At 38.2% G+C, this 144,179-nt stretch overlaps 1 protein-coding gene across 1 annotated transcript; it reads left to right on the top strand.

The window, feature by feature from the left end:
* The first annotated feature begins 30,750 nt into the window (after nucleotides 1-30,750).
* LOC128652954 (interferon gamma receptor 2) lies at nucleotides 30,751-118,245 on the top strand. Its single transcript, XM_053705964.1, has 7 exons — nucleotides 30,751-31,131; nucleotides 73,504-73,636; nucleotides 78,108-78,274; nucleotides 84,889-85,043; nucleotides 104,299-104,446; nucleotides 109,681-109,829; nucleotides 112,373-118,245. The coding sequence occupies exons 1-7, from the start codon at nucleotides 31,077-31,079 to the stop codon at nucleotides 112,463-112,465; spliced, it is 900 nt and encodes a 299-aa protein (XP_053561939.1). The 5' UTR covers nucleotides 30,751-31,076; the 3' UTR covers nucleotides 112,466-118,245.
* The last annotated feature ends 25,934 nt before the right edge of the window (nucleotides 118,246-144,179 follow it).

Consider the following 144,179-nt stretch of genomic DNA (forward strand, 5'->3'; position numbering starts at 1 on the left):
GACACACACTGCTGAGAGACCCTGTCAGTGTTTACTGTACAGGCACACACTGCTGAAAGAACCTGTCACTACCTACTGTACAGGCACACACTGCTGAGAGACCCTGTTAGTATCTACTGTACAGACACACACTGCTGAGAGACCCTGTCAGTACCTACTATACAGGCACAAACTGCTGAGAGACCCTGTCAGTACCAACTGTACAGACACACACTGCTGAGAGACCCTGTCAGTGTTTACTGTACAGGCACACACTGCTGAGAGACCCTGTTAGTACACACTGTACAGGCACACACTGCTGAGAGACACTGCTAGTACCTACTGTACAGGCACACACTGCTGAGAGACCCTGTCAGTGTTTACTGTACAGACACACACTGCTGAGAGACCCTGTCAGTACCTACTATACAGACACACACTGCTGAGAGACCCTGTCAGTACCAACTGTACAGACACACACTGCTGAGAGACCCTGTCAGTGTTTACTGTACAGGCACACACTGCTGAAAGAACCTGTCACTACCTACTGTACAGGCACACACTGCTGAGAGACCCTGTTAGTATCTACTGTACAGACACACACTGCTGAGAGACCCTGTCAGTACCTACTATACAGGCACAAACTGCTGAGAGACCCTGTCAGTACCAACTGTACAGACACACACTGCTGAGAGACCCTGTCAGTGTTTACTGTACAGGCACACACTGCTGAAAGAACCTGTCACTACCTACTGTACAGACACACACTGCTGAGAGACCCTGTCAGTACCTACTGTACAGGCACACACTGCTGAGAGACCCTTTCAGTACCTTCTGTACAGGCACAGACTACTGAGAGACCCTATCAGTACCTATTGTACAGGCACACACTGCTGAGAGACCCTATCAGTACCTACTGTACAGGCACACACTGCTGAGAGACCCTATCAGTACCTATTGTGCAGGCACACACTGCTGTGAAACCCTGTCAATACCTACTGTACAGGCACAAACTGCTGAGAGACCCTGTCAATACCTACTGCTGAAAGACTAATGTTCACACAGACCAGTTTTAAAGGCACAGCTCACTGAATGCTCACACAATCTTAAAAAGACCGGCACACACCACTTATACAGCCTTTAACCCCTTAGTGACCAGACAATTTTTCATTTTTCTTACCGTTAAGGACCAGGGCTGTTTTTACATTTCTGCGGTGTTTGTGTTTAGCTGTAATTTTCCTCTTACTCATTTACTGTACACAGACATATATATACCTTTTTTCTCGCCAATAAATAGACTTTCTAAATATACCATTATTTTTATCATATAATATAATTTACTATAATTTTTTTTATAAAATATGACGAAAAAATGGAAAAAAAACACACTTTTTCTAACTTTGACCCACAAAATCTGTTACACATCTACAACCACTAAAAACACCCATGCTAAATAGTTTCTAAATTTTGTCCTGAGTTTAGAAATACCCAATGTTTACACGTTCTTTGCATTTTTTTTTCAAGTTATAGGGCAATAAGTACAAGTAGCACTTTGCTATTTCCAAACCTTTTTTTTCCCAAAAGTAGCGATAGTTACATTGTAACACTGATGTCTGTCGGGAATCCCTGAATAACCCTTCACATGTATATATATATTTTTTTGTAGACAACCCAACGTATTGATCTAGGCCCATTTTGGTATATTTCATGCCACCATTTCACCTCTAAATGCTATGAAATAAAAAAATCGTTAACTTTTTCACAAACTTTAGGTTTCTCACTGAAATGATTTACAAACAATTATTGCACAAATGGTTGTAAATGCTTCTCTGTGATCCCCTTTGTTCAGAAATAGCAGACATATGTGGCTTTGGCATTGCTTTTCGGTAATTAGAAGGCCAATAAAAGCACCACACTTGTATTATGCCCAGTAGTGAAGGGGTTAATTAGGTAGCTTGTAGGGTTAATTTCAATCATGTAAGTGGGGATATACATTTCTACCAGGAGGGGGCAAAGTTTCCCAAACCTCAAAATGCCTATAAATACACCTAGTTTTACAAACTTTGCCTCCTTGTGAAGGTGGTGAAGCAAGTTGTGCTTGATTTTCTTCTGTGAAAGGTGCTTCTAAGCATTTTGATGCCCAGTTCCTCTCTAAGTATAGTGTTTGTCTGAGGGATGTAAGGGAGTATTGCCTGATGATACCATGTTTTCACCTATGGGAAATCTATTCATAAGGCTCTCTGTAATTGGTCGCAGAGCTTCATCTGCTGCCTCCCTTTTCAGATCGACATTATACTCCTCTACCATTACCTCTGCTGATATGTTTCAGTACTGGTTTGGCTGGCCGCTATATGTGGATGGGTGTCTTCAGGTAAGTATATATAATTTTTTAAGACACTCTCAGCTATGTTTGGCAGTTTATCTTTTAAAGTTTTAAATGTATATTGTATATATATTGCCATGAGTCACGTCTGTATATTTCCCTTTTGCAGTCTAACAGTTTCAGCATGGAAATGGTGTTTTGGGGATTTTTTTAGACTTACCTGGGGTTCCCAGTTAGCATACGAAGAGAGAAGCGCTCTACCAGGAATGAACAACAGCTCATCAGCTAGTTCTATGGCGATTTACCACCCAGAAGCAGCCTCTTTTAGATCAGTGTGCTTTTTAGATATGTGCAATTCGATTCGGATCGATTCAGAAATTCGGAAAATTCAGCAAATTCGGAGATTCGGATCGAACCGAATTTCCGAATTAAAATACTGCAGAATTTACCGAATAAATCCGAATTAGTTCGGATTTATTCGGTAAATTCGGATGGCCATGGATTACACTAGTATTGTACAGTATATTAGGTTATATCACTCTGCTATGGGTTACACCTAATATACAGTACATAATACTAGTCTAATACACAGCACACATACCGAAATTCCGAATTTCCGAACCGAATCCAGACAAATTTTTTCGAATCCGAATGAATCCAAAACGAATCCAAAACGAATTCATTCGAAGTTTTCCGAATTCGAATCGATCCGAAACTAAATTTGAAAAACTCTGAATCGATCCGAACCGAACCAAATTTTTCGATCATGCACATATCTAGTGCTTTTCCCAGAGGAAAACTTTCCTGAAGTATATCAGTCTGATCCTGCCAAGTAAGGTCAGTCCAGCCCTGAAATACCAGGCAATTCTCCTCTGAACAAGGAACATGACAACCCAAGACGATCGTTTCGGCCTCCTATGGGCATAGTCAGTGAGGTACAGCCACATTCCTCTAAGAAAGGTTCCCGGTTAGTTGTAACTTGGAGTCTTTCTTTGGATGACGCAGAATGTTACTTTTTATTGCAACATTTTTGGTGGGAAATTTTTTTGACACAAAGTCGCGACTGTTGTGATGCGAGTCACGTCATTTCTTGTGATTTTCTTGTCGCAAGTTTTTTTGCCGCGAGTCACGTCATTTCACTTATTAAAGCTTTGATGCCAAAAAAGTTTTTTTCTGCATTTGCGCCATTCTTGCCGCCAAAATTTGTTATAGTAAGTCTCTCCCTCTTTTGCTCTCTGCTCTCATTTGTTTCTTAGAGGGCTAAGTTGCTTGCTTTTGATTATTACCTTATTTTTATCATAAGCATTTTTTCCCATTCCTGAAACTGCTACTTTGAGGAAATTGGATATTTCGTTTAAATGTTATTCTTTCTTTTTTGTTACATTTTGCAAGATGTCTCAGACTGATCCTTCCTCTGATGTTACTGTAGGAACTAAGCTGCTTGAACACAATTCTTCCAAAGCAGGGATAGGCACAGACAAAGGCTGTGGCAGACATTTTCCAAAGTACAGACCTTAGTGAAGGACACCAAGGTACATTTGAAATTAAAAACATTATTTTATAGTGCTTGGTATTATTATACTGATGCAGATACCACTGATCCTATAACCAGCCCTCCTCTGGCTATACCCATGTGCCAGTGTCACTACTGTGTCATCATATAGCGCTGGGTGTTACTATACTGATGCAGATACCACTGATCCTATAACCAGCTCTCCTCTGGCTATACCCATGTGCCAGTGTCACTACCGTGTCTTTGTATAGTGCTTGGTGTTATTATACTGATGCAGATACCACTGATCCTATAACCAGCACTCCTCTGGCTATACCCATGTGCAAGTGTCACTACTGTGTCATCATATAGCGCTGGGTGTTACTATACTGATGCAGATACCACTGATCCTATAACCAGCCCTCCTCTGGCTATACCCACAAGCTAGTGTCACTACTGTGTCTTTGTATAGTGCTGGGTGTTATTATACTGACGCAGATACCACTGATCCTATAACCAGCCCTCCTCTGGCTATACCCATGTGCCAGTGTCACTACTGTGTCATCATATAGCGCTGGGTGTTACTATACTGATGCAGATACCACTGATCCTATAACCAGCTCTCCTCTGGCTATACCCATGTGCCAGTGTCACTACCGTGTCTTTGTATAGTGCTTGGTGTTATTATACTGATGCAGATACCACTGATCCTATAACCAGCACTCCTCTGGCTATACCCATGTGCAAGTGTCACTACTGTGTCATCATATAGCGCTGGGTGTTACTATACTGATGCAGATACCACTGATCCTATAACCAGCACTCCTCTGGCTATACCCACAAGCTAGTGTCACTACTGTGTCTTTGTATAGTGCTGGGTGTTATTATACTGACGCAGATACCACTGATCCTATAACCAGCCCTCCTCTGGCTATACCCATGAGCCAGTGTCACTACTGTGTCTTTGTATAGTGCTTGGTGTTATTATACTGATGCAGATACCACTGATCCTATAGCCTGCTCTCCTCTGGCTATACCCATGTGCCAGTGTCACTACTGTGTCTTTGTATAGTGCTGGGTGTTATTATACTGACCCATATACCACTGATCCTATAACCAGCCCTCCTCTGGCAATACCCATGAGCCAGTGTCACTACTGTGTCTTTGTATAGTGATTGGTGTTATTATACTGATGCAGATACCACTGATCCTATAACCAGCCCTCCTCTGGCTATACCCATGAGCTAGTGTCACTACTGTGTCTTTGTATAGTGCTGGGTGTTTTTATACTGATGCAGATACCAACCACTTATCCTATAACCAGCCCTCCTCTGGCTATACCCATGAGCTAGTGTCACTACTGTGTCTTTGTATAGTGCAGGGTGTTATTATACTGATGCAGATACCACTGATCCTATAAGCAGCCCTCCTCTGGCTATACCCATGAGCCAGTGTCACTACTGTGTCTTTGTATAGTGCTTGGTGTTATTATACTGATGCAGATACCCCTGATCCTATAACCAGCCCTCCTCTGGCTATACCCATGAGCCAGTGTCACTACTGTGTCATTATATAGCTCTGGGTGTTATTATTCTGATGCATTTACCACTGACGCTATAACCAGCCCTTGTCTGGCTATACGCATGTGCCAGTGTCACTACAGTACTGTGTCTTTGCATAGAGCTGGGTGTTCTTATACAGATGCAGATATACATCAGTATTTCACTCAGGCTTTATTTATTCCATAACTTATCACCCAATATCGCTAGCAGTCTTTTGACAAGCCACTAACTTTATTCACACTACATATTTTTTTTAGCCTTATTATTTAATCATAAAGGTTGTGGTGGACACTGCAAGGGCTAGTCACGGACACCAGTGTCCCTGTATGGACACCTTGCCTATCCCTGTTCCAAAGCTAAGTGTGTATGTTGTAAATTTGCTGAACTTACTTTTTCAGCTCAAATATGTGGCCCTTGTTCCGAAAAATTATTACATGCTGATAATGTTTCTATAAGTACAAATACTTCTACTGTTATATGAAAATGAGTGTATACTGTCCATTTAACTGCATGTAATAGACACTACTATAAAGAATAAGATGCACAGAAACTGATATAAAAATCCAGTATAAAACTGTTTAAAAACTTACTTAGAAGCTCTCAGTTTAGCTCTGTTGAATAGTAGCTGTAAAGCCCATTGCAAGTGGGAAATAAGACCCTCCCCCTTCTTTTGCATATGAAAAGACCCTTTACACAAACAGGAGCAAGCTGGAGAAGGTAGCTGACGGTATTCTCCTAAAACTTTGGGGCTTGGTTAGGAGTCTGAAAATCAGAGCAATGTTATTTAAAAATAAGCAAAACTATACATTTAAAAAAAAAAACAACAACAACTTTATGGGCTATATAAATAGATCATCTACAGAACATTTCTGAAAAGAAAAAATGAGTGTATAATGTCCCTTTAAACCTTCACTGTCTAATGTACATGATATTCCTGTAGATATAAAAGATTATATTGCTACAGCCATAGAGAAGGCTATGACTACTATTCCGCCTTCAAATAAATGTAAAAGGTCTCTCCTAAACTCTCATAAATCTGATGAAGCTTGTATTGATTGACAGCATACTGAAGTATATTCTGTTGATGAGGATTTCTCTGGCTCAGAGGATCCTACTTCAGAGACTTAAATTGGTAAAACAGCTTTCCTTTTTAAGATTTAATATATTCGTTCTTTATTAAAGGAAGTATTGTTTACTTTGGGTGTTGAGGAATCTAGTCCTACTGATAACAAGAATAGCAAACGTTTGAATTCTGTTTTTAAAACTTCTGATGTTATTCCTGAAGTTTATCCTATTCCAGATGCTATCTCTCATATGTTTACTAAGGAATGGTCTAAACTTGGTACTTCTTTTAACCCTTCTTCTAGGTTTAAAAAGCTTTATCCTTTACCTCTGGCTAATTTAGAGTTTTGGGAAAAAAGTCCCTAAGGTAAGGTAGGAACGGGGTTTGGGGTTTTATTCAAATCTATTCATTGTCCCAAAGAAAGAAGATTTGTTCAGACCAATTTTGGATCTGAACTTTTAAAATCGTTTTGTAAGAGTCCCAACTTTCAAGATGGTGACTATAAGGACTATTATGCCTTTTGTTCAGCAAGGTCATTTCATGTCCACAATAGACACAGGACGCTTATCTTCACATTCGGATTCATCCAGACCACTATCGTTTTCTGAGAGATTCTCTTTTCTAAACAAGCATTACCAATTTGTCGCTCTTCGAATTTGGCCTAGCGACAGCTCAGAGAATCATTTCAAAGGTTCTTGGGGCCCTTCTATCTGTAATTAGAGAGCAGGGTATTGCAGTGTTTCCTTATTTGGACGATATCTTGTGCTAGCTCAATCTTTTCATTTAGCAGAATCTCACTCTAAACAACTAGTGTGGTTTCTTCAAAAACATGGTTGGAGCATCAATTTACAAAAGAGTTTCTTGATTCCTCAGACAAGGGTCATCTTTTTAGGTTTCCAAATAGATTCAGTGTTCATGACTCTTTCTCTGACAGACAAGAGACAAATGAAGTTAGTTTTAGCTTGTCTAAACCTTCAGTCTCTATCATTCCCTTCAGTAGCTATGTGCATGGAAGTTTTAGGTCTCATGACTGCAGCATCGGACGCGATCCCCTTTGCTCATTTTCACATGAGACCTCTTCAGCTTTGCTTGTTGCACCAATGGTGCAGGGATTATACTCAGATATCACAGTTGATATACTTAAATCCCAACACTCAACTCTCTCTGACTTGGTGGTTAGACCATCACCTTATTGTTCAAGGGGCCTCATTTGTTCGTCCTTCCTGGACTGTGATCACAACAGATGCAAGTCTTACAGGTTGGGGAGCTGTCTGGGGGTCTCTGACAGCATAAGTGGTTTAGAAACCTCAAGAGGCGAGGTTACCAATAAATATTTTAGAACTCTGTGCTATTTTCAGAGCTCTTCAGGTGTGGCCTCTATTGAGGAGAGAACTTTACATTAGTTTTCAAATAGACAATATCACAACAGTGGCATATGTCAATCATCAAGGAGGGACTCGCAGTACTTCAGCAATGGATGAAGTATCTCGGATACTTTCTTGGGCGGAATCCAACTCTTGTCTAATTTCTGCGATTCATATCCCAGGTGTAGACAATGAAATTATATTATTAAATCTATTTATCCTCCTTGGAGTCTCAATTTGGTTTTGAAGATTTTGCAGGCTCCTCCATTTGAGCCTATGCATTCTTTAGATATTAAACTACTTCCTTGGAAAGTGTTATTTCTTTTGGCTATCTCTTCTGCTAGAAGAGTTTCCAAATTGTCTGCTCTCTCTTGTGAGTCTCCTTATCTGATTTTCCATCAAGATAAAGCTGTTTTGTGTACTTCATTTAAATGTTTGAAACAAATGAGAGCAGAGAGCAAACGAGGGAGAGGCTTAATATATCAAATTTTGGTGCCAAGAATGGCGCAAATGCAGAAAAAAACTTTTTGGCACCAAAGCTTTAACAAGTGAAATGACGCGACTTGCGTCATAACAAGCACAACTCCGCAGGAAAAATACTTGCAACAAGAAAGTTGCAAGAAATTACACGACTCGTGCCACAACAGGCGCGACTTTGCGTCAAAAAAATTTTTGTGCCAAAAATATTGCAATAAAAAGTAACATTCTGCGTCATCAGGAGCCTAAGCCCATGAAGAAACAGACTCCAAGTTACAACTAATTGGGAACCCCAGGTAAGTCTAAAAAACTCTCATAAACATAATTTCCATGCTGAAACTGTTAGACTGCAAAAGGGAAATACACAGACGTGACTCATGGCAAATATATACAATATATATTTAAAACTAGATAAACTGCCAAACATAGCTGAGAGTGTCTTAAAAAATTATATATACTTACCAGAAGACAGCCATCCACATATAGCAGACAGCCAAACCAGTACTGAAACATATCAGCAGAGGTAATGGTAGAGGAGTATAATGTCAATCTGTAAAGGGAGGCAGCAGATGAATCCGTGTGACCGATTACAGAGAGCCTTAGAATAGATTTCCCATAGGTGAAAACATGGCGTCATCAGGCAATACTCCCTTCACATCCCTCAGACAAACACTGTACTTTGAGAGTAAAAGGGGTTTATTGTGGCTTTTTGCACACATCGGAAGTAGCGTGGTATTATGGGTTGAAATTAAACGCATTCGCTTGAGTGCAATCGAATTTAATGCATGACGAATAGAGCAACTTCAGAGCTCTGGTTAACTGTTACGCGAGACAAAAAAGTGTCACAAAACACATAAAAAATACATTGTACAGTACAATTATACTCATAATAACACTGTCGTATATATATATATATATATATATATATATATATATATATATACTTGAAGCAATGAGATCCGCACTATCACCACTGAGTGTATCTCAGTATATTTTCATAAAAAGTCTGGTGCAGCATCTAGGAGACCACCCTCTCGACCTCAGGATACATGGAAACAAGACACAAGGTGGCACACGGTATAAAGGCTATACCTCTTATTAGTCCAACGTTTCGGGGGAACCTGCCCCTTTCTCAAGCTAATCACAAATACATACTGTACAGAATTTATAGGCACAACAATAAAACAGGTGTCCAATCAACAAACATGGGAGTTTTTTAAAAAAAACATTAACCCTTAATTCGTTATGAGTGTATCAGACAACCTGATTAAAAACAAATTCAGCAAAATACCCACCACAATTAATTTAGCATACATATTAAATGAAGATTAAATATCAAACTTCCTTTGAGCCCCTTGGGGAACATAGTATTGAGACGCCAGATCCATTTGGCTTCTCTGTTAAGAAGGTCCCTATCCCCTCTTGGTTTTTTAGGGGCACTATCAATAATCATATATCTCAACTTATTGGCCTGGTGCCCCATTTCTGCAAAATGTGCTGGTACAGGGATGTGTAACATTTTATTATTATCTATAGTCGACTTGTGTTGGCAAAGGCGATCTCTTATCTTTTGTGTCGTTTTGTCCACGTACAAAAGCCCACATGGGCACTTTAACGCATACACCACATAAGTCAAACTACAGGTATAAAAACCCTTGATATGGTATTGTTTCCCAGTGTATGGATGGGAAATGACACCTCCCTTAATAATGTTGTTACATTGGGCACATCCCAAGCATGGAAATGTGCCATGTTTGGGGGTTCCAAAAATTTTTCCTTGAATGTTTGATGTTTTGGCAGTGGACATGGCACGGACCAACTTCTTACCTATTGTGTTGCCTTTACGGTACAAGGCTCTAGGGTACTCCTGAAACTCCTTAATCTCCGGACAAGCTTCCTTTAACAGAAACCAATTCCTTCTGATTATATTAAACACTTTTTTGCTTTTTTGCTCATGGTGTCGTATGAACTCACAAAATTTAATCTGGTTGGGTTTGTCATCCTACTTCTGACTGTTTTTTTTTTTAATGAATCCTCAGCTTCCTCTAGCTCCTGTGCGCTGTAACCTCTACTGACAAATGTTTCCTTCATGTCCCTGGATCTAACCTCCCTAGTACCTAGACACTATCCTGTCAACTCTGAGCAATTGCGATTTGGGCACGCTCTGAAAAACTCAGGGCGGATGAAAACTACTTCTATGTAACAGGGTGTTCCTATCTGTAGATTTAACAAACAAAACAGTTATTAACCAGCCATCATGTTTGAGGACCATAGTGTCTAAAAATTCCACTTTATTTTCATCAAGTTTAGTACTGAACTTCAAAAAAGAAACAGCATTTTCAATATCTGATTTAAGCTCTGCTAGTTTATCCAGGGGCCCCGCCACATGATGAACAAGTCATCAATGTAGTGGAACCACCACTCACAGTACTGTCTGAAATGGGGATTAGTATACAAATGCCTCTCTTCAATGGCATCCATTACCAAACAGGCATAGGATGGGGCCACATTGGACCCCATTGCTGTGCCTGTTTTTTGCATAAAAAAAATTATTTTCAAATAGAAAAAAAGTTAGTAGTCAAAACTAAATGAAGTAGTTGAACTAGCCATTCGAGCTGTGCCTCACTGTACAAATTGCTTTTCGATAGAGCCTCTCTTATACAGTCCAAACCTACTGTGTGCGGGATGACACTATAGAGGGAATTCACATCCCAAGTGGTCAGTACAACCTCCTCATCCATATCCTGGAACTCTGTGATCTTTTCTATAAATTGTGCAGTGTCCCTGATATATGATGTTCCTTGTGTGACAAGAGGTGCCAACACTTTATCCAAAAATTGTGCAGTGGGGCTCAAAAGTGAACCTATGCTGGCCACTATGGGCCTGCCTGATGGATCTATAAGCCTTTTATGTACCTTAGGTACAACATAAAACACAAGTATCATAAGGTATATTGGTGTTAGAAATTTATAAATTGTTTGTGTCAAGAAATTACAATTTAAGCCCATGTCTAGGATTTTCAGTAGTTCTTTATATACATTCTTTGTTGGGTTGCCACTTAGTTTTTCATATACATCTGTGTCACATACAGTTGTGCTCATAAGTTTATATACTCTGGCAGAATTTATGATTTCTTGGCCATTTTTCAGAGAATATGAATGATAACACAAAAACTTTTCTTTCACTCATCGTTAGTGTTTGGCTGAAGTAATTTATTATCAATCAACTGTGTTTACTCTTTTTAAATCATGATGACAACAGAAACCACCCAAATGACCCTGATCAAAAGTTTACATACCCTGGTAATTTTGGCCTGATAACATGCACACAAGTTGACACAAAGGAGTTTGAATGGATATTAAAGGTAACCATTCTCACCTGTGATCTGTTTGCTTGTAATTAGTGTGAGTGTATAAAAGGTCAATGAGTTTCTGGACTCCTGACAGACCCTTGTATATTTCATCCAGTGCTGCACAGACTTTTCTGGATTCTGAGTCTTGGGGAAAGCAAAAGAATTGTCAAAGGATCTGCGGGAAAAGGTAGTCGAACTGTATAAAACAGGAAAGGGATATAAAAAAATATCCAAGGAATTGAGAATGCAAATCAGCAGTGTTCAAACTCTAATCAAGAAGTGGAAAATGAGGGGTTCTGTTTGATAACATACTGCATTCATCTTGCCATCAATTCTGACCAAATTTCCTGTGCCTTTGTAGCTCACACATCCTTAAAACATCAGTGATCCACCTCCGTGTTTCACAGTAGGAATGGTGTACCTTTCATCATAGGCCTTGTTGACTCCTCTCCAAATGTAGCCTTTATGGTTGTGACCAAAAAACTCAATTTTGGTCTCATCACTCCAAATGACTTTGTGCCAGAAGGTTTAAAGCATGTCTCTGTGCTGTTTGGCGTATTGTAAGCGGGATACTTTGTGGCATTTGCGTAGTAATGGCTTTCTTCTGGCGACTCAATCATGCAGCCCATCTTTCTTCAAGTGCCTCCTTATTGTTCATCTTGAAACAGCCACACCACATGTTTTCAGAGATTTCTGTATTTCACCTGAAGTTATTTGTGGGTTTGTCTTTGCATCCCGAACAATTTTCCTGGCAGTTGTGGCTGAAATTTTAGTTGGTCTACCTGACCGTGGTTTGGTTTCAACAGAACCCCTCATATTCCACTTCTTGAGAGTTTGAACACTGTTGATTTGCATTCTCAATTCCTTGGATATCTTTTTATATCCCTTTCCTGTTTATACAGTTCAGCTACCTTTTCCCGCAGATCCTTTGACAATTCTTTTTCTTTCACCATGAACCAGAAACATCAGTGCAGCACTGGATGAAAGATGCAAGGGTCTGTCAGGAGTTCAGAAACTCATTGACCTTTTATACACACACACTAATTACAAGCAAACAGATCACAGATGAGGAAGGTTACCTTTAATATCCATTCAAACCCCTTTGTGTCAACTTATGTGCATTTTATCAGGCCAAAATCACCAGGGTATGTAAACTTTTGATCAGGGTCATTTGGGTAGTTTCTGCTGTCATTATGATTTAAAAAGAGTAAACACAGTTGATTGATAATAAATGGCTTCAGCCAAACACTAACCATGAGTGAAAGAAATGTTTTTGTGTTATAATTCATATTCTCTGAAAAATGGCCAAGAAATCATAAATTCTGCCAGGGTATGTAAACTTATGAGCACAACTGTAACTGTTGCATAATTTCATCTCTGTATTTTGTAGTGTCCATTACGACCACTGCTCTGCCCTTATCTGCGGGCTTAATGGTGATGGACATATCCATCTCAAGTTCTTTTAACACCTTATGTTGTTCCTGTGTCAAGTTATGTATATCTCTACGTCTGTGATTGTCATGTACCAGTTCCTTATATTGGGTATCCACTACTTTAATGTTGACCCAAATGCTAGGGCAAACTAAAATAACACCCTAGCACTCTGAGTTTAACCCAGGACGTGACCCCACGACAACTTCTATAAGGCAAGGTACTCACGATATGGAGCAGTGTTGATCTGAGACCTCTGGATTGAGTAATGGAAATATTGATAGCAAAAGGATAAACTTCAGAATTGGAAACTATAATCAGGCAGTTCAGGAACTGACCACAACAGAACCAGAGATGCAGAATAAGACAACTTGAAATCAGGCAGATACAGGGGTAAACAATAATATAGTCAATAATGCAGAGTTGACAACTTGTATTCAGGCAGTTTGAGGGTTAAGCAGTAGCGTGGTCAGTAATGCAGAGTTTGGCAACTTGTAGTCAGGCAGTTTGAGGGTTAAGCACAGCGTGGTCAATAATGCAGAGTTTGGCAACTTGTAATCAGGCAGTTTGAGGGTTAAGCAATAGCGTGGCCAGTAATGCAGAATTTGGTAACTTGTAGTCAGGCAGTTTGAGGGTTAAGCAACAGTGTGGTCAATAATGCAGAGTTTGGTAACTTGTAATCAGGCAGTCTGAGGGTTAAGCAATAGCGTGGTCAGAAATGCAGAGATTCGCAACTTGTAGTCAGGCAGTTTGAGGGTTAAGCAACAGCGTGGTCAATAATGCAGAGTTAGCAACTTGTAGTCAGGCAGTTTGAGGGTTAAGCACAGCGTGGTCAATAACGCAGAGTTTGGCAACTTGTAATCAGGCAGTTTGAGGATTAAGCAATAGCGTAGTCGTTCAGGCAAAGGTTCAGGAACAAAAGACAAATTTCGAAAGTTCAGAGTACTCACGACAGCCGCAGAGTTTAACAACAAACAAACGGGCACCAGAGGATCGAGTCACTGGAATAAGAAGCCAGTCTGACGTCAGCCGAGTGGGACGGCTCAGAATGAGCGAGAAGTTGCTAGGCAACTAGGCACACAAGGTTTAATCTCAGTCCCCTGAAAAAGCGTGTCAGGTCCAGTATGAGGGAAAAAGTGTCAGCTTCCTCAGTTGGGCAAAACGATAACCCTTTGTTTAGCACTTCAATTTCATTCTGATTCAAGAGTTTTGAAGAGAGGTTAATCACATTTACTTCCGTCATGTTGGTTTGGCCTGTGAGCGGGTCCCTACACCTCCTATGCTTCCTCCCTTGTCTGATCTGCCTCCTCGCTCTCTTGTGTCCTGTGGGCGCTCCCCTAAAAAAGAAGATGTCGCGGGAGCCATCAGGGCTGTAGTTAACATACCCTGTGTACTTGCAGTTGATGTGCGTCCTGAACCGGAGCTGTTAGAACTGGTGGCAGCACCACTATCTACGTCCCTCTGCGTTCTCTGGCATGACCCCGCCCATCTTGGCTCGCTATTGGATACTCTTCAATGTGGGTAGTTCCAACGATATACGTTGGCCACACTTTAGTCATGTTCATCACACTTAAACTTACGTCATTTTCGTTCTTCTACCTCCTGTTTATTGGTGTCGACTGCTTGTTGTACCTCATTAAGCACCCGTATGTATCCTTCTTCATCATAGAGGGCACGCAATTTGCGTTTATGTTCATCAATACTTGCCGTTAAGGTCTGCTGCTCACGATATGAAAAATCAATATTCAATATGATTAAATCCATAGAGCTTTTATTTAGGATCTGTTGCGTGACAAATAGAGCGACTTCAGAGCTCTAGTTAACTGTTACGCGAGACAAAAAAGTGTCATAAAACACATCAAAAATACATTGTACAGTACAATTATACTCATAATAACACTGGCTTATTTATATATATATATATATATATATATATATATATATATATATATATATATATATATATATATATATATATAAAAGTTCAGGATAGACAAGCACTCCAGAAATCCAGTTCCAATGCCCAGGGTACAACAGATAGGTAAATAGAAAATAATGAGGAGTGCACTCGCCAGGACTTTTCAGAAGTTTAATTCCAATATGTGAACGTTTTCGGGGGGTTAGCCCCTTCTTCAGACATATATTGTATTTTTGTATGTCTGAAGAAGGGGCTAACCCCCGAAAACGTTCACATATTGGAATTAAACTTCTGAAAAGTCCTGGCGAGTGCACTCCTCATTATTTTATATAAATATATATATATATAAAACATGGAAGGGAACTGCACTCCAAGACCGGGCCAGGTACACATCCTGTGACTCAGCAACATCCAGCCCTGGGTGCTAAATAGCACTCCAAAAAAGCCACAGGCAGTTAACCCCAGTCCGGAATGGGTGCAAGAAACAAGGGGGATTACAAACAAAAAGTAATACAACACATAGAAACACCCAGCACTCACCAGCTAGCTCACAGCTAAGATAAAATCACAACTGGAAAGGTTAGTTACTGCATCTGGCCAAATGGGAAAGCTCAGGCACCACGTCAAGGTCCTTTCCACTGCCTGAGTCCCTAACACAGCCACACCATCATGCGAGTTCACAAAGCCAAATAGACTGAGAACAAATAAGGGGTGCACTGGTGGATGTAATCACCCAGATAAAATACAAAACATGGAAGGGAACTGCACTCCAAGACCGGACCAGGTACACATCCTGTGACTCAGCAACATCCAGCCCTGGGTGCTAAATAGCACTCCAAAAAAGCTGTGATGTCACCAGAGCCACAGGCAGTTAACCCCAGTTTGGAATGGGAGCAAGAAACAAGGGGGATTACAAACAAAAAGTAATACAACACATAGAAACACCCAGCACTCACCAGCTAGCTCACAGCTAAGATAAAATCACAACTGGAAAGGTTAGTTACCACATCTGGCCAAATGGGAAAGCTCAGGCACCACGTCAAGGTCCTTTCCACTGCCTGAGTCCCTAACACAGCCACACCATCATGCGAGCTCACAAAGCCAAACAGACTGAGAACAAAGAAGGGGTTCACAGGTGGATGTAATCACCCAGAGAAAGTACAAAACATGGAAGGGAACTGCACTCCAAGACCGGACCAGGTACACATCCTGTGACTCAGCAACATAAAGCCCTGGGTGCTAAATAGCACTCCAAAAAAGCTGTGATGTCACCAGAGCCACAGGCAGTTAACCCCAGTCCGGAATGGGTGCAAGAAACAAGGGGGATTACAAACAAAAAGTAATAAAACACATAGAAACACCAAGCACTCACCAGCTAGCTCACAGCTAAGATAAAATCACAACTGGAAAGGTTAGTTACCGCATCTGGCCAAATGGGAAAGCTCAGGCACCACGTCAAGGTCCTTTCCACTGCCTGAGTCCCTAACACAGCCACACCATCATGCGAGCTCACAAAGCCAAACAGACTGAGAACAAAGAAGGGGTGCACAAGTGGATGTAATCACCCAGAGAAAATACAAAACATGGAAGGGAACTGCACTGCCTGTGGCTCTGGTGACATCACAGCTTTTTTGGAGTGCTATTTAGCACCCAGGGCTGGATGTTGCTGAGTCACAGAATGTGTACCTGGTCCGGTCTTGGAGTGCAGTTCCCTTCCATGTTTTGTATTTTCTCTGGGTGATTACATCCACCTGTGCACCCCTTCTTTGTTCTCAGTCTGTTTGGCTTTGTGAGCTTGCATGATGGTGTGGCTGTGTTAGGGACTGAGGCAGTGGAAAGGACCTTGATGTGGTGCCTGAGCTTTCCCATTTGGCCAGATGCGGTAACTAACCTTTCCAGTTGTGATTTTATCTTAGCTGTGAGCTAGCTGGTGAGTGCTGGGTGTTTCTATGTGTTGTGTGTGTGTATATATATATATATATATATATATATATATAGTCTTTATATCATGGCCTAGTACTCACAGTAACCTTTGAACCACCGGGGTGCACATCAAAGAGATCCTGCATAATTCACAGATCCAACATATCAACTGTCAGTTTGAAAACGGAGGTAAGACTCCGTTACGTTACTTCATAAGGAATAAAACTTTATCCTTATTAAACCCGGCGAGTGCCTTCCTTTATGCGAGATATATATATATATACTGTATATTGCATAAAACAATTATAAGTGCTCACAGATATGAGGCCTAAAGTTGTGAATTCTAACATATATAGGGAAATTGTTGTTCCTTCCTTGTGTCCTAATCCTAAGAATACTCTTGAAAGGTCTTTACATTCTTTGGATGTGGTAAGAGCTTTGATATATTTTGTTGAGGCTACTAAAGATTTCAGGAAGCCTTCTAGTCTATTTGTTATTTTTTTCTGATTCCAGGAAAGGTCAGAAAGCCTCTGCCATTTCTTTGGCATTTTGGTTGAAACTTTTGATTCACAAAGCTTATTTGGAGGCGGGCCGCCTCAGAGAAATACAGCTCATTCTACTAGATCAGTTGCCACTTCTTGGGCTTTTAAGAATAAAGTTGATCAAATTTGCAAAGCAGCAACTTGGTCTTCTTTGCATACTTTTTCTAAATGTTACCATTTTGATGTGTTTGCTTCCTCGGAAGCAGCCTTTGGTAGAAAGGTTCTTCAGGCAGTTGTATCAGTTTGATTCTAATGCCTTTGTTTTTTTTATTTTTTTTAAAGAAAACTTAATTATTTAGGATTTCATTTCTCAGCGGATTTGGCTGTTGTTTTTTTTATCCCTCCCTCTCTAGTGACTCGTGGTTTTCCACATCTTGGGTATTATATCCCATACATCACTTGCTCATGGACTCTTGCCACTTACATGAAAGAAAACATAATTTATGTAAGAACTTACCTGATAAATTAATTTCTTTCATAGTGGCAAGAGTCCATGAGACCCAGTCTATTTTTTGTGGTTATGATTTTTTTGTATAAAGCACTTTATTTTTTACAGTTCCTCTTTTTGTTTGCTTTTTACTCCTTCTTTTACACCTCACTTCTTGGCTACACGTTAAACTAAGGTATGAATGAGGTATGAGGTGTATTTATAGGCATTTTGAGGTTTGGGAAACTTTGCCCCCTCCTGGTAGGAATGTATATCCCATACGTCACTAGCTCATGGACTCTTGCCACTATGAAATAAATTAATTTATCAGGTAAGTTCTTACATAAATTATGTTTTTAGCTTTAGTGTAGAGATCAGCCTCCCACCTGACACATCCCATCCCCTGATCCCTCCCTGACCCCTCTCAGCTCTCTTCCCTACTCCACCCCCCAAAGGTGTCCCCCATCTAAGAAAGAAAGTCTGCCAGTATAAAAATAAAAGTTTTTTTTTTACCTCCCAACCTCCCTGACCCCCCCAAATAGCTCTTTAACCCTCCCCCCTCTACCTATTAGCAGCCATGTTAGGTACTGACAGCTGTCTGCCAGTACCCAGTTTCCTATATTTTTTTCTTATTTTTTTTCTATAAACTTTTTTTCCCGTAGTGTAGCTGACCCCCATCATATCCCTACCACCCTACCCCTCCCAGATAATTTTACTTCCATTTATTAAAACCCTTTCACCTCCTTTCCACTTCCCACTTTTTTCTGTAGTGTAAGTGGCCCCACCCGCTCCCATCCCTCTCACGCCCCCCCTCCCACCCCTCTCACACCTTCCCTCATGCCCTTCTCACCCCCCGCCCTCCTCCTGTCTCCTCCAGCAATGGGCCGCCCACCTGCCTCCCTGCTATCCCTCCCCTGCATTGGTTGCCTAGCAAAGAGTATTGCATGATGCCTCAACATCGAGGCATCGCTGCAATACCCTGCAAGCGTCTGGAAGCGATCACGATCGCTTCCAGCGCTTAAAACCTCAGACGACATGCCAGGCACGTCCTCGGTCGTTAAGGGGTTAAAGGGACATGCACAGTCTTAAAGGGCCACTAAACCCAAAATCTTTCTTTCATGATTCAGATAGAGACTAGAAATTTAAACAACATTATAATTTACTTCTATTATTTATTTTGCTTCATTTTTAGATATCCTTAGTTGAAGAAAATGCAATGCACATGGTGAGCCAATCACATGAGGCTTCTATGTGCAGGAACCAATCAACAGCTACTGAGCATATCTAGATATGCTTTCAAGCAAATAATATCAAGAGAATAAAACAAATTAGATAATATAAGTAAATTAGAAAGATGTTTAAAATTACATTCTCTTTCTAAATCATGAAAGAAAAAATGTGGGTTTCATGGCCCTTTAAGGGGGCAGATCACAGTATGCACATACAACAACCTTTCATGTTCTCAAAGTCTTAATGGCACTGGCATATACAATGCATATAGCTCAATCTTAAAGGGACAGACAGCCACGTCCAAAATGTATGTATAACTCACCACACACTCACACAGTCTTAAAAGGACAGGCACACCCAACCCACAGAGCCTTTAAATAGACAACTCTCACCACATACACAGTGTTAAAGTTATAGGTCACAGTATGTGCACACACACAACCTTGCAGGCTCCCAAAGTCTTAAAGGGATAGACAATACACCCAGCCTATAAAGGCACACTCAGTTTTAAAGGGACAGGTAAACGCACAAAGGGACAGATCATAGTATATGCACACACAACTTTGCACACTCTCAAAGTCTTAAAAGAAGAGGCATACACCCCACACAGCATTTAAAGGGACAACTAACAGCACACACACAGTCTTAAAGGGATATAAAAACCAAAATGTTGCTTTCATGATTCAGATAGAACATGTGCTTTTTAAAAACTTTTTAAATTTACTTCTATTATCAATTCTTCTGGAGCACTATACGGCAGCAGTTTCGGATGAATGTTAGCCATTTGAAAGAGCAGTATCTGTTCAATGAAGAATACCATGGGAACTAAGCAAATTTGATAATAGAAGTAGATTGGAAACGTTTTTTTAAATGGTGTGCTCTGCCGGAATAACAAAATACATGTTTTGTGTTTCATATCCCTTTAAAGCAACAGATTACAACCTTGTCCACTTCTTAAAGGAATATTTAACTCACACAGCCTTTAAAGGCCCACTCATTCCTAAATAAACACACAATGCAAACAGCATTTAAAGGGACAACTTACACTACATGCACAGTCTCAAAGGAACAGATGACAGTATATGCACACACACAACCTTGCACACTCTCAAGATCATAAAGCAACAAGCTCACACAATGTACACAGCCTTTAAAGGGTAACTTACATCATATGCACACAATCTTAAAGGGACAGTCTACAATAGAATTGTTACCATTCCCCAGTTTTGCATAACCAACATGGTTATATTAATATACTTTTTATCTCTGTGATTACCTTGTATCTAAGCATCTTCTGACAGCCCCCTGATCACATGACTTTATGTTTATTATCTATTGACTTGCAGTTAGTACTGTGTTCTGCTAAATCTTAAATAACTCCTCAGGCGTGAGCACAATGCTATCTATATGTCCCACATGAACTAGCAGTCTCCTGTTGTGAAAAGCAACTATAAAAGCATATGATTAAGAGGCTGTCAATAGAGCCTTTGGAACAGGCAGAAAGTTAGAGGTTTATTAAAGGTTATAAAGTATATTAATCTAACAATGTTGGTTGTGCAAAGCTGGGCAATGGGTAGTAAAGGCGTTATCAATCTTTTTAAATAATAACAATTTTAGTGTAGACTGTCCCTTTAATGGTACAGGCGCAAAAACACCCAAGGCACACAGGCTTAAAGGAACAGATGACACCATGATAATCCTGAAAGGGGCAGATCACAGTATGCTCACATTCAACCTTGCATGCTCTCAAAATCTTAAAGGAACAGCCACGTACAACACACACTGCCTTAAAAAGATGCTCAATCACAAATGGACAGGCACATAACGCACACAGACTTAAAGGGACAGGCACGCACAAACATACCACAAAGCCTTTAAACGGACAACTAGCACTACACGTGCATCTTAATGGAACAGATCAGTTTACGCACACACACAAACTTGCTCGCTCTCAAAATAATAAAGAGACTATTCCACACAATAGAATAAAGGGACATTCAGTCTTAAACGGACAGGCACATGCACTCACACAATGTACACACCATGCACAGTCTTAAGGAACAGGCACAGAGTCTTATAAGTGCACACAAGTACAAAGAGCCTTAAACTGACAGGCACATACACAACACAAACAGCCTTTAAAGGGACTGCTCATACCACGTGCACACAGTCTTAGGGACAGATGACACCCACAAAAACTCAGACAACACACATTGCCTTAAAGGGACAGCTCACCCCATGTTCACACAGTCTTAAAGGGACAGATGCTCTCACACAATGCACACAGCCTTAAATCACACCAAATACAGTCATAAAGGGACAGATCACAGCACGCACAAACAAACGGTGCACTCAGTCTTAAATGGAGAGCTCACATCACACACACACTGTCTTAATGGTACAATTACCCACATAGAGTGCACACAGCCTTAAAGGAACATGTCACGCCATGTCTTAAAGGTCTGACCCACACACACAATACACACATTCGTACACAGTCTTACAGGGACAAACCACAGCATGCACAACCACACAGAGCCTTAAAGGACAGCTAAAAGCATTCAAACACATCCTCACATGTCTTAAAGGAATAATTCATGGTACACACACCCTTAAAGAGATGGTTCAAGGCATTCATACTCAGTCTTATAGAAACAGCTTATGGCACTTATACGAAGGCTCTGCGCATATTACATGGGATGCTGCGCACATATAACGTGAGTGGTGTCAATCCCTTTAAGGCTGCGTAGGTTGTGTGTGTCTGTAGCTTAAGGGCTGTGTGCAAGTGATATGATCTGTCCCTTTAATGTTGTGTGTTTTTGTGCCTGTACAATTATGCCTGAGTGTGTGTAGTGGGAGTTGTCTCTTTAAAGGCTGTGTGTATTGGGTGTGTGCCTGTCTCTTTAAGACTGAGCGTCCCTTTAAGGCACTGTGTATTTTGATGTAGTTATAAGACTTTATGCCTATCCCTTAAAGACTGTGCGCCTTTCCCTTAAAGACTGTTCATGTCGTCAGCTCTTCCTTTAAGGCTGTGTGTTGTGGGTGTTTGTGTGCTTGTACCATTAAGGCTGTAGTCATGTGGTGTTTAACAGCTCTGTGTGTGTGTGTGTGTGCATACCTGTTTCTTTAAGACTGAGTGTCCCTTTAATACTGTGTGGGTTGTGTGTGCCTGACTCTTTAAGAGTGTGCAAGGTTCTGTGTGTGCATACTGTGATCTGTCCCTTTAAGACTGTGTGAACATACGGTGAGTTGTACATACATTGTGTGTGTGTGGTGGGCACCTGTCTGTTTGACGCTTCTGCATTGTGTGTGATGTCCCTTTAAGTCTTTGAGAGTGTGCAAGGTTGTGTGTGTGCATACTATGATCTGTCCCTGTGTGTGGTGTGAGTTGTTCCTTTTAAGGCTGTGTGTGTTATATGTGTGTGTGTGCATGTCCCTTTAAGACTTTGGGAGCATGCAAGGTGGTGTGTGTGCACATACTGTGATCTGTCCTTTTAAAACTCTGTTTGTGATGTGAATTGTCCCTTTAAAGATGAGTGGGGTCAGGGTATGTGTGAATGTCTGTTTAAGACTGTGTGAGAGTGTAGTGAGCTTTATGTGCATTTTGAATCTGCCTGCCCCTTTAAGACTGAGCATCCCCTTAATGCTCTGTGCATTGTGTCTGTGCCTGTTCCTTTAAGGGATTGAGAATGTGCAAGGTTGTGTGTATGTGCATACTGTGATCTGTCTGTGTGATGTGAGTTGTCTCTTTAAATACTGTGACTAGATTACAAGTAGAGCGATACTTTGCGCTTTAACCCTGCTAGACTTTGATGCGCCCAAAAAGCCGAACTTTGAATATCGCAACCACGTTAAAGTATTCCCCCCATAGACTTCTATGGAGAGCAAAAAGTGGGGAAAAAACTAACCCTTATTAGCACGCAAACCCAATCACATTTTCTCAAGTGTGCTAACCTGACATATATAAATATGTGATTAAATAAAGGTATGATTAAATAAAGGTATATATATATATATAAAATTAAATAAATGTATATGTATATATAGATGTATACGCACACATATATGTACAGATATATATATATATATATATATATATACTGTATATATATATATATATATATATACAGTATATATATATATATATAGGAATATCTTAAAAATACTTACAACATACTTAGAACATTGGAATGTGAAATATGTACAGTAAATATTGGATAAATATGTTTTTACATGTTTTCAGCTACTTGACTGCAAAGGACTCCAAAACACTTATATATATATTTCTATATGTGTGTACATATGTATTTATATGTCTGTAAATACATATATACATATAAATACATAAATGCATATGTACACACATATTTACATATATATAAATCAATATATGTTAGAAACTTTTGCCAGCTGGGAGGCATTTGAAGTAGTCAGGTGGGGACAGTGTAATATATTCTAATATTATATAATTTTCAGCTATACAAAGCACAAATTGATTGCATAATTTAAAATATATGTATTCAATGATAATCTGTGCAATATTTTTTTTAAATCTTTAATATTAACTAATTTAGCTTAACCCCTTAAGGACCGGGCATTTCTAACTGAAACTTCCCCAAAAGACAAGAACATTTTTAGCATTTTGCCATCAATCCATTTAAACAGAATTAGAGCCTTGTTTTTTTAATTTTTTATTTACCTATCAAAACTATATATATATTTTAGTAGACAACCCAAAGTATTGATCTAGGCCCATTTTGGTATATTTCATGTCACCATTTCACGGCCAAATGCAATCGAATAAAAAAAAATTGTTAACTTTTTCACAAAGGTTTCTCACTGAAAATATTTACATACCACTTGTGCAATCATGGCACAAATGATTGTTAAAGCTTCTCTGGGATCCCCTTTGTTCAGAAATAGTATACAGCTTTACCATTGCTTTTTGGTAAATAGAAGGCCGCTAAAATCGGCTGCACACCACACTTTTATTATTCCCAGCAGTGAAGGGGTTAATCAGGTAGCTTGTAATTTTAATTTTAGCTTTAGTGTAGAGATTACCCTCATGGATAGGCACGGAACAAGGCTGTGGCGGACATTTTCCAAAGTAGAAACGTTAGTGAAGGACACCAAGGTACATTTCAAATTAAGAAGATCAAAAAAGCACTCTCTTTACAGAGAGGGTAGTGGATACATAGTGGAATAGCCATCCAGCAGAAGTGGTAGAGACAGTGAATTAGTTTAAACATGCATGGGATAGGCATAAGATTATGCTAGATATAAGATAAGGTCAGGAACTAATGAAAGTATTCAGAAAATTGGGCAGACTAGGCCGAATGGTTCCTATCTGCCGACATATTCTATGTTTCTATATGTCAGGAGAGTGGCACTTTGCTGTCAAATAGGCTGCACGTTGGACACCCCCTGGTCTTGTTCCACAAGTACAAATTAGTCATCTAATCAAAAAAGTTTAAAATAACATTTATATAAAGACTGCTTGTGGTATTACCTTTTATTTTTTTGGTTATATTGAGAGTTTGTAACTCCTGACCAAACCTACCCACCTTGATGTTAATTGCATGATCATCATGGTTCGTCACTTGGTTACATAAGATTTGTCAGAGTAGGCAGCGGTCTTCTACACACAGACACCAGCACCACCCTGCCGCACAGATCAAGGAATTGGAATGGGTCACGACTCTCGGTTAGTTGACTGCAGGCACCTTACTTCTTCCCTCACTTTCCCGCTTGGGTCAAGGAGGAGTGAGGACCAGCAGTCATCTGTTATACTCCTACCTCCCCTCCTCAAAATGGATGGTGGACACTGCAAAGGCCAGTCACGGACACCTTGCCTATCCCTGATTACCCTCCCACCGGACACCTCCCACCTCGATCCCTACCTGATTCCACTCAAACAGCTCTCTTCCCTCCCTCACCCCCCCCTCCATCTTAGGTACTGCCAGACAATCTGCAGTTTTAGAATATATTTTTATTATTATTATTATTATTATTTTTTTTTTCTTCAGTGTATGATTACCCCCTTACCTTCCCACCTCCCTCATCCCTCACTAAAAGTTCTCTAACCCTCTCCCTAACTAATTTCTGCCATCTTAGGTACTGGCAGCTGTCTGCCAGTACCCAGTTTTCTATTATTTTTTATTTAATAAAAAAAACAAACACAAATTGTTTTCTGTAGTGTAGTTGCTCCCTCCCTCATTTACCCCCCTCCCCCTCCAAGATTGTTTCCCCTACCCTCCCTTCCCCCTCTCCAGGACCCACCACCTCTATTCCCCCTCCCTCCTTCCCCTTCCCTCCAGCTCTTAGCATTAATTTTTGTTGTAGTGTAGTGGTCCCATCAGTTCCCTACCCTCCCTCCACCCTCCTGCAATGGGAAGCGCACCCGCCTCCCTCCTAACCCTCCCACGCCACCAACGATCGACACCACCGCTAAACACAGTCAAACTCGTGTGTGATCAGAGGGTGTGACAGGAGTAGATCACACTGATAAATAATGCATACAATCTTTGCTAAACGAACACTAAGCTGAGTGTCAGCCCTTAGTGATTTACATTACCAGGAGCAAAGGTCATGAAAAGCAGAAATCTTCTGCACAAGCTTCCTCCTCCCTCTCCTCCTCCCGGAGTATGTCAGTAATTGATAATGATAACAGTGCCTGAAACGCTCTGTTTAGAGGATAAAACTTGTGGGGAGTTTGAAAAAAAATTAAACTGTGGGGGGAGTTAAAAACATAAATACTGTACATAGCATTTTATTTAAATCCTGCTGCATAATGTACATTATATACGTAGAATCTATTTAAACCCTGACTGAGAAATAAATATGTGTCTTCAGACACTGCATCTCACACTGCACAGGCACACACACTGCATCTCACACGCTGCAGGCAAATGTTATTCCTCTAAGTACTGTATGTAACAACCAATATGCTGTGTCATGTGACTACTGTGCCCCTGTAACACACGCTACAATATGGTAGCTTACATAGGAAATTAAGCACTGGCTCAACACTGTATTTCAAAACAATCCCTTTCAAAAGTTTGGGGTAAGAGGAACAAATAAAATAAACAGCAGTGATTATTTTATTTTTATTTATAAGAAAAAGTAGGTTTCAGCAATTTTCATCAGGTGTTTAATGTCCCTTTAAGGCTGTGCTGTGTGAACATTAGTCTCTCAACAGTGCGTGCCTGCACAGTTAGTACTCGCAGGGTCTCCCAGTAGTGTGTGCCTGTACAGTTAGTACGTGCTGGGCCTCTCAGGAGTGTGTGCCTTTACAGTAGGTACTTACAGGGTCTCTCAGCAGTGTGTGTCTGTACAGTTGGTACTGATAGGATCTCTCAGCAGTGTGTGCCTGTACAGTAGGTAATGATAGACTCTCTCAGCAGTGTGTGCCTGTACAGTAGGTAATGATAGGCTCTCTCAGTAGTGTGTGCCTGTATAGTTGGTACTGATAGGCTCTCTCAGCAGTGTTTGCCTGTACAGTAGGTACTGATAGGGTCTCTCAGTCGTGTGTGTCTGTATAGTTGGTACTCACTGGGTCTCTCAGCAGTGTGTGCCATGTACAGTTGGTACTGAAAGGGTCTCTCAGCAGCGTGTGCCGTGTACAGTTGGTACTGAAAGGGTCTCTCAGCAGTGTGTGCCGTGTACAGTTGGTACTGAAAGGGTCTCTCAGCAGTGTATGCCGTGTTCAGATGGTACTGAAAGGGTCTCTCAGCAGTGTGTGCCTGTGCAGTTGATACTGACAGGGTCTCTCAGCAGTGTGTGTCTGTACAGTTTGTACTGACAGGGTCTCTTAGCAGTGTGTGCCTGTACAGTAGGTAATGACAGGGTCTCTCAGTAGTGTGTGTCTGTACAGTTGGTAGTGAAAGGGTCTCTCATCGGTGTGTGCCTGTACAGTAGGTACTGGCAGGGTCTCTCAGCAGTGTGTGCCTGTACAGTAGGTACTTGGTAGTGACAGGGTCTCTCAGCAGTGCGTGCCTGTGCAGTAGGTATTGACAGGGTCTCTCAGCAGTGTGTGCCTGTACAGTAGGTAGTAACAGGGTCTCTCAGCAGTGTGTGCCTGTACAGTAGGTAGTGACAGGGTCTCTCAGCAGTGTGTGCCTGTACAGTAGGTACTTGGAAGTGACAGGGTCTCTCAGCAGTGTGTCTTTACAGTTGGTACTTGCAGCATCTTTCAGCAATGTGTGCCTGTACAATAGGTACTGATAGGGTCTCTCAGCAGTGTGTGCCTGTACAGTTGGAAGTGACAGGTTTTCTCAGCAGTGTTTGCCTGTACAGTTGGTATATGGTAGTGACAGGGTCTCTCAGCAGTGTTCTTTACAGTTGGTACTTGCAACGTCTCTCAGCAGTGTGTGCCTGTACAATAGGTACTGATAGGGTCTCTCAGCAGATGTGTGCCTGTGCAGTTGGTACTCACTGGGTCTCTCAGCAGTGTGTGCATGTACAGTTGGTACTGATAGGGTCTCTCAGCAGTGTGTGCCTGTACAATAGGTACTGATAGGGTCTCTCAGCAGTGTGTGCCTGTACAATAGGTACTGATAGGGTCTCTCAGCAGTGTGTGCCTGTACAGTAGGCACTGATAGGGTCTCTCAGCAGTGTGTGCCTGTATAGTAGGTACTGATAGGGTCTCTCAGCAGTGTGTGCCTGTACAATAGGTACTGATAGGGTCTCTCAGCAGTGTGTGCCTGTACAATAGGTACTGATAGGGTCTCTCAGCAGTGTGTGCCTGTACAATAGGTACTGATAGGGTCTCTCAGCAGTGTGTGCCTGTACAGTTGGAAGTGACAGGTTTTCTTAGCAGTGTTTGCCTGTACAGTTGGTACTTGGTAGTGACAGGGTCTCTCAGCAGTGTTCTTTACAGTTGGTACTTGCAACGCCTCTCAGCAGTGTGTGCCTGTACAATAGGTACTGATAGGGTCTCTCAGCAGATGTGTGCCTGTGCAGTTGGTACTCACTGGGTCTCTCAACAGTGTGTGCCTGTACAGTTGGTACTGATAGGGTCTCTCAGCAGTGTGTGCCTGTACAATAGGTACTGATAGGGTCTCTCAGCAGTGTGTGCCTGTACAATAGGTACTGATAGGGTCTCTCAGCAGATGTGTACCTGTGCAGTTGGTACTCACTGGGTCTCTCAGCAGTGTGTGCCTGTACAATAGGTACTGATAGGGTCTCTCAGCAGTGTGTGCCTGTACAGTAGGCACTGATAGGGTCTCTCAGCAGTGTGTGCCTGTACAATAGGTACTGATAGGGTCTCTCAGCAGTGTGTGCCTGTACAGTAGGTACTGATAGGGTCTCTCAGCAGTGTGTGCCTGTACAATAGGTACTGATAGGGTCTCTCAGCAGTGTGTGCCTGTACAATAGGTACTGATAGGGTCTCTCAGCAGTGTGTGCCTGTACAATAGGTACTGATAGGGTCTCTCAGCAGTGTGTGCCTGTACAGTAGGTACTGATAGGGTCTCTTAGCAGATGTGTGCCTGTACAGTTGGTACTCACTGGGTCTCTCAGCAGTGTGTGCCTGTACAATAGGTACTTATAGGGTCTCTCAGCAATGTGTGCCTGTACAATAGGTACTGATAGGGTCTCTCAGCAATGTGTGCCTGTACAATAGGTACTGATAGGGTCTCTCAGCAGATGTGTGCCGGTACAGTTGGTACTCACTGGGTCTCTCAGCAGAGTGCCTGTACAGTTGGTACTCACTGGGTCTCTCAGAAGAGTGTGCCTGTACAGTTGGTACTCACTGGGTCTCTCAGCAGTGTGTGCCTGTACAGTAGGTACTGATAGGGTCTCTCAGCAGTGTGTGCCTGTGCAGTTGGTACTCACTGGGTCTCTCAGCAGTGTGTGCCTGTACAATAGGTACTGATAGGGTCTCTCAGCAGATGTGTACCTGTGCAGTTGGTACTCACTGGGTCTCTCAGCAATGTGTGCCTGTACAATAGGTACTGATAGGGTCTCTCAGCAGATGTGTGCCTGTACAGTTGGTACTCACTGGGTCTCTCAGCAGAGTGCCTGTACAGTTGGTACTCACTGGGTCTCTCAGAAGAGTGTGCCTGTACAGTTGGTACTCAATGGGTCTCTCAGAAGAGTGTGCCTGTACAGTTGGTACTCAATGGGTCTCTCAGCAGTGTGTGCCTGTGCAGTAGGTACTGATAGGGTCTCTCAGCAGTGTGTGCCTGTGCAGTAGGTACTGATAGGGTCTCTCAGCAGTGTGTGCCTGTACAATAGGTACTGATAGGGTCTCTCAGCAGTGTGTGCCTGTACAGTTGGTACTCACTGGGTCTCTCAGCAGAGTGCCTGTACAATAGGTACTGATAGGGTCTCTCAGCAGATGTGTGCCTGTACAGTTGGTACTCACTGGGTCTCTCAGCAGAGTGCCTGTACAGTTGGTACTCACTGGGTCTCTCAGCAGTGTGTGCCTGTGCAGTAGGTACTGATAGGGTCTCTCAGTAGTGTGTGCCTGTACAGTAGGTACTGATAGGGTCTCTCAGTAGTGTGTGCCTGTACAGTTGGTACTCACTGGTCTGGGTCTCTCAGCAGTATGTGCCTGTACAGTTGGTATGGGCAGGGCTGCTTTAAGTCTCTGTGTACAGTAAACAGTTACAGATGTATAAAACCTGCAGAAATATATACAAGTATGTAGTCTGAGGGTTTTATACAATGTACCCATGTGCAGTAGGAGAGCAGAGCTCATGTGAAAGTGCTGGCTGGGGAAAGTCTATGGGGAAAACAGGGATTTTACACAACAAAATCATTTTGTTCCTAGAGACACTGTAGTATTGTTGATAGCCCTCATCTAAACCCCATACCAATTTTTTAAGTAAAATAATGTTGTATTGTCAGGAAAATAATTTAGAGTGCTAAACTCAAATTTTACCTTTCATTGTGCCTCAACAGATTGTTTCTGTTAATTAAGACAGCCATTATTAAAGTTATGCATATGAATCAAATACAGTACACTGTCTAAGGGCCTGATATTCAAAACCTCGCCGCTCAGATGAGATGATGTTAGAAGTCTTGTCAGTACGGCGAGGTCCTTAAAATAAAATTAGAAAAACAATTTGTTTCTAGAGAAATGTTTATGTTGCTATGTTTATGTGAAATGGAGACTTCTACAGTACAATACAAGGTCTAAAAAATCCCACAGATTTTGTATGATGTCTCTCCATGCCAGCGAGGTTTTGAATCTCAGGTCCTAAGAGAGCAATGAGTCTCTTGTATCTCACTATGGGCTGTGTCACTTCAGCGTCAGGGAACAAATGTTTCTGTAATAGTGTATGTAAATTAACAAATCTGGGTAACAGGCAGCCTTTGTTGGTGTACTGGAATCAAGGATTTGGACCACTGTCAATTTGCAAGGGAAAGGCTATTACAGTTCATGACCTGTAACTAGGGTTGCCACCTCGGCCAAGTTTTCCTGGACATTTATGAGTTACACATGCTGCAGGGTAAGCAGGGTAGAACATGTATTGTGCCTCTGGACATCACATGAATAGTGCTAATGAACAGCACAATACATGTTCCTCCCTGCTTACCCTTCAGCATGTGTAACTCATAAGTGTCCAGGAAAACATGGCCGAGGTGGCAGCCCTACCTGTAACTGAGAAGCAACTCAGCTAATCCACCTTAAAAAAGTCAAGCCATAGAGGAGGGGCTGGAGACTGACTGCTGGTGTTTCAGGAAGAATGTACTGTTTGCTGTACAGAGTACACAGGGTTTATATGTCGGCCCTAACCATGTAGGCTTGTGAGAGCAAGACACATAGTCGCACTGTTTTGCGTGCGTGAGAAGTGTGATTCACTTGTGTGAGTGCCAACGAAGTAGGGGGCACCAGCGCGGGCACACGGATTTCCCTGTAGGATACGCAATTTTAACAGGCACTGTGATCAAAAACTACGCAGCTATGAGGGACCCTGATTTACATGGATACAATGCACACTCAATGGTGATTATTACAGGAAGTTGAAGATTCTCATAAAGAAGACATGAGAAGCCTGTGTTTGCTACACCTGTTTGCCCTCCTGCAATCTCTGGCCGCAGGTACTATGTGGTTAGTGGCTGATAGTTGTTAGGCTTGTTCACATGTGGCTTTCTGATTTCCAGAGATATTCCTAACAAAACTCTGTAATGCTTTGTTTTGTCATTGTAAATTCTTAGGTTTTTTTTTAAATGTTATTTAAAGGGACAGTCAAGTATAAATTAAACTTTCATTATTCAGATAGGACTTTTAATTTTAATCGACTTTCCAATTTACTTTTATCATCAAATTTGCTTTTTTCTCTTGGTATTCTTAGTTTAAACTAAACATAGGTAGGCTCATATGCTAATGTCTAAGCCTTTGAGGGCTGCCTCTTATCACAGGCTTTTTAAATCTCTTTTCAACACAAAGAGACAGAAAGTACACGTGGGCCATATAGATAACACTGTGTTCAGGCACAGAAAGTTATTTAAGATCTAGCACAATACAATGCTAAATTTAAGACAATAGATAATAAACAGTCACAGTCATGTGATCAGGGGGCTGGAAGAAGGTTCCTAGATACAAGGTAATTACAAAGGTAAAAAGTACATTAATGTAACTGTGTTGGTTATGCAAAACTGGGGAATGAGTAATAAAGAGATTATCTATCTTTTAAAACAATAAAAAATTTATGGTTGACTGTCCCTTTAACAACAGAAATAAATAGGGTCTGAATACAGTGCTGGGAACTTTAACAATGCTAATTCTCAGGCACAGGTTATTAGATGCTTCCTGTCAGTTTTTGGCACTTCTGCCAAGTGATGGGCATGTACAGCATATGTGCGTATACCACTGAAACAGTGATAGCTTTTACTATAGGCATTTTTGCTAATACAAATATATTGTAAACATGTTTTGATTTAAAAGTAAAATGCTGTCATGCACATTTCAGTTTTTACCATTATGTTCCTTAGAAAGGACATAATATTGTAAAAATGTTTTCAGTCGAATATCAGTTCCTTTAGCTGAAAACGACGTAAACAACTGGGGATGATCACAATCCTTTTTGCAAAAGTATTGATTTTCAACAGAAAATATCCATAAAATGATCAAAGGTATTAGTGTAGATAAATAATTTTTTATGAAAGAATGTGATTCAGGCCCATAATAATACAGAGTATGGATACTGTCCTGTGCCTGTCAGTCTTTAGTGCCAGACAGCCATGCCAAATGCCAATCACGAAGGGATACACCTATACAGGTGCCGAGAATATATTTTGGCATTGGTGCATGTGTGGTTAGTTACGATGATGTCACCGGCACTCTGTTTATGTGTATGTGCCTGAAGTGCATTGATATCTTCTAGGCCTTAGTCCCTGGACAATGTACTGTAACATTTGAATCCCTTTGATCCATTTTACCTACTTGAGTGTATTACATTTTTACAAATAGCTCATTTACCTTTATTTTGTTATTTGAAAAACCTGACTGCCTGGTAAAACCACCACCTATTTTGAAACTATGAATACCTTTGTATTACCTAAAGAAAAGCTATGTAAGCAAGAATCACTGCAGCCCTGTAGGTGAGGGCGTAACAGATACTAAAATGTTAAAGGGACAATCTAGTCAAAATTAAACTTTTATGATTCCGATAGGGCATGTAATTTTAATCAATTTACCAATTTACTTTTATCATCAAATTAGCTTTGTTTCTCTTGGTATTCTTTGCTGAAAACTAAACCTAGGTAGGCTCATATGCTAATTTCTAAGCCCTTGAAGGCCTCCTCTTATCTCAAAGCATTTTGACAGTTTTTCACAGCTAGTTCATGTGTGCCATATAGACAACGTTGTGCTTACTCCCGTGAAGTTATTTATTTGGCAGGGCAGTCTGCAGAGGCTTAGACACAAGATAATCACAGAGGTAAAAAATGTATTAATATAACTGTCAGAAAACAGAAACACAGCGTTGCTCTGACTCAAGTGATTTTATTAGACACCAAAGAGAGTGCACAATACAATAGATTGCACTCACCAGATAAAACGATAAAAAGTGCCTTTGTGTCAAAGAGATCATGCAGATCACGCCGGGCAACAGTCCGTATATGGGACACTTGGAGTGCAATAGTATTAAGCAGCTCACGTGAATATAGTCACCACAGGAACAATAGGTGTTTCAGCGTGTGTGTGCAATTTCCAGGTAGTCAGGCGTGTACTATTTCCTCAACGCGTTTCTACCAAACGCTTTCAACTGAAACTAAAAATGCATGCCTAGATCCTCCTACAGACTGTAGGAGGAACTAGGCATGCATTTTTAGTATTTCCTCAACGCGTTTCTCCCGAACGCTTTCACCTGTAACTAAATATGCATGCCTAGCTCCTCCTACAGACTGTAGGAGGAGCTAGGCATGCATTTTTAGTTACAGTTAAAATTGTATCTGAATAGTGAAATACAAATTTTGGGTTTTATGTCCCTTTTAATAAAATGCTTTATTAGTGTATATATATATATATATATATATATATGTATGTATATATATGTATAGTATCTCACGAAAGTGAGTACACCCCTCACATTTTTGTAAATATTTTATTATATCTTTTCATGCGACAACACTGAAGAAATTACACTTTGCTACAATGTAAAGTAGAGAGTGTACAGCCTGTATAACAGTGTAAATTTGCTCTCCCCTCAAAATAACTCAACACACAGTCATTAATGTCTAAACCGTTGGCAACAAAAGTGAGTACACCCCATAGTGGAAATGTCCAAATTGGCCCGATTAGCCATTTTCTCTCTCCGGCGTCATGTGACTCATTAGTGTTACAAGGTTTTAGGTGTGAATGGGGAGCAGGTGTGTTAAATTTGGTGTTAGCGCTCTTACACTCTCTCATACTGGTCACTGGAAGTTCAACATGGCACCTCATGGCAAATAACTCTCTGAGGATCTGAAAAAACAAATTGTTGCTCTACATAAAGATGGTCTAGGCTATAAGAAGATTGCCAAGACCTTGAAACTGAGCTGCAGCACGGTGGGCAAAACCATATAGAGTTTTCACAGGACAGGCTCCACTCAGAACAGGCCTCGCCATGGTCGACCAAAGAAGTTGAGTGCACATGCTCAGCGTCATATCCAGAGGTTGTCTTTTGGAAATATACATATGAGTGCTGCCAGCATTGCTGCAGAGGTTGAAGGGGTGGGGGGGTCAGCCTGTAAGTGCTCAGACCATATGCTGCACAATGCATCAAATTGGTCTGCATGGCTGTCATCCCAGAAGGAAACCTCTTCTAAATATAATGCACAAGAAAGCCTGCAAACAGTTTGCTGAAGACAAGCAGACTAAGGACATGAATTGCAGGAACCATGTTCTGTGGTCCGATGAGACCAAGATAAACTTATTTGGTTCAGATGGTGTAAAGCGTGTGTGGCAGCAACCAGGTGAGGAGTACAAAGACAACTGTGTCTTGCCTACAATCAAGCATGGTGGTGGGAGTGTCATGGTCTGGGTCTGCATGAGTGCTGCTGGCACTGGGGATCTACAGTTCATTGAGGGAACCATGAATGCCAACATGTACTGTGACATACTGTAGCAAAGCATGATCCTGTCCCTTCGGAGACTGGCCCGCAGGGCAGTATTCCAACATGATAATGACCACAAACACACCTCCAAGACGACCACTGCCTTGCTAAAGAAGCTGAGGGTAAAGGTGATGGACTGGCCAAGCATGTCTCCAGACTTAAACCCTATTGAGCATCTGTGGGGCATCCTCAAATGGAAGGTGGATGAGCACAAGGTCTCTAACATTCACCAGCTCCGTGATGTTGTCATGGAGGAGTGGAAGAGGACTCCAGAGGCAACCTGTAAAGCTCTGGTGAACTTCATGCCCAAGATGGTTAGGACAGTGCTGGAAAATAATGGTGGCCACACAAAATATTGACACTTTGTGGTTTAGACATTAATGGCTGTGTGTTGAGTTATTTTGAAGGGACAGCAAATTTACACTGGTATACAGGCTGTACACTCACTACTTTACATTGTAGCAAAGTGTAATTTCTTCAGTGTTGTCACATGAAAAGATATAATAAAATATTTACAAAAAAAAAATGTGAGGGGCGTACTCACTTTTGTGAGATAATATATATATATATATATATATATATATATATATATATATATACACATTTAAAGGGTAAAAGCTAAATTAAAAACTATCTAAGCCGGCAAAACAACAGTCCCATAATGCTCTAATAAAAAGTTCAGCATGGCCATTAGTATGTAAAACTCCAGCTACACTAATGCACCACTATATAATTCCTCTTAAAGCCGGTTTCCAGTGCAAATATCTTTGCTCCAGCGTTACAGCAATACCTGACCGCAGTTTTTGCTACACATTAAAGTGAATGTAAAGTTTAATGAAGAAGTGCCAGGTATCTAAAAATACACCATTTTACGCCAAAGCAGGGCATGTCAATCACGCCAAACGAACAAGTAGTGGAAGAAAGTCAAAAGAAGCAGATTCTGCTTATTAAATTTGTGGATGCAGGCTTGTTCATACAAAAACTTGCTCTGCATACCATGAAAAGCTGAGAATGCAGCTCAATATATTTACCTTTAAGTCACATATGCCTGCAGCAAGGGGTGGACTGGACAAGGAGGAAGGGTTGCAAATCCCCCAGGCTACTCTTGGTGATGTAATGAGGTCAGAAGGTGTAGTACTCGGCAGTTTATTTATTATTATTATTTTTTAGGTAAGCTATTTAAATATGTATCTGTCTACAACATGTGTATATAAAATGCACACATACTGTATATATGTAAAGTTTGTAACTGTAGATATATTCACACCATGCTGTCTGTCCCTAAACTTCCCTGCTTGCCTGCCCAGCCCAGTGCCCAATTTACTGAGCATCTTAGCTGTAGATTGCCGCATGTACTCTGTGGGCTGCCCTACATGCAGGTCGTAGAAGGGGCAACGTGATAACCAAGGACACAGTACCATATTTTTTAAATATCAAATATAGCATTCAAAAGGGGTTGGTTGATATAACTAGGCAACTGGGTAGTAGTTGCCCCCTGTGCCAAAACATGCCAGTTGTCCCCTGCCTGCAGAGTTCTTTCTCATCTCCCTGCCTCAGGCCGTTCTTTTTTTACTCCGATCTCCCTTGTGACATCAAGCTCACAGCCATTCCTGTGCTTGATATTCACTGACCGCAGTAAAAGCTCTTTAGGTTCTCAAATGGCACTTGGTACATAACAACTACCAGCAGGTGAATCTGGCTCATAGCCATCAGAGTTTGCCCCTAAAGATGGTCCAAGGCACAGACTAGCCGGTGAATACTGTGCACAAATTTACCCGGGACAAAGTCAAAATTCAACTTTCATGATTCAAATAGACGTAAACATTTTCTAGTCTACGTGGATTGTCATATTTGCATTCTCTTGGTGTCTTTTGTTGAAAAATAACCCTAGGTGGGTTTAAGGGAGCTCAGGAACGTGCAAGTGTCTTAACATTCTGTAGCAGCAGTGATTTTTCAAACATTGTTGCAAACACTGCTACCATGGAGTGCTAGAGATACGTGCATGCTCCTCAGCTCCTGTGAGCCCCTCTAGCTTTACTCTTAAACACAGGACACCAAGAAATAAAGAAAATCTAATAAAAAAGTACTTTTTTTTTTTTTTTTTTTTTTAAACTTAATTATGTTTTAATTTTGACTTCACTTGTCCTTTTAAATTAAATAATAGAAAATGTATCCATTTATGTATATTTTGTACACTGAAAGGGGCGTTAAAGCCAATTTTCTATCTATAAATCAGAAATTATTAACTAGTTTGCAGAATATCTACATCAAAAATAAATGTTTTAACCCCTCAAGGACCAGCGATGTACCCTGTACGCCGCTGTTCTTTCTATGTGGATTGTGTTATTAATTATTATTTCTGTTGACCAGCAGGTCGGAGAGTTATTATAAACAAGCAAACCCTTAAAGACCACTAATGTACATGGTACGTCAGTCATTAAGGGGTTAAATACATTAATCACTATCATTTTGTTAGAAGAAAACATGCATTGTTTTGCAGTTCTGAGACACACCCCTTGAAAAGCCTATTCATTGATTGTTAATTTATTTTGCTGTGGCCAATTAGGGACATATATAACATGCTTCTGCACATATTAACCAATCACAGCATAGCATGTAGTTTCAGGGTTTGGCATTCAACTGAATTCACTTGTGTCTCTTTGGGGAAAGCAAACATTACATTTTTCAGAGTTAGATTCCTGGAAAAGCAGGCAAAATAATTACAGTGCATTGCAAAGTTTTTTTTTTAAATTCTGCATAAGTAAAATATTTGGGGCTTAGGTTATTTCAGTGATCACATGGGCTAAAATGTAACAATTCCTGCCTGACAACTTCCCAGTTGCTATTGTGCTTCCACAGTCAGACAGGATCATTACTCTACGGCAGAAAACCCATCAATAACCCAACAGCTTTTTTAAAAGATAATTTATTATTTGTGGCATTGCTAAACCAACAGCTTTTTTCAAAGTTATTCTATTATATATATATACACACACACATACAGTTGTACTCATAAGTTTACATACCCTGGCAGAATTTATGATTTCTTGGCCATTTTTCAGAGAATATGAATGATAACACAAAAACTTTTCTTTCACTCATGGTTAGTGTTTGGTTGAAGCCATTTATTATCAATCAACTGTGTTTACTCTTTTTAAATCCTAATGACAACAGAAACTACCCAAATGACCCTGATCAAAAGTTTACATACCCTGGTGATTTTGGCCTGATAACATGCACACAAGTTGACACAAAGCGGTATGAATGGCTATTAAAGGTAACCATCCTCACCTGTGATCTGTTTTCTTGTAATTAGTATGTGTGTATAAAAGGTCAATGAGTTTCTGGACTCCTGACAGACCCTTGCATCTTTCATCCAGTGCTGCATGTTTCTGGATTCTGAGTCATGGGGAAAGCAAAAGAATTGTCAAAGAATCTGCGGGAAAAGGTAGTTGAACTGTATAAAACAGGAAAGGAATATAAAAAGATATCCAAGGAATTGAGAATGCAAATCAGCAGTTTTCAAACTCTAATCAAGAAGTGGAAAATGAGGGGTTCTGTTGAAACCAAACCATGGTCAGGTAGACCAACTAAAATTTCAGCCACAACTACCAGGAAAATTGTTTGGGATGCAAAGACAAACCCACAAATAACTTCAGGTGAAATGCAGGACATGTGGTGTGGCTGTTTCAAGATGCACAATAAGGAGGCACTTGAAGAAAGATGGGCTGCATGGTCGAGTCGCCAGTAGAAAGCCATTACTACGCAAATGCCACAAAGTATCCTGCTTACAATACGCCAAACAGCACAGAGACAAAACCTCAAACCTTCTGGCATAAAGTCATTTGGAGTTATGAGACCAAAATTGAGCTTTTTGGCCATAACCATAAACGCTACATTTGGAGAGGAGTCAACAAGGCCTATGATGAAAGGTACACCATTCCTACTGTTACACACAGAGGTGGATCGCTGATGTTTTGGGGATGTGTGAGCTACAAAGGCACAGGAAATTTGGTCAGAATTGATGGCAAGATGAATGCAGTATGTTATCAAACAGAACGCCTCATTTTCCATTTCTTGATTAGAGTTTGAACACTGCTGATTTGCATTCTCAATTCCTTGGATATCTTTTTATAACCCATTCCTGTTTTATACAGTTCAACTTCCTTTATCCCACAGATACTTTGACAATTCTTTTTCTTTCCCTATGACTCAGAATCCAGATACGTCAGTGCAGCACTGGATGATAGATGCAAGGGTCTGTCAGGAGTCCAGAAACTCTTTGACCTTTTACACACACACAATAATTACAAGCAAACAGATCACAGGTGAGGATGGTTACCTTTAATAGCCATTCAAACCCCTTTGTGTCAACTTGTGTGCATGTTATCAGGCCAAAATCACCAGGATATGTAAACTTTTGATCAGGGTCATTTGGGTAGTTTCTGTTGTCATGATTTTAAAAAGAGTAAACACAGTTGATTGATAATAAATGGCTTGAGTTGCACCATGAGTGAAAGAAAAGTTTTTGTGTTATCATTCATATTCTCTGAAAAATGGCTAAGAAACCATAAATTCTGCCAGGGTATGTAAACTTATGAGCACAACTGTATATATATTCATTAAAATTATGGTGGAGATAAAAGTCTGAGATTAAAATCATCCATTTCTCAAAAGTAAATCAATATAAATTGTTACTTAGGAAACTAGCACTTCTGGGCAAGTATCAACACTTGCTTTTACCTAGTAACACTCCATATACACTGTTACCAATGCACAAGAGGATTCTGGGTAAGAAATGCAAATTAAATATCCAACATCTCATATTTTTTGCTTCATTCTGTGTTTACACACAGTGTTTCTCTAATAGAAAGAATGCAGCAATACAGAAATCAACATAAGACAGCATGTTTCGTTCTTGTTCAGTAGCAGATAGATTTCTGATTGCTGCTTAGGTAAAGCTTATTTCAGTGTTTAAATCAAAATTCATTTAAATTATGGTGGAGATAAAAGTCAGAGTTTAAAATCCTCCATGTCTCAAAAGTAAATCAATATAAATTGTTGCATAGGAAATTAACACATCTGGGCAAGTATAACAAGAACTAAAAAGGCTGTCTAGTGGTGATTTCTGTATTGCTGCATTCTCCCTAATAGAGAATCACTGTGTGTAAACACAGAATGAAGCAAAAAATCTGAGATGTTGGATATCTAATTTGCATATCTTGCCCAGAATCCTCTTGTGCATTGGTAACAGTGTATATGGAGTTACTGGGTAAAAGCAAGCGGGGATACTTGCCCAGATGTGCTAATTTCCTATGCAACAATTATATTGATTTATAGTGGATATTTTGGGAAATGGTTAAAAATGTGTTTCTTTATTTTTCAAGGAGAATCTAAATACCAATTTTCCCATCTTTAACATCGTCGGTTTTTGAGATATAGGTATCCTCATAAATCAGCCCCCCCTTTTGACCTCCCCTTAAGTGGATTTTCGGGAAATGGTAAAACACATGTTGTTTTTTTATTTTTCAAGGAGAGTCTAAATACTAATTTCCATGTCTGTAACATTGTCGGTTTTTGAGATATAGATATTCTTATAAATCAGCTCCCTCTTTTAACCCCCCTTAAGTGGATTTTTGGGGAAATGGTTAAACACACTTTCTTTATTTTTCAAGGAGAATCTAAATACCAATTTTCATGTCTGTAACATATTTGGTTTTTGAGATATAAGTTTCCTCATAAATCAGCCCCTCCTTCTTTTGACCCCCCCTTAAGTGGATTTTCATGAAATGTTAAAACATGTATTTTTTTATTTTTAAAGGAGAATCTAAATACCAATTTTCACGTCTGTAACATCTTTGGCTTTTGAGATATAGTTATCCTCATAAATCAGCCCCCCCTTTTGAACCGCTTTAAGTTGATTTGTGGGAAATGGTAAAACACGTGTTTCTTTTTGAGATATAGGTTTCCTCATAAATCAGCCCCTCCTTCTTTTGACCCCCCCTTAAGTGGATTTTCATGAAATGTTAAAACATGTATTTTTTTATTTTTGAAGGAGAATCTAAGTACCAATTTTCACATCTGTAACATCGTCGGTTTTTGAGATATAGATATCCACATAAATCAGCACCCCCGTTTAACCGCCCCTTAAGTGGACTTTGGGGAAATGGTAAAACACATGTTTCTTTATTTTTCAAGGAGAATCTAAATACCAATTTTCACATCTGTAACATTATCGGTTTTTGAGATATAGGTAGCCTCTTAAATCAGCCCCCCCTTTTAATCCCCCTTAAGTGGATTTTTGGGGAAATGGTAAAACAAGTGTTTCTTTATTTTTCAAGGAGAATCTAAGTACCAATTTTCATGTCTGTAACATCGTCGGTTTTTGAGATATAGGTATCCTCATAAATCAGCCCTCCTTTTGACCCCCCTTAAGTGGATTTTGGGGAAATGATAAAACATTTTTCTTTATTTTTCAATTAGAATCTAAATACCAATTTCACATCTGTAACATCTTTGGTTTTTGATATATAGGTATCCTCATAAATCAGCCCCCCTTTTGATCCCCCTTAAGTGGATTTTCTGGAAATGGTAAAACGCATGTTTTTTATTTTTCAAGGAGAATCTAAATACCAATTTCACATCTGTAACATCACCGGTTTTTGAGATATAGGTATCCTCATAAATCAGCCCCCTCTTTTAAACCCCCTCAAGTGGATTTTGGGGAAATGGTAAAACACATGTTTCTTTTGCTCTCTTTATCCCCCCTCTCTCTCCCCCTTTTTTTGCTTTCTCTCCCCCTCTCTTTTGCGCTCTCTCCCCCCTCTCTTTTGTGCTCTCTCCCCCTCTCTTTTGTGCACTCTCTCGCTCCACCTCTCTTTTGCTCTCTCTCCCCCTCTCTTTTGCTCTCTCTCCACCCTCTCTTTTGCTCTCTCTCCGCCCTCTCTTTTGCTCTCTCTCCGCCCTCTCTTTTGCTCTCTTTCTCCCCCTCTCTTTTGCTCACTCTCCCCCCTCTCTTTTGCTCTCTTTCTCATCCTCTCTTTTGCTCTCTCTCTCCCCCCTCTCTTTTGCTCTCTCTCTCCCCTCTTTTGCTCTTTTCCCTCTCTTTTGCTTTCTCTCCCCCCTTTCTTTTGCTCTCTCTCTCCCCCCCCCCTCTCTTTTGCACTCTCTCTCCCCCCTCTTAAGTGGATTTTGGGGAAAGGGTAAAACACGTGTTTCTTTATTTTTCAAGGAGAATCTAAATACCAATATCCACGTCTGTAACATCGTCGGTTTTTGAGATATAGGTATCCTCATAAATCAGCCCCCCCTTTTGAACCCCTTTAAGTGGATTTTGGGGAAATGGTAAAACACATGTTTCTTTATTTTTCAAGGAGAATCAAAATACCAATTTTCACGTCTGTAACATCATCGGTTTTTGAGATATAGGTATCCTCATAAAAAAGTTCACCCCCCTTTTTCAACCCCTTAGGGACGTAATTTCCAAAAATCGTTCTTTAATGGGTGCCTACCTCATAAAAACAACGTACCTTCCAAATTTCACGTTCTTTCACGGTTTGAGCTGGGCTTTGATGAGTCAGTCAGCCAGGACTTCTTTTATATATATATATCTACTGAGCATACCATATATTGTCATCAAGGCATCTATAAATTGGTATCAAATCTATTTTATTGTTTTATTTCTGACTAGTCCTAAAGCCCGTTTACACGGGCCATTTTTTGCAGTACAGTGGTCCCACCCCTTGCTCTCAAATCCCTCTCTTTTGCTTTCTCTCTCCCCCCTCTCTTTTGCTCTCTCCCCCCTCTCTTTTGCTCTCTCCCCCCTCTCTGTTGTGCTCTCTCCCCCTCTCTTTTGCGCACTCTCTCGCTCCACCTCTTTTGCGCTCTCTCTCCCCCTCTCTTTTGCTCTCTCTCCCCCCTCTCTTTTGCTCTCTTTCTCCCCCTCTCTTTTGCTCTCTCTCCCCCCCCTCTCTTTTGCTCTCTCTCTCCCCCCTCTCTTTTGCTCACTCTCCCCCCTCTCTTTTGCTCTCTCTCTCTCCCCCACTCTTTTGTGCTCTCTCTCCCCCTCTCTATTGTGCTCTCTCTCTCTCCCTCTCTCCCTCTCTATTGTGCTCTCTCCCCCTCTCTATTGTGCTCTCTCTCCCCCTCTCTATTGTGCTCTCTCTCTCCCCCTCTCTTTTGCGCTCTCTCTCTCTCTCTCTCTCTCTCTCCACCTCTCTTTTACTCTCTCTCTCCCCTCTTTTGCGCTCTCCTTCCCCCTCTTTTTTGTTCTCTCTCTCTCTCTCCCCCCCCTCTCTCTCCCCCTCTCTTTTGATCTCTCTCTCTCCCCTCTCTTTTGCTCTCTCTCCCCTCTCTTTTACTCTCTATCCCCCCCCCTCTCTTTTGCTCTCTCTCTCTCTCTCTCTCTCTCTCTCCCTCCCCCACTTTTTTGCTCTCTCTCTCCCCTCTCTTTTGCTCTTCCCCCTCTCTTTTGCTCTGTCATCTCTCTTTTGCTCTCTCTCCCCTCTCGTTTGCTCTTTCCCATCTCTTTTGCTCTCTCCCCCTCTCTCTCTCTCTCTCTCTCTCTCTCTCTGTCTCTGTCTCTCTCTGTCTCTCTCTGTCTGTCTCTCTCTCTCTCTCTCTCTCTCTCTCTCTCTCCTCTCTCTCTCTCCTCTCTCTCTCTCCTCTCTCTCTCTCTCTCTCCTCTCTCTCTCTCTCCTCTCTCTCTCTCCTCTCTCTCCTCTCTCTCTCTCCTCTCTCTCTCTCTCTCCTCTCTTTTGATCTGAGTCTCCTACATGCAGCGCCCACCCCGCCATGCATGGTCCTGTCCCTGCCATGCCAGATTGTCATTTCGCTGACAGCAGATCAGGTAGATTCTAAGGCCAGGTGTGCTTGCCCTTGCGCTGTCTCTACTGCGCATGACAGCTTCGGACAAACACACTTGGCCTTTTATATTATAGGATATAACAGTATATATTGACAATTGCTTTTATATATATATATATATATATATATATATATATATATACTGTCCTCCTGCACTTTATATTGTAAATACCATCTATTCTATCCCAAAAAAATTGCCACCTAAAAATGTATAGATTTATAGACAACGTGAGAGTGGGATATTAGTTTTTTTTCCCACTTTTTTTTTCTCTATTGACTTCCATGGGGGAATATGTGAACATGCACGTGATAGTCTAGCTTTGGATTTTTATGCTCATCGGGTTAGCGCAAGAGCGAAAACAATTTACTTTCAACTCATAGTATGAGCGCAACCCGACGAGTGCAAAAATCTTACTTCTCGTGCAATTAACGCTCAAGCAGGAGCTTTGTAGACATCTTAAATAACCATGCTTAGAATGTTTTTTGCTTGGAGTAAAACTGCACCAATAAACTTTACTTTATGGAAAATGTATTTGTTTCCAAAGGGTAGTGCACACTGCACAGTTTATTTTCAGGTGACAGACTATAAAACCATTGTGAGGTCACTGTGTGCAAAGCCTCTAATACAGGCGCAACAGGCCTTTTGCTATATTTCCTGCTACTACACATTCGTTCTAAACAAACGTCACAACATTTGACATTTTGTTTTTGTTTATAATGTGTAACAATTTAATTTTCAATTTCAAATGGCAAAACAAATTTCAAGGGGAACATTTTTGTTCTACTGTTCAAATTTCAAAACAAATTTCAGCATCAGCCATAACGGCAAATAACCATTATGGCTCTTTTTGACAATAACTTGAGCCCCATTGAGGAACAAATTGAAAGATGAGTGTCACCAATTTAAAGGGATAGGAAATTCAAAATGAAACTTGCATGATTCAGATAGAGCATGTCATTTTAAGACACTTTAAATTTACTTCTAGTTGTATATGTGCTTTGTTCTCTTGGTATCCTTTGTTTAAAAAGAATACGTACATATTCTACACTAGTGGGAGGTAGCTGCTGATTGGTGCCTGCACACATTTGTCTCTGGTGATTGGCTAACTAGATGTGTTCAACTAGCTGCCAGTAGTGCAATGCTGTTCCTTCAGCAAAGGATAACAAGATAATGGACTCCATGTACTAAGCCGTCAATTCATCCGTCATTTTAGACGCGGATAAACTCGCCGTTACTCGCCGCGGGCGAAATGGTGTCCGCTGTCACTATGTACTAATAATCCCCCAATAAATAGACAAGTCTAGCCCGCCGCGAGCAGTGGCGGATTATTGATAAATTTGACGTCTCGCTCGCCGCGACTAAGCTGATGTACTTAACTTTCAGTTGAATTGTCTGGCCACTTATTAACACGTGACATGCAAGGTGTCACGAACATCATAGTAGTCGCGGGAATAGAATTTTGCTCCTATAAAAGTTCAACTTATCTAAACAACTTTATTATTGTTCTAAATTTTTTGAAGAGTGATAACAGAGCGTTATTTATGTAATATTTATTTACAATTTGGATATGGCTTCATCTGGATCTGATAATATATAAATATTAATATAAAAATTATTATAAAGATTGACAACTATACAATACAAATTTAAAATATAGATTACTCTTTAATTACAGTCGACAAATTTGGCGCAATTTATGTACATGGAAATGAGAGACAAATTAGACGCCAGTTATGCTGTACAATGCTGATATTACTGCCTTTTATATATGTCTAGACTGGCGTCTAGATTGACTTTCCTATTGTTTTGTACCTTGCCCGCCACCTAAAAGGTGGCGAGGCAAAAATAACGAGGTGGGAGCGGAAATTGTAGCGAGCGGGCAAATAGATTTTTTAGTACATTCGTTTTTGGCGAGTTGGTGGTCAAATGTGTCTAATTACAGTGAAAAATGGAGAGGTAGCGAGGTTTGGCGGATAAGTACGCTCGCAATTTTAATGATGCGAGTTTGAACATAGTTGACGACTTTGTACATATCAGTTTGCGAGTTTTGACGCGAGATTTGTTGCGGGTAGCTCGCTGACTGCTTAGTACATGGAGCCCAATGAAGCAAATATTATAATAGAAGTAAATTGGAAAGTTGTGTAAAATTGTATGTTCTAGACCACTGGTTTTCAACCTGTCCTCAGGCCTCCCCAACAGTCCAGGTTTTCTGGATAACTTTGGACAAGAGCAGGTAAAATAACCGTTTACTAATCAACTGATTGGTTCACCTGTGCTCTAGTTCAGATGACCTCAAAATGTGGCCTGTTAGGGAGGTCTGAGAACAGGTTTGAAAACCAGTGTTATCTAGACAAATCATGAAATACAAGTTTCCTGTCCCTTTAATAATAATAATAATAATAATAATAATAATAATAATAATAATATATATATAAAATCACATTACATAGTTGATTTTACTGACCTACCAGCTAAAAATAGCTAATATTTTTTATCCAATGTTTGTTGCACAAATGAATATTAGCTCAATGTATATTAAATTATCCAATTAATGGCTAGCTTGAGTAACATTAATAAATAGCAGAATTTTTTTAAAACAATGCAAAATATTACCATTTTCTGTGGAGAATGTATTTTAAATATTAATGCAAGTTGTTTTGAGACTCTTTAACCAAGATTTTAGTACAATTCAACATATCTGTGAGATGAAGAAATCTTTTATATAACATTTAGTTCTATAGTGTAGGATCCTGTAAATTATTTGAAGAATGCTATTAGTTTTTTTATTTTTAGACCAACAGCTAATCTCTATTTGCTTTGCTTTTTATGGCTAGCTGTCAGTGTTTTTCAAGGGCAGCTACCCAAGTGGAATGTAGCTTAGGTTTTTTAGTGTAAGGTTCTTTTATTTTGGGGGGTTTGGTGGGTGGGAGGATTTTACTGTTAGGGGGGACATGATGTATTTTAGATGTAAAAAAGCTGATTATCTTGGGGCAATGCCCTGTAAAAAGTCATTTTAAGGGCTACTGGTAGTTTATTTTTAGATTAGGGGGTGTTTTTATTTTTGGTGGGCTTTTTATTTTCATAGGGATAAGGTTTAATTTTTTAAAATTTGGTAATTTGATTTTTTATTTTCTGTAATGTTAACCTTTTTTATGTTTTGTAAACTTAGCTTTTTTATTTTTTGTAACTTTAGAATTTATTAGTTTAGGTAATTTGGGTAAATTTAGGGGGTGTTAGGTTAGGGGGTGTAAGGTTAGAGTGCTTAGCTATTTAATTTATTTGCTTTGTGGGTTATGGTGGTTTAAGGGGTTAATAAGTTAATTAGGTTTATTGCAATGTGGGGGTTTTGCGGTTTAGGGGTTAATAGGATAATTAGGGTTATTGCGATGTGGGGGTTTTGCAGTTTAGGGGTTAATAGGGTAATTAGGTTTATTGCGATGTGGGGGGTTTTCGGATTAGGGGTTATTAATTTTAATTTTACTTGCGATTTTTTGGGGGATGGCGGAAATATAGGTAAAGAAGTGTTAGGTTTATTATTGGGAGGCGGCTCAGTCTACACATTATTTATACAGTCACAATGCATAGTGACTGTATAAATAATGTAGACACTGACACTTCTATAATAAGCATTTGTAATATATATATAATGTACATACTGACACTTTAAATAATTTATCATTTAGCCTTATATTTTGAAAGGAAGTGTATGTATAAGTGTCAGTTTGTACATGATTTTTATCAATGCTTATTTTTTCAGTGTTGGTGTCTACATTATTGATACAGTAACTATGCATTGTTACAGTATAAATTATGTGTGGGTGGAGTTACGGAAATTGCCTATCACAACTTCCAAAAATATTTTACAGACATAGGAATTTACATATGCGTCAGTGTCAATCAAACACTGCACGTTTGTGGAAAGCCACGCCTCTCACACACTGCAAAACGCGTGTGTCGCTCGCGACTAACCACGACCCTTCCTTGCGTTGGTAAGTTATTTTAAATAATAAGTTAAAACATTATTTGATGCAGTTAGGAAACAACAGTCTGTGAGGAGAGTTGTTGAAGAGAGAGATTAGTTAATTTAATAGCGGAACATCGTATTTAGTTTAATTTTGTAGCATTATTAGCTATTCTATCCAAAAGCTTTTATAAAAGCTAAAGATAAGCCTGTTGTTTTTTATTTTTAATAGCTTTTTTCAAAGCTTAAGTTGTTAAACAAAAAACAAACAAAAAAATTGCTACATAATATAAAGTTGTGCTTGCTACATAATATAAAGTTGTGTTAGCTACATAATATAAAGTTGTGCTTGCTACATAATATAAAGTTGTGTTAGCTACATAATATAAAGTTGTGCTTGCTACATAATATAAAGTTGTGTTAGCTACATAATATAAAGTTGTGCTTGCTACATAATATAAAGTTGTGTTAGCTACTTAATATAAAGTTGTGCTTGCTACATAATATAAAGTTGTGCTTGCTACATAATATAAAGTTGTGCTAGCTACATAATATAAAGTTGTGCTTGCTACATAATATAAAGTTGTGCTTGCTACATAATATAAAGTTGTGTTAGCTACTTAATATAAAAATGTGTTAGCTACATAATATAAAGTTGTGTTAGCTACATAATATAAAGTTGTGTTAGCTACATAATATAAAGTTGTGTTAGCTACATAATATAAAGTTGTGCTAGCTACATAATATAAAGTTGTGCTAGCTACATAATATAAAGTTGTGTTAGCTACATAATATAAAGTTGTGCTTGCTACATAATATAAATTTGTGTTAGCTAAATAATATAAAGTTGTGCTGGCTACATAATATAAAGTGTTGCTAGCTACATAATATAAAGTTGTGTTAGCTACATAATATAAAGTTGTGCTTGCTACATAATATAAAGTTGTGCTGGCTACATAATATAAAGTTGTGCTAGCTACATAATATATAGTTGTGCTAGCTACATAATATAAAGTTGTGTTAGCTACATAATATAAAGTTGTGCTTGCTACATAATATAAAGTTGTGCTTGCAACATAATATATAGTTGTGCTTGCTACATAATATAAAGTTGTGTTAGCTACATAATATAAAGTTGTGCTTGCTACATAATATAAAGTTGTGCTTGCTACATAATATATAGTTGTGCTTGCTACATAATATAAAGTTGTGCTTGCTACATAATATAAAGTTGTGTTAGCTACATAATATAAAGTTGTGCTTGCTACATAATATAAAGTTGTGCTTGCTACATAATATAAAGTTGTGCTGGCTACATAATATAAAGTTGTGCTGGCTACATAATATAACGTTGTGCTTGCTACATAATATAAAGTTGTGCTAGCTACATAATATAAAGTTGTGCTAGCTACATAATATAATGTTGTGCTAGCTACATAATATAAAGCTGTGCTAGCTACATAATATAAAGTTGTGTTAGCTACATAATATAAAGTTGTGCTAGCTACATAATATAACGTTGTGCTTGCTACATAATATAAAGTTGTGCTAGCTACGTAATATAACGTTGTGCTTGCTACATAATATAAAGTTGTGCTAGCTACATAATATAAAGTTGTGCTAGCTACATAATATAAAGTTGTGCTAGCTACATAATATAACGTTGTGCTAGCTACATAATATAAAGTTGTGCTAGCTACATAATATATAGTTGTGTTAGCTACATAATATAACGTTGTGCTTGCTACATAATATAAAGTTGTGCTGGCTACATAATATATAGTTGTGTTGGCTACATAATATAACGTTGTGCTTGCTACATAATATAAAGTTGTGCTAGCTACATAATATAAAGTTGTGCTAGCTACATAATATAAAGTTGTGTTAGCTACATAATATAAAGTTGTGCTTGCTACATAATATATAGTTGTGCTTGCTACATAATATAAAGTTGTGCTTGCTACATAATATAAAGTTGTGCTTGCTACATAATATAAAGTTGTGCTAGCTACATAATATAAAGTTGTGCTAGCTACATAATATAAAGCTGTGCTAGCTACATAATATAAAGTTGTGCTTGCTACATAATATAAAGTTGTGCTAGCTTCATAATATAACGTTGTGCTTGCTACATAATATAAAGTTGTGCTAGCTACATAATATAAAGTTGTGCTTGCTACATAATATAAAGTTGTGCTAGCTTCATAATATAACGTTGTGCTTGCTACATAATATAAAGTTGTGCTAGCTACATAATATAAAGTTGTGCTAGCTACATAATATAAAGTTTTGCTTGCTACATAATATAAAGTTGTGCTTGCTACATAATATAAAGTTGTGCTTGCTACATAATATAAAATTGTGCTAGCTACATAATATAAAGTTGTGCTTGCTACATAATATAAAGTTGTGCTAGCTACATAATATAACGTTGTGCTTGCTACATAATATAAAGTTGTGCTTGCTACATAATATAAAGTTGTGCTAGCTACATAATATAAAGTTGTGCTAGCTACATAATATAAAGTTGTGCTTGCTACATAATATATAGTTGTGCTTGCTACATAATATAAAGTTGTGTTAGCTACATAATATAAAGTTGTGCTTGCTACATAATATAAAGTTGTGTTAGCTACATAATATAAAGTTGTGCTAGCTACATAATATAAAGTTGTGTTAGCTACATAATATAAAGTTGTGCTTGCTACATAATATAAAGTTGTGCTTGCTACATAATATATAGTTGTGCTTGCTACATAATATAAAGTTGTGTTAGCTACATAATATAAAGTTGTGTTAGCTACATAATATAAAGTTGTGCTTGCTACATAATATAAAGTTGTGCTTGCTACATAATATAAAGTTGTGCTTGCTACATAATATAAAGTTGTGCTTGCTACATAATATATAGTTGTGCTTGCTACATAATATAAAGTTGTGTTAGCTACATAATATAAAGTTGTGTTAGCTACATAATATAAAGTTGTGCTTGCTACATAATATAAAGTTGTGCTTGCTACATAATATAAAGTTGTGCTAGCTACATGATACAAAGTTGTGCTAGCTACATAATATAAAGTTGTGCTAGCTACATGATACAAAGTTGTGCTAGCTACATAATATAAAGTTGTGCTTGCTACATAATATAAAGTTGTGTTAGCTACATAATATAAAGTTGTGCTTGCTACATAATATAAAGTTGTGTTAGCTACATAATATATAGTTGTGCTTGCTACATAATATAAAGTTGTGCTTGCTACATAATATAAAGTTGTGCTTGCTACATAATATAAAGTTGTGCTAGCTACATAATATAAAGTTGTGCTTGCTACATAATATAAAGTTGTGCTAGCTACATAATATAACGTTGTGCTTGCTACATAATATAAAGTTGTGCTTGCTACATAATATAAAGTTGTGCTAGCTACATAATATAAAGTTGTGCTAGCTACATAATATAAAGTTGTGCTTGCTACATAATATATAGTTGTGCTTGCTACATAATATAAAGTTGTGTTAGCTACATAATATAAAGTTGTGCTTGCTACATAATATAAAGTTGTGTTAGCTACATAATATAAAGTTGTGCTAGCTACATAATATAAAGTTGTGTTAGCTACATAATATAAAGTTGTGCTTGCTACATAATATAAAGTTGTGCTTGCTACATAATATATAGTTGTGCTTGCTACATAATATAAAGTTGTGTTAGCTACATAATATAAAGTTGTGCTTGCTACATAATATAAAGTTGTGCTTGCTACATAATATAAAGTTGTGCTTGCTACATAATATATAGTTGTGCTTGCTACATAATATAAAGTTGTGTTAGCTACATAATATATAGTTGTGTTAGCTACATAATATAAAGTTGTGCTTGCTACATAATATAAAGTTGTGCTTGCTACATAATATAAAGTTGTGCTAGCTACATGATACAAAGTTGTGCTAGCTACATAATATAAAGTTGTGCTAGCTACATGATACAAAGTTGTGCTAGCTACATAATATAAAGTTGTGCTTGCTACATAATATAAAGTTGTGTTAGCTACATAATATAAAGTTGTGCTTGCTACATAATATAAAGTTGTGTTAGCTACATAATATATAGTTGTGCTTGCTACATAATATAAAGTTGTGCTTGCTACATAATATAAAGTTGTGCTTGCTACATAATATAAAGTTGTGCTTGCTACATAATATAAAGTTGTGTTAGCTACATAATATAAAGTTGTGCTTGCTACATAATATAAAGTTGTGCTAGCTACATAATATAAAGTTGTGTTAGCTACATAATATAAAGTTGTGCTTGCTACATAATATAAAGTTGTGCTTGCTACATAATATATAGTTGTGCTTTCTACATAATATAAAGTTGTGTTAGCTACATAATATAAAGTTGTGTTAGCTACATAATATAAAGTTGTGCTAGCTACATAATATAAAGTTGTGTTAGCTACATAATATAAAGTTGTGTTAGCTACATAATATAAAGTTGTGCTAGCTACATAATATAAAGTTGTGCTAGCTACATAATATAAAGTTGTGCTTGCTACATAATATAAAGTTGTGTTAGCTACATAATATAAAGTTGTGTTAGCTACATAATATAAAGTTGTGCTTGCTACATAATACAAAGTTGTGTTAGCTACATAATATATAGTTGTGCTTGCTACATAATATAAAGTTGTGTTAGCTACATAATATAAAGTTGTGTTAGCTACATAATATAAAGTTGTGTTAGCTACATAATATAAAGTTGTGTTAGCTACATAATATAAAGTTGTGCTTGCTACATAATATAAAGTTGTGTTAGCTACATAATATAAAGTTGTGTTAGCTACATAATATAAAGTTGTTCTTGCTACATAATATAAAGTTGTGCTTGCTACATAATATAAAGTTGTGCTTGCTACATAATATAAAGTTGTGCTTGCTACATAATATAAAGTTGTGCTTGCTACATAATATAAAGTTGTGCTTGCTACATAATATAAAGTTGTGCTAGCTACATAATATATAGTTGTGCTTGCTACATAATATAAAGTTGTGCTAGCTACATAATATAAAGTTGTGCTTGCTACATAATATAAAGTTGTGCTAGCTACATAATATAAAGTTGTGCTAGCTACATAATATAAAGTTGTGCTTGCTACATAATATAAAGTTGTGCTTGCTACATAATATAAAGTTGTGCTAGCTACATAATATAAAGTTGTGCTTGCTACATAATATAACGTTGTGCTAGCTACATAATATAAAGTTGTGCTTGCTACATAATATAAAGTTGTGCCTGCTACATAATATAAAGTTGTGCCTGCTACATAATATAAAGTTGTGCTAGCTACATAATATAAAGTTGTGCCTGCTACATAATATAAAGTTGTGCTTGCTACATAATATAAAGTTGTGTTAGCTACATAATATAAAGTTGTGCTTGCTACATAATATAAAGTTGTGCTAGCTACATAATATAAAGTTGTGCTAGCTACATAATATAAAGTTGTGTTAGCTACATAATATAAAGTTGTGCCTGCTACATAATATAAAGTTGTGCTTGCTACATAATATAAAGTTGTGCTAGCTACATAATATAAAGTTGTGCTAGCTACATAATATAAAGTTGTGCTAGCTACATAATATAAAGTTGTGTTAGCTACATAATATAAAGTTGTGCCTGCTACATAATATAAAGTTGTGCTAGCTACATAATATAAAGTTGTGCTTGCTACATAATATAAAGTTGTGCTAGCTACATAATATAAAGTTGTGCTTGCTACATAATAAAGTTGTGCTAGCTACATAATATAAAGTTGTGCTTGCTACATAATATAAAGTTGTGCTAGCTACATAATATAAAGTTGTGCTAGCTACATAATATAAAGTTGTGCTAGCTACATAATATAAAGTTGTGTTAGCTACATAATATAAAGTTGTGCTTGCTACATAATATAAAGTTGTGCTAGCTACATAATATAAAGTTGTGCTTGCTACATAATATAAAGTTGTGCTAGCTACATAATATAAAGTTGTGCTTGCTACATAATAAAGTTGTGCTAGCTACATAATATAAAGTTGTGCTTGCTACATAATATAAAGTTGTGCTAGCTACATAATATAAAGTTGTGCCTGCTACATAATATAAAGTTGTGCCTGCTACATAATATAAAGTTGTGCTAGCTACATAATATAAAGTTGTGCTAGCTACATAATATAAAGTTGTGCCTGCTACATAATATAAAGTTGTGCTTGCTACATAATATAAAGTTGTGTTAGCTACATAATATAAAGTTGTGCTTGCTACATAATATAAAGTTGTGCTAGCTACATAATATAAAGTTGTGTTAGCTACATAATATAAAGTTGTGTTAGCTACATAATATAAAGTTGTGCTTGCTACATAATATAAAGTTGTGCTTGCTACATAATATAAAGTTGTGCTTGCTACATAATATAAAGTTGTGCTTGCTACATAATATATAGTTGTGCTTGCTACATAATATAAAGTTGTGTTAGCTACATAATATATAGTTGTGTTAGCTACATAATATAAAGTTGTGCTTGCTACATAATATAAAGTTGTGCTTGCTACATAATATAAAGTTGTGCTAGCTACATGATACAAAGTTGTGCTAGCTACATAATATAAAGTTGTGCTAGCTACATGATACAAAGTTGTGCTAGCTACATAATATAAAGTTGTGCTTGCTACATAATATAAAGTTGTGTTAGCTACATAATATAAAGTTGTGCTTGCTACATAATATAAAGTTGTGTTAGCTACATAATATATAGTTGTGCTTGCTACATAATATAAAGTTGTGCTTGCTACATAATATAAAGTTGTGCTTGCTACATAATATATAGTTGTGCTTTCTACATAATATAAAGTTGTGTTAGCTACATAATATAAAGTTGTGTTAGCTACATAATATAAAGTTGTGCTAGCTACATAATATAAAGTTGTGTTAGCTACATAATATAAAGTTGTGTTAGCTACATAATATAAAGTTGTGCTAGCTACATAATATAAAGTTGTGCTAGCTACATAATATAAAGTTGTGCTTGCTACATAATATAAAGTTGTGTTAGCTACATAATATAAAGTTGTGTTAGCTACATAATATAAAGTTGTGCTTGCTACATAATACAAAGTTGTGTTAGCTACATAATATATAGTTGTGCTTGCTACATAATATAAAGTTGTGTTAGCTACATAATATAAAGTTGTGTTAGCTACATAATATAAAGTTGTGTTAGCTACATAATATAAAGTTGTGCTTGCTACATAATATAAAGTTGTGTTAGCTACATAATATAAAGTTGTGTTAGCTACATAATATAAAGTTGTGCTTGCTACATAATATAAAGTTGTGCTTGCTACATAATATAAAGTTGTGCTTGCTACATAATATAAAGTTGTGCTTGCTACATAATATAAAGTTGTGCTTGCTACATAATATAAAGTTGTGCTTGCTACATAATATAAAGTTGTGCTAGCTACATAATATATAGTTGTGCTTGCTACATAATATAAAGTTGTGCTAGCTACATAATATAAAGTTGTGCTTGCTACATAATATAAAGTTGTGCTAGCTACATAATATAAAGTTGTGCTAGCTACATAATATAAAGTTGTGCTTGCTACATAATATAAAGTTGTGCTTGCTACATAATATAAAGTTGTGCTAGCTACATAATATAAAGTTGTGCTTGCTACATAATATAAAGTTGTGTTAGCTACATAATATAAAGTTGTGCCTGCTACATAATATAAAGTTGTGCTTGCTACATAATATAAAGTTGTGCTAGCTACATAATATAAAGTTGTGCTAGCTACATAATATAAAGTTGTGCCTGCTACATAATATAAAGTTGTGCCTGCTACATAATATAAAGTTGTGCTAGCTACATAATATAAAGTTGTGCTAGCTACATAATATAAAGTTGTGCCTGCTACATAATATAAAGTTGTGCTTGCTACATAATATAAAGTTGTGTTAGCTACATAATATAAAGTTGTGCTTGCTACATAATATAAAGTTGTGCTAGCTACATAATATAAAGTTGTGTTAGCTACATAATATAAAGTTGTGCCTGCTACATAATATAAAGTTGTGCTTGCTACATAATATAAAGTTGTGCTAGCTACATAATATAAAGTTGTGCTAGCTACATAATATAAAGTTGTGCTAGCTACATAATATAAAGTTGTGTTAGCTACATAATATAAAGTTGTGCCTGCTACATAATATAAAGTTGTGCTTGCTACATAATATAAAGTTGTGCTAGCTACATAATATAAAGTTGTGCTTGCTACATAATATAAAGTAGTGCTTGCTACATAATATAAAGTTGTGCTAGCTACATAATATAAAGTTGTGCTTGCTACATAATATAAAGTTGTGCTAGCTACATAATATAAAGTTGTGTTAGCTACATAATATAAAGTTGTGCTAGCTACATAATATATAGTTGTGCTAGCTACATAATATAAAGTTGTGCTAGCTACATAATATAAAGTTGTGCTAGCTACATAATATAAAGTTGTGCTAGCTACATAATATCTAGTTGTGTTAGCTACATAATATAAAGTTGTGTTAGCTACATAATATAAAGTTGTGCTAGCTACATAATATATAGTTGTGCTTGCTACATAATATAAAGTTGTGTTAGCTACATAATATAAAGTTGTGTTAGCTACATAATATAAAGTTGTGCTGGCTACATAATATATAGTTGTGCTAGCTACATAATATATAGTTGTGCTTGCTACATAATATAAAGTTGTGTTAGCTACATAATATAAAGTTGTGTTAGCTACATAATATAAAGTTGTGCTAGCTACATAATATAAAGTTGTGCTAGCTACATAATATAAAGTTGTGCTTGCTACATAATATAAAGTTGTGCTAGCTACATAATATAAAGTTGTGTTAGCTACTTAATATAAAGTTGTGTTAGCTACATAATATAAAGTTGTGCTAGCTACATAATATAAAGTTGTGTTTGCTACATAATATAAAGTTGTGTTAGCTACTTAATATAAAGTTGTGCTTGCTACATAATATAAAGTTGTGTTAGCTACATAATATAAAGTTGTGCTTGCTACATAATATAAAGTTGTGTTAGCTACTTAATATAAAGTTGTGCTTGCTACATAATATAAAGTTGTGTTAGCTACTTAATATAAAGTTGTGCTAGCTACATAATATAAAGTTGTGTTAGCTACATAATATAAAGTTGTGCTTGCTACATAATATAAAGTTGTGCTTGCTACATAATATAAAGTTGTGCTTGCTACATAATATAAAGTTGTGCTAGCTACATAATATAAAGTTGTGCTAGCTACATAATATAAAGTTGTGTTAGCTACATAATATAAAGTTGTGCTTGCTACATAATATAAAGTTGTGCTTGCTACATAATATAAAGTTGTGCTTGCTACATAATATAAAGTTGTGTTAGCTACATAATATAAAGTTGTGCTTGCTACATAATATAAAGTTGTGCTTGCTACATAATATAAAGTTGTGCTGGCTACATAATATAAAGTTGTGCTTGCTACATAATATAAAGTTGTGTTAGCTACATAATATAAAGTTGTGTTAGCTACATAATATAAAGTTGTGTTAGCTACATAATATAAAGTTGTGCTTGCTACATAATACAAAGTTGTAGGGATTTGTAGTTTCAAGGATCTATAGTCACATGTTTGCTTATGTAACTATAGCAACAGCTTCAGTGGTTACAAGCCCATGGGGCATATCTATCAAGCTCTGTACGGAGCTTGAAGTCCCGTGTTTCTGGCACGTCTGCAGGCTCGCCAGAAACACCAGTAATGAAGCAGCAGTCTAAAGACCACTACTCCATAACCTATCCATCAGCTCTGAGCAGGCGGACAGACACCGCCGCAATTCAACCCGATTGAGTACGATCGGGTTGAGTGACACCCCCTGCTGGCAGCTGATTGGCCGCGAATCTGCAGGGAGCGGCGTTGCACCAGCAACTCACAAGAGCTGCTGGTGCAATGCTGAATACGGAGAGCGCATTGCTCTCCGCATTAAGCGAGGTCTGTCGGACATGAACCGCACTGTCAGATCAGGTCCGTCAGACCTTTGTTAAGTAGGGGCCCATGTGTTAGAGTCAGAGGGGGGTAGCTGCTTGAGGAGAGAAGCTGATGACATAGAAGTTTCAAATAAAATTAACAATTCCCTTCCCTTGTTTTTTTGTGTAAATTACAAGAAATAATGAGCGTATTTATATTTATAAAAAGAACAGTTAAAACTGTAATTCCATTTTATTACGTAAAGACACTTTTCCTAATTTCAAAAATCCTAAAATAATTAACAAATAGTTTATGCACATATCACACAAATATATAAGTACAATGCAAAGATTCATATTCATATATTGTATTCATTTAAAACCATAAGTATATATCACCAATGCTCTGGTATTACTATTATATTCTATATCAGTTCAATTTAAATTTGTTTTTTATAATATTTAATGGTGTCTTGACATCTATACCAAAGGAAAGATGTATAAACTTAAAGGGACAGTCTACACCAGAATTGTTATTGTTTGAAAAGATAGCTAATCCCCTAATTACCCATTCCCCAGTTTTGCATAACCAACACTGTTATATTAAAGGGTCATTCCAGCCAAAAATAGAATTCACATGAATGCATTTAAGTTTTAAATAGAAACATTTTTGCAATATAAATGCATTAGCAAAAATGCTTCTAATAAAAGCTATAGGGGTTTTATAGGTGTATTTAAAGGGGCAGTAAACCTACAAAATAATGTTATATAATTGTGCACATAGTGCAGAATTATATAACATTATCTTAGCGCAAACTTTATGCAACATAATAATGCAGCTAAATGTGATTATAAAAGAGGGTTTTTCAGACCGCCGCTCTTGCTCTACTGAGTGGGTCTGGTTTTCCCCGTGAGCGCATCTGGGCAGCTGTCTAGTCACTGCCCGGCCTGAGTGCGCCATTATATTCAATGTAGGTCGCTCCTGCTCTGTCTGATAGCGGGAGTGGCGGTCTGAAACATCCTCTTTTATAATCACATTTAGCTGCATTATTATGTTGCATAAAGTTTGCGCTAACATAATGTTATATAATTCTGCACTATGTGCACAATTATATAACATTATGTTGTAGGTTTACTGCCCCTTTAAGTATGCACCTTGCACCAGCGTTTTAAACACAGCACTTGCTCAGATAGCCTAAGGTGCTGGTATCAGCTAGTAATGACTCAATTTGTTTAAGGGACACTGAACCCAATTTTTTCCTTTCGTGATTAAGACAGAGCATGCAATTTTAAGCAACTTTCTAATTTACTCCTATTATCAATTTTTCTTTGTTTTCTTTCTATCTTTATTTGGAAAAGAAGGCACTTTTTGGTTTAGCACACTGGACAGCACTTGTTTATTGGTGGGTGAATTTATCCACCAATCAGCAAGAACAACCCAGGTTGTTCCCCAAAAATGAGCCGGCATCTAAACTTACATTCTTGCTTTTCAAATAAAGATACCAAGAGAATGAAGAAAACTTGATAATAGGAGTAAATTAGAAAGTTGCTTAAAATGGCACACTCTATCTGAATCACCAAAGAAAAAATTTGGGTTCAGTGTCCCTTTAATTGTTGACACGATACAAGCCGCACTGATGCTCTGAGCAGCTGCAATATTAAAATTGCTGGTGCTCTGAGAATATTTAGCTATGCTTCACATGCACGTGCAGCAACAAATGTTAATACTAAAACAGTGATAACTTTTACTAGAAGCTTTTTTGCCAATACATGTAAACTGCAAATATGTTTCCTTTTAAAAGATGTAATTCATCTATGTGCATTTACATTTTGACCAGCATGTTCATTTAATACACGTTTTACCTCTGTGTTTACCTTGTATCTAAGTCTCTGGAGACTGCCCCCTTATTTCAGTTCTTTTGACAAACTTGCATTTTAGCCAATAAATGCTGACTCCTATGTAACTCCACGGGCGTGAGCATAATGTTATCTATATGGCACACATGAACTAATGTAAAATGCATTCAGATAAGAGGCGGCCTTCAAAGGCTAAGAAATTAACATATGAGAATACTTAGGTTTAGCTTTCAACTAAGAATACCAATAGAACAATGCAAAGGATATTGGAAAGTTGTTTAAAATTACATGTGCTATCTGAATCATGAACGTTATGTTAATTTAAAGGAAAAGTATACACCAATTTTCATATAACTGCATGTAAAAGACACTACTATAAAGAAGAATATGCACAGATTCTGAGCTAAAAATCCAGTATAAAACCTTTTAAAAACTTACTTATAAGCTCCCAGTTTAGCACTATTGATGAGTTTAGGCTTGGACACCCACTGAAAGGGGCTAGGAATACACTACCAGATGAGCTATATAAATATACAAAACATTTATGCAAAGAAAAATCTGGTGTACAATTTCCCTTTAACCCCTTAAGGACAAGGCCATTTTTCAATTTCTTTCCCTTAAGGGCCAGGGCTATTTTACATTTCAACGGTGTTTGGGTTTAGCTGTAATTTTCATCTTACTCATTTACTGTACCCACACATATTATATACCGTTTTTCTCGCCATTAAATGGACTTTCTAAAGATAACATTATTTTCATCATATCTTATAATTTACTAAAAGTTTTTTATAAAATATGAGGAAAAAATGGAAAAAAACACACTTTTTCTAACTTTGACCCCCAAAATCTGTTACACATCTACAACCAAGTTATAGGGCAATAAGTACAAGTAGCACTTTACTCTTTCCAATCCATTTTTTTTTTTTTTAAATTAGTGATAGTTACATTGGAACACTGATATCTGTCAGGAATCCCTAAATATCATATCATGTATATATTTTATTTTAGTAGGCAACCCAAAGTATTGATCTAGGCCCATTTTGGTATATTTCATGCCATCATTTCACCGCCAAATGCGATCAAATAAAAAAAAAAGTTCACTTTTTTACTAACTTTTTCACAAACTTTAGGTTTCTCACTGAAATCATTTACAAACAGCTTGTGCAATTATGGCACAAATGGTTGTAAATGCTTCTCTGGGATCCCCTTTGTTCAGAAATAGCAGACATATATGGATTTGGCATTGCTTTCTGGTAATTAGAAGGCCGCTAAATGCTGCTACCACCACACTTGTTTTATACCCAGCAGCTAAGGGGTTAATTAGGTAGCTTGTAGGGAGCTTGTAGGGTTAATTTTAACTTTAGTGTAGAGATCCTCCCACCTGACACATCCCACCCCCTGATTCCTCCCTGACCCTTCTCAAACAGCTCTCTTCCCTCCCCATCCCACAATTGCCACAAAAGTCTGCCAGTACTAAAATAAAAGCCTTTTTTTTTTTTTTTTTAAAGCATATATATATATATATAAATAGTTTCTATAGTGTAGGTTCCCCCCTAACCCCCCAACCTCTAGATCCCCCCCAAACAGCTCTCTTAACACCCCCCTCTTCCTTTTTGTGGCCTTCTTAGGTACTGGCAGCAGTCTGCCAGTACCCAGTTTCTTAAAAATTTGCTAATTTTTATTATTTTTATTTTTGTACCCCATTTTTCAGTAGTTTAGTTGCCCCCCTCGATATCCCCCCTCCCCCTCCCAGATTGATTTTAAATAAATTATTTCCCCCCTCCCTCTCCATCCTCTCCCTTAGGCAGTACTTGGGACCCCCCTTGCATGCCCGCTCCTGCCCCCCTTCCCGGCACAGCAACCAGAGCTAGTCCAGCGATGGGCCTCCCACCCACCTCCCTGCAGCTGCTTCCACCCACCAACGATTGGCACCATCGCTGTGCGATGCAGATAGGGCTACAGAGTGGCTCTCTCTGCATCGACAACTCTGCATATCTATTTCTGCAGTGCCCCACTTGTGGGGCATGCAGAAATAGTGCAATCTCGCTCTTTTGAGCGACATTGTTGCAGAGAGACGCCAAGGGGATGATGCTGGTCGTTAAGGGGTTAAAAAAATAATAATACAATCTTATATAGTTTACCAACACAAACATTCCTCTCGTTTGAACTTGCAAGTTTTGAATCCACTGTAGCAACAGCTTATAAATGTGTAAGAAGCTCTGTATGATATGTTAGCTACAATGTATTCAGAAATCCCATTAAACGTATAGGCAGCCACAACCTTTTGTTATGATACAAGGGCTCTCACTACCTTGCTCTTGCTACCATTTGTAGTACGTGAAGTGTGATAGCTGCTGATTTGCTATGTGTAGCCTGTGCTGGTATAAAGCTCTTGCTACAGGTAGCTAACATTGTGTAATCTAGCCAAAAACTCAGCCAAAAGCAAACAAATCAAGAAAATAAAAAAACAGATGACTTGACAATAGAGGTATTGCAAGTCAGCTATCCATAAAGAACTTGCAACTGACTTGAGGTTGACTTGTCAAATGCAATGGACTTCAATGCTAAAGTCAGGAGTTTCAAACCTACTATAGCAAGTCTCATACAAAAGGGGCAATCACAATCCTTTTGAAAAGTGTATCTAAAGATTTTCTACAGAAAATGCCCATTAAAGGGACAGTCAACACCAAAATTTTTGTTGTTTAAAAAGAAAGATAATCCCTTTATTACCCATTCCCCAGTTTTGCATAACCAACACTGTTATATTAATATATTTTTTACCTCTGTGATTACATTGTTTTTAAGCCTCTGCAAACTGCCCCCTTATTTTAGTTCTTTTGGCAGACTTGCATTTTAGCCAATCAGTGCTCACTCCTAGGTCACTTCACGTGCATGAGTTCAATGTTATCTATATGAAACACATGGTCAAAATGCATTCAGATTAGAGGCAGTCTTCAAGGTCTAAGAAATTAGCATATGAACCTCCTAGGTTTAGCTTTTAACTAGGAATACCAAGAGAACAAAGCAAAAATGGTGATAAAAGTAAATTGGATAGTTGTTTTAAATTATATTCCCTACTTAAATCATGAAAGGTTTTTTTTTGGAACTGACTGTCCCTTTAAAGTCTTTGGGGAATTTTGTAGAAAAACAATTTGATAAACTTTTCTGCAGGATTGTGATCGGCCCTAAAGTTGCTTAAAAAAATTATCTGTATTGACTTGCACAGTTTCAAGATGTGCACAGCTAGATACCAACCAAGAAAGATTAAATCAGTCAGATAATTTGCAAGTTGCTCAAACTTTTTTTTATTTTTTAATCTACAAGTTAGTCAGAGTCAGTCTAATTTATTAACAAGTCATCTTTCTCAGAATAGGTAGACTTTTTACTGACTTAATTTAGCCGAGTTTGATTTACTTTTGAGAAATGTTTGAGATTTTTTTTCAAAGATGATGATCATAGATTCCGGTTAGTCATCCCACAAGCCCAACATCTGCTGCCTCCCTCCCTTTCGTTGGGCTATTGGCCAATGGATTATGTAGCAACAAAACTTCATTGTCATATTCTTGATCATTGTAGGCTGATTAAGCAAGCTGCAGGGATGTGGAAATGCGGATGAGGCACTGAATGTAGCGTCATGCAATTACACTAGCAGAATAAATCAGGTGGCAATTGCAGAATATAGTAACACGTCTTAATCCAAGAGTAGAGCAGTGTGGCCATGACAATATTCAGGGGCAGCCACTTCACAAACCACACATGCATAGTTGCCAACAGTCCCTGATTTCCAGGTAAAGTCCCTGGATTTTGTTGTATGTCCCTGGATTTTTGTTTGCAGGGGTGCAGCTGAGCAGGGGCATGTGTGACACAAGTTAATGGGAGGAGCTGTGGGTAAGGCGGTGTGTGCAGCAAGTACCCTGCTTGATCAATCAGAGCAGGTCTAGACAGGGACTCCCTGCTGCTCCTTCTCTGGGTGATCAATGTTTAAAATGCCACAAATCAGAAGAAAAAACTTATAAACAGCGCCTCCACACTAGGTCATGAGTTGTGCTGATTTGTTGTAAAAGAGGGGGGGGGGGGGGATTACTTGGCTACAACTGTAAATAATTTATTGTTTCCATTATTTTGTCTGACCGTAATCTTCATATTTTAGCACTCTGCATCGTCTGCAGCTTACTGATTTTAGCATGAGTTTTAAATATACACCATTTCCTTCACAAAGTGCAACAATAAGAAAATTTCAGTCAGACTAAATAACACAAAAATCAATTTGCTCCCAACAGCTCGCCCAGTCTGGGGTTGTGCATAATCACACAGTAAGATCAGCTGCACTGAAGGCTGCATTTACATTTGCCCCTGTCCCCCAACCTCTCTTCTGGTGGGCAGCAATCTGCTGCCTGCATTCAACATTGCACACGAGCGCTCCTTTGCTAATGGCTTCAATGTAGAGAGAAAAGTGGGAAAAAACACCCATACTCACGCAACTAACCCGAATCAACATAAGCCCCCTTCTCTAATAACCCTTAGACCATAGTCAATCCCAAAACACCCACTACACTATTAACCCACTAAAATCTAAACCCTTTAACATAACACCCGATAAGCTACCCCAAAACAGACTAACCTTAACCTTTAAAAAAAAAATAAAAAAAATAACTACCTTTTAAAAAAAATAAAAAATAAACTGAAAAAGTAAAAAACCTAACCTTACATTTTAAAAAACAAACAAAAACTTCTTACACGTTACTTTAACAAACCCCCACCTAAGATTACTTTAAAAAACAAACATGCCTAACATTACTTTAGAGGGACAGTCTAGTGCAAAATAAACTTTCATGATTCAAATAGAGAAAGTCCTTTTTAAACAATTTTCCAATTTACTTTTATCACCAATTTTGCTTTGTTCTTAAATATGCAAATTTCTAAGCCCTTGAAGGCCTCCTCTTCTCTCATTGCATTTTGACAGTTTTCACCACTAGAGGGTGTTATTTCATGTGTGTCATATAGATAACACTGTGCTCACGCATTTGGAGTTCCTATGAGCCAGCTCTGATTGGCTAAAATGGATTTCTGTCAAAAGAATTGAAATAAGGGGGCAGTTTGCTGAGGCTTAGATACAAGGTAATCGCAGAGGTAAAAAGTGTATTTATATAACTGTGTTGGTTATGCAAAACTAGGGAATGGGTAATAAAGGGATTATCTATCTTTTTAAACAACAACAATTCTGGTGTAGACTGTCCCTTTAAGACTGTGCAAAATTTGATAATGGAAGTCAAATAGAATTTTTTTTAAACTGCATGTTCTATCTGAATCATGAAAGTTTATTTTGACATTAATGCGCAAAGCTTTGGCTATGCTTTGAAAGAAGAGGATTTCCTGTATTTTATGTAATTGTGTACAGTTCCTACGTAATTTCACTTCTGGTAAAGCTTTTACATGCTTATGCACCTGCTGCCTGTAGTTACATACTTCTGTTTTTTTGTTTTTGTTTTTTTCATTCTAGTTTACATTTCCACCAGTCACATGATGGCTCTGTAATGTTTAGAACATTGTATGACTTATGGCTATATTTTTGATTTTGGTTATTTGCACCCAAACTGCAAATGTTGTTAGATTTAGGCATATGCCAAATAAAAGCCACATATAACTCTGTGGTTAATTAATAATAATAATAATGATAATAATACTATTAATGTACACGTTTTTGTTGTTACAAATAATTATAGACATTAGTCTTGTATACCAGAGAAACCGTTAGGAGTCAGATCACGTTTGGCTGGAACACTGCGCTACTTAAAAATGTAATTTAGAGTACATTTTAGTAACACAGTGGTTAAGCACATTAAGAGAAGCAATCAGTCTATTGACTCTAAAAGTTAAAGGGACATTTTAGTGAAAACAAATTACACTCATTTGTTAGAACATGCAATGTTATCACTAGGGACATTGCAAATGGAATTAAACACATAAATAAAGTGTCACTAGCTGCAGACAACTGTTGGTCCTCAGTGGATAGTGCTGCTTACCCAGTTAGCATGGTCAATAGTGATAAAATTGCATGATCTAAAAAAAGAGAACATGTAATCCCCCCCACTATAATGGCTGTTTAAAGGGACATTAATATAATTGTTTTTTTCATATGCATAGCATGTCTCAGTAATTAATCACTGCATTACAAAATATTTAAATGCAAAATAAATGTTTGACATTTAAAGCTATTTAAGACATTTAGGGCAAGATTACGAGTGGATCGGTATTTAACGATTTTATATTATTTTGCGCAGAAAAAGACAAAGCTAGAACATCGCAACCTTGTCATCGTATTCCCCCATAGAAGAAAATGGAGCAAAAAAGTGGTACTACCACCGCGCAGTTCACTAACCCGACATGAAAATATTAATAATTCACATTCTAATGTTCTTCACATTGCAGAATATGTTTTATTTATTCATAAATAAATATTTCTACATAGATATTTTTGTATCTATCTTTACATATATATAATGATATTTTTGTATCTATCTTTACATATATATATAATGATATTTTTGTATCTATCTTTACATATATATATAATGATATTTTTGTATCTATCTTTACATATATATGAAGATATTTTGGTACAAAATATATCTATACTTGCCTGCAAAGGTCTCCAATGCACTTCTATAAATGTCTATACATGTGTACATGTGTATTTATATGTTTATATGTGTACATATGTCTGTAAATACATAAATACACAAATAAATCCATATGTACACACACACACACACACACACATATATATATATATATATATATATATATATATTTATACACATCTTTAGAGATATATATGTATGTATCTCTATGTTAAAGCCCTTTGTCTGCTTTTTTTCCCCTAACATCTGAAACCTCATATCCTTGAGCCAATTATTTATGCAACAATGTTTTTTAAATAATTTTTATTAGATGGTGTTGTTATAAGTGTAGCTCTACATTTGTATTTTTGATGTGTTTTGTGACACTTTTTTGTTTTGTGAAACAGTTAACCAGAGCTCTGAGGTCGCGGAAATCATTCTAGCGTAAATCACGATTGCGCTTTTGCGTTCAAATTTACTTTCACTTGTAATCTTGCCCTTAGTAATCAAAGTGTACATTGATTTGCAGCCATTGAAAAGCCATTTGGGTGTTGTTTCACTGATCTAAATTGCTGTGCCCAGTTGTTGGCAGATGTAAGTGAGCTCCTGCACTGATGATTTGTATAGTCTAGAGCACGGTCATGTCCATGAAAGGCACTCCCTGGTCTTTTATAATAATGCTCAGTTTAATAGGTTTCAGGGGTTTAACCACCTTCTTCAGACACTGTGTCACAATAATTATATAAACAACTTTAAATATGCTCTTACTGCAAAAGATGCGCTTCCACTTCAGTATCCATTCCGGCCACATGTTTTGCGTCACCACCTTGCCCCACCTCCGTAGCCTTGCAACGAGCAGAAGCTTTCACGCCTACATTAAAACATTGGCAAAAACACAATAAATCCATTAGATGTGTCCTGCTATTTAAAGTACATTATTAGATATCTCATCATTTAAATATTTTACTGCCTTATATTTATAGCTCAGAGATTATACTGCTATGCTGTTATGGCAAATTATCAAATAATAGAGCCCATTCTTAAAAACATAATGTAGCTAGTGCTACAAAAACAATGCCAATTTTTCCAATTTATCATCAAATTTGCTTTGCTCTCTTGGTATTCTTTGTGGCATGTTAAACCTAAGTAGACTCATATGCTAATTTCTAAGCCATTGAACTGCCTCTTATCTCAGTGCATTTTGACAGTTTTTCACAGTTAGACATTGCTAGTTCATGTGTGTCATAGATATAGATACCATTGTGCTCACTCCCATGGAGTTATTTAAGAGTCAGCGCTGATTGGCTAGAATAAATGTCTGTCAAAAGAACTGAGATAAGGTGGCAGTCTGCAGAGGCTTAGATACAAGGTAAGCACAGAGGTTAAAAGTATATTAATATAACTGTGTCAGTTATGCAAAACTGGGGAATGGGTAATAAAAGTGACTATCTTTTAAAAAAATAAAAATTCTGGAGTAGACCGTCTCTTTAAGTCCCTTCGGACATAAGTCTATCTGGGTTCTTATTGCAATAGCAACCATTCTCTATGGTATTAAAGGGACAGTCTACTCCAGAATTTTAATTGTTTAAAAAAATATAGATAATCCCTTTTTATTACCCATTCACCAGTTAACCCGACATGAAAACATGAATATTTTATATTCCAATGTTCTTCACATAGCAGAATATGTTCTATTTATTCATAAATACATATTTCTACATATATCTGATGGTATTTTGGTATATATATATATATATATATATATATATATATATATATATATATATATATATATATATATATATATATCAATCAAAATAACAATACTTTTTTATTGGACTAACTATACATTTATAAGATGACAAGCTTTCAGACTTGATAAAGGAAGCAACTCTTCCGAAAGCTTGTCATCTTATAAATGTATAGTTAGTCCAATAAAAAAGTATCATTGCTCAATGCAATACTCTTGTTATTTTGATATCTAAATCTCTGGACTAACACGGCTACTCCAATCAACGTATATATATATATATATATATATATATATATATATATATATATATATATATATATATATAATTATATATAAGTATATGTATACTGTATACAGATATATATAGGAATATCTATTTAAAAATTCTTAGAACATACAGGGAGTGCAGAATTATTAGGCAAGTTGTATTTTTGAGGATTAATTTTATTATTGAACAACAACCATGTTCTCAATGAACCCAAAAAACTCATTAATATCAAAGCTGAATAGTTTTGGAAGTAGTTTTTAGTTCGTTTTTAGTTATAGCTATTTTAGGGGGATATCTGTGTGTGCAGGTGACTATTACTGTGCATAATTATTAGGCAACTTAACAAAAATCAAATATATACCCATTTCAATTATTTATTTTTACCAGTGAAACCAATATAACATCTCAACATTCACAAATATACATTTCTGACATTCAAAAACAAAACAAAAACAAATCAGTGACCAATATAGCCACCTTTCTTTGCAAGGACACTCAAAAGCCTTCCATCCAAGGATTCTGTCAGTGTTTTGATCTGTTCACCATCAACATTGCGTGCAGCAGCAACCACAGCCTCCCAGACACTGTTCAGAGAGGTGTACTGTTTTCCCTCCTTGTAAATCTCACATTTGATGATGGACCACAGGTTCTCAATGGGGTTCAGACCAGGTGAACAAGGAGGCCATGTCATTAGATTTTCTTCTTTTATACCCTTTCTTGCCAGCCACGCTGTGGAGTACTTGGACGCGTGTGATGGAGCATTGTCCTGCATGAAAATCATGTTTTTCTTGAAGGATGCAGACTTCTTCCTGTACCACTGCTTGAAGAAGGTGTCTTCCAGAAACTGGCAGTAGGACTGGGAGTTGAGCTTGACTCCATCCTCAACCCGAAAAGGCCCCACAAGCTCATCTTTGATGATACCAGCCCAAACCAGTACTCCACCTCCACCTTGCTGGCGTCTGAGTCGGACTGGAGCTCTCTGCCCTTTACCAATCCAGCCACGGGCCCATCCATCTGGCCCATCAAGACTCACTCTCATTTCATCAGTCCATAAAACCTTAGAAAAATCAGTCTTGAGATATTTGTTGGCCCAGTCTTGACGTTTCAGCTTGTGTGTCTTGTTCAGTGGTGGTCGTCTTTCAGCCTTTCTTACCTTGGCCATGTCTCTGAGTATTGCACACCTTGTGCTTTTGGGCACTCCAGTGATGTTGCAGCTCTGAAATATGGCCAAACTGGTGGCAAGTGGCATCTTGGCAGCTGCACGCTTGACTTTTCTCAGTTCATGGGCAGTTATTTTGCGCCTTGGTTTTTCCACACGCTTCTTGCGACCCTGTTGACTATTTTGAATGAAACGCTTGTTCGATGATCACGCTTCAGAAGCTTTGCAATTTTAAGAGTGCTGCATCCCTCTGCAAGATATCTCACTATTTTTGACTTTTCTGAGCCTGTCAAGTCCTTCTTTTGACCCATTTTGCCAAAGGAAAGGAAGTTGCCTAATAATTATGCACACCCCTTCTCTTTACAGAGATGCACATCACCTAATATGCTTAATTGGTAGTAGGCTTTCGAGCCTATACAGCTTGGAGTAAGACAACATGCATAAAGAGGATGATGTGGTCAAAATACTCATTTGCCTAATAATTCTGCACTCCCTGTATTCCCCTATGTGCAGAACATTGGAATGTGAAATATTTACAGTTAATATACAGTATATACATAAAAATGATTTTACATATTTTCATCATATATGTATACATTTGTATTTATGTGTTTATATGTGTGTGTATATATATATATATATATATATATATATATATATATATAAATACATGCATATACATATAAATACAAATGTACACATACACATGCACACACATAAACACACACACACACACACACACACACACATATATACAGTATCCCACAAAAGTGAGTACACCCCTCACATTTTTATAAATATTTTATTATATACTTTCATGTGACAACACTGAAGAAATGACACTTTGCTACAATGTAAAGTAGTGAGTGTACAGCCTGTATAACAGTGTAAATTATTTTGTCCCCTCAAAATAAGTCAACACACAGCCATTAATGTCTAAACCGTTGGCAACAAAAGTGAGTACATCCCTAAGAGGAAATGTCCAAATTTGGCCCAAAGTGTCAATATTTTGTGGCCACCATTATTTTCTAGCACTGTCTTAACCCTCTTAGACATGGAGTTCACCAGAGCTTCACAGGTTGCCACTGGAGTCCTCTTCCACTCCTCCATGACGACATCACGGAGCTGGTGGATGTTAGAGACCTTGCACTCCCCCACCTTCCGTTTGAGGATGCCCCACTGATGCTCAATAGGGTTTAGGTCTGGAAACATGCTTGGCCAGTCCATCACCTTTACCCTCAGTTTCTTTAGCAAGGCAGTGATCATCTTGGAGGTGTGTTTGGGGTCATTATCATGTTGGAATACTGCCCTGCAACTCATTCTCAGAAGGGAGGAGATCATGCTCTGCTTCAGTATGTCACAGTACATGTTGGCATTCATGGTTCCCTCAATGAACTGTAGCTTCCCAGTGCCGGCAGCACTCATGCAGGCCCAGACCATGACACTCCCACAACCATGCTTGACTGTAGGCAAGACAAGCTTGTCTTTGTACTCCTCACCTGGTTGCTGCCACACACGCTTGACATCATCTGAACAAAATAAGTTTATCTTGGTCTCATCGGACCACAGGACATGTTTCCAGTAATCCATGTCCTTAGTCTGCTTGTCTTCAGCAAACTGCTTTCGGGCTTTCTTGTGCATCATATTTAGAAAAGCCTTCCTTCTGGGACAATGCTGGCAGCACTCATATGTCTATTTCCCAAAGACAACCTTTGAATATGATGCTGAACATGTGCACTCAACCTCTTTGGTCGACCATGGTGAGGCCTGTTCTGTGTGGAGCCTGTCCTGTGAAACCGCTGTATGGTCTTGCCCACCATGCTGCAGCTCAGTTTCAGGGTCTTGGCAATTTTCTTATAGCCTAGGCCATCTTTATGTAGAGCAACAATTCTTTTTTTCAGATCGTCAGAGAGTTCTTTGCCATGAGGTGTCATGTTGAACTTCCAGTGACCAGTATGAGAGATTGTGAGAGCGATAACACCAAATTTAACACATCTGCTCCCCATTCACACCTGATACCTTGTAACACTAATGAGTCACATGACACCAGGGAGGGAAAATGGCTAATTGGGCCCAATTTGGACATTTCCACTTAGGGGTGTACTCACGTTTGTTGCAACAGTTTAGACATTAATGGCTTTGTGTTTAGTTATTTTGAGGGGACAGCAAATTTACACTGTTATACAGGCTGTACACTCACTACTTTACATTGTAGCAAAGTGTCATTTCTTCAGTGTTGTCACATGAAAAGATATAATAAAATAGTTATAAAAATGTGAGGGGTGTACTCACCTTTGTGGGATACTGTGTGTATGTATGTATATATTTATATATATATATATATATATATATATATATACAGGGAGTGCAGAATTATTAGGCAAATGAGTATTTTGACCACATCATCGTCTTTATGCATGTTGTCTTACTCCAAGCTGTATAGGCTCGAAAGCCTACTACCAATTAAGCATATTAGGTGATGTGCATTTCTGTAATGAGAAGGGGTGTGGTCTAATGACATCAACACCTATATCAGGTGTGCATAATTATTAGGCAACTTCCTTTCCTTTGGCAAAATGGGTCAAAAGAAGGACTTGACAGGCTCAGAAAAGTAAAAAATAGTGAGATATCTTGCAGAGGGATGCAGCACTATTAAAATTGCAAAGCTTCTAAAGCGTGATCATCGAACAATCAAGCGTTTCATTCAAAATAGTCAACAGGGTCGCAAGAAGCGTGTGGAAAAACCAAGGCGCAAAATAACTGCCCATGAACTGAGAAAAGTCAAGCGTGCAGCTACCAAGATGCCACTTGCCACCAGTTTGGCCATATTTCAGAGCTGCAACATCACTGGAGTGCCCAAAAGCACAAGGTGTGCAATACTCAGAGACATGGCCAAGGTAAGAAAGGCTGAAAGACGACCACCACTGAACAAGACACACAAGCTGAAACGTCAAGACTGGGCCAACAAATATCTCAAGACTGATTTTTCTAAGGTTTTATGGACTGATGAAATGAGAGTGAGTCTTGATGGGCCAGATGGATGGGCCCGTGGCTGGATTGGTAAAGGGCAGAGAGCTCCAGTCCAACTCAGACGCCAGCAAGGTGGAGGTGGAGTACTGGTTTGAGCTGGTATCATCAAAGATGAGCTTGTGGGGCCTTTTCGGGTTGAGGATGGAGTCAAGCTCAACTCCCAGTCCTACTGCCAGTTTCTGGAAGACACCTTCTTCAAGCAGTGGTACAGGAAGAAGTCTGCATCCTTCAAGAAAAACATGATTTTCATGCAGGACAATGCTCCATCACACGCGTCCAAGTACTCCACAGCGTGGCTGGCAAGAAAGGGTATAAAAGAAGAAAATCTAATGACATGGCCTCCTTGTTCACCTGATCTGAACCCCATTGAGAACCTGTGGTCCATCATCAAATGTGAGATTTACAAGGAGGGAAAACAGTACACCTCTCTGAACAGTGCCTGGGAGGCTGTGGTTGCTGCTGCACGCAATGTTGATGGTGAACAGATCAAAACACTGACAGAATCCATGGATGGCAGGCTTTTGAGTGTCCTTGCAAAGAAAGATGGTTATATTGGTCACTGATTTGTTTTTGTTTTGTTTTTGAATGTCAGAAATGTATATTTGTGAATGTTGAGATGTTATATTGGTTTCACTGGTAAAAATAAATAATTGAAATGGGTATATATTTGTTTTTTTGTTAAGTTGCCTAATAATTATGCACAGTAATAGTCACCTGCACACACAGATATCCCCCTAAAATAGCTATAACTAAAAACAAACTAAAAACTACTTCCAAAACTATTCAGCTTTGATATTAATGAGTTTTTTGGGTTCATTGAGATCATGGTTGTTGTTCAATAATAAAATTAATCCTCAAAAATACAACTTGCCTAATAATTCTGCACTCCCTGTATATACATATATACATACATACATACACACATACTGTACATATTTAGACACGTATATGTATGTATCTCTTTAAAGCCCTTTTTTTCTAACACCTGAGACCTCATATCTTTGAGCCCTTATACCTTTTCTTGTGCAATATTTTTATCTAAATGAGCATAACTGTACTTTTATATAAGGCTGCGCTATCCCAAAGCACGTTAGACTCAATTGCGCTCAAACGACTGTGTTTACTTTTTACTTGTAATACGAGCCCCTTATAGCTTGTACATAACTGTTAGTGCGCCACTTGTAATCTGACCCTTTGCAGTAAATTCAATTTTGACTTTACATTTAAAATTTAATTCCTTATAAAATATTCATATGAAAAAACTCACAAAGATGTCAAATATATAAATATAATTCTTTCTTTATTTCTTTTAGAACCGTTTAGTTTATTACCAACACCTAAGAATGTGAAAATTTATTCATACAACCTGCAACAAATATTGCGATGGGATGCTGTAAAAGTAGAAAATACATTGCATCAAGTAACGTATACAGTTGAATACAAAACGTAAGTATTGCATATGCTCTTGATATAATTTTGTTTTTCAGTAATAATAAAGTATATTTATTAGACCATTTCCATTCAGACTGTTTTATTGTTTTAGTATGAGCAAAACAGCTAAAAATATTAGACGATCATATGAAATGTATTTCTGAAAATGAGCTTTGTTTATTTGATCCAGAACAAATGTGTAGAAAGCAGATATGTGTTGGTATTTTCAAGGATTTATGTCAATATCAAGTAGTTCTAATTGAAAATGCAGATAATCCTTAGAATAACACAGAATAATCAAAATATCTTACAAAGAAAAGACAAAAGGATATAGAAAATATGTTAAAGAGATGTACCTCCCAATTGCTGTAACCCCTGGAAGTGATACAGCATATATGTAAAAAAAAGTAAAAAAGAAAATATCACTTGGACATCTCCACTTAAAAAAGAAGATATCAAACCTAACCATTTCTGCAGTAACTACATCCTGTTGTAGAAGTACTTTTTAAGCATCTAATCAGGAAGCTTGTCCCTTGACTAGCAAAGGATTATGCACCTGACATGTACAGTCACTCTATTTCTTATATAAGATATTGAGAGTCCACAAGATTCATTACATGTGGGATTATACTCCAGTCTACTTGGAGGAACCAAAAACACCCACACATCCCAAAGCTTTAATCCCTCCAACTATCCCAGAATGCTTCAGTCATTTTTTTTTTGCCTTCAAGATGGAGTGTGAGGAATTTTAAAGCGTTGATCTACACATTGTTGATAGAGGTATTCTGGATGATCTGAAACCCTATTCCCCCCTCAGCATGACTACGAAGGCGAGAGGGGATGACAAGAGTTTCAACAAATTAGTGAAAATCTTCTCCCAGTGTGGAGAGAGGCACAAGCCTCCCACGTGAAATGTGGATTTGGATTTATCTGACAATCCTCTGGAATACAGTGTGCTTGCTCTTTGCAAGATCCTTGGCACTGTGTTTGTTTTAACTTGGAAGGACCCATCTACTGGAAGGGTGAAACCTAGAACCAAGAAGCTTTCAGTGATTATCATTCCAGCATTGTCATGCAGAACTTGGTATGTGGACCTAATTAAAATATCCTCTTACCCACTTTTCGTCTCCCTTTCAGGAACGACTATCTTTCTCTCATCAGGATACCTAATTTAGTGGCCGGTTGATCATTTGGCTAATCTTTTCCAACAGAGGTTTGTCGCACAAGGTGTTAACACATTAATCAAGGTTTGAAAAACCTTTGGTGTGGTGTGATGAGAGAGGAATTTGACGGATTACGTTTGTCCTGAAGGAAACTCAAGAACTTTTTTGGAGAAAGACATGTCAGCTATTTTCTCATATAAGACAGTTTCTACTCTCTTTTATACTATTTTATTAGTCTCTTTTATACTACAGGAAGTTATGTAAGATTACAGGCTCAGACTTTTATACAGGCTCTAATAAGAAGCCTGTTAGTTCCCAGTTACTCCTTGCAGTCTTACTCTGTTGTTATCTAATTCTCATATAAAACATATTCTATTCTGTCTATCCTGTATTTCAGGAAGTTAACCACATTTTATGATATTTAAATGCAGGTTTCATTAAAACTAAGCCTGTTTAAAGACATTCAGTAACTCCTCCTGGAGTCTTAGTCTGGGTTTTCAGTTCTACAAACCAATCCAATTAAACCCATGCCTTCAAAGGTCCTCTTTCTGTTAGCCTTCCCCTTGGCTAGGAAGGTGCCTCTGTTTCTGGTCTGTTTTGCAGGTTCCTGCTACAAAACATTTTCCTTTTCCAAGCATGCTTTCCAATGATTCTATTTATCATAGAAGTTTGTCCTTCCTTCTGCCAGTTTATAAAATCTCTAAGGAACGACTTTCTCAATTTCTATATTGTGCTACCATGGCCTTTTGAATTTTTTTTGCCTTGTTTGTCAATTTTCTAGACCTTGGTGTTTGGATTAAAGCATTTAAATGTTTATCATGCTGAGTTGTGATAGTTCAACTAGAGCAGTAAAGTCTTATGTAATTAGGCCTTTTTCAACCAAAGATGATTCTAAGCCAGGCTATTTAAAGGGCCATGATACCCAAATGTTGAAACACTTGAAAGTGATGCAGCATAGCTGTAAAAGGCTGACTAGAAAATATTACCTGAACATCTCTATGTAAAAAATATATTTTACCTCAAAAGTTCCTCAGTAGCCTCATCCCATTGTAAAGGACTTCTAAGCAGCAAATCAGTATGTCTGTCCTGGGACAGCTAAGGGAGTGAGCTTACGTGCACACTCATCTTATTTCCCTATTCAGTTTATGGAAGCTTACTATGAAATTTCATGAGAGTTAAGTGAAATCTCATGAGAGTACAGTAAAAGAGTTCATGACCTCAGCACTGCTAATGCTGATTGGCTGCTGTTCATTTCATCATTTTATTTATTTTTTTGCCTGCAGCTGAGCAACAGCTGAGTATAACTTTTTACACAGAACTTACTCTGGTGAGCTGAGGAAATTATGAGGTAAAATATCTTCCTTTTTTACATAGAGATGCTCAGGTGATATTTTCTTATCAGCTTTTTACAGTTTTACTGCATCCGTTTCAAGTGATTTAACATATGAGTTTTATGTCCCTTTATTCTTATTCTTACTGTTTATAACCTTTTTGATACGTATGTCTTCAAAGGCAATTCAGGATGGAAAGTCTGCAGGCTGCTGTGCCTGTTCAGTAACATAAAGGCCTTACCTGTTTAGTTCCCCACTATTTCACGATGGTCTTGTGGTCTTCCTTGCTTGAGTGTAAGATCTCACATGTAATGATTTGTGCACTTTCACCATCTTATGAAAGAAAACAAATGTTTTGCTTACCTGATAAATTAATCTCTTTCATGATGGAGTCCACATACCCCACCCTTGTTATTCTATACAGTTGGTGGCAAGTCTTGTTTGCACTTTATTTGCCCTGCTTTGTGCTTTTATGCTTTTTAGTCTCCCTCCTCTACTTGGTTATATGTATGACTGAGGCATTCTGGGGTAGAGGAAAGGATTAAAGTTCTGTATTGTAGGAGTGTTTTAGCCTCCTCCTAGTGGACTGGAGTATGATGCCACATGCAATGACACTTACCATCATTAAATTAATTAATTTATCCGATAAGCATAACGTTTGTTTTCCCTCCTCAGTTTATGGCAGTTTACTTTACTTTAAAGTTTTGTGAGATAATTTCGCACTAATGATGCTGATTGGCTCTTTCTTTTTACATCATGCAGATGACAGTAGGAAGAATATAAATAAAAAACCAAGTACATCCTTAAACATTTTCTTTTCAAAAATGCATCAGTCACATTTAATCTTGTGCCTTTTCAAAAAAACAAAACAAAATATCTGGCACAAGGATTATACAATTCTTGATAGCACCTTTTTGCAAGTGACTTTGTTTTATCTATTTCCACCGTAGCACATTTTACAGTTCCATAAGACAATGTTATTTTGACTTATTATTTTTGCAAACTTTAGTATAGTGCATCTCTCAAGCATGGTGTGCTACCTCTCAAACATTGTTATTTGAGCTCCTGCAGGAGGAGTAAAGGGGAGGACAATGTTGGGCCTGGCTGCCACACTGCAAGCACACCACATACTTTGCAACATTTTTAGAGACTATCTGGGATTGGGAGGTTGGTGATTTAGTCATGGAGATATAGGGGGCGGGGATATAACTCATGCCAGGGGTGGAGTTGGGTGCATCTAGTCATATAATGGGTTGATAAATAACATTGCTATGCAATCGTTGGCAAACTACAATTTTTTTAAGTTCCTGGAGCTGTTGGAGGGGCAGCTGGCCAAGGCAGAACATGTCACGATCTGCAATGTCAAAAAAAGTTTTCCTCTGCTAACCTGATGCTTTGTGGTCTTCAGAGTTAATTTTAATGTGGCCATATGCATAAAATATCTAATTCTGTGAAAAAAGCAGTTTATATCCTTTTTGTGTTTCTCCTACGTTCCCTGACCTGCACCTAGAGTCTTTGCTATTACTTCTATTGTTAACTCATTGCTTTGTATTCATTGTTTGACCTTGTGTCCTTTCCTTGCCTTTCTTTTTGTACAGTAATTAAAGGCATATTTGTTTGTAATTATTTTTTTTTTTTTAAATGAATTGAATTTCAAAATCACCTGCAGAAAAAAGGTCACAAAAATAAAACTCATCACAGAAAGTGAAAAAAAAAGGTTCTGCCTCTGGGCCATTACTTTCTAGGGGAGCCATGTTGCAACTTGCAGGGATAGCCTCCTTCTGCTTTTTTAGATAATTCACTGAGGGCTCCGCCTTTGAGAGTCAATGGGGTTTTTGCCGTCTGTCTCAGCAACGATTTATTCGTTGACCCACTACATTTGCTTATCTCTACATGCCACACAATCATTTCTCAAATTGCCTTTTATGTTCTTGCAGGTCCGTTATGTCATAGCAGCCATATTTTCACCTATAAAATATTTTGTGTTTTTAGGTTTGTGTATAATTATAGCGAGATCTGTGTGAGCATCAAAGAGACACAGTGGGATTTCACCGAAAACATAAACGTTAGTTGGAATGTGAAGTTAAGAGTTCGCGCTGAAATGGGACCTATAAAGTCTGATTGGGTTGAAACGCCGTGGTTCATTGCACTACATAACAGTGAGTAATTTTTATTTATACAAGTGAATGGGCAGGTCAATTTGCACAGTCATATCATGCACTCTTGTTAATCCTTTGAGGCCTATTTAACAAATGTCTGTCGGACCTGATCCGACAGTTCGGATCAGGTCCGACAGACATCGCTGAATGCGGAGAGCAATACGTTCTCCGTATTCAGCATTGCACCAGCAGCTCACAAGAGCTGCTGGTGCAACGCCGCTCCCTGCAGACTCACGGCCAATCGGCCACCAGCAGGGAGGTGTCAATCAACCCGATCGTATTTGATCGGGTTGATTTCTGGCGATTGCTGTCTGCCTCATCAGAGCAGGCGGACACGGTTATGGAGCAGCGGTCTTTAGACTGCTGCTTCATAACTGCTGTTTCTGGCGAGTCTGAAGACTCGCCAGAAACACGGGCTCTCATGCTCCATTTGGAGCTTGATAAATGGGCCTCAATGCGTGCAGCAATTTCTTCTGGTAGTACTAAAGGCAAGGTGTTCTCTTATGGTGCTAAAAATAGTAAACGAGAAACATAGACTTCACGCGTTAAAGGGATAGGAAAGTCAAAATTAAACCGGCATGATTCAGATAGAAGTGAATTTAAATTACATGCTCTATTTTCAAATGTACTTTGTTCTATTGGTATCCATTGTTGAAAAAGAATATGTACATATCCTACACTAGTGGGAGCTAGCTGGGCACATTTGCCTCTTGGATTGACTGACTAGATGTGTTTAGCTAGCTCTCAGTAGTGTAGTGCTATTCTTTCAACAACGTTTGTTAGGGGAATGAATCAAATTTGGAAAAGTTGTTCAAATTGGTATGGTATCTGAATCCTGAAAGAAAAAAAATGTTCCTTTAACAGTGACCTACATCTTTCGCAAAAGACTGGTAACCCGCGTTAAATATAACTTTTATCCTACTGTAACTCGGATACTGAATTAAAACAAAACAAAATGATAGTTTTTTAAAAAAATGCAGCAAGGGTTAAACCATTAAAATATTTTAGATCAAAGGATTGGACAACAGCTGTTTGTTGATAGTCATAGTTTGTGTGCTGCTTGTTAAGGGATATTCTAGTGCAAAACATAGGTGCTCAAATTTGTTAGAACATAGAATTTCTGTTAGCAACACAACTATGTGATCAACTCCTACAGTGGTGTTAAACACATAGGTGAAGTCCGGTAAGGCTTGCAGCTTCCAAGCAGAACACACAGTGACCCGGCGATTGGCAGGTATATGTGCTACTACCACTCCTGATTGGCTGACCAACAATATTCTTCTCAGGGGCTGCAAGGCTTGTAACTTCCAAGCAGAACACACAGTGACCCGGCGATTGGCAGGTATATGTGCTACTACCACTCCTGATTGGCTGACCAACAATATTCTTCTCAGGGGCTGCAAGGCTTGTAACTTCCAAGCTGGACTTGACCTGTGTTGAGCCATTTCAGCTGGAGCTGTTTTTAGTTGTTGGCCTTCATTGTAATTTCTCATTAATGTAAACTTTTTTTCTTTAAGGTTCACGCACATTATAATTTTTTTTTTTTTTTTTTAACAAATCTGGCATACAATTATTTTGGCACTATGAACCATCTTGCAATTTATACAGGAAATTAATTGGTATCTAATATATAAGAATACAAATATTAGATATATTTTAAGATTACACCTAGAGTGGTGGCTTAACTAATTGTAATAATGTATGCATGCTCCGCTCCTATCCCTGTCCAAACTCACTCTGAGTAGCGAAAATATAAAAAACAAAAAAAACATAATTTCTCTTTATATAAAATGTTTTTACCTTTACACCATTCTCCAATTTATTTTGATTCTTAAAAGTTTTTATTAATTCAGAGAAACATGCGTGAGTCCTAACCTCAGCAAAACAACAAAACGAGGGTAGTGCCTACTACCAGGTTATCGTTATTACTATGACGATCACTTCATAGCAATACCCTTATTTGAATTGTGGAACCTTAACTTTTCAAATGAGGGGGACTTATGGTCATTTCTATGGTAAAAAGGCTCTTAAAAATTACCAGAACCTCTAAAATAGAGCCAATGCTGTGAGGCATTTGTCATTGTTATGAAAAATCATGTCTGCTGCAGGTATTTACCGTTTTTACGGTGATCACCCGCAACTTTCAGGGGCATGCAACCCCTCATTTCAAATAAGATTTCACTTGTCCCTGTAAGTGACCTTGGGGCTGAGATACTGGCTCTCATAGACCTTCCTCTAGCATCTTGGCTTAGCCTTCATAACTCACGGAGTTCCACCCCCTTGCAACATCACACAGGAAGAGAAGGCCACGATGGGAAGGGGAACCGCAGTCTCCATTCCTCTCTCCAGTACAGTAGATCCCCAGGATCTAGATTAAACCGTTGTCATTCACTGGGGAGTAAATTTACACCTACAAAATAACTACTAACAGAGATGTGAACCAAGTGTGTAAAAGAACTTTAAGTTGCAGTGAACAAGTGCATTGAGCACAAAACATGTCTGCTTGGGAGCACGGCTTCACCTTTTATGCTAAGTATCTAAGCGATATTTATGGCTGATTACCATACGTTTTTAACAAATTGGAATAAAAGTTTTGGATTTTATTGGCGACTAAGGCTGGTGCTTTGGACTTACCTTTTGTGTTTTTGTATCACTTTGGGCGCTCTGGATGAATGCGCCACCCTTAAGCACAGTTTGTCGGCGTCTGACGTCATACCCCACTCTCCTGTGTGCCATTGAATGTATGTATGGGGGAAGAGAGAGCGCGCCGCTCACAACCCTGTTCGTAAAAGAACTTTAACATTGTAAAAAGCTAACAGTCAAGAAATGCCTTGAGGCAAAGGCAAAAATTTGTTTTTTTTATGAATGTGAAATAATTATTTGGCATTCCTTATAACAACAAATGCCGAATATGGTCTTGGCCTGTGACATTAAGCTATTTATGGCTCATAATTCATTGGTGTAAAAGTGCAAGACACAAATGTATGGATTTGCACGACTATTTAAAAAGAAAAAAAAAAATTGTACATTCAATATGTTGAATTTGAAAAAGAAATAAAAATCCTTTGAAAAGCTACCGAAAAATGGTTTTCTTGATAGGAATAATGGTGTTGAATACTTATTACTTTCTGTGGCACAGCCACATTTGTAAAGCATAAAAAAAATTGAGAAAGCATGCAAAAGAGAGAGGGCGCTTCAACAGTGCAATGACTGTACAATAATTGGATATAGTGAACAAACGTAAACACACTCACAAGTGTAAAGTACTTTTAGTGCAGGTCTCACGTTCTGGGTAAACTAGCAGCCTCCCAGCAAGCTGTTCTCTTGGTATTGCGGACCTCTTATTTGTAATAAAGTTAAACACAAAGGGCTAGATTACAAGTGGAGCGCTAATCTATGCCCTGTTTGCAGGCGCAAGATAAATAACCAGCCATTACAAGTGGCTGGTTATTGTTACTGCGAGCTCGCGGCAGCAATTAGCACTTATAAAATTAACTAGAGATCAAATCTCTGGTTAATTTTATAAATGTGCCCCAAATGCCCCCAAAATCAAATGTCATATATTTTATTGGAAAATAAACGGCTAGATTACGAGTTTTGCGTTATGAACGGCTCGGTACTAACTTGCAAGTTATTGTCACCGCTCACCTCCCTATAGTGCTGCTATTACAGGTTTGCAAAAACCCGATGTTAGCAGGCAATATGTGAGCGTTGAGTCAAATTGAGCTCCATACCGCACTCAAATACCAGCGCTGCTTTGAGCTGGTTTTACGTGCTTATGCACGATTTCCCCATAGACATCAATGGGGAGAGCCGGCTAAAAAAAAGCCTAACACCTACAATAAAGCAGCGCAAAGCTCCGTAACGCAGCCCCATTGATTCCTATGGGAAAGAAAAGTTATGTTTACACCTAACACCCTAACACCCAACATAAACCTTGAGTCTAAACACCCCTAATCTGCCGCCCCCGACATCGCCTACACCTACATTACATTTATTAACCCCTAATCTGCCGCCCCGACATCGCCGACACCTACATTATACTTATTAACCCCTAATCTGCTGCCACCGACATCGCCACCACCTACCTAGACTTATTAACCCCTAATCTGCTGCCCCCAATGTCGTCGCTACCTACACTTATTAACCCCTAATCTTCCGCCCCCAACGTCGCCGCAACTATACTAAAGTTATAAACCCCTAAACCTAACCCTAAGTGAAACCCTAACACCCACTAACTTTAACATAATTAAAATAAATCTAAATAAAAATTACAATTAATACCTAAATAATTCCTATTTAAAACTAAATACTTACCTATAAAATAAACCCTAAGCTAATAATTTTATTTTAGTGTTTGCGATGCAGGAGGGCCTCGGTTTAGGGGTTAATAGGTAGTTTATGGGTGTTAGTGTACTTTTTAGCACTTTAGTTATGAGTTTTATGTTACAGCGTTGTAACATAAAACTCATAACTACTGACTTTCAGTTTACGTTATGGATCTTGTAGTTTTAGGCTGTACCGCTCACTTTTTGGCCTCCCAGGCAAACTCGTAATACCGGCGCTGTGGAAGTCCCATTGAAAAAGGACTTTTGGAAAGCTGCGGTAGTTACGTTGCGTTCCGGCCAAAAAAGTGTGTGGTGCAGCTAAACCTGCAAGACTCGTAATACCAGCGGTAGTGAAAAAGAGCCTTAATGCTGCTTTTTCACTAATAACGCAAAACTCGTAATCTAGCTGACTGTGTTTTATTGCTTGCCAGTATATAATATGGCACATAGCTAATGTCACATGATTATCATATGACTACAATATAGCAGTTTATCATGATGTAGATACCAAGAGAGTTATATTGATTATTTTTATTGGTTATGAGGCTTTGTAGGCCAATAAAGGCTGCCATCTTTTGGCAAATAGAAGATCCCATTGACTATGTCGTTCTGTATTTCAATGGGGGTCTACCATCTTTAATGTAATAGAATGGCAAGCAGTTGATTCTTTCATTGACTGTTTATTTTTGGAGCAAAATTAAAGTGAGGTTCAAACATCAGTTTGACTATGAGGCCTTGTAGTTCAATGGAAGCTGCCATTTTAAGTTTATATATATATATATATATATATATATATATATATATATATATTCAAATAGTGAGTTTGTTGTTTGTAAGAGATAGATTAGCCTAATGAAACAACTGTGATGTTAATAAATGTGTTGCTGGAGTTTATCTTTATATTCTTTTATTAAAATACTCCTTGGAAGGAGTATCTTAATACCAACTCACTCTGAATACATTTTTTTTTCCATCGCCCATTTTGGAAGTCCATTTCCAATGATAAGAAAACTTGATCACACAGAATACAGTTAGCTGGGATGCTGTCAACATTCCCAGACTGCAAGATTAGCACTGTTTAAGTGCACTTACATTGTGGGTTTATTTGCTTTCCTTATTAATTGTCTGTTAAGAAGTTAATGTATCATTGGAGAGTGCTACTTTGTGTTTGACTTTATTACAGAAAAAGAGTGTTTACGTTTGTTCACTATATCAGATTTTGTTTGTCCAGTTAATGCACCATTGGAGTGCCCTTTCTCTATTGCTATTTATTTTTTTAAATAATTGTTAGTTATCCCTATACCAAAATTTGAAGAGGAATCTTTTTGGACTACTTACTTTCTTCTTTGTGTATCAGTGAATGCTAGTATTTAAGTAATGGGGCACCTCTAGCCTTATTGTATAATTGTTACGAAACAGATCGGTAGTCAGTGGGTTTTAGAACAATCTGGAATGAGTCAGAATTAAAAACCAATAAAGTGCTATGCAATGAATTTCACTTGATTGCAATGGGGCAGAGATTTCTCAATTTTCCCAACTTTAAAATTGTGTGTAATGTGTGTGTATATATATATATATGATTAAGTAAGTTCTGTTTATACTATACTTTTATCTCCTTGATACCAAAAGAATAATTACAAGATTGACTTACAGTTTTATGGTTAATGGTTCACATTATCATCTTTTGTATTTAAATAGAGAATAAACACCTCTTATTTCTGTGTTAAATTGAGCTTGTCCCACTCTACCCAAGAGGCCAGAAAGAAAACTTTGTAACCTGCAAATCAAATAGCTGATCTATGTAGTTTACAGCATTTTGAAAACCTAGATTACAGATTTTGCTTTTTGGTTTCTTTAGGGAGCATTGGACAAAGCACAGATTTTACACAAACAAGGTGCTTAATGTCCCTTTAAAGATTAATTTTAGTTTAAAGGGACATTAAACACGAAATACATTTTATGTGATTTTATTCCCCGCCTCTTGCTAGTCATGGATGCGACCATGTTGAAATTCACCTTGCAGTAACTCTCCTTCAGATACCTGCAGTGTACCCTAAGTTCCAACATGGCGGCACAAATAATTTAGTGTCTAATGTCCCTTGAACTCCCATATAAGACCATTAATTATATAGCATACTAACCATTTGTTTTCTAAGAAACTTACTATAATACCAAAGGAGGAAGCCATAATTTGATTTAACAAAATGTGTCCCAGCCTAATATCGGATTTCTAACAAAATAATCTGTAATAACTATGTTGTACTTTTGTTTTTGTGTTCTTTGCAGCTATGCTTGGTCCCGTGAAGTCTCTTACAGTGACCGCATCCAAGGATGAAACTGATAAACTTTTTGTTAAATTTGATCCTCATTTAATATCCATTTTAAAAGAGTGGGATTTTAATTATAACATTTCTTACTGGAAGGAAAATTCCAAGGAAAAGGTAATGTTGCATATAGGGAAACATCAGATGGGCATCAGAGCTAAAGCTTATAGATATACAACAGAAATGGCTGGTCTGAGAGCATTAAAAAAAGGGTTTGATTTTTCAGAATTATTGTGATAGGGCCAGATCCACTTGCCAAAAAACATAAAAATTCCTCACCTGACCATTGTACACTATTTTGGTATCTTGTAAATAAAGGATTAATTACATTAATTAATTAATTAATTAAATTAAAGCAATTGATAGTTGACATTTTGTTCATTTCAATGTCTGATACAACACAGGCCATTTACAACTAGAAATGGTTCTAGACCAGGGGTGACCAACAGGTAGCCCAAGACCTACATGCGACCCTTGGCACTTGTATGCTTAAGTGTGACCACAAATCAAATTAACCATATGGAGGGAAGAACAGACAGAAGGTTCCCTGCAACCTTCAGGCCCTGTGCACTGAACATTTTTAGGAAATATATTATTTGTTTCTTTCATAGCCATAAATTAATATGTAGCCCTTAAGACTTCTAAAATATTGTGGCTGGAAGTTGGCCATCATTGTTGTAGAATATGACATGTTGGGGTGCAAAAATGTCAGAATCTTTAAAATATATATATATTTATGTATATATTTTCATTTTCTTTGTCCAAATAAAGCGGCTGTATGTAAGGCAGCCATTTTGATTTATAGTAATTACTTTAGAGCTAAATACAGCTGAATCTCAAAATTTTCTTAAATTGTCTCCCAACTATGTCCATTATTTATATTGCCTGAAACTGATTCTTTTTTTTTTAAAGAAGGCACCATTAAGGAATTGGTTATAAGCTCTGAATCAAATACAATTTGTTCTAGAACATAAGATTTTTGATTCAACGTTATTTATCTTGGATGCTTTCCTGCAGTTTATATTGATAGAAACTCAAGTTAAAAATGATGTATTTTTTGATGGCCCTTACTGATGATGCCTGACAAACCAAAGGGAAATTTGCTCCCCCCCCCCAATAGTTTAGCTCATATTTGTCTCCTATATATTTCATAGCCAGGGATAAGGAGGAGGGATAATGTGATAAATATCAACAATTATAATTGTATTAATTCATATTGTTCCAATAAAAAAACAGTGTTCTCTATAATTGATACACTACATACTTCCTAAACCATGTAACATAGTGATCTACACATATAGCTAAATAGCATGTATTACCATAACACATAAAAATATTGGTAAGGAGTGGAAGCCAAATAATATGTCAGCATGCAACACCCTGCTGCACCAGACCCTGTGTCAAACAGGTACCGTCTGGGCAGGGTCTCTTGGGGATCTATGAATGTGTAAGGTATGAGTTAATGGAAGGAATTTGAGTAACAAGTTACCACACAGTCTCAGAATAGAACGGCATCAGTGTTGATGTAATCCCTGCTATGATCATACTGTGACTGTGGGTCAACTCAGGGAAGTTGAGATGTTAGCGGTCTCACTTATAACAAATGAACTTAAAAGCTTACAGTAATTGAACTGAGGAGTAGGAGTAATACTTCCTGCTTATGAAATCAGTTATAACAATTATAAAAATAAATTTCCGATATGTGCTTATGGAGCATGCAATCTTTAGCTATGTGAATTTGCTTATGTGTACAAAGCTGAATAGAAGAGCGGTAAGCAAAGCTTAAGTTGATGTCATATAAAACGTTACATTCTCAGCTGAAAACAAGTGGTTAGGGTTAAGTCAGGATTGACAATAGTGTAGCAGACTTGTTATGCAGATAGCTAGGAGTATAGTGTAGCAGACTTGACAGGCTTGCACCATATAAGCAGTCGGCAGGGAGTAAGAAAGATCAGATCTTTACTTGATTCTAGTAGTTATAGTTCATGCACACAAAGTGTAACTGAATGATTTCCAAATCCTGTGCTGACAAGCCAAACGTTCTGTTTGAATGAGCGTACCTGTGTCTGCCGAATGTGAGTTCCTAGACCTTCCCACTGTTGTGACATGGAGAGTTTTACCGCAATCCTGGAGATAAGAGTTAATGAGTCCAAAAGTAATTAACGTAGATCAGCTTTACCTTCATTTATATGTGATACAGAACAAGGGTTTGGAGAATGAGGGGCTATGTAGTAGCCGGAACCGAATGTCCTTTGAGAAACAATGGAATCCTCAAGTGTTACGGGGTGTTAGTGAGTGCTGCACCTGCAGCTGGTTCTTAGAGTGGCTTACCGTACTGAGGCTAAGAGAGTGACAAGCATCAGCTAATCACACCTGTAGAGAACAAAATACTAAGCATAGTAGGTGGGGAGGAGGAGTCTCTTATAGAGAGAGATTTAAGATATTTAAAGGCACAGGAACAAGTGCAACCATGACCGCGTGCTACGGAGCCAACTTAAGGAGCCCAGTAGATAGATCACAGTAGTTGCTGCAATGCTGTTGAAATCCAGGCAGTCTCCTAGATTAGTGCAGAGCCAGACATATCCACAATGCCCTTAATAGCACCATCAAACAGGAGAAATGCAATACAACAAAGCAAAGAGTTAGTAAGCAAGCAGTTCATTTGCCAGGTTCACAATCATTGATACAAAAATGATGTCTGAAATACTGCACTACAAAGATACTACATAAAACATACAAGCCACCGGAGGAGAGATGTCCCCTAGATACATCTCTAAAAAGAAATAGCAAGAAACAAAAGAGATAATATATGTGTGATACCACAAATGATCTCTGTACCAGGGCACTAAGAAAGCAATCCGTTGAAATGTGTTGCTCTATTTTTGCCCCATCAGGGCTTCCGTAGTTTGGTATCCCTCACAGCTATAGCTGCATTTTTTAAATAGAGAGAAAAAAGATCTCAGCCGCAAATAAAGTGGTCCGTTAAGAGACGGACTGTAATGTACCGCTGTACCTTTAACTGCAACGCCCCGCCCTCTCCAGGCTTAACCTATTTAAGGCAAGTTCACTCATTGCTTGAATAATTTTGCTAATTGTAAGGCAACTTCCTAGCAAGTCCTCTCAAGCCTTCAGTAGTTCTGTGAAGTCTGTTACAACTACTTATCTTTCATGCTGAACCACTTCATCTCACGGCCTGTCAGCTCTCTACAGCTTCTAAGCAGCCACACTGATTCTCATCAAGATACCACCTGTCAGCTGTTTTGTGAGCTCTGCATCAGACAAAAATCATCACCAGACTCAGCTCTCCTTATCCTCTCTTCTCATCAAAGCAGTAACAGAGGCAACGTTGCCAGACAAATTTACCAAGTCTTTGCTGCATCTCCTCTCTGCTAATTCCGCATGTATACCCCTTCATATTCTTGCCTTATCTGCAAGTATTATACTGCTGCATTCTATGTATTGTTGAAAAAGGAAATATAAAATTGGCACAGTGACTGTAATGATAGGGAAAAAGGGAATATAGTAATCCCTGGTGCTAACCCTTAATTAGTTACGTGAAAATAATGGGAAGGGAAAAAGGGGGGCAAGAAGGGGTTAAATAGCACTCGTTCCCTATATAAATAGTAATAGTATTGAAATCATTCAACTACTATATGTATCAATCAGTTAAAAAACTTTACTTTATTAATCACTATTAAAGACCTAAATAATTATTATACAAGGCCCCTGAAAAATCGTTTGTGCAGAATAGGCTGCAATACCCAGAGATAGGATACAGCTCAAACCACCCCCCTGTATTCCTGGCCGGTAACAGGATACGCCGGCTTCAGGTGCCAGGGATGGCTGAGTGTTCCTGTAAAATCTTGTGCAGTCTATATCAAAGCGTAGGAGCAATATGATAATTATTATTAAAAACAAAAAGCCAAACTTATAGCAGTTTAAGCTAAAAGTAGCACACAAACGCGTTTCGGCCGAGTAGCGGCCTTTCTCAATGTGTTTTCTTAAAAATGACAAGCCGAGTGTGAAGCTGAACACGCTTTAAATAACCCAGTTCTGTGTCTCTAAGGCCAATGGGAGCGCAACTATTGTACACGCCCATCTTAGGGCCAATCATCAGTGCTGTACTGCTCAGGCACATTTCGATGATAGGTTATTCTGGAATGGCTGTGGATGCAATGTTAGTGCCCAATCAGGATTCACCTATATTTTATATGTTGTTCTGCGTTGCGCTGCATTGCATTGTTCTGCAAAATAAACTGGTAATATAGCAATTTGCTTACATCACTCATCTATATCTACTATACTAGCGTGCACCATTTAAAGAAATAATCTGTGTATACCGATATCGAGTACAAAGTGACAACAATTTTTTGAGTGATGGACTATGTTATCCCGTTTTACTCTCTATTACTTCTACTCGTTATCATATTGTTATCCCTGTTAGTAAAACGCATTATGGAGACCATATTTTAAAAAATCATTATTGTGAGTCAAACATAATATTATGAACTGTGATTCAGAGCGCTATTGACATGGACTCAATGTATACTATGGCTTTCATATATATAGCCAAGTTACAAGGTTTGTAATATACTGCTCATGTGGGACAGAATTACAATTATGAATTTCCATCGTTCAAACAAAGAAACCGATTTACCTAATACTGTTTAGATGGTGATCAGATAGTGTTTGTATTATCTTAAGATTAAAAGACATCACCTAAATGCACATTATTAGTGTGTACTATGTTATCAATATAGAGTATTTTGTTGTATTATAGGGCTAAGACAACTTCTATGTGCTTAGGTCAATTCTTTAAAAACTTAAGTGTAACTCTCATATATTCATATTTTATGGTTAATTTTAAGTTTGAAACCAAAACATAACATAATGAATGTCATACTAGTTCATGTATAATTCTTATCTCACTGATTATTAACATATATCGTTATGATCCAAAAATTGCATTTACTTCGGAATTCTGGGTGCACGTCTAGATAGAGATATTATATTGAAACTCTTACATATGTACACTATTATTTACAGAATTATTTACAGTTGTATCGAGTGTCACAGGAAGACCCAAAAATTATTATTCTCATTCATGCCCTGTGGCATCACACAATTCAAATTAAATATCCATTTTGCTTCCTTTTGGAGCAAAATTGTTTCTATATCTCCTCCACGAATGCCTGAACGTAGGCTTTCTAAACCCCAACATCTGAACGTATTAGTTTTGCCCTTATGATGGTATAGGAAATGTCTCGCCACACTTGTTATCTGTTTTCCATTTTTAGTATGTTTCTCAGCATTTCGAATATTGCTAAGATGTTCAGTCATCCTCTTTCCCATAGGTCTTGCGGTCATACCTACATATAATAAATTACAGCTGCAGGTTAAACAGTATATGACGTTTGGAGTTTTACAAGTTATGTGACTCTGGATGGTCCACCGTTTATTGAATCTATCCATCATTACTTTCTTTTTTACCATGTGTGTACATATTTTACAATTTCCACATGCTATCGAACCTTTATAAAGAGGGGGCTTTTTGGCATTTATGTCAAAGTGGCTTTGAGTTAACTGGTCACTCAGGTTGCCTGCTCTTCTGTACGTGAATTGGGGCTTTGTAGGGATTATAGAATTTAACTGGTCATCAGATTGTAAAATATGCCAGTGTTTAAGTATTATATTGGATACTTGATTGCTTTGACTGGAATATGTTGAGATAAATCTCAAAGAATTGAGATTATCCTCTGACTTTTTGGGTTCTAGTAATTCCTGTCTATTCTCATTCATAGCTCGCTGATAGGCTCTCTTTAAGGATTTCCTTGAATACCCTCGTTGTAGCAATCTATCTCTTAGTTCATTTGCTGCTTTCTGGAATGCTTCAATAGATGAGCTATTCCTGCGAATCCTTAGGTATTCCCCTATTGGCAGGCTTTTTATTGTGTTTGGATGATGAAAGCTCTGCGCATGCAAAATATTATTTGTTGCAGTGGGTTTCCTAAAGGAATCTGTTTCTAAGTGGTCATTCCCTTTTTTGATAACTAGATCCAGGATTTCCACCTTGTGGTCATCATGTGTCATAGTTAGAAATAGACCGAAAGAATTATTGTTAAGAAGCGAAATGAACTCATTGAGTGTTTGTATTGATCCCTCCCACACAAAGAAAATGTCATCTATATACCTGGACCAGTGGGTAATGTATTTGGTATACTGTAGGAGATTGCTGTTGAACACTACAGTTTCCTCCCACCAGCCCAGGTATATATTTACATAAGTGGGGGCACAAGAGGTCCCCATTGCTGTTCCACACAACTGCAAATAAAATCTCCCATCAAAAACAAAGTAGTTGTGATCCAAAGTGAATTCCAGTAAATCCATAATGAATTGTTTGGATTCGTTGGATAAAGTCTGATTCTTTGTTAAAAAGTGGGAAACAGCTCTACATCCCCATTGTTTATCAATACTTGTATAAAGTGACTCCACGTCACAAGTGACGAGAATCGATTGAGGGGTTATAGTCAGTGTATTCATCTTGTTAAGAATGTGCATTGTGTCCTTTGTGTAGGAGGGCAATGAATCTACAATGTACCTGAGTCTTGCATCCACATATTTAGAGGCCTTCTCCGTTAGAGACCCAATGCCTGAGACAATGGGTCTCCCTGGGGGGCATGTTTGATTTTTGTGGATTTTAGGTAATAGATAGAGTGTTGCTATCTTGGGGTTTTTAACATCTAAGTATTGAAATTCCTTTTTATCAATAGTGCCATCAGCTGCCGCCTGTTTAATTAATCTATTATACTGTTTATGAAAATCTTCTGTTGGATTCCCAAAGAGATTTTTGTAGTTTTTAGGATTATGGAGTTGTTTTTTGACCTCGGCTATATACATTTCATTAGGCCATATAACAATATTCCCACCCTTGTCACTCTGTTTAATTTGGACATCAGTCCATTGATTTATTGATTTTAGTGCACGTTTTTCTTGTTCAGATAGATTATTCAGTGATTTATCAATATCTGAAGGGATAGCTAGTATATCCTTGCATACTAAATCTAAGAATGTAATGGTATTGTGAGAGGTACTTGTTGGTGGTATAAAGCTAGATTTGGTCTTTAGAATTTCACGCCATTTATTATCCTTTTCTGTTATCTCATTTGGATTGGTTTCTGAATCCTCTAATAAAGAAATTAGGTTTTTAATAGTGGTAGCCTCATCAGCATTTAGACCTTCTATTTCTCTATTAGGTGCAAAGTATTTCTTAAGCAGTAATTTACGTGTAAAGAGGTGTACGTCTTTTATGGTTTCAAACTTGTCTAGTGTGGCTGTTGGAACAAATGACAAACCTTTTATCAATACTGAAATTTGTATTTCGGTTAGAGATTTGTCTGAAAGATTAATAATGTTCAGTTCTTTTTGGTTTGTTTCTTTTTGGTGGGTGGTTTTTGGTGGAACTTGACTTGTTTTCTTGTTCTGGGTTTGTTTACCCCTACCTCTGCGGATTCTCCGCCTAAAGGGATGTCTCCATTGATGTTGTGTGGGGTGATTCTTCTTTTAATGATTGGTTTAGGTCTTAGCTCATCTTCTGAGTTATCACCATCTGTAATGTCACAATCCTTATTGTTTCCTCTACTTTCTCCTCGATCATATTGGAGAGTAATGTTTAAGATCTATAAGTAGGATTCGTAGAGCTCCTTTAATATTAGTAAAACTATACTTTTACATTCAAATATTGTACCTCAAATGAAAAGAAGCTAGAGTGTCAGCTGCAATAACAGCGATAGTTAAAACCTTCACTGCTCTTAAGCTAAGCTATGATACCTACGACATTTAATATTAGGACACCATCTATTATCCTACAGATTAGTGATTTCTTTAGAGCTTCCTTAACGTTTGTTACATAAGTTCTTATTTTCTAGCTATCTCCTACTATAATCCATGCCCATGTTTGCAATTTTATTGATTTAAACTTTTGCTTCCTAACCAGCACAGACTAACACTGAGAGGCCATCTTCTCTTATTTTAGAGCAGCCATAGAATGTTTTCTACTGAAGGTTTAAAACCCATATAGGGGTGTAGTTTACATATAGTTCTAATTGACATACCACAACCTACTTTTTTCGCCCCCATTTCTCCACTTGTTTATTTATTTACTTATTTTTTCTATCTCTACCTACTTCCAACCCTAGATGCCAGATATTTGTACATGAGCGGCTTTTGTCCGCTGTTCTTTCCCCATGCCCCTGATTTGTCTACGTAACTAACATTTAAAACAACTGATTACAATTAACTGGTCCATAAGTAACCTACATAATAGTTACCCCAATGCCATACAAATAGTAAAAATGAGGTCCTACTCACACAGGCTCCACAATATAATAAACTATTATATACAGTGTTATCTCTGAATCTATTTAGTATCTCTCATCCTGCTAACGGATGATATTATACTCCAAAGCTGGGCCTAGACTGGTTCTGGGTACATAACTAACTTAGCATATATTGTCAGTTTGTACAGAAATGGAAGTGTTATACCATGCACCTGTATAAAAGTAACATGTCTATAGTATTTAATGCCTGTAAAGTCCTTTTGTTTATTCTTGTATGTGTTGCACACCTCAATAAAAAACTTCTTTCAAAAAAAGAAGGTACATCCAATTTCAAATGTTTTGTTGAAAGCCATACTAAATCTCCAACCTTGTAGTCAGGGATTGGTCTATGACGGAGGTCATAGTAGTGTTTTTGTTTTAACTTGGCTTCAGTTAGATGTTCTTTAAGTAAAATGATTGTTTTCAAATATTATCAGAAAAATCAGATACAGCAGGTGAATTGGAGATCATGTTCAAGGAAGGCAGTGATATTGGATGGTATACATAGGTAGAGAAGAAAGGGGTCATCTTTGTAGAAGAATTAATGGAATTGTTATAGGCGAATTTAGCCATCGGTAGAAGTTTTAACCAATATTCTTGTAAATGAGAAATATAACGACGAAGTTATCGTTCAAGGACTTGATGCACTCTTTCCATTAAACCATTTGTTTGAGGATGGTAGGATGTAGAATGTCTGGAATCAATCTTTAGAATATGACATAGTTCTTTCCAAAACCTTGAAGTAAATTGTGTTCTTCTACCTGTGATAATAGTTGTGGGTAAACCATGTAGTTTTACGATATGAAAGAAAAAAGTTTCTGCTATTTTCAATGCTGAGGGTAATCGATGAACAGGTATGAAATGTGCCAACCTAGTCAAATGATCGACAACAACGAGGATAGTGGTATGATTGTTTGAAGGGGGTAAATCTACGATAAAGTCCATTAAAATGACGGTCCAAGGAATATCTGGTACAGGTAAAGGAGTTAAGAAGCCAAATGGTTTTTGATGATCCAATTTGTTTTTGGCACAAATCTCACAAGATCTAACATAATCATGGATAGTGTCATCTAGTTTTAGCCACCAAAAATGTATTCAAATGAGTTCTGATGTTTTAATAATTCCAAAATGACCAGCTAGGGGAGAATTATGAAAATGTTGAAGTAGAAGAGATGGCGGCACATATATTTGTCTTCCATATAAGTATAATTCAGAGGAATACAGATTCTTGTGGTCTGTCAATGTAATTTAAGGTTTAGCTGTTCCTTCTAGCAAATGTTGCCATGATTTCAAGTCGGATTTGATAGCGAGTAGTTCCTTATTGCCTACAATATAGTTGATTTCGGCTGAATTTAGTTTTCTTGAATAGAAAGGAATTGGGTGTAAAGTGGAAGATATGAGATTTTTTTGAGAGAGGATTGATCCGATACCATAGTTAGATGCATCTACTTCCACTGTGTACTGGAGATCAGAATTAGGCAATTGTAATACCGGTGCAGACGTAAACCTGGATTTTAAGTAGTGAAATGCATGTTGAGCCTCAGATGACCACTGAAATGATGGGTGTTTTCCTGTTAATCTTGTAAGAGGTTTCACAATGGTAGAGAAATTCTGAATGAACCTCCTATAAAAATTGGCGATTCCTAAAAACCTCTGCAGGAATTTGACGGTCTTTTGTTTTCGGTCAATTAGTTATAGCTAGAATTTTTTCTGGATCCATTTGGATCCCTTCTGGGGATATTATGTATCCTAAGAATTTAATTGTGTTTACATGAAAATGAATTTTTTCCAATTTGACATAGAACTTCTAAGTCTGGCTAAAACACAACGAACGTGTTTCTGATGTTCCTCAAGATTTTTGGAATATATTAAAATGTTATCCAGATAGATGACTACCCAGACGTCCATCAAATCCTTGAAAACATCATTAATAAAGAACAAAAATGTTGCAGGGGCATTGCAAAGCCCAAATGGCATGACGTTATAATGAAAAAGTCCATATCGAGTCCTAAATGCGGTCTTCCACTTGTCTCCTTTTATTCTAATAAGATTATATGCCCCTTTCAAATCCAGTTTGGTGAATATAGTTGCTTCATGTAACCGTTCAAGCAATTCGGGGATTAATGGTAGAGGATACGATTCTTAATGGTGATAGAGTTTAAAGCTTTACAGTCGATGATGAGTCAGAGTGTTACATCTTTATTGGTTACAAAAAAGATCCCTGCAGTGGCTGAGGAGGTGGAGGGAGTTATAAAACCCTTTCTTGGATTGTCATCCAAATACTGGCATAGATGTTGAAGTTCCTTTTGGGACAAAGGGTAAATTCTTCTGAAGGGAATGTTGGCACCAGGTTTAGTGTCAATAAGACAATCATAAGTCCTATACGGGGGTAAATTCTCTGCTTCTTTAAAATCAAAAACATCCAAAAAATGATGGTAGATGGATGGAATAGCTGGTTCTAAATGAGAGATGGATGAATAAGGATAACAAGTGGTTAGACAATACTTAGAAGGGAACTTTATTGAACTCTCTACCCAATCTATTTTTGGGTTATGCTTCTGTAGCCAAGGATGGCCTAATATTATGGGATGAAATGAAGAAGGTATAATATCAAATGAGAGGTATTCATTATGTCCATCTAATGTTGAAACTAGTAGTGGTACTGTGTGAAGAGTAATGGGACCTTTGAGGAAATAAGAACCATCAATAACTTTCACAAGGAGTGGATTTTGCCTTAACACACAGGGGATTTTAGTTTTCTTGACCAAGTTATCATTGATAAACATCCCAAAAGCTACAGAGTCTATTAATGCTTCAGTCTTGATATGTTGATGATCCCACTGTAAAAACAAAATTGAGGGAGCAATGAGAGGTTTGATTTTTTAATGTGAGAGTTTGAATAGTATATGTATTACCCTTTTTTTGTCAAAGTAATATGGGACAATTTGAGACAGCATGGTCTTTGCTTGCACAATAGACACAGAGGTTCGCCAAACGTCTCCTTAGTTTCTCTTCTTGAGAGAGAGAACCTTTGATTGTTCAAATTTCCATAGGGGTAGGTGAGCCATCTGATCTGTCTGGGATTGGAGTAGTTTACCTTTTTGTATAGGTTTCTAGATGTGTCCTCTCAGTTCTCCTCTCCCTAATTCTACGATTCATGGTAATACAGATTTTGATTAGAGTTTCTAGGGTTTTAGGCATGTCTATGTGGGACAGTTCATCTTTGAGGAATTCTGAGAGGCCGAGTCTGAACTGATTTATTATTTAACTGATTCTGAATTTTTTTAATCTGATTCCACTCAGAATCTGTAGCCCACATCGGAAAATCTGCAACATATTCTTCCACAGGCCTCTTTCTTTCACTGTTCCAGTGATCGTAGGTTGTTCTCTGCTGTTAATTGTTTATTTTTATCCTCATACAAATTAGCCATAGCTGAGAAAAAAACATCTAAAGAGTTCAAAATGTGATCATTATCTTCAAAAAAACAATTTCCCCATGCTCTTGGTTCCCTGGTTAAAAAGGAGATAGTGGTACAAACTTTTATTTTCTCATTGTTGTATGTCCTGGGTTTCAAGATTACATCAAATAACAAACATTTTTTAACTCCCTAAAATCTGCTATTTTTCCGGAAAAAGTCTTAGGTGGATTAACTTGGGGTTCAGGGGTCTCACTGGTTTTGACAGAGGCGAGATCTTTAATTATCCCTTTTAAGGTGTGGCATTCAGTTTGTACTGAGGTTAATCCTTGTGCTAAGAAATCAACCTTTTGATTAAGTGTGGTTAATTGATTGATAATTTCGTTAAGATCCATTATACCACAACTTAATAAAAAAATTTAAAGGCTTGAATAAACTGCAATATTCTAACTACAGTATTATCAATTCAGTTAGATTTAAGGCTTCTAATGTGAGAAATATAGCTACTTAGTAGTTTCAACCCAATATATAATGTGAGATATGTAGCTATTTAGTAGATTCAGCCCAATACATAAGATGAGATATGTAGCTACTTAGTAGATTCAGCCCAATATATATGAGTGAGCTGAAGATAGTACTTTGTAGCAGATACGTTTGATACCGGTGTTGCAATTTAAATGAAGTGGAATGCTTCACCGAGAATTGCTTGACAAGCTAATAAAGAAATATTGCTAATAATTAGATTGTATTGATCCTATGATATACCTGTTAGGTTTAATGGAGGTCAGGTATTAGCTGAGCAACAGACTTTAGACTAAGTAATATAATCTAATAAGCAGAGTTCAGAAAGTCTGTTAATGAAGTTTAGTTTAAGAGAGGTAGAAATCACTAACTTTGAAGGCAGTCAGTTTCTGTATAAATGACAATACATAGAATGCAGAATAGGCTGCAATACCCAGAGATAGGATACAGCTCAAACCACCCCCCTGTATTCCTGGCCGGTAACAGGATACGCCGGCTTCAGGTGCCAGGGATGGCTGAGTGTTCCTGTAAAATCTCGTGCAGTCTATATCAAAGCGTAGGAGCAATATGATAATTATTATTAAAAACAAAAAGCCAAACATAGCAGTTTAAGCTAAAAGTAGCACACAAACGCGTTTCGGCCGAGTAGCAGCCTTTCTCAATGTGTTTTCTTAAAAATGACAAGCCGAGTGTGAAGCTGAACACGCTTTAAATAACCCAGTTCTGTGTCTCTAAGGCCAATGGGAGCGCAACTATTGTACACGCCCATCTTAGGGCCAATCATCAGTGCTGTACTGCTCAGGCACATTTCGATGATAGGTTATTCCGGAATGGCTGTGGATGCAATGTTAGTGCCCAATCAGGATTCACCTATATTTTATATGTTGTTCTGCGTTGCGCTGCATTGCATTGTTCTGCAAAATAAACTGGTAATATAGCAATTTGCTTACATCACTCATCTATATCTACTATACTAGCGTGCACCATTTAAAGAAATAATCTGTGTATACCGATATCGAGTACAAAGTGACAACAATTTTTTGAGTGATGGACTATGTTATCCCGTTTTACTCTCTATTACTTCTACTCGTTATCATATTGTTATCCCTGTTAGTAAAACGCATTATGGAGACCATATTTTAAAAAATCATTATTGTGAGTCAAACATAATATTATGAACTGTGATTCAGAGCGCTATTGACATGGACTCAATGTATACTATGGCTTTCATATATATAGCCAAGTTACAAGGTTTGTAATATACTGCTCATGTGGGACAGAATTACAATTATGAATTTCCATCGTTCAAACAAAGAAACCGATTTACCTAATACTGTTTAGATGGTGATCAGATAGTGTTTGTATTATCTTAAGATTAAAAGACATCACCTAAATGCACATTATTAGTGTGTACTATGTTATCAATATAGAGTATTTTGTTGTATTATAGGGCTAAGACAACTTCTATGTGCTTAGGTCAATTCTTTAAAAACTTAAGTGTAACTCTCATATATTCATATTTTATGGTTAATTTTAAGTTTGAAACCAAAACATAACATAATGAATGTCATACTAGTTCATGTATAATTCTTATCTCACTGATTATTAACATATATCGTTATGATCCAAAAATTGCATTTACTTCGGAATTCTGGGTGCACGTCTAGATAGAGATATTATATTGAAACTCTTACATATGTACACTATTATTTACAGAATTATTTACAGTTGTATCGAGTTTCACAGGAAGACCCAAAAATTATTATTCTCATTCATGCCCTGTGGCATCACACAATTCAAATTAAATATCCATTTTGCTTCCTTTTGGAGCAAAATTGTTTCTATATCTCCTCCACGAATGCCTGAACGTAGGCTTTCTAAACCCCAACATCTGAACGTATTAGTTTTGCCCTTATGATGGTATAGGAAATGTCTCGCCACACTTGTTATCTGTTTTCCATTTTTAGTATGTTTCTCAGCATTTCGAATATTGCTAAGATGTTCAGTCATCCTCTTTCCCATAGGTCTTGTGGTCATACCTACATATAATAAATTACAGCTGCAGGTTAAACAGTATATGACGTTTGGAGTTTTACAAGTTATGTGACTCTGGATGCTCCACCGTTTATTGAATCTATCCATCATTACTTTCTTTTTTACCATGTGTGTACATATTTTACAATTTCCACATGCTATCGAACCTTTATAAAGAGGGGGCTTTTTGGCATTTCTGTCAAAGTGGCTTTGAGTTAACTGGTCACTCAGGTTGCCTGCTCTTCTGTACGTGAATTGGGGCTTTGTAGGGATTATAGAATTTAACTGGTCATCAGATTGTAAAATATGCCAGTGTTTGCTTTGACTGGAATATGTTGAGATAAATCTCAAAGAATTGAGATTATCCTCTGACTTTTTGGGTTCTAGTAATTCCTGTCTATTCTCATTCATAGCTCGCTGATAGGCTCTCTTTAAGGATTTCCTTGAATACCCTCGTTGTAGCAATCTATCTCTTAGTTCATTTGCTGCTTTCTGGAATGCTTCAATAGATGAGCTATTCCTGCGAATCCTTAGGTATTCCCCTATTGGCAGGCTTTTTATTGTGTTTGGATGATGAAAGCTCTGCGCATGCAAAATATTATTTGTTGCTTTGGGTTTCCTAAAGGAATCTGTTTCTAAGTGGTCATTCCCTTTTTTGATAACTAGATCCAAATCATCCTATCAGAATCACAGCATACTAAATAAAACATAACTGCATGATAGAACTTAACTATTCATCTGTCCTCAGGAAACTAGGGAATGTAACAGAGGGAAAAAGATCATGCAAACTAAGGAAAAATTATTGGTGTCCAGGATAACACCTAGAGGCTTATGTGGATACGTAGTAGCGTTTAACCCACTCCAGATTTTGAGTGGACAAGGCAAAATAGGACCAGGATACAGATGTGGCTCCGTGGCACTCTTAGGTCCTGTATCTGTGTCAATGGGTAGGCGATAAAGTCCTGGGTGAAATAGCATAATGACCTGCGATCCTCATCTGGCAAAGTTAAGACCCACGCAGGTACCTTCTCCCACCCACAGCTTGGGGCCGCCCATGGTAAGGTAGTTTGTGACCCAGCGTTAGCTGCTCCTGTGAACAGCTTAATTTCAGAGTAGCTGTGAGAATATGTCCCGGTACTTAAGATCTCAGTGTGTGGTGGTGTACACACATCCCTACAGTATTTTGCGTAATAGATGCTTCGCCATCTCTCATAGAATGCTTTCTAGCTGACTCTGGGGGGGATTTACAAATTCCCCTGTTGCGGAGTTGCCCGTGAGGCTTGCGGTAGTTGTTTAGCCAGGTCCATTAATGCTAGCAAACTTTGCTTTAGATTGGTAAAATGGTTCTCTAAATGATGTAGTATCATATCCTCCCCCTTGTCCATGGGCTCCATATCCTTGGGAGATTAAGATAGATGTATATAAGCAGCCACCAGGAAGTATTACAAGGACTGTCACCTACTATTTTCTTTCAATAAATTTCGGCCCAGATGCCAGCGGAAAAAGGGGGAGGGAGGGTAAGGGGGAGTTCAGCAGCTCTGAACATGAAATGTAATATATTATTATTGAGCTAGGCAGGTACGGCAAAAATAAGAGCAGGAGAAGTCTGGTTGCAGGTCCAGATCTTTTCCTGTTGGCTTGTCAATCTGCAACTTGCTATGCGACGTTAGGGCTGAATATTCCGCTGTAGCAGGCAAGAAGAGGAGGCCTAAAATGGCGCTCGGTTTTTCAGTGGTTCAGAGCTGCTTCATACCGGAGCATTGCATCGGAACTTCCTCTCTTTAGTCTCCACCCCATGAGCTGGTTTAGGTACCACTTGATGAGGCGTTAAGATAGAACAAAAGTTGAGTATTTTCCTAAGAGACAATGACTTTTAATAACTTAATATCGAATTTGTATGGAGAGATCTGTGTGAAAGCGTCTGCTCCACTTGGCAGTTGGCTCCGCCCAAAATTGGATGTACCTTCTAAAAAGTTGGCCAATCAATTTATTGGACCTTTCTCCATCCAACGTGTCATCAGTGCAAATGTTGTTTTTACTCTTCCTGATGGTTACAAGGTTTATCCCTCTTTCCACGTCTCACTCTTAAAACCTTACATAAAGGAACTCAACCTAAATTGTATAAGGACACCATCTCCACCTATAATTGTTGATACCCACACTGAATATGAGATCAACAAGATTTTGGACTCTCGAATTAGACAGAAAAATTTAGACTATCTTATACATTGGCATGGGTATGGTCATGAGGAGGATTCTTGGGTTGTCCACACTGATGTTCATGCTCCCAAACTCATCTCGTCCTTCCACAAGCTTCATCCGCAGAAACCAAAAATTGAATCCTCGTAGATGATTTGTTAAGGGGAAGGTACTGTAATATACCTCTGTACCTTTAACTGCAACTCCCCGCTCTCTCCAGTTAAAGGTACCTCTGTACCTTTAACTGCAACTCCCCGCTCTCTCACTCATTGCTTGAATAATTTTGCTAATTGTAAGGCAACTTCCTAGCAAGTCCTCTCAAGCCTTCAGTAGTTCTGTGAAGTCTGCTACAACTACTTACCTTTCATGCTGAACCACTTCATCTCCCAGTCTGTTAGCTGTTCTGTCAGCTCTCTACAGCTTCTAAGCAGCCACACTGATTCTCATCAAGATACCACCTGTCAGCTGTTTTGTGAGCTCTGCATCAGACAAAAATCATCACCAGACTCAGCTCTCCTTATCCTCTCTTCTCATCAAAGCAGTAACCCAGAGACAACATTGCCTGACAAACTTACCAAGTATTTGCTGCATCTCCTCTCTGATAATACCGCATGTATACCCCTTCATATTCTTGTAAAGACTGCCTCATCTGCAAGTATTATACTGCTGCATTCTATGTATTGTCATTTATACAGAAACTGACTGCCTTCAAAGTTAGTGATTTCTACCTCTCTTAAACTAAACTTAATTAACAGACTTTATGAACTCTGCTTATTAGATTATATTACTTAGTCTAAAGTCTATTGCTCAGCTAATACCTGACCTCCATTAAACCTAACAGGTATATCATAGGATCAATACAATCTAATTATTAGCCATATTTCTTTATTAGATTGTCAAGGAATTCTCTGTGAAGCATTCCACTTCATTTAAATTGCAACACTGGTATCAAACTTATCTGCTACAAAGTTCTATCTTCAGCTCACTCATATATATTGGGCTGAATCTACTAAGTAGCTACATATTTCATATTATGTATTGGGCTATTGGGCTGAATCTACTAAATAGCTACATATCTCACTTTATATAATGGGCTGAATCTACTAAGTAGCTATATATCTCATATTATGTATTGGGCTATTTGGCTGTATCTATCTAAATAGCTACATATCTCACATTATATAATGGGCTGAATCTACTAAGTAGCAATATATCTCACATTAGAAGCCTTATATCTAACTAACTGAATTGATAATAGTAAGAATATTGCATGGTCATACCAGAATGCAGTGAGTGACACTCTGAGGCTATGAATCTGAGAGGGACCCACCAAGGGAGGACGATCCGAAAATATACAGTGTTACGATGTAGGTACTTAATAACACCTATATTTACTACTATTACCATACTTGTGACAAGGATCTCCTGTCTCACTATAGGACTCATGTTTTTTATGTGGCCGCTTCATTTTCTGCATATATTGTGTATTATTATTGTTTTTGTATTTTATTGTACCCTATTGTATCAATGCAATGTTTTCTGATCCCAGGACATACTTGAAAACCAGAGAAATCTCAATGTATCCTTCCTGGTAAAATATTTTATAAATAAATAAATAAGTCGTTTTGGGCCCTGGATTGAGTCTAAGTATTCAAAACCAATCCGACTAAATATCCAGGAACTTTCCACCTGACTTCTACCTTTGCGGTTTTTGTTTTAATTTATGAATGCATTTGTGTTTATGAGATTGTGATTTTATTGATTGTATTTTATGAAATGTTTTGATGTACTGTTTTTTTATTGTGTTTTTAAGGTCTTTATATTAAATTGTGATATATAATTTTCACACACTACGTGTTTGACATCATCTCATACTGATATTCATTACATGTCAGATACTACATAGACTAAGCTTTCTTAGCACCCAGGTACAGAGATCATTTGTGGTTTCACACACATATTAGCTCAGGTCCACAATCATACAAGCCATGTTTGAAGAGGCAGTTAGTTATGGCAGTTAGAAACAAGAGGCAGTAACAGGAGTTATGCTGCAATTCAGCCAGTATCCAACAATACGTTTACCTCCCTGCCGTATTCATATTAGCCTCTCTCCTGGATCCTGGTCATAAAGTGCTTAGTGCAGAAGAATTAGTCCCCATGGCTTGTGGCAAGTTAAAAACCAAGTGGTTGTGCTTCCAAGCTCCTCCGAAAAACAAACGTCCACCACCTATGTGCGTTTCACCCCCATTGGCTGTTTCTTAGTGCTTCATCAGGATGTTATTACATGCTATTCTGCTATATGTGTAGATCACTATGTCACATGGTTTAGGATGTTTGTAGTGTATCAATAATAGAGAACACTGTTTTTCGATTAGAACAATATGAATTAATAAAATTATAATTGTTGATACTTATTGAAGAGTGCTGAATTCCCTTACTTTTATACCTGTGAATATTGATCACTGGTATCTTTCTCTCTCTCTATATAATTATAATACTTCAATTAGGGTCTGCACCTTTTCTAATATATAAGTACTGTATCTAGATCTATATGATAAGGTCTGCTACACCTTTAACATATAGGAGGAATAATGTGCCTCCACTAGACATCCAGGGATTATTACTTAATAAATAAAACATTTTGAGAATATTGGAATGAGAATGCATTTAGCCATAAGATAACCCCACACAATTTGCTGACCTCTCTAAATCCTTCTGCCCTAGGCACAGACCTAGTTGGACTAAGCCAAAATAACCTCCTTTTCATACGGGGTATCACATAATGATCTACTCATTTGTTCAACTGTTTGTTTTTACTCTTCTTAGACAAACCTAGTGGGAAAGGCTACATATGTAACAATACCAAACCTGGAACCGGGAGTCTTGTACTGCGTGGAAGTGACACCTGAGTGTATTGACTGTTTAATTGTAGGACAAGTTAGTGATGCGGTGTGTGAAAGAACAGCCACTCCAGGTAATTATTATGGTACTACATTAGATCACTGGTTTGTCATTAGTATATAAGCAGTTAGAACTGTATTATACAAACTATATGATTTCATCAACAGATTTGACTTGTTTTGCATTCTAGAGACAATTCTATTTAAAAGCTTCTTAAGTATGTTTTTATTAAAAAAGGAAAAAAATGAATGAGCTCATGCACTCATCAAGCAATCACTGTGTAGCATAGTACCCTGCAGCCAGTTGGTGTGCAATGGACAAAATGCAATTTTCAGTTTTAAGGGACATAAAACTCAATTTTTTTCTTTCATGATTCACATAGAGCATGCAATTTTAAATAACGTTCCAATTTATTTATATTGCCTAATTTGTTTCACTCTCTTTGTATCCTTTGTTGAAACGTGTACCTAGGTAGGCTCAGAAGCTGCTGATTAGTTGTTGCACATATATGCCTATTAGTATATCTTCTAAAAGGTAACCAGCACTTGTGAATAAATGCGTACAAGCCTTAGGGTCCCTACATAGATCCATGTCAATTTAACAAAAAGTCAGATCTGGCACTAAGCCTGAAATGTAGTCTTTGTATTTGGCTTTGATCTACCCAATAAAGATTTTGGAAGTGAGAGGTGCTGCCTGGTCTGACATTTTGTTAACATATATGCCTCTTGTCATTGGATTTCAACTAGTTCCAGGAGTGTATTACTGCTTCTTCAAGGATAACATGAGAATTAAGCAAATTAGATAATATAAGTAAATTAGAAAGTTATTTAAAATTGTATTTTCTATCTTAATCATACATGTTCTATCTTAAAGGGACACTGAATCCAATTCTTTTTCGTAATTCAAATAGAGCATGCAATTTTAAGCAATTTTCTAATTAACTCCATTTATCAATTTTTCTTCATTCTCTTGCTATCTTTATTTGAAAAAGAAGGCATCTGAGCTTTTTTTTGTTCAGTACTCTGGACAGCACTTTTTTATTGGTGGATGAATTTATCCACCAATCAGCCAGTACAACTCAGGTTGTTCATCAAAAATGGGCCGGCATCTAAACTTACATTCTTGCATTTCAAATAAAGATACCAAGAGAATTAAGAACATTTGATAATAGGAGTAAATTAGAAAGTTGCTTAAAATTGCATGCTCTATCTGAATCACGAAAGAAAAAATTTGGGTTCAGTGTCCCTTTAATCATACATTACATGTCTACATGGCTTACTCAAAAACAAAATGTTTTATCATGTGCATCAAAGATCCAAAAATGCCAATGCCGAAAATATAGATCTTTGATAAAGGTAAAGGTGAAACGTGTGTATGGTTTCGCTACTGACGTCTCCCTGGGTGATTATTTTGCAATAAGATACAGTAAAGCAATGATCTACTTTATCTTTATTTCTGACATGGTATTGTTGGATCTTACTTGGGAATTAATAGGTTGAATCACCAGAGTGAGGATCTTACTTGGGAATGAATGGGTTTAATCATGGGAGTGAGGTAGTGACATTACATAATTGTCTCACTATTTATGAGTCTAGTTAATAGTCATTCATAGGAAGATTCTTAAGGAACTTTTTATAAATTCAAGCTTCTCACGTTAATATCAAATTATTATTACCTATTTTTATATTGGTATCAGGTGCCCATGTCTCTGTATTATACATAGGAACAAATTGTGGTGTTTCTTCTAGATATGTAAATGTTAACCCCTGAGGGAAGTGTGTATATATTTTTTATATTTTATTGGTTATGATATTTTATTTATAGGGACGCTTCCCTCTAAAACATTTTTGACTGATATAATAAGTAGAGATATGTGTAGGGAGCGCTAGAAGGCTAAAGTGATATAAAAAGGATTTTTCTTGCTAAAAAAAATACCTTTTTAAATCACTTTAGCCTTCTGGTGCTCCCAACACATAGCTCTATTCCACACTATTATTGTTTAGGGGGACTTGTGTCTCAATATATGTGTAGGCGCTGTAATAACCCTTCTGATATAGTATGTAGGCTATTTGGTACTTCTAATAAATTTCTGATTCTATCTCTGATTGGTGGTGGTACTAGACGGAACGTTTCACGATATACAGTATTCTCCCCATGACCTATTTAGTGGGTGCACCACCTGGCTGATTTTACTAACCACTCGGCTAAAACTATAGTCAATATTAAGCTAAAACATTAAAAAAAAAAGTATTGCACAAATTATCATTAAAACTTTTTTTTTTAATTCTGCAATTCATTTGTGCTTTGGATATCAGAAAATTATGTAATATTAGAAAATATTACTCTACCCACACCTGGCTGCTTCATAATTCTACTGGGCTGGCAACATTTTCTGTGGAGAACACTGATATATATTTCTTTGATTCAGCACAGGAACATCCGTTATCCTTTTCAGACATTTCAGAGAAAACTTGCCCAAAGTATTGTAGAATTTTTGGCATTTTTCCATCACTCTGTTTAAACAGAAATAAAGCCTTTATTTTATTTTTTTAATTTACAACAACCCAAGGTATTGATCTAGGCCCATATTGGTAAATTTGATGCACGTATTTGGCCGCTAAATACGATGTGGCTCCTGCTGTCTAAACTGACAGTGAGTACAGCAAAATATTCACCTCTACGTCAACACAGTATGCTGCACAAAATACTGTGTGTCGTAGTACCTACGTCCATTTGGTGCAAGGTGTTAAACACAAAAAACAAAAACATTTTAAGACATTTTTAATCATTGTATTAAAGTGCAACATAGACATTTCCTAAAGTGCATAAGTCCAGACTATATGTCTATTGCACTCTATTCAGATATTCAGAGCATTATGGATGTTATAGTGCCCTCCATACGCTTTAAAGAAAACCCCAACACTAATTTTGAAGAGTTTTATAAATTAAAGGGACACTCATGAAGTTCAGACTAAGGCCTCTATGTATCAAGCCGTCGACTTTCTTGCATTAAGCGGCACCAATACGCTCGCCTAAGATCGCCTAACATCGCCGCCGAGGACCTGAATACGTTCTCCAAAATTATCAAAAAAGCTGTCAAAAAGCCGCACACCAAGTTTGGGGCGATGAGCAGCGGACTGTTGATAACTAACAGTCATCGATCTCGCTGCTCTTCGGCTTTTTCACAGCTTTCTTGCTACCCTGTCACTAAACACCCACACTATACTATACGGTTTACCCCCTATGCAGCCGCTCCCGGAGCCCCCCGCAACTAAATAAAGTTATTAACCCCTAAACCGCCACTCACGGACCCCGCCGCAACTCTAATAAATGTATTAACCCCTAAACCGCCGCTCCCGGAGCCCACCACCACCTACATTATACTTATTAACCCCTAATCTGCCGCCCCCTATACCGCCGCCACCTACATAAAGTTATTAACCCCTATCCTGCCACTCCCGAACCCCACTGCAACTAAATAAATTGCTTAACCCTTAAACCGCCGCTCCCGGAGCCCACCGCCACCTACATTATATTTATTAACCCCTAATCTGCCCCCCCCACACCGCCGCAATTATAATAAACATATTAACCCCTAAACCTAAGTCTAACTCTAAACCTAACACCCACTAACTTAAATATAATTTAAATAAATCTAAATAAATATTTATATAATTAACTAAATTATTCCTATTTAAAACTAAATACTTACCTATAAAATAAACCCTAAACTAGCTACAATATAACTAATAATTACATTGTATCTAGCTTAGGGTTTATTTTTATTTTACAGGCAACTTTGTATTTATTTTAACTAGGTACAATAGTTATTAAATAGTTATTAACTATTTAATAACTTCCTAGTTAAAATAAAGACAAATTTACCTGTAAAATAAAACCTGAGTTACAATTACACCTAACACTACACTATAATTAAATAAATTCCCTAAATTAATTACAATTAAATAAAATTAAATAAAATTAACTAAAGTACAAAAAAAACAAATACTAAATTACAGAAAATATTAAAATAATTACAAGAATTTTAAACTAATTAAACCTAATCGAATCCCCCTTATAAAATAAAAAGCCCCCCAAAAATAATAAAAAGCCCTACCCTACACTAAATTACAAATAACCCTTAAAAGGACCTTTTGCGGGACATTGCCCCAAAGTAATCAGCTCTTTTACCTGTAAAAAAAAAATGACAATACCCCCCCAACATTAAAACCCACCACCCACACACCCAACCCTACTCTAAAACCCACGCAATTCCCCCTTAAAAAAACCTAACAATAACCCCCTGAAGATCACCCTACCTTGAGGCGTCTTCACCCAACCAGGCCGAGGTCCTAAATGAAGCCGGGCAGAAGTGGTCCTCCAGACGGGCAGAAGTCTTCATCCAGGCGGCATCTTCTATCTTCATCCATCCAGAGCGGAGCGGGTCCATCTTCAAAACATCCGATGCGGAGCATCCTTCCAGGCCGACGACTACCCGACGAATGAATATTCCTTTAAATGACGTCATCCAAGATGGCGTCCCTTGAATTCCGATTGGCTGATAGAATTCTATCAGCCAATCAGAATTAAGGTAGGAAAAATCCTATTGGCTGATGCAATCAGCCAATAGGATTGAAGTTCAATCCTATTGGCTGATCCAATCAGCCAATAGGATTGAGCTCGCATTCTATTGGCTGATTGGAACAGCCAATAGAATGCGAGCTCAATCCTATTGGCTGATTGCATCAGCCAATAGGATTTTTCCAACCTTAATTCCGATTGGCTGATAGAATTCTATCAGCCAATCGGAATTCAAGGGACGCCATCTTGGATGTATGTTACGTCACTATATTCTACTTTTGCCGGTCTGTAGGTTTGATAACTAAGGGGAATCAGGCTCGCCACAAATACGCTGCGGAATTCCAGCGTATTTGCGGTTGACGGCTTGATAACTAGAGGCCCATGTGTTATTGCATTGTCTTTTTATCAAGGAATTTTGATTATGCAAATTTAATGTATTAATCGGTTGTTTAAATCATGAACTAAGTTTGACTTTATGTAAATGTTACAAATCCAGTCTGTAAGCTGTTGTGCAGGTGACAAAACACAAGATACCTGAACTCCAGGTGTATTTTGCAGTGAATATATCCACATCTAGTACAATACCGCAAAGGTTTTGAGAAATCAATGTGGACACTTTGTTTTATGTGTGTTGGTATGATTTCAGGTAACTTTTTTATTATACAAGTAAAATAAATCTGTTCAAACAGTAGAGATTTAAACCTATTTTTAATAATTGTTTTTCAGATTGGACTACTGAACTGTGTCTTATAATTTTTGCAATCATCCTGCTTAGTGCTGCACTGGTATTTTTTTTTTTTATATACCCTCGTCGTGTCGTTATCAAGAAGTGGTTATATCAAGATACATTAAAAATACCCCATCACGTGGAGAAGGTGAGGATGCAGTTAAAATAAATGAAAATTATTTTATTTATGACAAATGCTCTCCTGTTCTCTAAAACTTTTGTTATTATATGACCACTGAAAAAGGTTAGTAGGTATTTTGACTTATCTAGCCGTGAAACCTCCAAAAATGTTATCATATAGTAAACGTTGTACCAAGGAGATGCAGAACTTGAAAAGAGTAAAGAGATTGGTACTTTTTTTTTCTAAATTGTAGTTGTAAAGTCTGTGTTCTCTGTATACCTTTTTAAAGTGACATGAAAAGAACAAACTGTACCACAATTATACAAGCCAAAGTGCTGATAAAATAAATATATATATTTATTAATAATAAATTCAAATGATTTGTTCTCAAATCTAATACATCAACATAAGACCAGATACATAGAATCAACATAAAATTAAAATAAGAGTATATCAACATAAATTCGTATATTTTTAAATATATAATGTAATTAGTACATCAACAAATCCAAAAGCAACCAATACAAGGTTGCAAAATAAAATCCTACTTTTCCTCAGACTAAACAGCTTGTAGACAAAACTGAAATGGATAGGTCTGTCAACGCCACCATGACTATGGGTCATACAGAGTGATGTTTCGGACATCTGGCCCTTAATCATACATAGCTAACAGCATATAGTATACCCTTATATAGGCACACCTACACAATAACAGCCAATTAGTGGCATAATAAAATCAATATATACATTATAATAGCTATAAATACAGATATGGTAACTCACAAACTGTTACAGGAATAGAGACAGGCCTAATTACTTATGTAAGCCATTTGGTTGCATGGCATTCAATTTAAGTATCCAGAATGTTTCCTTTTGAGGATCAATTATCTATCACCCTCCTATCTAGGGTATGGCACAGCATCAATCACTTGAAAACGGAGTTGGTTGATATTATGACCACATTGCAAAAAATCGGAGGATACTGGAGCCTCCTGATTATTATATCTGATATTGCTCTTATGTTGAATAATCCTATTGTGTACTCTATGGGTGGTCTTCCCAATATAGGCCCTCCCACATTGGCATTTCATCAGGTATATAGCATATTTAATATTACAGGTAAAATACCCTGTGATAGAAAATGTATTTCCCTTAGGAAAACAAGATAAATGCATTGTGATGGTTATGGACCATAATAACCATAGTGGTAAGATAATGAAGATTGTTAGGAAACATTGGTCTATATTAGAAAACTGTCATCCAGACATTGCAGAATCTAAAAGATGAACTTGTACACACGGATTTAGGCAGTGCAATAGGAGTCACTCAAAGTTTTTTAACAAGTAAAAATCAGGGCTGTTATCCATGTTTGGCTGTGGAAACTGTAATTCAATGATAAAGGGCTCTACATTTGCCCATCCACTTACAGGAAATACATTTTCTATTAGAGGGTACTTCAGGGGCCTGGCTAGCCAGTCATTTTATGGGTGTGGCTAGATGATGCATTTCTAGTATAGTTAGAGCAGTGGGTGGGGCTATCCAGAAAAAACATAATACAGTAAAGAGCACTGCAGATTCTGAATGGTGTAAATGCACTGCTCATGTGCTGAAGTGTTCACAGTGAAAAGATTATACTGTGGCTGAATAGCTCCAATTTTTACACTTTCATGTCCCATTAATGTTCATAATGCACTGTATAAAGTAATTCTAAAGATGTGCTGCTTTAAATCTTTTTTTTTGTACAAAGATAAAAGTAATACAATTTGTGCTGTATTTTTTTATCCTACAACACTGATTACAGTGTTCACATTCTCACAGAAACATTTGTCATAATAAAAAAAAAAAATCTTATTTTTAGGGGGCTTATATAGGGGTCGCAAGCAAGCATTTCAACCCAATACGGCTGCAGGTTCTCACAAGAGAACCTGCACGCCGTATTTAACAAGCAGCAGTCATCAGACCGCTGCTTCCGTAATCTTTTGCCACCTCTAAAGTGGCGAAATTCAATCTCTGTGGTCTAGTCCGACCGCGGTCTAGTCCAAGATTGACAGCTCCTGCCCGCGCATGATTGGCTGTGCGCAGGATTGCACGCAATTGCAAAATAGCGCTCGTGTGCAATGCTGAATTCCTCCAGGGTAATTCAGACTGCCAGTGGCGAGTTGCTGCGGACAGGGGCGCGTATGTGAACCCCTGTCCGCCTCAGCTTGATAAATCGCCCACTTAGTGCTATCAAATAAAATTACATTGTAGTTTAGAGATTTCAACTGAGCACATTAGTTGGAAACAAAACTATTGGTCCCCAGTTTTACTTTGTTAAAAAAATTAAACCCTTTAGTTCTTAATGGTTCTTAATGGTTTTTGTACCTGTTTTCCCATTAAGTTAGTAGTATTTTTTCTAGTTGCTTTACAATTGTGAAATATTAGCAGTTCTTACTATGAGGAGAAATATTTATTATGATGGTGCTTTCTTCATTAGGAAAATTAATTTGACTCTAAATGCTTCAATGATAGTAAGTAAATTTAATTTATTTGTGCACTATTAATTTACTTTCTTTTTTTATCTACCACAGTTTTTGTTCAATCCTCAAATAGATGCTCCCATAGCTATGGACCAAGAACCATGTGAAGTTGTTGCCATAGTGGATGATATAATGACATCTTAAACATAATATGATGATGGCAGCCAGTCAGCCACAGAAACCCAAGGGACAAAAAAAAAAAAAGACTTGCAAACAATTTGCTGACTGTAGGAGCACCCGTCTTACTGCATTTCATAAAACAAAGGCCTAATCACAATCACTAACTTGGAGCTAATAAGGACCTGCATCAAAATGGATCTAAGACCGGAGAAAAAAACCCCACTTTGTAGACAATGTTTCTCCTCAAGGTTCACTTCCAGCCCAGGCTATGTTTTTAGAACACCCTTGTTTTTGGAATATAGTTACTGGCTGGCCAAATACTGGATGATACACAAAGGGCCCTGCAGGTCCTAATCGCTATATGTCGATATTAGATCTCAGATCTATTGCCTCTGCATGCAATGCCTGTCTGACACCGATACTGAACCTTTTTTCAGAACCTTGTTCCCGAAGCCCCTGTAAGCCACCTCAGATCACACACATTCAGACCCAATAAGTGTTAAGGTGTTTTACGTATATCTACAGGACAGACAAAGAATACTAGTTTGAGGATAATTCTATTAGTTACAATGTACGTTCAACTGATGATATGTTCTATCCTGAAAATTGTTAGTAAGGAATGTGCATTGTAACTAAGAAACAATACAGAATAAGTAACCACTGAACACTTTAAAAACTCATCATATTTAATTATTATAAATTCTACAAAATGTTACATTCAACTTTGTTTTTTCTTTCTTTTTTTGCGATGTACCCCCCTCCCCCGAAAATTGTCTGCAGACACCCAGGCATACATGATACAGATTTTTTTCAAACACTACATGTTTTTTTTTTTTATTGTCCCCATTCTATTTTCATTTTCTTGCGCATTTCAGACTTTTCATACAAATTATTTTATAACCTTACATTCGAATTGCATTTAAATGACCAGTAAATACCGTAGATTTACATGATCGACAAACAAATGATAAAAGACAATGCAATAGCACTTTAAATGAGTAGTAGAAGTTAAAATGCTGATCAAACTTAGCTCTATCCTTCTATTAGAAACCTTAAAGGGACAGTCTACATGATTTTTGTATTGTTTAAAAAGATAGATATTGCCTTTGCTACCCATTCCCCAGCATTGCACAACCAACTTTATAACCTATACATCTCCACCTGTTCCTAAGCCCTTGCAGGCCTCCTCTTATCTTTTTATAAGCCTTTTACAGCCATTTTGCTCTCTCCCATGGAGTTATGCAGGAGTCAGCACTAATTGTATAAAATGCAAGTTTGTAAAAAGAACTGAAATAAGGGGGCAGTCTGCAGAGGCTTAGATACAAGGTAATCACAGAGGCAAAACGTGTATTAATATAACCGTGTTGGCTGTGCAAAACTGGGGAATGGGTAATAAAGGGATTATCTATCTTTTTTAAACAATACAAATGTTCAAGTAGACTGTCCCTTTAATTATTTTATAGTTTCTCCTATAAATAACCTATAATGTTTAACATTTTTTTATGTCCCATAATTTAAACATTTACTTGTTGTAATGTGTAATGTGTTATGTTGTTTTTGTGATGCACAAAGAGTATGCAATTTTAAACCCCTTTCCTATTTACTTTTATCAATTTTGCTTCATTCTTATTGTATCCTTTTTTAAAGAGTATACCTAGGTAGGATCATAGGAGCTCGGGAGTGTGCATGTGTCTTTAGCAGTTTATGGCAGCAGTGTGTGCACTATTGTATAACACTGATACAAACGCAGCTGCCATCGAGTGCTAAAGTGTATGCTCCTGAAGTCTTTACTCCCACCTAGGTTTAGTCTTCAACAAAGATTACCAAGAGAACAAAACATTTAATAATAGAAGTAAATTGGAAAATTGTTTAAAATTGCACTCTCAATTTAGATAAAAATGTATATTAAAGGGACAGTAAAGTCAAAATGAAACGTTCATGGTTTAATGTGCCAACATTGTTTAGTGCAATATTAAGGGCTAGATTACGAGTGGAGAGGTAACAGTTACGTGCAAGCGAAAAGGGGTTAATTGTGGCTGTTTCACCGTGTGAAGTTTTTCACTTGTATTACAAGTTGAAAGTAAACGAGATTGCTTGAGCGCAATTGAAGTAAAGCAAGTCGGGTTAGCGCGACCTCAGAGTTCTGGTTAAATGTTTTGCAAAACAAAAAAACACATAAAAAATACATTACAAAGCATATTTACATTAATAATAACACTATCTAATAAAAATGACGAAAAAATTGTGCACCAAAATGTTAAGGGCTCAAAGATATGAGGTCTCAGGTGTTAGAAAACAAAACTGCAAAGAATTTTAACATAGAGATACATATATATAAATGTCCAAATATGTATATATATATGTGTGTGTGTGTGTGTGTGTCTGTGTGTGTGTCTGTCTGTGTGTGTGTGTGTGTGTGTGTGTCTGTGTGTCTGTGTGTGTGTGTGTGTCTGTGTGTGTGTGTGTGTGTCTGTGTGTGTGTGTCTGTGTGTGTCTGTGTGTGTGTGTCTGTGTGTGTGTGTGTGTGTGTGTCTGTGTGTGTGTGTGTGTCTGTCTGTGTGTGTGTCTGTGTGTGTGTGTCTGTGTGTGTGTATGTATTCACAGACATATATACACATAATACATACAGTATGTACACACTTTTAGACTTGTATAGAAGTGTATTGGGGTTCTTTTCAGTTAAGTAGATGAGAACATGTAAAACCGTATTTATGCAATATTCGTATTCAATAAATTGTTAAACTGTGTATTTACTGTAAATATTTCACATTCCAATGTTCTACACATAGCAGAATATTTTATTAGTATTTATAAATAGATATTACTATATATATAGTGGGTATGTATATATATATATATATATATATATATATATCTGTATATATCTATACCTATATATAGGAATAGGTATATATTGTACCAAAATACCATCAGATACTGTACATATAGAAATATGTATATATGAATAAATAGAACATATTTGTCTATGTGAAGAACATTGGAATGTGATATATTCATATTTTCATGTCGGGTTAGCGCAATTGAGAGTATGGAATCGTGTTTATGTGCAAGTAGGGTGTCCCCCCCCCCCCCCCACACACACACACACACTTTTTTGCTCCATTTACTTCTATGGGGGAATAGGCTATCGCATGTGCAATATCCTAAGTTCGCTCGTCAGGTTAGTGCACCAGCGAAAAGAGTTTACTTTTAACCTGTAATACAAACACTACCGAGGCGCGCAAAAAGCTTACTTCTTCTTCAGTTAATGCTCCACTTGTAATCTGGCCCTAAATGTTTAAACAGTGATTTTTGTATTTCTTGATCGCATTTGTGTATTTTTGTGCACTAAACTCTCTGGTGTGAGCATGCGTACATTCCTTGTGCTGAGCATGCGCACATTCCTTGTGCTGGCTCCTGTTTTAACACAAACTCCAGCAATCCAAGTGCTTCTCCATCTCTGTGGTTCTTTCATAAACTTGAACTTGAGTGCTGTCCCTAGTTTACTGCATCACTTACTTTTTGCTGTATCCCCCCCCCCCCCCCTGGCTTTGTCACTACAGTGCATGGATGGCCCAGCTGGGAGACTCACATTCATGATCTTGTCAATCCCAGAATTACAAGTGCTCTGTCCTCAGTTCCTGCTACAAGATGGCCCCCACTTCCAGTGTTTTGTATCCAGCTTAACCTTACTATTGTCAGTGTTCACAAAAGTTGTAGTCTACATATAGGTGTGATTAAATCAGTCTCAAAGGTAGATAGCAGGCACCTACAGATGTAGTGGGTATAAGATTGGAAACCTACTAACACTTCCCATCTAGTATTTAGGACCGGGAAGCTAGGGCGAGTCAGTGTGACCCTTGGATGAAAGGATGAAGTTATAAAAGTACAGGGCAAAGTCAGTGTGGTCTGGGCTCTGAGCTGAGGCACAGTGCATGGCTGGATGGCTCCTTGCAGACATTTACAGGGAAGGGAATGTGACTGAAATGACAGCTGTTTAATATCTATAGAAAAAGATAGATTTATATATAGTTAGTTTTTTACATCTGTTTTATTTTCCTTATTTTCACATTTGTTAGAGCATTTAATCTTAACTGTAGCGACTGCAATGCTCTGTGTTCAGTCCTCACAAAGGGATTAAACAAATAGTTAAAAGTATTACTCAGGAGCTGCAGAGCACCGCTGTTCTCGAGCAGATACAGAGCATAAACGAATTAGCAGCAGTAGTAGTAATACCCATTATTTGGTCACTAGCGCTAACAAATTGGAGCATGTAATGTTTGCACTATAGTGTGTTGTCTTTGCATGCATTTTTGCTCTGATCATATTACAGATGTTTAAAGGGATATTAAACCCATTTTTCTCATGATTCAGATAGAGCATTGAATTTTAAACAACTTTCTAATTCACTTCTATTATCAGTTTTTCTTTGTCTTAGTAACTTTTGTTGAAAAGCAGGGGGCATATCCTTAGGATTCGGCCCATTTCTAGAGCACTATATGGCAACAGTTTGCAAGAATGTTATCCATTTGCAAGAGCACTATTTCCTGCCATGTTGTGCTCCAGATACCTACCTAGATATTTCTTCAACAAAGAATATCATAGGAACAAAGCTAATTTGATAATAGAAGTAAATTGGAAACTTTTTTTAAACTGGCTCTGTCTGAATTCCAAAATACATTTTTTGGGTTTCATATCCTTTAAAAAAAAAAATCTCAGGTCTTTGCTGCTAATGCATGGGTTATATACAATGAATATAGGTACAAGTTCTACCACTGTTAAAGTGATGGTAAATCCTAGTGCTTCAAACTGCTAGGATTTATCCGTGCAGCAAATAAAAGGGACCTTCATTCACAGCTATTGGTGGAAATGTCACCTTCATTGAAAAAAATTAGCTTTGCCTTAGGCGGCTGGAGAGGCTTAGTTTAGGTATAACAGAGGAAGAAAATAAAGATACTTTGATAGTTGATTTAGTTAACGTTCATGAATGAAGGGCCCTTCTATTCATTGCACTGATTAATAATAGTGTTTTTGAAACGCTTGGATTTACCATCACTTTAAGAGCATCGGGTGCATTTAGGGCCAGATGCGTTATTTGTACGCCACTTTGTAATGTGCACTAGTATTACAAGTTATGTGTAATGCGAATGCGACCTCCGGTTCGCATTACACAGAAGCATTGTGCTCACGAGAGCGCTCTTCCATAGGCTCCAATGGGAGCCTCGTTATGATGCCGTCAGTGAAGGGGTAAGTATCGCAGGGATGGCGGCATATTTTAAAATATAAGTATTAATATGTGTATATGCACATATTAACACATAAATATATATGTATATATTCATATACATATATATTTACTGGGAACACACAGTTCCTATAGACCGCAATGTAAAGGCACTCCCACCAACTTTAGATCCCAAAAACTGCTTATTACAGTTGTTTTTTATTTTTTTTAAAAAAGGTACATTTGCCCGTTTGCACGCGCACGATAATTTAGCGCTTCACGAAAGCCATAGCACATAGTAAGGCAGGTAAACTCATTGGTTTCCTATGGCTGAGTAATAATTATGTACTTTGTTAGTAATGGGTCAAGACCAAAATCTGAGCACTTGGCAATGATATTAATTTGTATTATTTTCAAGTTTGTCCGCATTGCCATTAATTGTCATTTTTATATCTTATTTTGTCAGGTAACTAATATTGCAGTATTTGGGATTTGAACCTGCATTTTTGTATGCAATACACTCTTTACTGTTGTCATTGCACCTTGTTGTACTGCCTGAATAAATACTGCTGAAACCGTTGACTTTTTTCCTTTGCTTTGTTTATTTTAAATTTATAACATTGCTAATCTTTTGTGTCTCAGTTTCAATGCAAAATAACCACACCCCGGAATCCCTAAATTAAAGGGTCATAAGGGATTAAATGCTTAGTCATTTCTTCCCCTCAGGACATCACTTTAATACCCCCGTACCTCCTATCAATAAGACACCTACTACTGTATGGGAGAAAAAGACCAACGTTGGTCACGTTTATTAAGAAATTAAATCAAATCAAACCGACTAAACTTTGTTTATGTTTAAACATAACTTATGCATGGCGGCAATTGAGTTTCCTAATCTATCTCCTGTCTGTGAGGCAGAGGCCCACTTCAAGGTGTATCTGCAGCGGGACCACCCCGGGCGACCCCCGCTATCAGCAGTTTATCTGGCTTTCTTTGGAGTTCTCCTGGCCTGCTATTTGGAGGGAGGAGCGCCCCAAGCCCGTGCCTAAGGCTGGTTGCTCCCCCCTCAGCCATGGCCGTCCCTCTGCCCTAAAAAATTAATAACTGGGCCCAGACCTCCCACTAGAGTGTTATTGGTCTTTGTGTCCACATAGGACCAGCCCGCCACCACCAGCCGCATGAGCAGACTAGTGGCGGGGTAGACCAAAGTTACGATGCACGATCTTACCAGGGCTAGCTTAACTAAACCTACCCCCCCTATGCAGCTTCAGCTAACCAGGGAGGCTGGGTGGGAAAAACTTCAGGACCTTCACAGGAAGCAGGAAGAGGACTGGAACATTTCTGCATCACATTTTAGCCTGCTGGTAAGACCAACCTCCATAACTCCAACATTGTTGCTTTTTCTCTTCTCTTCATACCTCCTTCATTCCCATCTCCTCCAAGCCTTAACCCTTAGTGGCATTCCAATCCCAGTCAGGGCTTTACACTATCATAAGGGATTAAATGCTTAGTAGTTTCTTCCCCTCAGGACATCACCTTAATAACCCCATACCTCCTATCAATAAGACACACACAACGGTATGGGAGAAAAAGACCAATGGGGGTCACGTTTATTAACAAATTAAATCAAACCAACTAAACTTTGATTATGTTTAAACATAACTTATGCATGGCGACACTTTAGTTTCCTAATCTATCTCCTGTCTGAGAGGCCGAAGCCCAGTTTAAGGTGTATCTGCAACGGGACTGTCCCAGGTGACCCCCCCCCCCTATCAGCAGTATATCAGACTTTCTTTGGAGTTCTCCTGGCCTGCTATGTGGAAGGAGGAGCGCCTCAGGCCCGCGCCTAAGGCTGGTTGCCACCTCAGCCATGGCCGTCCCTACGCGCTACAAATTCATAATTGGGCCTAGACCTCCCGCCACAAGAGTTCACTTCCTTATTAATAAAAAAACTCTTGCCACCAATACATTAACTTCATCATTACTAAACCAGATTTTTTTTATAATACTGTAACTAAAACCAATCTAATATCATTCAAAAAGATATCCAGACAAATATCAGAAAGATGTACCCGTCTGTACGAAATAGTAATTTCTTGCCGGCCGTTAAATTTGAGTGACAGATTATAAAACAACGCAACTCCCTGATGGTCTTTCCTACCTCCCGATTTACCTCCTTTCTCACCTTGTAGGCCGCCCCAGCCGAACTCGTGCCTCCAATACAGGCGAGCCACCACATTTGACCATCCAACTCTTACTCTAGGACACCAGACATTGAGCCATCTCAAATCTACCTGAATGATCCTAATTAACTCTAGTGCTGGAATTGCCCCTACATCGTTACCCCCCAAATGTAGGATGATTATGTTGGGTTTTCCCTACCACCTTAAACATGCCGCTTCGCCCCAACCAACGAAATGAAGCTCTAGCCGGATGAAATCCCAATTGCTGACCTCCTGGCTGTGTCGGAGCTCTGATAGCTGCCCAATACACAAATGAATGGCCGGCTATCCATATTCACGCTGCTCGCTCATTCCCACCTAGAAAAGAAACACAACATACTAACAAAAAGGCTCCTTTATCCCCAACTGCTTCAAATTAATTTAACTTATGTGCTTAATAGCCTGACATATAATTTGAATCTGCTAGACCGCCACCTGCCCAGTCTCCTTATCCCTTCTTTTGAAACACAACTATCAGCTGCCGATGTGGCTGCCCCTATCCTAAATAAATGTGGGGCAATCTTATGCAGGCCAAGGCCAATGCTAATAGCCGCCTTCCTCAGCAATTTTCCAAATTGGAATCTCGTCAATGCCGTACCGTCCAGGTGTACTAAATATTGTTTATTCTCCTTACTGCGAATAGCACTGAATGAACTCAAAAGACGCACAGGGCAACAATCCCTCTCCGGTCTAGTTAGCAATGTTAAACACACACCCCTTGCGTCCTGGTCCGTTTTAGACCGGGGAACAAATAGCAGTACAGACTCACTCCCAATCCTTACATTCTCGTACTGCTTACCTTGTTCCCTTGCCAGCTTAGAAGGAGCCGCTAACTCTCCCACTCACACAAGGCCCTGAAGAACTCTAGCACGAAAGCTGCCTTTCATAAAGCCACCTTATAGCCTGAACTGCATATGCCCTGTAGTGAGGCCAGTAGCTGTTTCAATCTAACAGCTGTGATAGGTTCCCTTACATCTGCTCTCTTGACTTCCACTCTCCTCCAGCCCTGTGTAATTTGCTTCATTAGGAATGTCCTTGTAGGATCTGGGAAAGCAAATAGCTTATCAATAAAGGATACTGCAGCTAACTTGGCCACCAAGGCCCCCTTTTTTACTAACCTTGTTTTGAGGCAAGCCAACCAATCTAGCAGTGTCCCTTGCAGGCCCTGTGAGACTGCGACTCCTTTACTTGCGCAAAATGCTTACCACTCCTTCCAGTGTTTAGTGTAAGCGACTCATGTTGCTGAAGCCAACATGGACTGAATTAACTGAAAAAGGGTCGACCAGTCTCTGCGAGCTGCCAGAGAAAAGGCAGACAGATCAATCAGCAGAAAGTTGTCTAAGTAATGGGCAATGCTAGTGTCCACCGTCACCTCCTGCACTGTCCAGTGCAAAAATGTGCTAAAGATTTCGAAAATAAGGGCACAATACTGCACAACACATAGGAAGACACCTGTCCTCAAAGAATTGCCCCTGAAACTTGCAGCCCATGAGACAGAAAGAAGAAGGATGAATCAGCAACATTCTAAATGTGTATTTAATATCCAGCTTAGCCAGCACCGCTCCATCCCCGGCCACTTGGACAATCACCAGTGCCTCCTCAAAAGGTTGGTAGCGCACCAAACTCAGCTCGGAATCAATAGCATCATTGCCCAAACGACCTTTGGGTTAGGAAAAGTGCTGGATCATTCTAAACTTCCCCGCCTCCTTTTTCTGTACCACCCCCAGGGGAGATATAATTAAATTTTCAATGGGGTAGGTGGTAAAAGGCCCCACCATTCTCCCCAGGCTCACCTCCTTGTCCAACTTTTCCCTCAAAGCCAGCGGAAACTGAAAGGCTGATTTCAGATTCCGATGAACTTTAGAGCCTAACATGAAATATTGATGGGGATAACAAAACCCTTGCGTAGGCCCGACAGGAGCACTTGGGCTGCCTGCCTGTCTGGATATATGTATAACTATGGTTCAAGGGTGGCCACCCTCAGAGGGGTGGGCGCCCTTGTTTGCAGCAGTTCACCTACCATCTCCCCTAATGGGAGGCGTGTCTCTACGGAGCGTGCACTAGCAGCCCGGGTGCCCTCCCCCGCAGTGTTTGCACATGTGTCGGAAAATACAACGGTGCTCTGATCACGTTGCCGGTCTTTGTATTTCCAGCACTCTCTCCTCTTTGCTAAATTAGCTCTTAAGTGCCCATGCATTGTGTGCATAAAAAAAGGATAGGCATCCCCATGCAGTGCCGCTTTGCACTCAGCTCGTACATAGACTATAGCCACCTGCGCCCCTTCTGAAACTGTCGCAGCAACCCCCCTGCCTGAAGAGACTCAGCTACCTTATCCTTTGGTGCGGACAACTTTTTTATCATCTTGAAAATGCACTTTTGGCCCTCCCCCACTAAGCCTAGCGACCCTTTGCTATCTGAGCCAGATGTAGATGTTGTGTCTGAAAATGCGGTGCTCCTGCGCCTTGACTTCCTGCCGAGATTTCAGGCCTTATTCTCCAAGCCGAGACCGGATTTGTTCCTCCCTGCGCTGCAGCAGCCGCTGACGTCTGTGCGGGAGTGATCAAAGGTTCCGCAACCGGAGTTGACTCTATGCCTCCTTGTTGGATTGCTGGCATCTGCAAAATAGAATGCAAGCCAGGAGTACCTGAGCCCCCAGATTTGTGGAAACCCCTTTTATTACCACCACTGTGGCCTCTCCCCTCAGCCCTATAGGGCAGTCATACCCCTAACTGGTCTTGTTACTAAGGTACCCTCACCGACTGCTCCAGCATTCATAATACATTCTCTCTCAAGCTCATCCTCACAATCATCCTCAAACTCCTTGTCAAAAGCCCCAAACAAGCTTTCACTCCATTGATCACAGCTTTCCTCTGCCCCTAGTTCAGGCCTAGTGACCTCAATGTGTTTCTGCTTGGAAGTAGCTTTCCTGCCTCTGGGCGCCTCACTCTCACCAGCTAACATCTACTTTTCATAAGCGCTACCATCCACAACTAAAATCTGCACATCAGCCATCCAGCCCTCATTGTGGCTCTAATCATGCAACACACTTGTATCACTGATCGCCATGTCATCCCTGTTTGGCATATCAAGCATCCGCCTAACAGCTGAACCCCTTGGCCTAGTAAATGTATTCCTACCAGTAGCCGTCATGTGCCCCCGTGGGCTTGTCCCCTATTCAGAGTCTGAAATTCCAAAGGCTCGTTTCTACCTACATGCTCCCCACGGGGGGGGGGGGGGGGGGGCGCCTGGTACTCCCGACTTACCTCTTTATCGGGCACCCGCTCTCGCAACTGGCCTACTGCATCCTGTTCCAACCGCTGCCGAATGACAAACCAGAAGTGCATCACTGGAAGAAGCGGGGCCAGATGCGGATCCCACCGAGAAGGCAGCAGCCATACGATGACCCACAGATAGCACTGCACTGAATCTGGGCCCTTCACTTGCCGCAGCCTCCCCAGCTGGACCCCCGGCCGACCCTGGACTGACTATAGCTGCAATAGATTGCAGCAATGCCGCCATGGCTGCTGAGGTCTCCGGTGATAGGCCCAAGAGGCCCGCGACCAGAATTTGTCCTGCAGCCATTTCTGACACCTGAGGCCTACTAACCTTCCTAGCCGACTGGGCTCCTCCCTTAAGCTCCTGGCTGTATGTCCACCAGACCCACTAGCACTTCTAGGGGATGGGGATTGTGATTGGTGTCCACCCGCTACGCCAGGCTTAGGCCTAGCACCCCTAACAGGGGCCATCGGGGAGGGATGGATAATGTCCCCAGATTCCTCACTACTCATCCCTTAACCCTTAGTGGTGTTCCAATCCCATTCAGGGCTTTACACTATCATAATAGTTAAAAAAAAATTACATGCTCTAATTGATTAGACCATGTCATTTTAAGACTACAGACTTTGCACTACTGTGTGTTTAACCCTTTGTGATCATAAAACGCACAGTAGTGCAGAGTGGAAATGTATTTATTACCTTAGATAAGTAGTTTTGCACTCACTTAAAGGGACAGTATACTCTGATGTTTATTGTTTAAAAAGATAGATAATCCCTGTATTACCCATTCCCCAGTTTTGCATAACTAACATGATTACATTAATATACTTTTCACCTCTGTAATTACCTATATCTAAGCCTCTGCAGACTGCCCCCTTATCTCAGTTGTTTTGACAGACTTGCATTTTAATTAATCAGTGCTGACTCCTAGGTAACTCCACGGGAGTGAGCACAATGTTATCTATATGCCACACATGAACTTGCATTGTCTAGCTGTAAAAAAAAATGTAAAAATGCCCTTAGATAAGAGGTGGCCTTCAAAGGCTTAGAAAATAGCATATAAATCTACCTAGGTTTAGCTTTCAACAAAGCAAATTTGATGATAAAATTAAATTGGAAAGTTGTTTAAAATTACATGCCTTATCTGAATCAAGAACGTTTTTTTTTTTTAGTTTTTTTTTGGTTGGGAGCATTTTTATTCACCTTGAACCCATATTATCACTACTAACTGACTGTAACATAAAAAAAATCACAAAACAGTCCTCAGATCTACTGCTCAGCACTGGCAGATCCTAATTTACATTTTGTGCAGATCTGCTCTGTGACACAGATTCCTTAATTTATTTATTTTAAAAAAAAAATCCCAATAATATTTTTATTGAGGTTACAACAAAAACAATAATGCAGTAGCAAGACATATTTAGGTAGTCCTTTCAATATTACAGAGTAAACAGAACACAGGGTGATAGACATCTTACATATGATTTCACGCAAGACTCCGAAAAGGGCCCAGCATCTTGTTGAAAACCTTGTAATTTTATAAATTATACACATTGCAGGACATCCTATAACATTGGTAGCAGTCTCTGTCCATGGTTAATTGGTGAGGAATGTCCATCAATAACTTATAGGAGCTGCAAACCATAGCTCCATGAACACAAACATAATTATGAGAACAATGTAATAACACTGGTTCACATCAATATGCATTAGTAAACAGATAACTTCAATTAACACTGATTGTGACTTATTATGAACGGAAAAAGGATAGAGAGAAAGAGAGAAGTACAGTAAGTACAGGAAAAAGAGAAGACAGCAAGGGAGACAAGGAGGGGAAGGGGAGGACGGCCGTAGGCTGTTGTCCATATTCAAACTTTAGCCATTACATTTTGCGGGAGTGTATCCCATGTGGCCATATAGCAATGTGTAAATCTAAGGTACTCCTATTTATATACACCTCCTCCTCCATCATTCTAATGTTAGAATGGGGCACTCTGCTGTTTCCAATGTCTTGCAATAGCAAGCTTGGTAGACATCAAGAGATAAAGAAAGAGGTGTTTCAGAGGTTTAGGGAGTTTGGGGATATTGAGGTGGAGCAGACAGGTCTCCAGGCCTCTATCTGCTGGAAGGGAGAGGAGTCTACACAGGGCTAGGACTTCAGCCCTAAGTTTCTGAATTTCTGGACAGCTCCACCAGATGTGGATATTGTCCCCTTTTTGGCCACATCCTCTCCAGCATCTATCTGAAATGATGGGGGAGAATCTGCACAGCCTATCGGGCAACCAATGCCACCTCGTGAGTAGTTTATAAAATAGTTCAAAGAAGGTTACGCTGTGTATTGCCTGTCTAGTGTCAGTTATAGCTCTCATCCATGTCTGGGCATCCAGTACTCTGTCCAGGTCTCTCTCCACGCTAAAATATTATGTGTCTTCTGCAAGGTAGGGCAATTTTGGATGCATTGATAATGCACCGATAAGGGCCTGCGTCCCTGTATTCCCAGCTGTAACCTAGTGTTCCATAATCTATTGATGCGCGGTGCGGATTTAAAAAAGTTCCAGCTGTGTAGCAGTGCCCTAAAGCATGTGACTTCAAAGTGCATTTTCCGTGGAATCGTGTAGTGTGCTATGAGATCAGGGCCCGAGACCCAGGTTTTCCCAATATGTAGGTCGTGTATAGTCTTTACGGAGAGAATCTGGGAGCCCCCTAAGAAGCCCTTGGACACTATGAATGGGGGATGGATGGGGGGCCACCATTGGGAAATGGCGTAATTTATGCCACATATAAAGGCAGTGTTTTATAACTGGGTTGGGCAGGAAGGGGTCTACAGTGTAGTGGGATCCATATCAGATCAGGGAGGAGGATATCATGGGGCAGTGTGGCTTGTTCTATATTGTGCCATCGGGGGGGCTCCTTAGTGGTGTCCCAGCCCGATATGTGGGTTAGCATAGTAGCCTCTTAATACATCCTGAGGTTGGGAAGATCTAGTCCTCCTCTATCTACTGGAGCCTGTAATATCTTACTCACTACCTGGGGTCATGAGTCAGCCCAGACATATTTGTTAAGGAGTGATTGGAAGCTATCCAAGTAGGTATTGGGGAGTTGTAGCAGGAGGCATCTATACAGATAAGTGAGTTTCGGTAGGATCATCATTTTAAATGCAGAGATCCTACCCATCCAAGGGACTTCTTTGTATCTAGGTAGTGTAAGTGTCTGTTTGAGAATCTGGAGAAAATGGTCATAGTTGGTCGCCACTACATTTTTAAAATCATGTGATAGGAAGACACCAAGGTTTTGAAATCCTTTTAGATTCCACTTAAATTTATGATTAGTCTGAAGGGTAGAGAACTGGGCCGTGGGAATATGGAGCGGGTATGCCTCTGTTTTGGCCACATTAAGCTTATAGAACGATATTTTACCAAAAAGGTCAAAGAGGTTTAGAAGCTGGGGGAGGGGTCGGTCTGAGTCAGTCAAAAAGACTGTCAAGTCGCCTGCAAATAAACTAAGTTTCTGTATCACATAATTTAATAATTCCATTGATCTAATATCTACTTGATATGAATTGATTTGGCTATAACTACAGCAGACCCCCCCCCCTCACTACCTTATACATCTAAGAGTTCAAAAGAGAACATTTGTCTCTTTAGTTCAGCACAGACCCCTGGGGTGATGGTGACAAGATTCTGTGTTTTAGTGGAAGATATGCTCAGAATCCCAGGATATGGTAAGTTAACAGATACACGTGAAAATCAACATGATATTCACTAGATTCCTTTGAAGGTCGAATACACATTCTCTTCTGGAAAAGTTGGTGGCTCAGATAACAACACATGGGAAGCTAATTCTCAAATAAATGACTTGTGCCTAATGTTCATGTAGTTTAAGATACTCAAATTAATATATATTCAGACACATATTATATATAAACATATGAGTCTTGGAGATATGTCTGTGCCTAAAATTGATATAATTTAAAATACTCAGATGGTATTAACAACATATATATGTTGATCTAAAAACTATACTATGTTAGATAAATAAAGCTTTTCTTTGTTGTTGTTTTTTTCAGAAACTGATGTGACAGTTAAATTCCAAATATGATACATACTAAATAAGTTATCCTATTAATATGTCATAAATAGGGGTCCATATTTCAAACGTGGTTGAAGCATGTGAAATGTTAAAGTGAAATATCTATATCATGTACTAATCAATAATTATATATATATATATATATATATATATATATATATATATATATATATATATATATGTCATGAAGTATTTACTGCAGAATCCACTTCTAATTAGATATGTGATATAAGATGGTGACTTGGAAATGCAATATATACCAGCATATTGAATTAACTAAAATATTAATTAAATTAATTCTGAAAGTATTAAAATGCTTTTAAGTGCCATAATAGAAATATGCCTTTGAAATACATCTCTTGAGACATTGTCGGTAGGAAGTATGTATTATATGTATATTATCTAAATTTAATATTATGCACAGGTAAGGTTCATGTCAATGTAGAAAATAAAGAATAAATATTGAAAGAAAGCCCCTGTCAAAGTGAAACTTCTTCTGAGTGTGTTGAATAATAGTTATAAACAAATGAGCATTTAAAATCAGTCATATCAGCTTTAGTTTATGAGTTATGATGTTTAATTATTTATGCAAATTTATGTTAATTAGCATGGCCGGTATTTTCTTCCAGGAAAGGTGGCAACCCTATGCACAGGTCTATATCTAAATGTATAGGAAGTGTATATATATTTATAGGTATATTATAAGTGGAATATCCTTGTGTTTGATATTGATACACACATCTTCAGTAGTATTAAATAGTCCCATATATGTGGACCAGATGAATCTATTAATATCAGGAAATAATGAGTATATTAAATATACATTTTAAAATATATAAGAATATTTTTGTATTGGTGTTTACAAACAAAGCTGCATTCCATTTTCTGCTGCCACCGATGGTTCAGAAATGGTATTGCAGCCAGGAGGGGTTGGCTGTTAAAAGACATACATTTCCCCGGGCCAATGAGATGTTCAGCTCCGATTAGTACGTATCGAAATACTTCTTGTGTAGACAACTTATTTGTAGGCACCCAATAGCATAAACTGTACTATTGGTTATAACCAAGAACTGGATCTATGTATGAAGGACAGGGGAATAAGGAGAGTGAAGGGGGACCTTAATATCCTCTTATAATGTTAGTGACTAAAATATACTAAAGAGGTAGCTGATGTTCAGTTGAAGCCTGATGTACAAAGCTTATCACAGGTTCTGAAATACTGCAAATACTAGGTGTATATACCTGGTATATGTATTACCTGATAAATATACCAGGTAATGTAATTGGATGTCTTTAAATATATGAAAAAATATGAAAAAAATAAATGTGAAAAATGTGATATAAAAACAAAAAATGTATATATTGATAGAACTCTCAAAAAAAATTACTCTCAAAAAATAGGATTGTGATAATATTTAAAAAAACAAACAAACAGTATATATGAATGGTGAGTGAACTCTCAAGAAATTAAAATAATCCAATGTAAATATTTTTTACATAACATAAAATGGATAAATATTGACAAGTGACCTTAGTGGATAGTGTCCATGTTGTAAGACCAATGTGCAGAAAAATAGATGGAGAGGATCCAAGACTGTAAAAAAGTGAGGCAGCTCCACCTCACTTTAAAAAGAAAATGGGCGCCTCATAGTGAAATCCATATGTGATGTGAAAAAGGAAGATAAAGAATATAACTCACAATTTTTGACGGCACTTAAATCAGTGCAAACAGGCAGGCTGACACTTGCAGTGGTCAGCTCACTGGATACTGGTTCTGTATCAGGATGTGGGCTGTTCTCAGACCTCAAATTGGTTTGTATCCAGAAAACACACACCGTGTTATTGGCAATATGCAGGAAACAGGTTGTTGTAAACGTGGATAAAAACAATACCTCCGTAAAGGTAAGACTTGTTCTGTGTGAGTGAAAAGGCAGACTCCTCCGTATACAAGTTAAAAAAAGGTTTAATGTTGCTGCAACACGTTTCTCAACCTAATAAAGCGGTCGTTTCATCAGGCATAAAATGACATACAAAAACAGGTAGAAAAGGTGCTTTCTTAAGCTGCCACAGTGTGTTTCATTGGTTATCCAGCGTTTTCAAATTATCCAATGGGAAAAGGAGGTAAAGTCTGTCATATGTAGGATCTAATGTGAAATGGAAGTGTATACTGAAAGATTAGCTGGTTCACTGCTGATAGCTGTGAATAAAAATATTCAAAATTATTTGTTTGAATGATCAAATCTTTTGCATATAATTTTTTTTATAAAAAAGCTTATACTGGGATTGATAAAATGTATGTTACTTGAAAAGGTCAGTGCTAGACCCCAAATTATTAAATAATTGCGGATATTTGAGAAATCGCAAGGTTAACTACGAAAAACAATCGCCTAGATTTAGAGTTTGGCGTTAGCCGTCAAAAACAGCGTTAAGGGGTCCTAACGCTGCTTTTTACTGCCCGCTGGTATTTAGTCAGCAAGGAAACGGTCTACCGCTCACTTCCTTTCTGTGACTCCAGGCTACCGCAGATCCCCTTACGTCAGTTGCGTCTCCTATCTTTTCAATGGGATTTGCCTAACGCTGGTATTTGGAGTCTTGGAAAAACTGAGCGGTAGAGCCTCTACCGACAAGACTCCTACCGCCAAAAAAAGTCAGTAGTTAAGATCTTTATGGACTAACGCTGGAATATAAAGCTCCTAACTACTGTGCTACAACGTACACTAACACCCATAAACTACCTATGTACCCCTAAACCGAGCCAACCCTCTAATAAAAATGTTTAAACCCTAATCTGCTGACCGGACACTGCCGCCACATACATTATAGCTATGAACCCCTAATCTGCTGCCCCTAACATCGCCGACACCTATATTATATTTATTACCCCCTAATCTGCCCCCCCAATGTCGCCGCTACCTTACCTACACTTATTAACCCCTAATCTGCCGACCGGACCTCGTCGCCACTATAATAAATGTATTAACCCCTAAACCGCCGCACTCCCACCTCGCAAACACTATAATAAATTTTATTAACCCCTAATCTGCCCTCCCTAACATCGCCGCTACCTATCTACAATTATTAACTCCTAATCTCCCGCCCGCAATGTCGCTGCTACTATAATAAAGTTATTAACCCCTAAACCTAAGTCTAACCCTAACCCCAACACCCCCCTAACTTAAATATAATTTAAATTAAACAAAATAATATTCCTATAATTAAATAAATTCTTCCTATTTAAAACTAAATACTTACCTATAAAATAAACCCTAATATAGCTACAATATAACTAATAGTTACATTGTAGCTATTTTAGGATTTATATTTATTTTACAGGCAACTTTGTATTTATTTTAACTAGGTACAATAGCTATTAAATAGTTAATAACTATTTAATAGCTACCTAGTTAAAATAAGTACAAAATTAACTGTAAAATAAATCCTAATCTAAGTTACAAATACACCTAACACTACACTATCATTAAATTAATTAAATAAATTAACTACAATTAGCTAAACTAAAATACAATTAAATAAACTAATCTATAATACAAAAAAACAAACACTAAATTACAAAAAATAATACAAAATTACAAGAAGTTTAAACTAATTAAACCTAATCTAAGCCCCCTAATAAAATAAAAGATCCCCCCAAAATAAAAAAATGCCCTACCCTATTCTAAATTACAAAAGTAATCAGCTCTTTTACCAGCCCTTAAAAGGGCTTTTGCGGGGCATTGCCCCAAAGTAATCAGCTCTTTTACCTGTAAAAAAAAAAAACCCCACCTCAACATTAAAACCCACCACCCACATACCCCTACTCTAACCCACCCAAACCCCGCTTAAAAAACCTAACGCTAACCCCCTGAAGATCTCCCTACCTTGAGTCGTCTTCACTCAGCCGAGCCAAATTCTTCATCCAAGGTGCGCAGAGGAGGTCCTTCATCCGGTAGCAGAGCCATCTTCAAAGGAGCCGACGCTGAGCCATCCTCTTCAACCGACGACTGAACGACGAATGAAGGTTTCTTTAAGGGACGTCATCCAAGATGGCGTCCCTTCAATTCCGATTGGCTGATAGGATTCTATCAGCCAATCGGAATTAAGGTAGGAAAAATCTGATTGGCTGATGCAATCAGCCAATCAGATTGAAGTTCAATCCGATTGGCTGATCCAATCAGCCAATCGTATTGAGCTTGCATTCTATTGGCTGATTGGAACAGCCAATAGAATGCAAGGTCAATCCGATTGGCTGATTGGATCAGCCAATCGGATTGAACTTCAATCTAATTGGCTGATTGCATCAGCCAATCAGATTTTTCCTACCTTAATTCCGATTGGCTGATAGAATCCTATCAGCCAATCGGAATATGAGGGACGCCATCTTGGATGACGTCATTTAAAGGAACCTTCATTCGGACTTAGGACATCGTACGAAGAGGATGGCTCCGCGTCAGATGGATTCAAGATGGCTCTGCTCCGCTCCGGTTGATTGAAGATTGAAGATGTCGCTTGGATGAAGACATCTCCCGCTTGGAGAACCTCTTCTGCCCCGATCGGATGAAGACTTCTGCCGCTCCAGATGTCCACTTCTGGGCCATCGGTGCCCGGCTGGGTGAACACGGCTCAAGGTAGGGTGATCTTCAGGGGGAGTAGTGTTAGGTTTTTTTAAGGGGGGATCGGGTGGGTTTTAGAGTAGGGGTATGTGGGTGGTGGGTTGAAATGTTGGGGGGGTATTGTATTTTTATTTACAGGTAAAAGAGCGGATTACTTTTTAATTTAGGATAGGGTAGGGCATTTTATTATTTTGGGGGTCTTTTTTATTTTATTAGGGGGCTTAGATTAGGTGTAATTAGTTTAAACGTATTGTAATCTTTTTTATTTTTTGTAATTTAGTGTTTTGTTTTTTTGTACTATAGTTTAGTTTATTTAATTGTATTTTAGTTTAGATAATTGTAGTTAATTTATTTAATTAATTTATTGATAGTGTAGTATTAGGTGTATTTGTAACTTAGGTTAGGATTTATTTTACAGGTAATTTTGTAATTATTTTAACTAGGTAGCTATTAAATAGTTATTAACTATTTAATAGCTATTGTACCTAGTTAAAATAAATACAAAGTTGCCTGTAAAATAAATATAAATCCTAAAATAGCTACAATGTAACTATTAGTTATATTGTAGCTATATTAGGGTTTATTTTATAGGTAAGTATTTAGTTTTAAATAGGATTAATTTATTTAATGATAGTAAATTTAGTTTGTTTAATTTAAATTATATTTAAGTTAGGGGGTGTTAGACTTAGGGTTAGACTTAGGTTTAGGGGTTAATAACTTTATTATAGTAGCGGCAACGTTGGGGGCGGCAGATTAGGGGTTAATAATTGTAGGTAGGTGGCGGCGATGTTAGGGAGGGCAGATTAGGGGTTAATACAATTTATTATAGTGTTTGCGAGGCGGGAGTGCTGCGGTTTAGGGGTTAATACATTTATTATAGTGTTGGCGATGTCCGGTCGGAAGATTAGGGTTTAATAAGTGTAGGTAGGTGGCGGCGACGTGGGGGGGGGCAGATTAGGGGGTAATAAATATAATATAGGTGTCGGCAATGTTAGGGACAGCAGATTAGGGGTTTATAGGGATAATGTAGGTGATGGCGGTGTCCGGTCGGAAGATTAGGGATTAAAAAAATTTATTATAAGGTTTGCGATGTGAGGGGGACTCGGTTTAGGGGTTCATAGGTAGTTTATGGGTGTTAGTGTACTTTATAGCACAGTAGTTAAGAGTTTTATGTTCACGCGTTAGCCCATAAAACTCTTAACTACTGACTTTTTTTGGCGGTTGGAGTCTTGTCGGTAGAGGCTGTACCGCTCACTTCTTCCAAGACTCGTAATACCAGCGTTAGGCAAATCCCATAGAAAAGATAGGATACGCAATTGACATAAGGGGATCTGCGGTAACCTCGAGATGCGGAAAGAAAGTGAGCGGTAGACCCTTTCCTGCCGGACTCTAAATACCAGCGGGCGTTAAAAAGCAGCGTAAGGACCCCTTAACGCTGCTTTTTAACCCTAACGCAGAACTCTAAATCTAGGCGTATGTTTGTTAGTTAATTTTTCTTTATGTTTAGCTGTATATGGGTTGAGGAAAATGTTAAAATCCCCTGCCAGTATTATTCTAGTTTGAGACCATTGTGTTAGTATGTGTGAGATCTGTTGAAGAATCCATCTTGCTTCTCATTTGGGGCATATATGTTACATAGGGTGATCTGGGTGTTTTGTATGCTACCTCTCACTATTAAATATCTACCCATGGGGTCTGTGATGACTTGTTCTGTCATAATTTGGAGTGAGTTATGTAAAAGTATGGAGACCCCTCTTTCTTTTTTTTTTATCTATTGCCGAATTATAGTGAAGGGGGAAACTTTTTTCCAATACTTGGGTATATGGTTTTTAGTAAAATGAGTTTCCTGTAAAAAAATAATTTTAGCGTGTGCTCTGGAATACTGGGTCAAGGCTGTTCTATGCTTCATGTCTGTATTTAGACCTCTCACATTGTGAGAGACCAAATTAATGGTTTGTACCATCAGTAATGCGTGCCTCTCCTAACTATCCTCTTAGTTAAGTTATCTGTATTTTTGTGAAGAAATTCCCTATCCCTTTTTTATCCTCTATCTCCCTATGTCTTTGAGCTCTGAAGTTTATCATATAATTCCAAGGACCACAGTAATTTAGTGAAGTGAAACTTAAATAACAATAACATATCAATAATTTAACACAAAATAATACCTGCAGGAGAAAAACCTGCTTGTTGTTGTGAACATGCATACACAACAAAAAAAAACTAACACGTGCAATTAGGAGTATGAAATATTTAGGTTAACTATGTGCTTATTAGTTAAGAAAGTAAAGTCATTGTTGGTGTTGGGATAAGAAACATTATACAAATCTGTTAGCTGGTCATCTTGATCATGAGGTGGAGGTATAAAGGATCATCCGTTGTTTGGCTATATCAGTCAGGACATTTGTTTCTTTTTGGTGATCTTCAACCATGTTTGTCTCTGATTCGAGGCTCGGGGTTGAACATTACTGTTGTCTTCGCCTCCTCTAGAGATGTTTGGTATGTCTGGAGAATCTAGCCCCAGCTGGTTGCAGACATCGGGAATCTCTTGGGCCGATCTGATAGTAAGTGTGGAACCTTCATGAAGAATTTGCAAATCAAATAGAAATCCCCATCTATAGTTGATAAGATTTTCCAGAAGAAGAATGGACGGAGATTGCTTCTCCTCTGCAGGTTCCTCACACATAGATCTTGGTAGAACTGTACTATAGATACTTGAAATTTAAAAGTTGGATTTTTTTCTAGCTGCCGTCATGAGTTTCTTTCTCTTGGAATGTGAACATTCTAACAATAACGTCTCTTGATGGAGTATCCCCTTTAGGGCGAGCCTTTAAGGCCCTGTGAGCCCTTTCCATCTGGAAAGTATTTTCTTCATTTAGACCAATTATTGCCTGAAAGAGCTGTCTCAAATATTGCTCTAGATCATTGGGATTGATAGATTCAGGGATGCCCTTTAACCGATTGTTACATCTTCAACTACGGTTCTCCAGTTTGTCTTGGATGAGCTCAATAGATTGAGACTTCGAGGAGACCTGTGTAGATATAGAGGTGACTTCTTGGACCGAGTTTTCATTATCTTCCAAATTTGAAACTCTACTGCCTAGATCTTGTATGTCTTGTTTGATATCAGCTAAACTGTTGGTCACTGTGGTGTGCATTTTGACAGTCTTCTCCCACAATTTATCAAAATTCACCGAAATATCATGTTTCGAAACCAGAGATTTGATATCAGCTTTCGTGACCGGGGTCATATCTTCATCTAGTGAGGTGGAGTTAGTGTCCAAATCTTCATCTTCCTCTGCTAGTGTCTTTTGGCTCTCGCTGATTTTCTCTCCTTTAGAGGACTTACAAAACAAACTGTCAGCAGAAGATTTCCCTATTGGGTTAATCTTGTTCTGTTTCCTAGCCGACATTGTTATTCGTATGATGTCTTTACTAAATGATGTCAGCAGTATTAATCTGGTCAGCATATTCTCTTAGGACAGGTCTGCTTGAAAATTCCTGCTCTTGGAGCAAGTTTGATGTTGCTCTGCTGATTAATGGTTATTACTCAGTCTCACAGTAGCAAAAGTCACTCAGGGTTTCAATAGCTCAATGTGGCCTGTCCAAAGTATATATAGCGGTTTTATTAGCTTTTGTTTAGGCATTTATGTTTATTCATAGATTATATACAATGTTTTGTTTGGTCTAACGTCTCCCCTGCAGCAGCTCAATTTATTGTAAAATATCAGCTTTTTAGTAACTCGTATTGACACCATTTGTGTTATATTTATCTTTGACTTTCTTAACTTCTTTTTGGTTTCTGGGTTTTTTAATCCCCTTTTATCATATCATTATGTTTGGTTGATAGGGATAAAGATGCTGTTTTTTTAAAGCTTTGTCTGAATATTACTTCCCTTTAGGTATCTGTAGGGTGTTATATCTGCTCCGTTAATATAGTAGCATTTGTCCCTTTATATTAGTGCCCCTTTTTCCTTGCATGGCAGTGTTATGGCTGTGGAAAAGTGCTGTCCCTTCCTTATCTTACTGGTGGGCAAGTAGATTACACTCCCAGGAGATTCTACCTGTTTGTCCCGCTCCGTATCACAGTCTTGGGTTATATCAGAGCTCCGATGCTTTCACAGATTCACTCCACATGGCTGGGCAATATGGCTTCCCTCTATAGACTCCGGCAGCTCACTGCCGCATCACATCAGCAATCAGGGTAATCTGCAAACAGGATTTGCGTCGGTCAGTCACTCTTATATTTTCAGGGAAATGGGGAGCTTAGGTGTTTTTAGATAGTATTTTATTTGGGGGGTTGGTTGTGTGGGTGGTGGGTTTTACTGTTGGGGGTTGTTTGTATTTTTTTTTACAGGTAAAAGAGAGCTGATAACTTTGGGACAATGCCCCGCAAAAGGCCCTTTTAAGGGCTATTGATAGTTTAGTTTAGGCTAGGTTTTTTTTTATTTTGGGGGGGCTTTTTTATTTTGATAGGGCTATTAGATTAGGTGTAATTAGTTTAAATATCTTGTAATTTGTTTATTATTTTTTGTAATTTAGTGTTTTTTTTTGTACTTTGACTAATTTAATTTATTTAATTGTTTTTAATTTAGTTAATTTATTTAATTGTAGGGTTAGGTTAGGTGTTATTGTAACTTAGGTTAGGTTTTATTTTACAGGAACTTTTGTATTTATTTTAGCTAGGTAGTTATTAAATAGTTAATAACTATTTAATAACTATTCTACCTAGTTAAAATAAATACAAACTTACCTGTAAAATAAAAATAAACACTAACGCCTAGATTTAGAGTTCTGCATTAGCCGTCAAAACCAGCGTTAGGGGATCCTAACGCTGGTTTTGGCCGCCCGCTGGTATTTAGAGTCAGTCAGGAAAGGGTCTAACGCTCACTTTCCAGCCGCAACTTTTCCATACCGCAGATACCCCTACGCCAATTGCGTATCCTATCTTTTCAATGGGATCTTTCTAACGCTGGTATTTAGAGTCTTGGCTGAAGTGAGCATTAGAAATCTAACGACAAGACTCCAGCCGCAGAGAAAAGCCAGGAGTTAAGAGCTTTCTGGGCTAACGCCGGTTCATAAACCTCTTAACTACTGTGCTCTAAAGTACACTAACACCCATAAACTACCTATGTACCCCTAAACCGAGGCCCCCCACATCACCGCCACTCTATTAAATTTTTTAACCCCTAATCTGCCGACCGCACACCGCCGCAACCTACATTATCCCTATGTACCCCTAATCTGCTGCCCCTAACACCGCCAACACCTATATAATATTTATTAACCCCTAATCTGCCCCCCCAATGTCGCCGCTACCTTACCTACAATTATTAACCCCTAATCTGCCGACCGGACCTCACCGCTACTCTAATAAATGTATTAACCCCTAAAGCTAAGTCTAACCATAACACCCCCCTAAGTTAAATATAATTTTTATCTAACAAAATAAAATAAATCTTATTAAATAAATTATTCCTATTTAAAGCTAAATACTTACCTGTAAAATAAACCCTAATATAGCTACAATATAAATAATAATTATATTGTAGCTATTTTAGGGTTTATATTTATTTTACAGGCAACTTTGTATTTATTTTAACCAGGTACAATAGCTATTAAATAGTTAATAACTATTTAATAGCTACCTAGTTAAAATAATTACAAAATTACCTGTAAAATAAATCCTAACCTAAGTTACAATTAAACCTAACACTACACTATCATTAAATAAATTAAATACAAATACCTACAAATAAATACACTAACTAAAGTGCAAAAAATAAAAAAATAATTTACAAACATTATAAAAATATTACAATTTTAAGCTAATGACACCTACTCTAAGCCCCCTAATAAAATAACAAAGCCCCCCAAAATAAAAAAATGCCCTACCCTTTTCTAAAATAAAAATTGAAAAGCTCTTTTACCTTACCAGACCTTAAAAGAGCCTTTTGCGAGGCATGCCCCAAAGAATTCTGCTCTTTTGCCTGTAATAAAACCCCCCCCCAACATTACAATCCACCACCCACATACCCCTAATCTAACCCAAACCCCCCTTAAATAAACCTAACACTAAGCCCCTGAAGATCTTCCTACCTTATCTTCACCACGCCGGGTATCACCGATCTGTCCAGAAGAGGGTCCGAAGTCTTCCTCCTATCCGGGCGATGTCTTCATCCAAGCGGGGGCTGAAGAGGTCCATCATCCGGCTGAAGTCTTCATCCAAGCGGGGGCTGAAGAGGTCCATAATCCTCCATGACGAACTCCAGACGAATGAAGGTTCCTTTAAGGGACGTCATCCAAGATGGCGTCCCTCGAATTCCGATTGGCTGATAGGATTCTATCAGCCAATCGGAATTAAGGTAGGAAAATTCTGATTGGCTGATGGAATCAGCCAATCAGATTCAAGTTCAATCCGATTGGCTGATCCAATCAGCCAATCAGATTGAGCTTGCATTCTATTGGCTGTTCCGATCAGCCAATAGAATGCAAGCTCAATCTGATTGGCTGATCCAATCAGCCAATCGGATTGAACTTGAATCTGATTGGCTGATTCCATCAGCCAATCAGAATTTTCCTACCTTAATTCTGATTGGCTTATAGAATCCTATCAGCCAATCGGAATTCCAGGGACGGCATCTTGGATTACGTCCCTTAAAGGAACGTCATTCGTTGGGAAGTCGTCGGCCAGGATGGATGTTCCGCGTCGGTGGGATGAAGAGGGAGCCGGAAGAAAGAAGATTGAAGATGCCGCTTGATAGAAGACTTCAGCCGGATGATGGACCTCTTCAGCCCCCGCTTGGATCAAGACTTCAGCCGGATGATGGACCTCTTCAGCCCCCGCTTGGATCAAGACTTCAGCCGGATGATGGACCTCTTCAGCCCCCGCTTGGGCCTGGATGAAGACATCGCCCAGAATAGATGAAGACTTCGGACCCTCTTCTGGACGGATCAGTGATACCCGGCGTGGTGAAGAAGGTAGGGAGATCTTCAGGGGCTTAGTGTTATGTTTATTTAAGGGGGGTTTGGGTTAGATTAGGGGTATGTGGGTGGTGGGTTGTAATGTTGGGGGGGGTATTGTATGTTTTTTTTTACAGGCAAAAGAGCAGAATTCTTTGGGGCATGCCCCGCAAAAGGCCCTTTTAAGGGCTGGTAAGGTAAAAGAGCTTTTCAATTTTTATTTTAGAATAGGGTAGGGCATTTTTTTATTTTGGGGGCCTTTGTTATTTTATTAGGGGGCTTAGAGTAGGTGTAATTAGCTTAAAATTGTTGTAATATTTTTATAATGTTTGTAAATTATTTTTTTATTTTTTGTAATTTAGTTATTTTTTTATTTTTTGTACTTTAGTTAGTTTATTTAATTGTATTTATTTGTAGGTATTTGTATGTAATTAATTTATTGATAGTGTAGTGTTAGGTTTAATTGTAGATAATTGTAGGTAGTTTATTAAATGTATTTATTGATAGTGTAGTGTTAGGTTTAATTGTAACTTAGGTTAGGATTTATTTTACAGGTAATTTTGTACTTATTTTAACTAGGTAGCTATTAAATAGTTATTAACTATTTAATAGCTATTGTACCTGGTTAAAATAAATACAAAGTTGCCTGTAAAATAAATATTAATCCTAAAATAGCTACAATATAATTATTATTTATATTGTAGCTATATTAGGGTTTATTTTACAGGTAAGTATTTAGCTTTAAATAGGAATAATTTATTTAATAAGATTTATTTTATTTCGTTAGATAAAAATTATATTTAACTTAGGGGGGTGTTAGGGTTAGACTTAGCTTTAGGGGTTAATACATTTATTAGAGTAGCGGCGAGGTCCAGTCGGCAGATTAGGGGTTAATACTTGAAGTTAGGTGTCGGTGATGTTAGGGAGGGCAGATTAGGGGTTAATACTATTTATTATAGGGTTTTTGAGGTGGGGGTGAGGCGGATTAGGGGTTAATAAATATAATATAGGGGTCGGCGGTGTTAGGGGCAGCAGATTAGGGGTACATAGGGATAACGTAGGTTGCGGCGGTGTACGGAGCGGCAGATTAGGGGTTAATAATAAAATGCAGGGGTCAATGATAGCGGGTCTGCAGATTAGGGGTTAATAAGTGTAAGGTTAGGGGTGTTTAGACTCGGGGTTCATGTTAGGGTGTTACGTGCAGACTTAGGAATTGTTTCCCCATAGGAAACAATGGGGCTGCGTTAGGAGCTGAACACTGCTTTTTTGCAGGTGTTAGTTTTTTTTTTTGCAGGTGTTAGGTTATTTTGGAGATATTGCGTAGGTGGTTGTGACAGGATGAAGAGAGCAATTGGATGTGGGGTATGAAGGACAGATTGGATTCAAGTATAACTCCTAGGCAGTGGACTTGGGGTGATGGGGAGATAATGGCGTTGCCAACAGTGATAGTAAAGTTAGAAACTGGAGTAGAATTAGATGAGGGGATTAGAAGAAGCTCAGTCTTGGACATGTTGATTTTTAGGTGGTGAAGGGCCATCCAGGAGGAAATGCCAGATAAGCAGTCACTGATGAGGGAAAGGACAGAAAGGGAGAGTGCAGGGGTGGATAGATAGATCTAAGTGTCATTAGTGATGTCGCGAACCTAAAATTTTGCGTTCGCGAACGGCGAACGCGAACTTCCGCAAAAGTTTGCGAACCGTGCGAACCGCCATAGACTTCAATAGGCAGGCGAATTTTAAAACCCACAGGGACTCTTTCTGGCCACAAAAGTGATGGAAAAGTTGTTTCAAGGAGACTAACACCTGGACTGTGGCATGCCGGAGGGGGATCCATGGCAAACTCCCATGGAAAATTACATAGTTGATGCAGAGTCTGGTTTTAATCCATAAAGGGCATAAATCACCTAACATTCCTAAATTGTTTGGAATAACGTGCTTTAAACATCAGGTATGATTTTGTATCGTTCAGGTAGTGTAAGGGTTTTTTTTTTTTAAATGTACACTACTGTTGTAGCAGATATGACTTGCAGTGGTGTGACACTGGGCCCTGGCAGGACCTGGAGCGCACACGTGTGAGGGAAACTGACTGCTATTATTTCACAGTAAAAAAGGTGGTTTTTTTTTAAATGTATGTACACTACTGTTTTAGCAGATATGACTTGCACTGGTGTCACACTGTGCCCTGGCAGGACCTCAAACGCACACGTGTGAAGGAAAATGACTGCTATTATTTCAAATTAAAAAAAGTTTTTTTTTATTTTAAATGTACACTACTTTTTTTTTAGCAGATATGACTTGCACTGGTGTCACACTGTGCCCTGGCAGGACCTCAAACGCACACGTGTGAAGGAAAATGACTGCTATTATTTCAAATTAAAAAAAGTTTTTTTTTTTTTTTAAATGTACACTACTGTTACACCAGATATGAGTGGTGGCACTGGGCAAGTGGGCACAGTATACGCTGTGAGCCTGAGCTGGCAGGCAGGCTGCAATTAGATTACACAGGGAGAAAAAAAAAAAGGGCTTTTTGGGGTGCTGTCCTTACAGCAGAGATCAGATGAGTCCTTCAGGACTGTAGTGGACACTGAATACACTAGCCTAGCTATTGATTTCCCTATTAAATCAGCAGCAGCTACACTGTCCCTCCTCTCACTAAGAATGCAGGCTCCGAATGAATCTAAAATGGATGCTGTCCAGGAGGTGGGAGGGTTTGGGAGGAAGTGCTGCTGCTGATTGGCTGGAATGTGTCTTGTGACTGTGAGCTACAGGGTCAAAGTTTACTCAATGATGACGAATAGGGGGCGGATCGAACATTGCATATGTTCGCCGTCCGCTGCGAACACGAACATGCTATGTTCGCTGCAAACTATTTGCGGCAGAACTGTTCGCGACATCACTAAGTGTCATCAGCATAGAGGTGATAGTTGAAGCCATAGCTACTGATAAGTTTACCCAGTGAGGAAGTATAGATAGAGAAGGGTAGAGGGCCTAGAACAGAGCCTTAAGGTACTCCAACAGACAGAGGCAATGAAGAGGAGGAGTCACCAGCAAATGAGACAGAAAAGGAGCTATTAGAGAGATAAGAATGGATCCAGGAGAGGGCAATATCACAATATCACAGGGAGCTGAGTGTCCGTAGGAGGAGGGGATGGTCAACAGTGTCAAAGGCAGCAGACAGGTCAAGTAAGATAAGTATAGATAAGTAAAACTAGTTTTTTAAGGACTTTTGAAGCTAGCGGAAGCATTGATATGGGGTGGTAGTTTGCAGGAGAATTGGGGTCGATGGAGGTTTTTTTTAGGTTGGGGCTGACCTTTGCATGTTTGAAGGAAGATGGAAATGAACCAGTAGTAAGGGATCTGTTGAATATGTGAGTAAGTGCTGGAGTGAGGGTAGAAGACAGAGAAGGTATTAGATGTGAAGGGATAGGGTCAAGTGGGCAGGTAGTGAGGTGTGAGGAAGACATTAGGGAACTCACTTCCTTCTCAGTGGTTGGGGGGAAGGTACTGAGAGTGGTGGAGGGGGTGACCGGGGGCTGAGAAGGAAGGTTGCAGTCTTGTGGTGGGATGTTACTTTGGATGGTATTTTGTTGAAAAAGTAATCTGCCAAAGGCAGATGAAGGGGGTGGTGCAGGTGGATAGAGGAGAGTGTTGAAATGGAGAAGAGATGTTTAGGGTTTGAGGAGTGAGAATATATAAGCGAAGAAAAGTAGTTTTGCTTGGCTAAGTGAAGGGCAGAGGAGTAAGAATAAAGAATGAATTTATAGTGGAGGAAGTCGTGTTCAGAGCGGGATTTCCTCCAAGCATGTTTAGCAGCACGGGAGCATTTTTGTAGGTAGGGTGTTTGCTGAGAGTACCAGGGCTGGAGCTGATGACGTGGGATTTTGCGTATTTGTGGAGGAACAAGGGTGTCAAGTGCAGAGGAGAGAGTATTATTATAGTGGTTTGTAGCAAGGTCAGGACAGGATACAGTGGACGTGTGGGGGAGGTGTTTTTGAATAAGGTTGGAAAGTTGGAGAGGATCCACAGAGTGCAGATTTCTTCAGGTGCGGGGGCGAGGGGGAGAAATAGGTTTAGCATAAACATTGAGATTATAGGTGGGCAGATGGTGGTCTGAGATGGGAAATGAACGACAGGTGACATCAGAAAGGAAGCAGAGGTAGGAGAATACCAGATCGATAGAGTGTCCATTGCGGTAAGTAGGGAATAGGGTAGATTGTGAGAGACCAAAGGAGGTTGTGAGTGAGAGAAGTTTAGAGACAGCAGGGGCAGATGGGTTATTAATGGGGATGGTGAAGCCCCCTAGAATTAGAGCAGTTGTATTTGTGAGAAAGCCAGGCAGCAAAGTTGTCAAGGAATTTGGAGGTTGGTCCAGGGGGGCGATAGATAACTGCCACACTGAGAGAGAGCAGGGAGAACAGGCGGATGCAGTGGACTTCAAAGGAGGAGAAGGAAAGAGATGGATGAGGATGCAGGTGCTGATAGGCGCAGGAGGGGGAGAGTACGATTCGAACACCGCCACCATGTCTCTCACCTGGCCTAGGTGTGTGGCTAAAATGGAGACTGCAGTGCGTGAGAGCAGCAATGGAAGCATTGTCAGAAGAAGATAGCCAGGTTTCAGTAATTGCTAGAAGATTGAAAGCGTTAGAAACAAACAGAACGTGAACAGATGTAAGTTTGTTACAGACAGACAGACACATATATGCCTTTTGTCATTGACTCACCAGATGTGTTCAGCTAGGTCTCAGGAGAGCAAACTTTAGCAATGCATTTCACACTTTTTTAGGGGTTATAAGAGAACAATAGATCAATTATAATGTTTTACAACTTATTTTGCACCTTTATATTTGGCCACTAGGGGCTAGCTGTAAGGGAGATTCTACATGTGCTCAGGCCTCCCTAACAGGCCAGATTTTCAGGATTACCTTGGGTGAGAGATGGTAAACTATGCTTACTAATCAGCTAATTATAGAAATCAGTTTATGAGCCTACCCAGGTTTAGCTTTTAACAAATAATATCAAGAGAACAAATCAAATTTGATGATAAAAGTAAATTAGAAAGTTGTTAAAATTGCATGCCCTTTATGAATCATTAAAGGGACACTCAAGTCAAAATTAAACTTTTAACATGTTATATTACAATTTGAAAGTGTTTCATATCTAGTGCATGTGATGTTTATTGTCTGTGTACATGAAGCATTATGGCACAGGAGGAAGTATCTTGTGTTGTATTTTCCAGGAATTACGTTTTTTTGTGAGTGTAATCAGATTGCTTGTGGTACTTCCTCTCTTCTTTGATTAATAATTAATAATCTAGGCTAGAAAGTTACAGTAACAATAGTGCATACACTGCCAGGAAAC

The sequence above is a fragment of the Bombina bombina genome, chromosome 3, assembly GCF_027579735.1.
Source record: "Bombina bombina isolate aBomBom1 chromosome 3, aBomBom1.pri, whole genome shotgun sequence".
Classification (NCBI taxonomy): Eukaryota; Metazoa; Chordata; class Amphibia; order Anura; family Bombinatoridae; genus Bombina; species Bombina bombina.

What these genes read in the sequence shown, in the direction of transcription:
- LOC128652954 (XM_053705964.1), top strand. Translation starts at nt 31,077, where the DNA reads ATGAGAAGCCTGTGTTTGCTACACCTGTTTGCCCTCCTGCAATCTCTG. An exon ending in CCTGCAATCTCTGGCCGCAG is followed by an intron (nt 31,132 to 73,503) that starts GTACTATGTGGT and finishes TATTTCTTTTAG; the next exon opens with AACCGTTTAGTTTATTACCA. An exon ending in AGGAAAATTCCAAGGAAAAG is followed by an intron (nt 85,044 to 104,298) that starts GTAATGTTGCAT and finishes TACTCTTCTTAG; the next exon opens with ACAAACCTAGTGGGAAAGGC.